At 47.2% G+C, this 144179-nt stretch overlaps 1 protein-coding gene and 2 long non-coding RNA genes across 10 annotated transcripts; 1 reads left to right on the forward strand and 2 right to left on the reverse strand.

Moving 5' to 3' along the window:
- Nucleotides 1–12502: 12502 nt before the first annotated feature.
- On the reverse strand, nt 12503–108661 carry LOC101801514 (uncharacterized). 8 transcript variants are annotated; one of them, XR_005263347.2, is made up of 8 exons: nt 108502–108661; nt 98776–98959; nt 92097–92241; nt 64859–65225; nt 39249–39328; nt 30249–30324; nt 29241–29436; nt 12503–22337 (listed from the first exon to the last, which is right to left on the reverse strand). It is a non-coding gene; the product is annotated as an uncharacterized lncRNA (long non-coding RNA). The 8 variants fall into 8 exon arrangements; XR_003495846.3 differs by lacking the exons at nt 29241–29436; nt 30249–30324 and adding an exon at nt 94028–94199; XR_005263344.2 differs by lacking the exons at nt 29241–29436; nt 30249–30324 and adding an exon at nt 94028–94170 and having other exon boundaries at nt 108502–108660.
- Nucleotides 108662–108694: 33 nt separating this feature from the next.
- On the forward strand, nt 108695–112355 carry LOC106016678 (uncharacterized). The gene is made up of 3 exons (XR_001189550.5): nt 108695–108806; nt 109535–109682; nt 110389–112355. It is a non-coding gene; the product is annotated as an uncharacterized lncRNA (long non-coding RNA).
- Nucleotides 112356–125072: 12717 nt separating this feature from the next.
- MYC (MYC proto-oncogene, bHLH transcription factor) lies at nt 125073–129287 on the reverse strand. The gene is made up of 3 exons (XM_038175084.2): nt 129013–129287; nt 127206–127914; nt 125073–126214 (listed from the first exon to the last, which is right to left on the reverse strand). Exons 2-3 carry the CDS (start codon nt 127897–127899, stop codon nt 125652–125654), a joined length of 1257 nt encoding a protein of 418 aa, XP_038031012.1. The 5' UTR covers nt 127900–127914; nt 129013–129287; the 3' UTR covers nt 125073–125651.
- Nucleotides 129288–144179: the final 14892 nt, after the last annotated feature.

Consider the following 144179-nt stretch of genomic DNA (forward strand, 5'->3'; position numbering starts at 1 on the left):
AACTTAATACCATCCCTTTCCCAAGGTTTGTGGTGGGGTTTATATGGAGAGTTCAGAATGTCTTTCTACATGCTGTAATCCAAGCCAAATCTCAGCTTGTCAAACTTCATCATTCGGACAGTGGATGAACCTATAAAGAAAACACAATTCTGATATCTGGGTTGGGACAGACTGACAAACTTTCAGATTTCATGCACAATTTTTGCTAGTGTTAAAAGAGCTGGAATGTTTACCACCATGAGAGAGTAATGTCTGGTTCACCCTTCAAGGGATACCATGACCTTAGAGGAGCCAACAGAAGGTACTAGTCAAACTGAGATGAACACGGGATGTCAAATGAAGCTGGGGGAATAAACAAAAACAACTATCATCCTTGGAGGGTTTCAATATCTTGATTTTTTTCCCACTCTTAATGAGTGAAAAAAAAAGATGAAAATGTTGACATTTTGAATGTTGCTAAAATTCAGAATCATTTTGATTGGAAGTGCTTTATTTTAGTAGCTAGAAATTTTGTGTTTAGTGTCATAAACTTCTACATTTTTCATTTAAACTTGCAAAGAGTCAGTTCAAACACAAAGTAAAATACACAGTCCAAAAATTTAGATGGACAAATCACTAACCAGACCTTTCTGAAAGAATACTATTCTTTTCCCCAAAAGGAGTGTTTATTGAAAACAACTCTCTTGAGGGTGCATTCAATTTGAACATGGTGGCACATTAGAGAAAAATTTCCACTCAGCTCAAATGCTGGCAAAGGAAATATCTAGCTACTTTAATCAAACTAAATGTGTTTGCATATACAATGCAATAGAATTAGTTTTGCATGGAAATTTTACGCTAAAACAATTTCTGTGCTAAACTACACATTCATATAGACTAGCAAAAAGACAACACTGCATGTTGGTTAATACTAAGGCGAAATTGTTCCACTGGGTATAATATAATTGTCCCATGAGAAGGCAGAAAAATCTCCCCAAATCAGATCTAGATTAAATTCTAAGTTTTATCAAGAACAGCAGTTGCTTGTCTGTGTACAGAGCACAGGCGAGACAGAAATAGAACTACAACATCTAGGTTCTTCAATGAGAATTTTAAGAAACTCCAGGAACTCATTCTGCTGACAGTAGCCAGACAAGTAAGAAACACAGTCCTGAGAAAGAAACAAGAAACCTTCATCTGCTTTAAGAGGACATTTGAAATGGATGGAGGATCAATGCAATGGAAAGGCTGCTTTGGATGACGAGAGGTACAGAAAAAGGAACAGGCAGCCCCATCTCACTAAGAATAGACAGCAAACTCCAACCCAACAAGGAAGACCACTGGGGTGAAAGACACAGAAGCCAGGTCTAGGAGGCAGTGGGGAATAACCCATAATTTATCCTCATAAAAGAACTCTTTCATGGAATCATTTAGATTGTAAAAGACCTTTGAGATGAAGTCCAACCATTAGCCTGACCTACTGAGTCCCATCACTAAACCATGTCCCTTAGTGCATCAATAGGAGCAAGCAAAGAGCAGCACCACACAGCTTGGTTCTGTGCATAGTAGACCTTGGAGGAGCACCATGGGTGACTTGAAACAACTCCCCCTGACACACTGCTGCAGCAGAGTTGTCACCATCAGAGCAGTCATCTCCAAGTCATCACCAAGCCCATCTTGCCCAGTACCAGTAGTTATGGCTGGGAATTCCTAAGAAGAGCAACATCTCTACATTCTTGGTTTTTATAACTTGAAAGAGAGGCTCCTGGAGTGGACATGCCTTTTGTCCACAGAGACCCAAGCTTTGAGTCATCTTGCTGTCTGTCCTCATATTTGTGGCAGAGAGACCCTTAGCAGCATCCTTCTCTTGGCAGCTGGTTTCTTTCCTTCTCTTGTGTGCTTAAGAGCCTTCCCCAAGGTGGATCTAGCTGTGAAACACTACCACCTTGATGAGTTCAAAGTGCTCTGACCCTCACCTAATTTTCCAGACTTGAGATGTGATGTTGAGGGAATGTCTCTGCTGACACATCGCTGGGGGAACACGCGTGCTGCCACTAACTCCTTCTCTTGTACAGCAACGTAGGCACATCCTCACTTAGTGCCTCCACGAAGCTAGTGAAGGAAACACCTTGCAACAAAAATGTCAAAAGCCAGTCACGGGAAGGGTATTTCTCTAGTATATCTAGCTGTAATTTTGATTTCTGCTTACAGAGAGACCCGCAGTGAGATAACAGGCTGGCAGGAGAAGCTAGAAGGCTGGTCTATTCTGGTAAAGAACTCTCTCCCTTGGGTGCAGAATGTGGTGAAGGACATACAAAGACACCAAGGCTTACACTCATTTTTGACCAGGGAAGTTCAGAGGCAGATGGCCTCACTGACAAACAAAACAAGGTCATGAGTGATGTGGTGGAAGCAAATGACTCTAGCACTCACTGGGAGCACAGGGAAGACAGCTAGGAAGACATGAGCTGGAAAAAGGGCCCAAGCCACAAGGGTGGCAATACAACCAACAGCTCTGGAGGGATGTGTCTCTCTGACCTTCTCTTCTCTTGCTGATGTCTGTGTTTATGTGTAAAGCATTTTCATGCCACACTGTCTCATCTGCTCCAAGATCTGTTGGGCTGTTTGGGGACCTGTCTCTCTAATGGCCCCTGTCGCCACCTGCCATGCCAAGGCAGGCTCCTCTTGGGTTGTACAAAGCTATTCATCGCGTCTGTCTCCATCCTGTGAATCATTGGGCCAGGCCTGCTCCTGCCATGCAACCAAACCCACCAGATGGCCCATCCTTGGCCAGGTCACCATGCTGTGTCACTCATTATAGGGAAAGGAACATGAATAGGGTGAGATCCACACCTTCAGGCCATCCATCTCACATGCATTTGCCACATGAACATCTCCTCCCCACTGAAGTGCTTCATTACACGCCAACCACAAGCTTCCACATTCTTCCACTATTTTAACCTGGACAACCTCCAATGTCACCTTGTCATCCCTGGAAGGACATGACACACTAGCTTTATTTGAGGTGACAGAGCTTCATTGTTTATTCAAACACTTGTGGCTGCTGAGCACCTTTCAAGATTGGGCGTCCACATCAGTGCTTTCCGATGAGCTCCACAAACTGGTCTGCTCTGGAGATGTGCTGTGACATTGAAAATTTGCTACCAGCAAAGTCATTGAGGAAGACAGAGAAAGGGCAGCTGTGGCTGGGTTTATGTCAGAAGAAACATGACCATACACCAAGGGTTTGCAATGTGCAGCCTATAAAGAGACCACGCGGCTCAGGGCATCTGGGATTAGGGAGCGTTGCTCTCTGTCTGCCAGAACTATTCCTGCTGGCAGGGCATGACGCTGACACAGTGACATGAAAAGCACAGCTTCCAGCAGTACCCCTGCATGAGCCCCTGCCAGGGGGCAGCCGAGCTGTCCCGAAGCCGACTCTCCCCGGGAGGAACATCGCATGCTGACGATCCTGGCAAGGGGCTGAGCGATGCAGTGTCGAAGTGCTAAACACAGATACGACCAGGGAGAGAAACAGTTTCCCATAGATAAAGGGACAGATGGGAATATCTGTGTAGGTGGAGTTTGGCCTGTTCTCAGCTGAAGTCAAATAAGAATAGGCAGTTGACACAGACAAATGCCTTCCCCACACTGCTGAACTGCATGGGCACAGGTACACAGCCACCTGCCACCAGCCAAACCCACCAGGCACAGAACTTACGACAAGAGACAATCACATGCAAGACCGCCTCTGAACACACAACCTGAATGGTGAAAGCAAGAATAATTTGGGTTACAATCTGTATTGCCCTCCTGTGCTTCCTCAGCAGCTGGCTGACCCCACTTCTGTCTAAATTGCCTCCTCCTCCTTTCCTGCATTACTAATAAATCAGTGTTACACACAGCAACATGCAGTAAAAGGCACTGGCAGGGCTGCTGAATGCAACGACTTCAACCAACTCAGCAGATGTGCTAAGGAAACATCTGGATATTATTACCAGAGGCTTTCTAGGCTCCCCATCAGCTCAACACTCTTGTTTCCTCTGAGTCACTATATGTAAGAAACAACATAAAAGTGAAAATAAAAGCACCCTAATTAGAAATATAGCCAGTCCTCTATGTCTAATGTCTAGAAATCATCTAGCACTGACCCTACACTCTTAGTGGGGGCAGTCAACTTGCAACTCCTAGATGAGGAGCTTGATGCGACAATGACAGCTTGTGCTGGCACAGGGCTTGCAGGTTAACCCTCTCTACAGTGAAACTTCATGGGAGAAAGTGGCCCGTCAAGAGCTGATGAAGTCAAAAAAATTGCTGGACTCTGGGGCCCAGTGAGACGTGGTCTGCACTGTCCCACCATGCATCTCCCGGTGATGTAACTCAGAGTTAATTCCTCCCATGAACCACCTTCCTTCCCTCAGTTCTGTAAAATACATACCTAGCAGCTCTCGGCCATGTACATTTTTTTTTTACATGTGGTTGGTACAGTGAGAATATGGCTGGACTAAAACTCCTTTCAGAATACTAATCAAGGAGAAAAAAAAAAAAAAAAACATCAAAAAGACTAATGAGATGCTTAATGTATTAAAGAAATGGCCATATGGAAACTTTTCAAACTTATGAGACCTACAGGACTGGCTGAGGCAAGAGGCATAATTAGCCCAATGTGAGCTTGCAAGGCAGGTCCATAATGCTTGGATGCACAAATGAGGGATGTCACGTACCAGCAGAGAAGCCCTGTTATCTTTGGGTCATGGGTTGGCACAGCTGATGGAGTGCAGAGTTTCATACTTGTACCCACACTTTGAGAGTAATGCTGGAAAAACTGGAGAGAGTTCAGAGAAAAGCTGTAAGAACAAAACCGGGCTTGTACCAAGGAGCTCAAGGAAGTCAATCAAAGGGAAAGTTAAAAGGTGCCTGGCAGCCTGTGAGTACCTGTCAGTAAGAGTGCTCTCCAGCCTACCAGACAAAGGCAGAACGAGAGCAAAGGTTGAAAGTTGAAGCCCGATGGAAAACAAACCAGAAACAACAATACAGATTTTCAATACTGCTGTGAATTAACAGGGGGAAAAGTCCTCTAATCAAGGCTCCAGAACTGGCAATTACTAAATTAAGATAGGTTTGCACCTTCACCTCTCTTCCTCCCCCAAAAATGCATTTCTGGGTCCATCCACACCCATTGAACCCAGAGAGGAAATTAATCCAGGCAAACGCTATCATCTCTGCTGTACAGGAGGTCAGACCAGACAAGCACAATGACCTTAAAACCTAGAAGAGGTACAGAGAACAAGAAGCCCAATTATCAACAGGTTAGACCCCGCCAGCCCCCAGGAATCCCCACCCCACTTGCAGGTCCTCTGCATCCCCTCTGGCACCAAGGCATGGATTTCACCAAGGCGCAGCAGAAGTGCCAGATCCTCAGCAAAAGTGACAAAGTGAGCTGCGGTTAAACCAAGAAAACCACAGCGATTTTTTCCAGCTCTAAATTTCCCAAAGAATTGGGAAAAACCACAACCAGACAAAATGCAGTCAAAGAAATTGCACTGACCAAGCAGAAACAAAGCACGGTGAAAAGCACACAAAACAAACACCCTATTTTTATTTTCTAAGCTGTGAAAGAAGGGCACTTGGAGGTTAATACAGGAAGAAAATTGTCTCTCACAGTCGGATTTCTTCTTGAGTGGTTTCCCAGAAGGCAAATTTTCTCCGCCTCCTGGGAGGTGAGGTGATGGGACAAATGTGGCTTTCTAGCGCTGGCTGTCCTTTGGAGGGCTGTCCCTGCAATTTGCTTTTTGGCACAGTTGACTCCAGATTTACCAGTAGATGAGGAAATGCAAAGAAAATCGAGCCAGGAATCGCCCTACCCAGCTGCTCACGTCACAACCCCCATCCCAGAGCCCAGCCCGGCCGTCTTGGGTGGCAGGGCAAGACAACTCTGCAGGTGTTACACCACAGTGGGGAAGAGGACAGACATTTAACAGAGCTTGTTGGGCTTTCTGAGCTTCTCAGAGCAGCATTTAAAACCAGTGGAGACCAGCTGTGTTTTGACACCAATCCTTAATTCCTCATTTTGAGATATCACCAGTAATTGTTGTATTGTTAGCCTGCAGAAGAGAAGGCCCTGGTGAGACCTTATAGCAGCCTCTTGATACTTTAAGGGGGTTAATGGGGAGAGACTTTTTATTATGGCCTGTGGTTATAAAGCAAGGGGTGATGGTTTTATATAAAAGAAGGTAGATTTAGATTAGATATTAGGAAGAAATTCTTTACTCTGAGGGTGGTGAGGCTGCCCAGAGAAGCTGTGTATGCCCCATCCCAGGAGGTGTTCAAGGCCAGGCTGGATGGGGCTTTGGGCAACCTGGTCTGGTGGATGGGACAGGGAGGTTGGAACCTGGTGATCTTTAAGATCCCTTCCAACCTGAACCATTCTATGATTGCTATTTTTTCAGGACAAGCTGCTTGAGCACTGCTGGGCTTCTCTGCTCAGGGCACAGCTGAATGTTTTCCCAGGCACAGCTGGGGTTCAGCCCCAAGCTGCGATGCCTGCAGACTGCCCATGTACCTCATGTACAGCAAACTGGACCAGGAGACCTCTTCTCACCTTCCTTGTGGTCCAGCTCATAGCAAAAGCAATTCAAGTAGCCCATGCCCCAGTGACCCATCTGCAAATGGCTTGCTCTCCAATGCAGCAGACACGACGATAAAAATCAAGTCATGCCTCCAGGCCAGAGATGACGTTTGGCAAGGTCATGCAGAAGACCACGTCCCACACTGTGCACAGAATAGCAGACTGCCCATCGCTCAAAAGTTGCTTAGCAGAACATCTGCTTGGGAAATCAGTGGGCTTTAACTCAGAGATGTCAACGGGAAGTTTGCATTTACATTGTTCCACCTGATGGACAACCTGATGGCTCCCAAGCAGCTACCTCTGATGCCTGCAGACTCTCCAGCCCTCTTCCGCTTTCAGCTGCAGGGATGTGGCCATGGGGTCCATGTGGTGAGTCAAGGGAGTGGTGCCAACCACAACCGAGAAACGAATCAGAGCTAGGTGCATTTTTTGCAGAAGCTGGCCAAGGAAACCTATTAATTCCTGCTGATCCGTGCTCCTCAAAGCTAGTTCTATGTTGCGTTAATACAGGTGTTTTGAAGTCATTGAGCTTCAATGATGTGAGGCCTACAGGAATACAGGCACTGTCTCTCTGGCATCTGGCATTAGAAAGGCTCCAAATATTTTAATAAGGATTATTTCTGACCACACTTGGTCTTAATGGCTTAGGAAGAGGGTAGGGAAGAAAAGGTGGAAGTGGGAGGGCTAATTAGCCAATACGAGGAATGGAGGCCTGCCAAAACTTGCTCCGGTAGCAGCAATAACGAAACACCACCAGCAAAAGGCAAATCATCACAACCCCTGTCAGTGTTACGATAAGGCTGGCGGGAGGCCAATTCGGGATCTGAATGGTGCAGACAATTGTGCTGACCTGATCCCCCGCCACAGTTTTCAAAGAGAAGTACCCACCCACCCCCTGAAGCAAGGACATGGCCATAAAAAAGCATTTGTAAGCACAAGGCACAGCACACCATCTCCATGGAGGAGAAGGGCAAAACCCAAGAGGGACTGCAGGCATCTGGAGGAAGTAACATCACCCAGCATCGCTGTGGTGTTAGGAGGAGCCAACTGCTGCCCAGCTCTGTGTCTGTGTTGTCTTGGCAAACAAACAAACAAACAAACCCTCTGTGTTTCTGTCTTTCCAAGTAACAGAGGTCTAGACCATGCAGCTTCGTCCAGTACACTCAGCCGCTCAAGATCAGACGTGCTTCTGAAAAGCTGCAGCTTCTAGAGCTGTGTGAAAACAAAAACATCAAAATCTTGCCTTTCTTTCTAAATAGGGAGAGCTTATCTAAATTTTATAGATTGGGAAGTGCATGTAGATCACAAAAAGCATTTGAAAGTCACAGATATATGAAAGGAGTCTTGAATATGTATGTGTGCATAAGCATATTATGCATGCACACTTTTTTTTAATGTTGTCTTTTTATACCTTACTGATGATTTTGTTTTGCTTGTGTTATTGTCACACCTTAATTCTTCTGCCAGCACAGACAGAGTATGAAAACAGATGTCCACATCCATGGACTACAGGCACTAAGAGTTCAGGGTATGAAGTCCTCAACCTTGATGCACCAAAACACCCCTGGTCATTAATTATAACTGGGCTTCCAGGTTCCCTCTGTGCCTCTGGACTCCAGGATTTTCACATCTCCCAGGTTTCTCGAAGCCTCCAAAGACTGTGTCCCAGGACAAGGTCCTTCCCTGGATCCTTGCTTAGACTGGGCTGAAAAGCCCTAAGGATGCAAATGCCCCACAGTGTCCTTCCTGCCAATGAAAAGCAAATGAGGTTTTCATCACCATTTGTATCAGGTGTTGCTTTGCAGCTACTGCAAACCTTGGCAGGGCACAGTGGTGGACACCCCGCTCAGCAGAAGAGGACAAAGTGGCATGGCTGTGGGCACCCAGCTGCTCTCAAGGAGGCAAGACAGCAAGAGACAAGAGCCGGGGAAGAGCAAAGACCCAGGTAAGCTTTGTGACTTCCTAAAGCAGCTGAAGGGACCATCGGGTCAGCAGGTCTGACTCTTGTGTAACAGAGGTCTCAAGCTTCACTCCTTCACCTTTGATTTGAGCCCCATGGTTAGTGTTTGCCCAAGCCCCACCTTCCAGAGAGGCATGCAGGCTCCATGCAGAGATTTCCCGATAGGGAGAAGGTAACACACCTTTTTGATGGCTGGCTCAAATACTTAAAAGCCTTTGGTATTTAAAAAAGGCACTTTAACGCTGATTTATCTCTATTTCATTTGCAGATAGGGGTTCCTGTGATACAGCTGCTGACTGTGGGAGGTGCTTTGCCTGGTGATTTCCTTGCTGGTCACAAAACACATCTCCAGGAGAAACCGTGGGGCCCCCCAGCTCTCCTCCCATGGAGACAGCCTGTCTTCTGCCCCCACCCTTTTATTTATTTCTAATTGCAGAAGGAGAAGAGGAGCTTTCAAAGGGTTTAACACAAGTGTCTGAGAGGGAAGGGCTGCTCCAAGATGACACTGCCATAAAAAAGAGCAGGGAGGGACTGAAAGGAAGGGCAGCTCAAACACTTTCATCCCTATTTTTTCCATCCCAAGGTGAATCCACCCATTTCTCCACTCCACCTTTCTTTTCCATTTCCAAACACATGCTCTGCACCAGCTCCTCCAAATGCATAAAGATGCCGTTCCCCAAACATCCTCCATAGGTGCCTCATGACTACAAGCTCTCATGACCCCGTGCTGTGCTGTTTGTCCTCCCTTGGCCTCTCGTTAACAATAATTACCCAAGTTACGAAACCTTCCCCTTGGTGCTCACATCTCAAAGGGCAATTTTAACCAGGCTAGCTAAGCCGCGCTCACCACAAAGTGGGAAAACCTGGGCTAAAGAAGATGCTCGTGGTCACACAACATATATCCAACAGAAACAGGGGTCTCACTCAAGCTCCTCAAGTACAGCGAGCTCCTCCTGCATGCAGCATCCTCATCCCACTTTCAAGGGCACACATTTTTAAGGCATCCTACCAACGTTTCAGCATTTCCACAGAAAATAATCCTAGGTATTCAAAAGAATTTATCTAAGAAATGTGTTTGTTTATCTCTAAGCACAGATTAATTTCCAATTTCTGTCAGCAAAATAAAAACAAAAACACAAAACAAACAAAGGAAAAAAAGCCCGCCTGATGGGGAAGCCTAAAAATAGACCTGCATATTGTAAATAGTGAACTGTCAGGTAAGGGCTCTGGATTGAAGGTTCAGATGAATAATGTGTTTGCTTTTCCTGCTTCAATACTTTCCTGCTATTATCACTGTACAAATAAGTCAGCGCAGGCTAATTAGTCCAATGGCAATTTCCTGGGAACTGGTACTTAAGCAGCAGTCCAGATTTATTCCCCAGGATCAGCGAGGAGGAGTCCCCAAGCACTCCCTAAAGACTGAAGAGCGCGGCTGCCAACCCACCCTGCTCCAAGCCACCCATCCGTTGGGCCTGGGACACACCAAGGTGGTCTGGAAGAGCCTACGCCTGTGATTATCTCCTTCTGTATGGAAAACCCCAATGTAAGCACCGAGGGGCTCATTGTGCGTGCAAATGACAGATTTCCAGCAGGACTGGTGCAGCAAGAGTGGATTTAATTTTGGGAGCCACAAGTGAAAGTGCTTGTTGTACGTGGCCCCATACGTGCACACACGAAGAGACAAAAGATGGGAAGGGAAAGTTCTGTGAAGTGTTTTTAAAGGGCACCCAAGAAAGCAGTCTCCAGCCCCTGTTCAGAATTCTAGCCCAAAACCATCCCACAAGGCTCACAGAGTTTTTATTTATGGGTGAACTACATCAAAGAACCACCTAAACAATGCCTGTGGTTTCGGTCGTTTTTTGTTTTTTTTTTTCCCACTTGGTATTTATACAGCCACGGATTTGCACTGTAATTGAGTCAAACACTAGAACAAAGATGAAGGAGGAGAGGAAAGAAGGAAGGAAAAAAAAAAAAAAAGTGCTGTTACCTGTGTTACGTCCAAAGAAGTACTGAATTTCTGCACAATCTTTGGTGCAACCCAAACTCAGCTGCAGGCTGGCCACTATCACATTGCTTTTGCCGTACAAAGTCAGCATCCTCCCTCTTTCAGCCTTTCAGGGTCTTTTTTCTAGGCGGTTGGCTTGCCCTGGATTTATTGTATTATCATTCCTTTCTGCTTTCAGTGCACAGCAAAGGGTTAAGCGACCTTTCAGATCCTCCCTGGATGCAACTCAGTGCCTAACAAGAAAGCTTCCAGCCTAGAAAAAACAACCTGAAAGAAGGGCAGTGACCCAGCCACAAGCTTAAGTTTCGGGTCACAAAATCCCTGCTCAGAACCATCCGTCCTTCTCTGGCCACAAGTTTGCAGCAAGTTGCCTCCCATTAGGGTGATTCATCCCCAGGGCTTACAGGGAAACACCTTTTGGGGACCTAACTGTTGTTACTGTCCTGTTTTGAACCTGAGATGAGAGCTGTGAACTAGCAAGGAACACAGCAGGTACATACTGACACAGGATGCCACTGCATCCGTTAGGAAGTGTTAAAAATATGTGCTATTACGGGGGGGAAAAAAAATAAAAAATCTGCAATAGCAAACTGTGAATTTACTCTCAACTTCTGCAATACCAGACCGGGGAAAGTTTGTGAGGAAATGGGAGCTCATAACCCCTGTCAGCTTGGACACATGCACACCACATTGCGTGGCAGAATCAAAGCCATTTGGCCAGCGCAGGAGCTCCTTGCTGTGCCGCTAAAAGCCGTGGATCAAAGAAAGAGAGGAGGTTTGGTGTTACCACACACTGAGCCTGGGGGCCGGCACATCGCAGAAATGCCACGCGCTGCGGGAGGCTGCAGAGGATGAGTGGCTCCATCTCCACACCACAGAGATGATGGCCCACGGCTGAGCATCAGCAGAAAGCTCGGTACCCAGCTCCTTCACAGCATCATCTGTGGGGCCACTCGGTAAGCACAGACGTGCCACGCAAGTCGTACAAAAATGTGGCTGTTGGGAACAAGACCTCAGTTAATCTGGGACAAGATGAGCCAAAGGTCAAGGTCTGGTCAAGCGTTGGAATGGGCTGCCCAGGGACATGGTGGTGACCCCATCCCTGGAGGTATTTAGGAGAGACACCTCTTAATGTGGCACTAAGGGCTGTGGGTTAGTGACAGGACTCAGTACGTCAGTTTGATGGCTGGACTTGGTGATCCTGAAGGTCTCTTCCAACCTGGGTTGTTCTGTGACTCAAGGACAAGAAAGGCCACTGTGGGCATCCTGCTGTGACGATGGCACTTGGCCCAGCTCTTCCTGACCTCACATCTCTGCGGTCTGGTCTTGCCCCGGACTGATGCTGGTAGAGGGCACCATTTGGGAAGCAAATAAGGCAAAACATGAGGATGTGAACCTATCATCAAAAATTCACCCAAGAAACAGGCTGTACAGGCAGGTACTTGGGTGCAGAGGCTTTCCCTTCACCCTCAACAACAAACCAGAGTGGAGAGGCAGAAAGCCTGAGGGAGGTTCATGGTTCAGCTGCAGCTCCCAAGCTTTCCACGAGGTCGTACCCATGACTCTCCCCCACAAAAGTTTTTTGGCACCAGGTCCAACCCGTGATATCGTTCCCACCCATCTTTCCCATTCAGTCATGCAAGCCAGTTTGTGATGTAAAACCATGCACTGCACTGGGGAACCAATTTTACAGAGCAATAACCCAGGGAAGAAAAAAAATAGAGTTGTGTGAGCTGTAGAGTTGCCTGGTTGCCTGGTGAGCTCCTCACCATGAGCTTGCAGCAGAGCCAGCTGCAGGAGAAGGCCAGGGGAGACCCTGTGCTCCCTGGGATGCCTCAGGGACATCCTTGGCTCTCAGGAACCATTTGCAGGTTGTGTGTTAACGCTGCTCAGCCACCCAAGGTGAAAGTTAGCGAATGTGGCCATGAGCTTTTTTTTTTTTTAGTAAGCAACCGCATTTATTTGGGCTATCCAAAAGCTGTGCAGAATTCAGCTCCACGGCCAAGTGATGGCGTTTTTCAGCTGACTGCCTTTCTATGTAATCTCACAGCACCCAAGAAACCAACCACAACCACAGGCTGCAAACCCATGAGCAGTTACTTCTGACCAGATGCCAAGGAGTGAAACACCTGGCTTTTAAGGTCAGTGTGCACTGAGGACAACTAGACTCCACTAGTGCCCTCCACTAGACTCTTCCCAGTATGCCTGTGTCTCTCTGGTACTGGAGGGACCAGAACTGGGCATTTTACTCCAACCATGACCTGAACAACAGGACACTGACCTCTTCAGGTGAAGCTACCTTGGATAGCCTTGCCTATACTCATGTGGAACAGATATCCCTATTTATGTTACTGTTTGCTGAAAGCATATATGCTATGTCCCAGAAAATGCAAAGATGTCCTCTGCTGCTCAGAAAGGAGCTTCCCATGGAAAGATGCAAAAAAAAAAAAAACACACTGTTTTTCTGAGACTGATGTGTGTCACTAGCAAAAACCATCCAAGCAGGCACAGGCTGGATCTGAATCAGATAGTGATGGCCTTTAGAAAGGGTCCTGGAGACATCCGTCTGGGGAGTAATCTGTTCATAACTGAGAGTAGGAGTAATTGAGTAAGTGCTCTGCCTCCCCTCCACACACACAAACACCCCTTGCTGCCCAGCAAGCTGCTCTCAATAGCTATATATTTATATATATACACACACATATATATCTCCTATTTTTGTCCTTTAGAGATTCACGAGGATAACAAAGGGAAGGATGCAGGCTCCCTGACCCACAGCCCCAGCCCTCTAAGCAGCGACAGCAGCCTGGAGCTCCTGGAGGTGGGACACTCCAAAAACCATCCTGGTTCAGCCCGCAGCTCTGACCCACGTTATTTCTCTCCAGCAGCTCCTGATGTTCCATGCTGAGGCCAGCAGACTGTGAAGGGTCCTAGAGGGAGGCAGCACCAGAAAGGGGAGTCTCAACTCCTGCCCTGTTGTTGTCATTCACCAAAGCAGAGCAGGATTAAATATTTATTGACAAGAATTCAAAAGAGGAAATCAGGGAATGCTCTGGGTGCGGTTAGGTGATCTCTGCATCCCAAGCATCCCGAGTTGCCTGCACCAAGCTGGGAGACAGTACTGATGGGAGGGCGTATAAATAAATAACCCCAGCCTCTGCTCTCAGCCAGGCACCTCTTAAAATGGGACTGTTAACGAGAAGCGCAGGGAGGAGGCTGAAATCTCAGCCCCGACCCACAGGAAGGTTCCAGCAAGGAACTCGCCCCAGCAGTTGGGCTGAGTCACCCCGCGCAGGGAGGAAAGGTTTCGCCATCCATCGTGCCCCGACACGCGGCAGCCGTAACGGGTTCCTCGCCGCTGGGCACAACCCGGGGCTGCCAGCCAGGACGAGACCCGGTGAGAACAAGCCCCAGGGAAGAAACGCAGCTCTGCCCTGGGTTTGCAGCCTGTCTGCTGCGTGGCAAACCTTGGGGAGAGTCGGAGCTCAGCCCCTGCTCCGTGCATGCCCTGCCAGATGAGAGGTGATGCACGGGGTGGGCGGGCACGCAGCAATTGCACCCATTCCCAGGCAGGCTCAATGCCACTGAGAGCCTGCACCAGACCCTGCGAGGGAAGAGGAGCAAATTGGAAATTTTTGCTCTGTTGCTCTGCAGCTCCGGCTGCTCTGGGCATGCAGCAAAGCCAGCCGTATGGAGGTGGAGGAGGAGGAAGAAGAATAGGAAGGAAAGGCTGCCAGTGCTCGCCTCCATGCCTCCGTGCAGGCACCTGCCTGTGCAGACACGCGGGGCTGAGCTCAGCGGCAGGTGAAGATGACGGGAGGGAGCGGCAGCACCTGCAGCGTCACTGCTGAGCAAGTGCCCAGCCATTTCGGCAGCCCCAGCTGAAGCCATGCCTTGCGTAACCCAGCTCCTCCGCTCCCCGCAGCCCCATCGTGCCTGGCACGGATGCTGCGCAGGGCCAGGGCTCCGAAACGGCAGCCAGCGAGGAGGGCTGGCACCAGCAGCCACCAACAGACTGCATCGCATGGCCGTGCATCACCCTAAAATATCCGTATGAGAGCCACATTCTGGCTCTGTTTGTTTTTTAACTCGGCAGAATCTGTACCTCAGCTGTCACATCGGCGAATTCAGGATCTGGAGAAAGAGGTTTTTCCAGGCACACGGTCTTGAGCTGTGTTTTATTTCCTGGCAAGCTCCTCCTCGCACCACGGTGCTGCACAGAGGCAAGTTGTTCTGAAGGGTTACTTGGGTGCAGGGCTTATTACAAAAGAAAACAAAAGACACATGCGCAGGAAACTAAAAACCATTATCGACAGCTAAATCCGGGCAGAGTGAAGTGCCAGGACACAGAGGGTGCCCTTCTCGTCCTGAAGAAGTTATGTTCCAGGAGACACTAATATTTTTTATCAGTATTGTCACTGCTGTTAGCACAGTAATGATGTCAGGCATCAGCCAGCAGCAACAGCAAGGTTCAGGGCCTTGCATTAACTGCAGTCTTGATCTAGCTCTAGGAAGCCGGCAGTAGCAACGGGATCAGAATACATATAAAGGTGATAGGATGAAAAAAGGTTTCCTGGTTACACTCCTGACACCTGCATCCTCTCCCTTCTTCTACCCCTTTCCTGTGTCTCTTTAAGTCTCCTCCAGAGACTTAAAAGCACTTTGAAAGCTGAATTCAGCCCTATCAGCTGTCACCTTGCTGGTGGAGAAGCTGCAATTTGGGGAGGTTGGGAACCCGCCCAACACTGCCCAGCTACCCACTGGGAGCAGAGGAGACAGGACTGGCTGCACAAGAGTCTGGCACATGGATCAACCACCTCCATCCACCAGACCACGCTGCCTTCCCGCAGGAGGTCCCAAAGGGTTGCACTGCACAGCACTGCCATCGCTGTCCCACGGGCTGAAATCTGTGACCACTGTCCCAGCTAAAATGATGGACTGAATAATATGACTTGTTTCTTTTTTTTTTTTTTTTTTTTTCCTTTTGTCTCCACTGTTCTGTTAGCATTGCCCAGCCCCTGGATTACCATCAAAGCCACTAAGGGTGACGTCCAAACTCACAGCAACCAAGGATGTCATCTCAAAAGGTCACATCTCCAGAGAAGTCCACCAACTTAACCAAGAAGAAACTGGACAAGAGCTCACTCCTAGTGACACCCATGACCAAAAACAAATGTATGGCTGATACAGAGCATGGAGGACCACCTCTGCCCCAACTCTCACTGTATGGACATGGAGCATGGGCACGAAGCAGCAAAGTCCAGACACTGCATACAGAAGCACTGAGCATCCCAAATCCAGGGCCGGTGCACAACCATCAGGCTGGAAAGGAGAGTTTAATTCAAATTTCCCAGTAGGAGTAAGAAGTGTAAATGCTATGTTGTGGCTGCCCCCCAGCTAGGGAAGCATCACTCATTTAACACCTTCCTTCAGGCATGACTGTCCCCTCAGCATTGTGCAGCACTGGAAACCTTGGTGTCCCCCACTAGCGGCTCAACTGACTTCAAAGACCCTTTAAAGCAGTGTCCTTTAAACACAGACCTTAAATAAAAACCTCTCCGTGTCTCTGGGGCTCAAATCCAGCTGCTGCTGTTACACCAACAGCATGACTGTCCCCAGGGCAGCTCACTTCTGGCAGCAAGATCCCCAGCCTGCGCACGCAGCTGACGCATAGCATCCACCTTCACAGCACGGACCCGGCATTACCGGTTTCCCAAACTTCCCAGGCCCTTTGGCTTCACCAGAAACTTCAGCAGCGGGGCTGGAAGTGGCGACGGCAGCAGCTGCCGCGAGCAGGCGGGTGGTGCAGAGCACCACATTCCTCCCCTGGGAACGGGCAGCGCGAATAAACCGAAAAGCCGATTTTATGGCATCTTTCAAATTCTTAACGAGCCAACAAAAATTACTGCTCTTTTTTTTTTTTCTTCTTCTTCTTCCTCTCATTTTTAAAGTAACGAGGCTTTGGGGATCGATATTGAATTTTTAAATGCCAGGATATCGTTAGATGCATCTGGGGGTGGTTAATCAAAAGCACTGAATAAATAAGCAACACAAGTTCCCCAGCAGGATATAGAGGAGCTAGGGGATGGCTGCCCACCTCCTCCCAGCCCTGACTCCACCCAGGCACTGGGGCAGTGCTGTAAAAGCAGGGTGGCCAAGGGCTTGCAGGATGGGCTCTTTGGCACGGAGGGCTCCATCACACTGTGCTCAGCAGGAGACATCCAAACCCGAGCTGAGGCCATTTATAGGGCTGCAGGGGAGGTGGATTTCCCCTCCCTGGGAAAACACAGAAAGCATTTTGGAGGCAGGAGGTGGCTCTCCAAGGAGAGGAGCTGGGGATAGGGGTGAGCAGGGTGAGAAGCAGGGTGAAGGAGAGCCCCACACCGACACAACCACCTCCTCTCCCTCCTCCTGGCCCCAGCGGTGCCACCCGCATCAGCAGGGGCAGGGCAGGCGGCAGCGAGACAGCTCAGCCAGCCAGGAGGTGCAATTATCATGAAAGCTCAGCAGGCTGGAGCAGGGGAGAGGAGATGCCTCCCCAGCCAAATGAATAGGTTTAACGCTACTCGCATTCCTGCATTCCTCTGCCGCTGTGCAGTGAATAAACCCTCACAACTGCTAAAAAACGAGGCGGTTTTGGTTAAGCTGCGTGAGTGTGTGTGTTTTGTAACCTTACACCTTTGCAGACAGAGCCCTGCTATGTTTGTAATCTAGGAGCTGAGGTTTTCCAGAGCCAGCTCGTGTAACCAGGCGGAGACGTCAGCACATGCCTATTTTATGGGAATAGGATCCCACTGCAAGTGTGCAGGGATGGGACAGAAAATGCGTGGCAGCACCTCGCTGGGCACGAGTGCAGCACGGGTCCCTGGCGCACACACAGCCGATGCTGATCGTTTTACACCCAAACCTTTTCACCTTTCACCTGTGCGGGTCTTTCTGCAGAGGATCCTGTCTGGGTCTGGAAGCAATAATAGCATTTGTTCGTTCATGGTTTCACTGAAAAACTCAGTGGCTCCTTAGCCAAAGGTGAGAATCCACATGTTGCTTTGCCCAACCTTGGCTCCTCAAACCTGCCTCTGACACCACTACCTCTCATCTCTTCAGAAACTCCAGCAACTCTCCCTCCCTGCCTTGCTCCCGTCCTACCTCTCCATCATCCCCCAGTCCCATGTCAGGCTTCCCTCCTGTGGGTTTCAGCCATGGTCCCATTTTTCTTCACCTCTCCTTCACCTCCATTAAAACATGCATCCAGCTCTCCTCACACACGACTCAAGACTTTTCTCTCTACTCCAGACTGGTCTCCTTATGTTCAAAATAGTCTTGGGACATCCTTTGGATGCTCACTCATCCAGCAGCCAAATCTCCCACTGCAATCAAAGCTCTTTTTTCTCACATTGCAGCCAACACAACTACCCTTCCTTGAGAAATGTAACTTCTTCTGACCAAGGAGTACATTGACCACAAAGGTCATTTCTCTACCCCACTTCACCTTATCAAGGCTCCCCTCTTTCCTTACCTCGATACTCGAGAGTTCCCTAACTTTCAAGGCATAATCCATGCCCTGCGTTACCCACAACCTGCTGCTCACTCTTACAAAACTGACTTCTACTTTGGTGCCTTACTGTGGCTGCATCTGGGTACCAAAAAGTCATATTTGTTCTCAATTAAATCGCAGCACACAGATTCCGACCTGTTCCTATACGCATCTCTTGACACATCGCTCTTGGTAATGCGGAAAGCATCCCATGATGATTTTCTGTACATGTAGAAGAATAAAATACTACCCTTGCTATCAAACCCTGGAAAGGCAGGAGCTCAGCCACAACCCAGCACAGAGGGAAACAAGCAAACAGAGCTACACATTCATCAAGGAGGAGAGAGCATGCTGCATGAGCATGCTGAGCTGCAGCTTCTGCAAACACATCAGGATTTTTATCCAAACACAGCATTTACTCCTCTCTGCATTCACATGGCAGAACAGCCAAAATGCCCCTGAATAGTCATGTCAGGAGTCCTGACCAGCAGTGACACTGCTTGGCAGGCATCTGCCAAACCTGCAGAGCGAGACGTGGCTGGAGAAGTCTGGCCAAGAGCAGGGAGAGGAGGAGATACCCAGCTGGCCAGGAACATATGCTGGGCAGCTCTCACATTGGCATTCACAGCAAACCAGCTTTGCAAGTCTCTGAGGACACTACTCAGCAGATATGTAGACATTTACAACAAAAAAAAAGTCCACGTGGACGTGACTTTCCCTTGGCTGTGGCTTTCCAGAAGAGGCTTGCATGGCCAGTTCATTCACAAGACCATTGGGGCAGATCCAGCCAGTGCTGCAGCCGCAAGTGCTGCACCTGGTGCCAGCCACCAGATCACTGCCTGGTGACAATCTGATAGCCACATGAGACCAGTGCCCTGTAGCACAAAAAGGAGATCCGCAATCAGCAGGGTTGTTTTTGTTTGTTTGTTTGTTTGTTTGTTTGTTTCTCCTTTTCCCGCTTCTCGCCCATCCTTCATTTGAACTTGGCCTGAACTGACACTGTAACAAGAGAAGCCAGGCACAAACCACAGACACGGTAGACCTTAGAAATGAAGTGAGAGCTCTCTTGCCACTTTTTGTGCTCATTGCTGGGACTCGGCCTCATCTCTGCATATTTGGGATCAACCTGAGCCATGCAGAGGTTGCTCTGCCTTCCCCCAAGCCCACAATGCAGCCAACAACAGCCCCCAGCAGGAAGCATTTCTCCTGGCTCATACCAGAAGGTTTACAAACATGCACATGGAAGTGTTTTTTTGGGCAAGAGCCTGTGCTTTTCACTTGTTCTTTAAGTCAGCTACCAGAGCCTTTGGTCAGGATTTCTCCAAAAGTGAAAACACTGGCTTCTGAGAAAAAGCAACATTCTGTTTGGTTTAACACAAACAATTCCCTTTGTTTTATTAACACAACAATTAGACATTACAGGCATCTTCAGGCTAACTTTGATTACAGCCATGCAGGTTCTGTATATCCAATGCTATACAGTCCACAGGTACTGAAAAGGCAAATGGGTCCCTCTGTGGCTCTGATGAGCAGATGAAGCAGGGATTTCACCAGATCCTAGTGGAACATGTCTACCTAGACATGTGCAAACAGACCTGGGCTTGCTCCACTCATACTAAGGTCAACCGGACACAGTCCAGCTTAAGACAAAAGCCACGGAGACACAGTGTTCTGCCCAAGCTCATATGCCCGAGTGGATGCCCAGCAGACCTTTGATTCTGTCCTCCACAACAGTTACATGAGAATGAAGGGTTACAAATTCACTATGATCCAGAAAATTCCTCATAGCCATAGCTAATAACTTCTAGAAAGAATAGATTTAAGTGAACAAGTGTACAACACTGTCTTGTTTGAATGGTGGCTTTCATGCCAATTGCTTTGGGAATAATTTGGGGACCTGTGTTACCATACTGTTTAGGTTCGTGGAAAAATTATTAAGAAACACAAGCTTATTGTCAGGAGACTTAAAGTTCCTCGAAAGGATCCCACACCTCCACAAAATAAACAAAAATATTTAGGAATCCACAAGGTAAGAACGGTGGAAAACCAGTTAGAAGGTGTATAATGAAGGGAAATCCACCCTTGGGTGGCAACAGCTGCTAAAAACCCAACCCAACCCAAACAAAACCCCCACAACAGCAATGACCTCACTGCTATGGTTTGCGAGGAACGGTTTATTCAACAGAATAGAACTTGTTCACAGGGAAGAAAGTGAGTTGAAATGCAGCCAACACAAAGATAAATATGAATGTACAAAGGCTTTAAGATCCTAGGTGATCATCAAAAGGCCAGTCCAACAGCCATGTGAAAACAGCCATTTGCCACATCACCAACATCCTTGTGTACAGATGGCACCTGGAAGTGCCTGACGAACCATCCCAGCAACCACCAGGCTCGATCACGTTGAGCTCGAATGCCTCTGTAAACACACAAGAATAAAGCATATTTCTAGGTGTAGGTGGGTGACAAGACAACCACGCGCTGAAATAGAAGGAGCTGATGGCGTACCGGACTTTTCCCTTCTGTTGAAATAAAATTTTGCCCTATGCTGTATTTATTTATGGAGGCCTGGAATTAGTTTCAATATAGTTTGAGGGAGAAAATAAGAAAATTAATGACCTTCTATACCTCAGAACTCCTGACACAGTTGGAGAGGGAAAAAAAAAACAAAGAAAAAAACACTTTTTCATCCTATAAATCACATGGATGCAATCCCAAAGGGTGAGGCAGAATGGGCTGAAACTCATAGTTCAGTTCCACAACACAACAACACGGCATGAGTCTAGCAACTCAACACTGCCAAAAATCCGGTAGCCTCTCCCCATCTCCCCTTTCTAACAGCACAGTGAGCTGTGGCTGGATGAGTGCTGCAGTCAGTGCAAGGACAGAGGTCACCAGTGGTGCTGTCCTTGTTGGTGGCAGAAGGGTGACAGCCCAGCACACAGGCAATGAGCAGCAGAAGGAGGAGAAGGAGGAGGAAGGGAAGGCATAATGTATGTATAAGAGGCTCATTTTGTTTTTCTGGGAAACTGCTTATAACCAAAACTCCAAATCAGATGCAAATTTCATAGCTGGAAAGAATGGTGTTTGTCTCTGTTTTGGTTTTGTTTGGAGCTTCTTGGCCTGTTCAGCAAGATGCTTGCAAGCATCTTGTCCTAATGGAACAATTATGATTTTCCTTAAGAATTTCAAGCTGCCTCAGACAACTACCAAAAGCTGTTCTCACTACCAAACACATTTATCTCTTTTCAGAAGGAAAAAACCATAATATTTCACTATTCCCTACTTCTGCATGAATGAACCAGCTAAGAAAAAAAGAGAAGACACCCACTTAGTCTAGGAATAGAGGAAAAAAATACACACAAAATGCTTTCAAAATTGCACAGACCACATAAGTGGGAAAGAAAAGCGAGTGAACAGACAAGAGAGCTGCTCTCACCCCCTTCATGTCACAGGTGCAGGGCAGCCAGGAGCACCCATTACTCCTAAAAAAGTGCAGCAGGAGACTCCTTCCAAGCTCCATATTCCCCTTCCTCTTCTGTTTGTTAAAACATTGAAATGCTCTTTGCCAGAAAGGGCTCTGACATTGTCCAAATTACAACCAAAATTACAGGTGTTGCTTTCCTAGCTCCAATCTCAGACTACACTTCACTGGGACCAGTGCCCAACTCATCTCACCATGCTGTACGTCCCACCCCAGATGAGCTGCCGTGGACGATGTGGTGGCTGCAGCTGTAGGGCACAAACACAGGGATGTAGGGCGCAAGACAGAATTGGTGGAAAGACTTCACCGGGAATCAGCAATGGCCCCAAACAGGCACCCAGAAAAGCAGAGCCCCCGGGCAGGGAGTGGGGCAGTTTCAGCAGGGACGAGTCAGGGCACGCTGCTACACGGGGGACTTGGTAGGTCAGGTTGATGGTTGGACTTGATGGGCACCCATCCCACGGAGAAGCCCACGTCTGATCTGGATCAAAGGCACGCTGCTGGGCCATCCTGTGGGCAGGAACTGGTTGTAATGGTCGTGAAAGCCAGATCTGTGAAGGAGATGGAAGGGGGAAGTGTTGCAGCTCTCGGCTGGCTCCCTAGAAGCAGGTTCACACGGAGGAAAGATGAGACAGTCGGCAGCTGCCGAGGTTGGTTTCCAATCCAGAGCGCTGGGAAATGGTGGGTGTAAAGAAATTACTGAGGCTCTAGTTTTGTGGCTTTCTGCTGTCTTCTGCATAAATCAAGCTTGAGTATTGAGAGAGAAAAGACCAAAAAACAAACAAACAAACAAAAAAAGTGATAAATGCCTTGTGTTTCACAGAAACAATTCTCCCAAAATAAACCACGTACAGTCCTGCTGCTAACTCTTGCAGCAAAATACATTTTTGCAGAGGTCTTGCAGAGAAATACATTCACCAGCCCCAAATGAAATAAATTATTCCCCACACCTCTTTTGCTCTTTACTTCTCAATGAGATGCTGACTTCAAAGCCCAGCTGGAGCCATTTGGATGCTAATAACATTAAGCATCTGCAATCTAAGAAATAAACCCTTTCCTGGAATCCACGCCCTCACCTAATCCACCCCCTCCTCTCGGCTCTTTCACCGAATGCCTGCAGATCCACCTTTCCCAAGGATAACTCTTGTAATTCCGCATCCCTCTCTGGAATTTAACCCACTCTAACTCCTCCTCTCCCCAGCCCCCTGCCCTATAAGCACTGCAACCCCCCAAGCTGGGGTTGCGGTAGCTGTAAAGACCTTAAAACACTCCAACCTTTGATTTTTTTTTTTTTATTATTATTTTTTTTAAACACCATTTTCTTTGGAAATTGTTTTGGTGGGGTTTCAGCTTCAACCATTTGAAAAAGTACACAAGTACCCTGCAAGGCTATGGAGGTACCCCACGGTGGTCTGCCACACTCAGCTCCTAATGTGTAGGAATATCTTCTCTCTTGAGTTTCAGCCTCTGCTCCATCACACAAGTCCTCTACGTTGCTGCCAAGCAGCTCTCACTCGCTCCCAGCCTTAATTTCCAGCTATTAGATGGGAGCAGCCAGCCTGGTGCCTGCCCGGCCGGCAGCGACGGGGCGAAGGCTGCGCCTGCAGGACGCACAGGCACTGATGCAATGGGAAGTACCTACGGTGCCCAGCAAAACCACGTCTCCTCTCCAACTGGGTGCTGCCTGTAACTTCCATTCAGTGAACTCCACAAGGAAAGCAAGTGAAGGAGGCATGAAAGAGGCATGAAGCAGGCATGCTCCTGCAGCACACTGTGGAAAAGCTTCAGACTTCACCTCCACCAGCCTTCATTTGCAAATTCATGTCCAAAAAAGGTTCCTGCTCCCCCACATGGAAGAGGTGATGCTGAAGCTTTGAAGCAGCCTGTTTGCCACCTCTGTGCATTGAGGGCAACACAGGCAGCAGGTTAGGGTTGGGCTGAGATCGGGCACTGCTGATTAAATCCCTGCGGAAGGTGGAGTGGCAGTCTGAGTCTGTGATGTGCTGATGTGCTGCACGGATGCTCCTACCCCGGCCACACCAGTTGCAGGGCTGGGAAATGGGAAGAAATCTGGGTGGAAGGGAGGAGAGCACTGAGGGTGAACAGGTGCAGCCTCCTGGGGGAGACCTAGGAGCGCTCAGGAGCACCTGAGGTGGGTGGGAAGTTCTCCATCCAGGCACCCACAGAGAGGGGTTGCGCAGCCTCAACTGGAAAGCTGCCCAAGTGTAACTGGAAAGTGAGCTGCCCGAGTGTAAGGAAAGAGAGAAGGGGGAAAATGCTGAGGCAGAAGCAACAGACTACACAAGCTGAAGACTACACAACAGCCAAAGATGTCATGGAGGTCCCAGCACCCTTCTCATCCCCACCTCATCCCCAGAAGGACCACATCAGATGCACTTCACCCCCAGGGTAACAGTAACTGAAGCAGAAGTGTGGATTTCAGTAAGTTCCTTTACCAAATGTTCTCAAAGAGCTTAAAGAAAACCCAGTGGTAAATTTGGATCAATTCTCCATTTACAAAGGAGGAGGCTCAGCCACATTAAGCACACATTTTCCCTGCAGAGCACACCCAAAAGTAGCGCACACCCAAATTCACACGCATGCAGCAGAAATAAATGAAATTAGGTTTCCTGCTCCTTTAATGAGCCTCCAACTCCAGCTGCTCAGTAAAACGGGACAGCTGCTCAACAGGAACCCTGTGTGAAAGAGTCAGAGGTGCAACTACAAGCATTTTTGTGGAAATCTTCCTTTTTTCAACAAATGTACCTTTGAAATCAAAAGCAGCCATCCAGAAGACACAGGGAAACTGAGATAACAGCAATCATTCAAACGACGTGCGATTCTCAACAAAGCAAAGGCAAAGCATTTAAACTCAGTCAAGTTAACACACACCTTGAAAGGTTTAGGTGAACAAAACGTTAAAGAAGCATGAAGCAGAAAAACTTAACATTATTAATAGAAACAGAAAAGGAAACGGAAAGAGAAGTGGAGAAGGAAATGGAAAAGGGGACGGTAGCTCGTCACCCAACACACCAGCTGTTTGTAACGGGCTATGGCAGCTTTCAACACCTTCCTTCAAAAGATGACAACATTTATTTTATTAACACAATACACGAGCTGGCACGGACTTGCAGTACCTAAGCCCTTTTACAAACCTGTGCTTTGCCACGCTAAATAAAAGCAGTTTGTGGGCAGGCTCCTTGCAGGAAGAGGCTGTAGGGATCAGTATCACTGTGACTTCACCCCACAAATGGCACTGTAGGGTGGGAAAGACACTAACCCATACAAGCAGGGGGTTGCAGGAAGCTGAGATCATTACATGAGGGTGAAGCTCACCTCGGCCCGGGGAGGCCCCACTCCATCCGCTGTGGTGTTTGCTGCAGCATCCCCCAATGCTTGTGCCCCCACATCCTTTAAGCACCAGCACCAGCAGCCTGCCCCACAACACCAGGCTGTTTATGCCCTTAAAAAAGTAATATGCTGAAAGCAGAGGGAGGGGAAAAACTTTGCTGAAAACTAGCAAAACCATGCTTACAGCGGAAAGCTCTCTGCACATCACCAATTTGAAAGTGTCAAAATATGAGGTCTGCAAGGTGAAGGGTGCTGAGAAGAGGTGGGAACATGCTGCTGCTCACTTCACCCCTTCCTAGAGACCTGACAAGACAAATTCCACCTCCTCCATTGTGTGAGCACTGCTGTGCAGATCCCAGCTGCTGCATTTTGCATTGGCTGTGCCATAAACCAGGGGAGATGTGTAGGGCAGCTGCCCCATCCACCCCGAGCAGTGCGACCCACACCCAGCCAAACCCACATGGTTTGGATTAGCAATGCCTCATCCTCTGCAAAAAGCCGGCGCATTTCATTGAACCACCGTGCATTGACCCTTGAGGCAGATTTAAATCACCTGAAACACAGGATACATTTCAACATCAATAAAGGGAGGAAAAGGTGCCCACAATCTTTTCTTTCTTTTTTTTCAAAACTGATCCTCCATCCCATCAAAGTATAAGGCCATCCATGGTACGCTGACTGACCAAGCATTGTCCCCAGCTCTGCAAACCACTCCTCAAGCCCCGGACTGACACACCATGGGTCTGCTACTCCCATGCACGCACACAAACATCCCATCCCATCCCATCCCATCCCATCCCATCCCATCCCATCCCATCCCATCCCATCCCATCCCATCCCATCCCATCCCACAGCATGGATCCGACCTCAGCACCTCGTCCCAAAACTCCTGCTACTCTTTTCAACTCCCTTACCCACCCATCGCAATAAAGCTACAAGTGGTTTACAGCAGAGATTCAGAGGCCTGTGAGATATTTCCAGATTTTTTATTTTTATTTTTATTTTTTACTGGCTACGTATTTCTGGCTAAAGTCAACAGCTACAGTCATTGCTATTACACATTGTCCTCAGTCTGAGGGCTATTTTTGCACACGGTAAAAGGAACTGCAGTTCTTTCTGATTAATTCCACAGAAATGTCCATTGCTCAGACAGGATTCTGTAAAGCCAACTTGAACTAATCACTGGATTAGCTTAAAACAATTAAATTATGTGGATGATCATCCTCTGGCATCCAAAACATCCTTCCGGGTTTTTTGTTCACTTTTAATGATTTTTTTTTTGTTCTGTTCTTATTGTCACCATTGGGTTAATCGCAGACAGAGCAGAAACCTCCCTACCAGTCAGCTCGTCATGGTGTTGCCCAAAATAACACAGTTAATTTCCGTAACCGGCTTTCCACAAAAGGACGTCTCCACTTCCAGTCATGGCTCAGCACATGCCTCGGGATTCAGTCTGGAGGGTCGTATGTCCACTACAGAGCTGCATGGTGCTGCAAACCCCAGCACTGTACCATGCAGAAGGCAATAAACACAGGTATGAGCCAACCTCAAGGCGTTTTGGCAGCACCAGAGCCCACCTTGCACGCCAGGCACAAAAAGACCCTAAATTGGACCCGCAGTGTACAGAAAAAAGCAATGCTGCAAAGCAAAGTTGGCAATGCTCCTTCACACACCTTTCCCCCAAGTTTTATGATGAAAGAAAACAAGGCTGCAGGTATTTCTACCATCAGCTGGGCTTTTAGAGGAACAAAATGCTTATTTTGATGCTTCAGAGTCGATCCGGGGTCAGCACAACCTCCAGCTGGGCAGCAGCCCCGCAGGACTCCCCACACAACACTTTCTCCTCTCCTTTCCCTTTGTTGAAGCACCATTTGAAGTAAAAGCCTTGCAATGCAGTAACCACAGAAAGGCAAGCAACCAAATTATGAAGAAAGCACACAAAGCACATGATGACATTTAAAAGTGAGGTTGCTCTTACTCATTTGAATTTCAAAGGCCAGGTTGACACAAGACATTTTTCCTGTTATAGCTTTGTCTGCCGAGGGAATAATACCCATTTTTGACAGCTGTTGCCGCACAGCATTAGCCAAAGCCTTCCTGTAGAGGCAGCTGCAATGACATTGAACTCTTGACTGGAGAGCATCAGGTCTAACCTGGGAAACCCCCACTCTGTCTGATACAGCCCACACTGATCTCTGAAGGCTTACTCATGTCCACACAAACACCGACCCTTCCAGAACGAGCTATGGTTTGAGTGACTATTAAGCTGAAACTTCTAAGTGTTTTCTTTCCTTCAGCAATTTCACACTGCTGAAACCTTTTTATCATCAGCAGAGCTCTCACTGAAGAAGGTGATAGTAAGTGACAAAACTCAGGCTCAGTGTTTTAACACCTTTGTGGCCTGTATCAAACTGTAAGGTCTCTCTCTTTTCTTTCTTTTTTTTTCTTTCTTTTGTTTTTTCTTTCTTTTTTTTTCTTTTTTTCTTTCTTTTTTTTTTTTTGTAGAAAAATGGTGTTTTAATCAAATCAAGAAAGAGTAACAGCCCCAGTACTGAGGATGGAGGTCCACCAATGTTATTAATGCAAATAACTAGTGGCAAGCTACAGTACTCCTCAAAGCAAGAGCTGCATCTTTATGCAGTCCAGAAATTTGACGTAAAATCTAGCTAAAATTGAAGCCCACCAAGACCCCTATGTTGGGCATAACATCTGCCTCAGATGACAACCTCAAAACTGACCGTGAAAGTACATGGTAAATTTACTGTAATAAATAATAACTTCATCTTCTTATCTTCTTCCCAAAACTGAACTGTCACAAAGAAACAAACCCTCCTCCTCACACTAGACCACAAACATCTTAAGTGTCTGTTTTCACGTTTTCAGTCTAGAAACTCCAGAGCTTCTTGTAAACCTCTATTTGCCTATTACAAAGACACCTGTCACAATTCAGCTTCACTGGGGTTTACATTATGCAAATATGTAAAACTGACACGGTCACGGCAGACGATGTCTCCATCTCCTTTGCAGACATGATGCTGACAGTGCAGAGACCATAAAGGTCATTAATGTTCATGCAATGAGAACATCCTCTTCCAAACAGGACCAAAAGATAGGTCAATTAAGTGGCCATCTTGCTCCATGGTTTCTTTCAGGTTGGAGATGAACATTAGGGTCCAGTTTTCTCCCACAACTTGACCCCAAGGTTACATCTGGTTCCTTTTCTGCCCCAAAAGCACATTGGTTTGTTGGGTTCCTCCTCCTTTGTTATTAAGTTTGTGCATGTGAACCTAGGACATACACCACCAAAACACATCCTCACCCCTTCCCTCAAGAGGAGATTCCTTCTCTACACAAATCCATTCAAAATTCCCCATCCTAAAAGACCTGGGGATGGAGGACAAGAGGGAAGAAGAGATAGTTGCACCCAATTTCAGACTGTGACAACTTAAGTCTTTTTATTGGGCTGCAGATCCCTGGTTTTACCCACAGCGTGAATAATGAAAATGTAGCAAAGTAAGGAATGTAAGAAGCAACAGGGGGATCCACTTACCACCATTAACCATCTCAATATCCAAATGAGGATTTTCCTTTCAAGTCTCACATCTGATGCAGAGTTCCTCCCTGATGATCTTCTCCTCCACCCACCACCACTGCCTTCAGCCTTCACCTACACCTGTGCTACAGCAGTCACTCCAGGCATGGTCCAGCACATTTCCCCTCATCTTTCAGGGCAGTTTTATCCCAGTTTTTAAAGCCATTTTCCCCATTTCTGCTTTGACTACAGGAAGGCATTTGTGGACCCAAGTCTGTACACACCTGTAACTTGGAGATTTGGGGGCTTCCACCTTGCAGCTACAAAGCCCACGCACCCCTCACATGCACATAGCTAAAGCAGCAGATGGTTCTTGTCTTCTCTTGCCTGGGAGGAGCGGTGGTTTCATTTGGGGATGAAGGGAAGCAAACTGGGACAGTTCACAGAGAGGTCTGGCAATGGCCCTGACATATCTGACCCAAGACTCCCACCACAAAAGTGAGAATGATTTCCCTGTGACAGCACAGGCAAGGCAGGCTGTATATAAATCACATATAGTGATGCATGCATGCACAGAGCTATGTATAAGATATATATAAAGTATACACCAAAATAACATCAAGGAGTACAGATGCCAAAGCAGGGATAAAATTAGCTTATTAGAGATGTGGTAAAATCTTATAAGATCATGGAAAAAAAGCCTATTTTGAACAGTAATAATCATGTTTCAAAAATAATGGATATTCTTGGCTTGAAGCCCCACATACCACAACAGACGATGATCAAGTTGGATCTCATGAGAGAAAAATCAGCCAGAAGGTCCATGGGAGATATCCCAGGAAAAACAAGGATTGCAATATTGGGGCTCTGCAGCAAATGATTTCCTTGGCATCACACAGTGCTCTAGCGTGTTGTTGAAGGCAGCCTTCTGCTGAAGTGTGATTTTCTTAAAAACACGCAGTTCTGACATGGCAAAAACAAGCAGAAGGTCAGAAATAACTTTTCAAAATCCACTCACTCTGTTAAGGCTAATTCTATATTAACTAGACAAAAAGCAATGTTGGCAGAGAAAGCTGGAATGTCATCCTTGAGACTTAACCCAGATAAAGCAAAAAAGTCAATAATGTCAAATGCGTATAAATTAGACTAAAATAATACTGTACTTAGTTCAATTATTTCATAAAAATCAAGTTAAAGTGCAAAATGAGGTTGCAAACAAAAGAAAATGGGTCAGAGGGCTGTCAGCACCTGTAATCTGCACTTGGATAACATGCCCAAGGACGTCAAAGGAGACACATGTGCATCCCAGGGCTAGGAAGCATTTAGCAACTTTACTAGAAAAGTGAGGCTAGTAAGTACAAGGTAGTAGTAGCTCTTATAAAAGATATCCTAATATTAAACACTAATTAATCAAATTTAATGACAAAAAATATATTGAGTAGTAATAAATGCAAACCATAATCAGAATCAGTGTGCCCAAAACACTAAGAGCAACAAGACCCAGATCAACATGACCCCGTGTGAAGAGACATGCTCTGCTCCACACCTCATGGGCACTGTGACTTTTCTGCAAAACTTTGGATAAAAATGTCTCTCCAGAACTTTCTGAAGAGAATGTTTCACTTGATACCCAAACACAACTCTGAGTGCAATTTTGTCAGCTCAGTTTACAGCAAAAAGTTTTCATAATTTTCCCATCTTTTTTGCTGCCATTTTACTGGATTATTTGGTCAGCAGCACAATGGATAAATTACACACACATGGTAACTCAATACCTCTTCCCCACGAGGAGCCCAACTGGCAGCTTGAAGTGAGGTGCTGACCTTGGTTATCTTACCCTCTTCATTTCTCCTGCAAGAAACCACAACAAAAACCTCAAGTGAAATTGTCCTAATCTCTCCTGGAGATTTCGATTTCAGTCCGACGTGGGTGCTATTTGAAGCTTCATGAAAGGAACATCTTAAATGAAAAGGTTTGTGGTGGCGTACAGCAGTAAAATTGCTTTAAAAGCCTGAACTCATCAGTTCATCACGACATACCAAAGTGTACACATTAACACTTGGCATGCTGGCATTTTTAAAATGCTGCCTGCGGCGATGACCATCACTGCCTGTGATCTCAAACACAGTCACCCACCCACTGCTGTAGCCAGGCAGCAGCTCCACATTTTGTATTTACCCTCAATTTCAAAAAAGCAAGGACCATCATTAAACTCATTTGTATCATTAAACTCATTTGACATACAAGCAACAGCAATTTACAGGAGGGACTGCTATCTCCCTAATCTCATCTATCAAGAAATTAGGCATCTCATCTAGGAACATAGAATTTTGAAGGTTGGAAGAGACCATCAAATCCAACCAGCAACTTAATTTTGTAAAGTCTACCACTAAACCATATGCCTAAATGTTATATTCATGTGTCTCTTAAATACGTCCAGAGATGGGGACTCCACCGGTTCCCTGGGCACCTTGTTCCCATCTTCAATCATCCTCTCCATGAATAAATTCTTCCTGATATCCAATCTAAACCTCCCCTGGTGCAACTTGAGACCATTTTCTTGAGTATACTAGGTATACTAAATAAGTTTGCAGGTGACAATAGATTGGGTGGAGTTATTGACTCCCTTGAGGGTAGAGAGGCCTTGCAGAAAGATCTGAGCAAATTAGGGAGATAGGCTATCACCAATAATATGAATTTTAACATGAGCTAGTGCCGGATTCTGCACCTTGGAAGGGGCAACCCTGGCTGTACATACAAACTGGGGGACAAGAGGCTGGAGATCAGCCCCTCAGAAAAAGATTTGGGGTTTTGGTCCATGGCACGTTGCAGCTGGGCCAGCAGTGAGCCCTGGCAGCCCTAAGGGCCAACCCTACCCTGGGTGCCTCAGGCCCAGCGCCGCCAGCCGGGTGAGGGCAGGGATTGTCCTGCTCTGCTCTGCTCTGCGCGGCCTCACCTCCAGCACTATGTGCAGGTTGGGGTGCCACAGTGTGAGGAGGACACAAAGCTGTTAGAGGGTGTCCAAAGGAGGGCAAAGATGATGAAAGGCCTAAGGGCAAGATGTATGAGGAGTGGCTGAAGTCATTTGAATTGTTCAGCCTCGAGGAGACTGAGGGGAGGCCTCATGGTGGCCTGCAGCTCCCTGATGAGGGCAGTTGAAGAGCAAGTGCTGAGCTCTGCTCTCTGGGGACAGCGACAGGACCCGAGGGAACGGCATGGAGCTGGGACAGGGGAGGGTCAGGCTGGGGGTTAGGGAAAGGTTCTGCACCCAGAGGTGGTCGGGCACTGGGACAGGCTCCCCAGGGCAGTGGTCACAGCACCAAGCCTGACAGTTCAAGAAGTGTTTCTACAACGCTCTCAGACACATGGTCTGATTTTTGGATGACCCTGTGTGGAGCCAGGGATTGGACTTGATGATCCTTGTGAGTCCCTTCCAACTCAGGATATTCTATGACTCTGTGAGTACTATCACCTGTGATCTGAGGAAAGAGACCGATGACTTCCTCAGTACAACCTCCTTGCAGGTAGTTGTACCGAGTGATGAAGTCTTCCCTCAGCCTCCTTTTCTCCAGTCTAAACCATTTTATTTCTCTCAGCTGTTCCTCATCTAAGCCAACTGTCTGGAAACTTCCCAGAGTCCATGGAGGACAAGGCTCCTACAGAGCATCACTTGTACCCTCTCTTGCCAATAAATTAGGTTAGAAATTGTTTCGGTTTTTTTGGTTGGTTGGTTGTTTTTTGGTTTGGTTTGTTTTGTTTTAGAGCATTAGCTCTAACTGGCACAGTCACACAGGTCAAACGTGTCCAAGTGGGCCAGAGTTCAGGCTGCCAAGTCACACTTGTGAACGTGTCCAGCTGTGTCACCTTCCCGAGGTCACACAGGAAGTTTGTGACAACAAAAGAATCTCAAGCTTGGGCTCCTGCCCACTTCAGGAAAATGAAATGCTTTAAAAGCCTTCAATTAGACAAAAGATTAAAACATGGACAATCACTAGTCTCTCAAGAAAACTAGGTCCTATATCTTCTTGTGCTCTCAAGGAACACACAAAAAATGAATCCCAACAAGCATCAAGATTTTTTTTTTGATTTTTTTTTTAGCACAACCACTAAAGACATATGAAAATTCAATTCAACAAGATAACCCATTCTTCCCCATCACCGAGACATCTCCTTCCAGGATAACCTGCAAGGTAAGTGATTTTCCAGTGATTGGATGCGATGAAAGCCCATTCCATCTGGTTCTGCTGAACCACACGGCAGCCCTGCCTGCACCAGGGGCACCCCCGCTGGCAAGCTCACAAGGAAGGGGTTGCAACTATACCTGTTTATCCAAAATACCAAACACACATTCAGGTTTTTAGGAGTAATATATAATAGCCCAAACCATCAGCTTTATGTTCTTTGGACCTACATTTGGATAGGAAATCTTTCCAGGAAAAGATCATCTGGAAAGCATTATCTTTATGGTATGGCCTAAGGAATTAATCCCCGTCACAATGTGTATCTGATGTCTTCCCACAGAAGGACACAACCCAATAAACAGGTATTTTTGGTATGTCATTATGCATGGCCCATCTGCAGGAACATCAGCTCTCCCTGTCGTGACCCCAGGGAATGACAAGTTACAAAATCCCCATTTATCTCATTCCAAGCCAACAGCTCTCATCAGGCTCACTGAGAGCAGAAAAACCCTGGTCACAAGGGTGACCCTCTCCTCCACAGATGAGCTCCACCTATTATTGTTGAAGGCCTCTCAGATCCTCTTGTTTTAAGAATCCAGTTGATAAATTCAGGCAAAATAAACAAAATCTGAAACCAAAACCAGCACATGCAGCTATTTGGCAGTGCTGCTAGTTCATATGTTTTGCCACCTGTTTGTTATTCCCCCCTTCAATGAAAGTGCACTGTGTTCAAGTGATTTTGGTATGACTTGCCTGTGAACCATGTCACATGGAGCCCTGTTGGTTCAAGTGAGCTGATACTGATCTGGCCACAGGCTCCAATAGAATTGCAGGTATGAATCAGTGTGAAGGTTATAAAACATCATCCCCAGAACACTCAGATATTAGCCCAATACACCACAGATTTAGTAATGAATCCTTCGTGACCTCCACCCCCTTACTCTAGCTCCACACTGGTTTTCAATGCACAGCTTCATAAATCATAAATGTATGTGGTTCTCTGGAAAAGGATCAATTTACTAGGGGACATTATTCCCACAAAGAGTTACTATCAGAGCCTCGTACAAGGTTGCATAGTCTTGAGGAGACATCTGCAGATGAATTCAGTGTCCACTGGTGCCATCACTTGATTCCCACAGGTGGCCCAGAGAATACGTCTCTCTGTCTCCATCCAAACTCTTGAACATCCCATCTTAGCTACGACAACAGACAACATAAAAAAATGCAACATTCACAAAGTGGCCTGGAAGGATTGTGTAGGACACCAGGGAAAGCTTTCTTGTGAGCAGGACAGTGTAGTGCTGGAAGGGGTCACTTGGAGAGATAACACCTCCATCCCTGAAGGTTCTCAAGACTTGGCTCTGGTTGCTCCCCTCTAGTACTGGCAGCACAAGAGACTTCCTGAGGTCCCTTCTGGGCAGTGTTTCAGGTGCCTTCTCTGGCTCCTGCTTGGCTGTAACAAACCCTAACAGTTCAGCTGATCCCTAACAACTTCCCCACCTCATCGCCAGCTCCATTTCCTTCCATGGACAAGGTCTGGATGATCTCATTCACCTCCCCAACAAGTCCTTCCTGGTCCTGTCCCCAGGCTTTCCAGGAAAAGGCAGTGAAGACCCTACGGAGATGCAAAGGTCCGGGGGGCAGCTCTGTGAATGGTGAGGAAGGCAAAGGCATGGGGGGATGAGCTCAGGGAGGAAAGACACACAGTCTGATACACACCACCTGTGAGAGCAGCTTTTTGCACACATACATGTATGATTTAAGCAGCCATAGACACTTAATTTTAATAAGACACTGTTAATTTTAATAAGACACTGTTAACTTTAATAGGAAGCAGCAATATTGCACAAACCACTGGTGCAAAACCTAAGAAAAAGACCAGAAAACATCTGGCTTCTCCATACTCAGCATCCTGACACTTCCATAAGCAGCTTCCACCTTACAATCAGATCCCACCCTCCACTATCCTTGTGTGTATACATGATCCGTGTATGTTTGCTTTCCCCTGGATGTTATCATCATAAATATACCAGGCTGTGGTCATGAGGTGGGTCAGGTTTACGATCGCAGTATTGTAATGTTTAACTGCTAGGTCTGGTTAGAAGACATGGTCAAAATGCTCAAATGGCCATGAAACACATAAACATGACATTTCTGTGATGCTACATAAGCAATATGCAGTTAGCCCTGACCATAAATGCACATAAAATACACATACATTTCAGTACTTCACCTTCTACCTTTGAAAAATAACATATACATAGCATCAGCTAAAAATAAAAATCACCCACCTACCAGAAAAACAATACCTACACCAGGCATTAGCAAAGCCCCCTGCCAGACCCCACACACAAGACCCAGATGGGTCACACACAATCCAGTTCACAAACAAGGCTGGACCAGTTTATTTTGAGGCCATGACCCCACATGGCTACTCTAGAGAAGTAAAAAGGTCTGAAATAGGAGACAGTCCAAATGATTTTTTTTTTATCATTATATCCTGCACATATGCAGTGAAATCACAAAGGGAGAGGACTAACCTACAAAGTAAATAAACATTTAAATGTTGCTGTGAAGAGGCAGTGTCTTGGCTTACGAGGAGGCTGAGGAAGTACTTGTTAACATGGGAAAAACAAGACTGCAGCACAATAAAACCATCACTGAGCTGAGCTGGGACACATCACACTGCTGGACAGCACACACGACTACAGAGTGCAATGCAATAAAAGTACAGCAGACAGAGAGAGCGAGGAGAATCCGTGGGCGAGGGATTAACCAAAAATGTTTTCCAGAAGAGACACATACCCAAATCATAGCAAAAACATCAACTTCATTAAATGCACGGGGACACGGTTTGGGTGTAAAATTTGGCAAGTGCAGAATAACAGCAGCATGGGAAGAGCTCAGCTCCACTCCCTACCTTGCTCAGCATCACTGTGCTATCCAAGAGGGCTCCCAGCTGTGCTGTGTGGTTTAGACCTTGGGGACGCTGGTGGGATGCCACCCCTTAATGAATTACCACTTTGCTGGGCCACAGTAATATACTAGATTTGTGTCCTGCTACTGCATGAGAGAATCACAAAATCGTCTAAGTTGGTATAGACCTTCAAGATCACCAAGTCCAACCATCAACCTGACCTACCAAGTCCCCTTAGTGCCATGTCCACATGGTTCTTAAAATACCTTCAACTGTGGGGACTTCCCTGTTTCCCCAGGCAGCCCGTTTTAATGAAGAAAACAGAACAGGGTCCACCCTCTCCATGAAGAAATTCTTCCTAATGTCCAATCTAAACCTTCCCTGGTGCATCTTGAGACTGTTTTCTCAAATTGTACCACTTGTCACCTGAGAATAGAGACCAACACCTTCTTTGGTACAACCTCCTTTCAGGTAGTTACAGAGAGCAATGAGGTCTCCCCTTAGCCTCCTCTTTTCCAGAGTAAAACCCCAATTCCTTCAGGACTGAGGAAAGTACAGCCTAAAATCTCATGCAGGTAGGATTAAACTATCTGGTGTTTTGTGTTCACAGCAGTGTGCTGCAAGGAGCTCGGGAACCCAGCACCAGGCCTTCAGTCCTCAGACTGCACTGACTAAAGAAGGTTTTAAGCTGGTATGAGCGTCAGGGATTGGCACTGATTTATCTGAACTATTGCAAAACTTGAGGGAGGCTTCATCCAGGGACCTCCAAGGGCCAGACAGTTATCATTAGCAGTTACTCAGCACTGAAAACGCCCAAAGCTGAGCACCCAGCCTCTTCAGGGACCCAGCTCCCAGCCAGGAATGCACAGACGCAGCCCACCCTGTTGTGCAAAACCTATCTTCTGGCCTATCTCTGCAAATGCCCTGGCCTCTGGGCTTAGCCTGTTTTTGTCTCTTGGAAAGATCTTCAGGTTCGAAAGAGTCTCCTCAGGCTGGACTCACCCACCTTTTCTCAGGGCTGCCAATGAACAACTTACACCATGCAAATCACTCAGGGTGGAGGCAAACTTCGTGGCAGAACAGGGCATTCGGATGGTTCCTTTTATGCTTCACAGATCATTTGCATCCTTCTTCTCTGCCTTCGGGGCAACTCCCAGTCAACTGAACACCTGTTTTTAGCTGCCGGAAAGCAGATAAAAAACCTCCTTCTCCACCCAGCCCAATTCAGGGCCCTTCCTGATGTTCAGCTGGTGTCACTTGCACCCACCCCACTACTGCAGGCAGGCCGCTCATTTTATCAAGGAGGAGCCACATTTTATCAAAGAGTACATTCTCCTGTTTAAGCGCCTAAAGAATCCCAAAGGCTCGTCAAACCCTGGCTCTCACCCACCTCAGCACACAAAATCCAAGGAGAGCACGAAGCCTTGCACAAGGCCATGGGCTTGGTGGCCCCACAGCAAGCAGATATCAAGAGACCAAAGAGGCCCCAGTCTTAAACTCTGAGCCCTGAGATGCTGATGTTGGAGGTGTCAACCCAGCACAAGCATGTTTCCAAAAAAGGAGGGAAAAAGGAGGGAAGGCAGCTGTTGTGTTGGATGAATTTTATCTGGGAAAACCCAGCCAGACTGAGAGCAGCCAAGTGAAAATGAGTTTTTTTTTTGACTGGGAACCACTGATACTGCAGAACACATCCAGCTCTGCTTAGACACGCAACCAGGACCTGCAGTTGCATCCCTTTTCCTTCACATAATCATGTGAAGGAAATCAGCTCCAAAGATTCAATTTATCCTTATCTCTGGATAGAGAATCAAGGCACAGCTTGAGATCAAAGAGACCAGCAAGCACCCAACCCAAGGGCACCATGAGCCCCTGCAATGTCATCTGGTCCCCAGGGCAGATGGATGGAAGATGTACATAGCCCCCATTTGGACATGGCCAGAGCTCAGCCAACAGGCAGTGACCATACGGTGTCATTGTGCCTGTGTTTCCCTCACTATATAAGGAAGCATTTTGCCTCTCCAGTGCTGCAGTGAAAATACTGGAATGACCAGTAACAGCAAATTGCAAAATTGCAAATTGCAAAATAAACTATATATGCATACATGCACACATCTCTTTGCCCACTTAATACTCAACAACTGTGATGTACTGCAGCAAATTGCATTTCCTCCTTCACCTAAGGTCAAAATCTCAGAATGCATCAATATCAGTTCCACTTTCTCAATGCAGGACAATGGGCTGCACCGCTGAGAGCACGCCTAAGGCATCAGTGGAGACAGAAGCATACAAAAGATCTTCCAGAGCTGCAGCTGTTCGGATAAAACAGCTTGTGCTGCTAAATTTTAACCTTTACTACAAAATATGTAGTCACATTGCAACACAGACTGGCCAGCACATGCTGAGCATTCTGCAAACACACGCAGAAAGCAAAGTTCCTGTCCCAAAAAAGCTTATGGTGAGGAGATGCAGGGGAGGAGGCAGCTCAGCAAAGGCAGATGGATATCTGGAGGGAATTTCCTGTGCACAGGACATGCAGCAAAGTGCACAAAAGCTCTCAAGGGAGATAACCAACCAAGAGAGCCCTGACATGTAGGGCTCATTTCTTCACATTTTCACACCTGCGGGCTGTTTCTGAGTTACTGGGATGCCGCGTATTTCAGAGCTACACTACTCATACTGGTGCCAGTATTCCATAGGCACAGTGTAAGCTTCAACCCAACCCTTCCTGCTGCTGCAAAGCCACAAGACACACTCTTCAAGAAGCTCAAGGACTGCAGAGAGCTGTTGCAGGGCTGGTTCCCATGAGGGAAGTGCCACAGGGCCATGCTCTCCGTGCCACCGCAGGAGGTGCCTTGCTGGTCCCTACTGGGACCGCTGCAGCCGGCGTGAGCTGACCCAGTTGGACTGCAGCTGCCTGGGTGATGCTTCAGGAAGGTGCTTACGCTGTCATTTGGGGTGTATAAACACAGAGAGCAGGCTCAGACAAGCTCACAGATTTAGGCTGTGTCCAAACTACTCTCAAAGGAGAAGAAAATTCAAGGGCGCTTGGTAGTTTAGCAGAGGCCCAAGCTCTCATCAGCCAGTGGGTTCGGATATCCAAAGCTACTGCAGACAGCCTGGTCTCAGGTCATCCTGTGCATGGTGCAGACACTGAACTTGCAATTCCTCCAGCCAAATGCAGACCTTTCATCCAGACAAGGCATCCCCGCTGTGCCTGCCTTACAGAGCAGCAGGCGTTGTAGGGAATGATTCATTCCACAGACACCTACAACAGGTCAGGGGCAGGCGCTTCCTAAAATTATCCATTTCCCTCCACTGACTGTTAAAGAAGGCTGGGGGAGACTTGTTCAGCTGCAGGTAATTGCAGCATCGATCTAGAGGAGCACAGCCCATGCCGTGAATCCCAAATGCAGTCAGGCCACAGCCAGACACAAGGTTTGTGTGAGCCACAGACCTCGGCATGCTCGGTTTAGTCTCCAGTCCTCTGTGACCCCGAGAACTTCAGGACTCTAAAGTCCTCCCTCAGCTATGTCCCTATAAAGGCACATAGACCCAGAAACCCGTAACAAAAAGAAGTCTGGAGGCTTGACAGAAGAGCTCTCACCCAAGGGCTGTGGGGGAGCCCTGGAGCGTTTGCACCTCTGAGCTCACCAGCGTTGAAAGCAGTCACCACTCACCTCATTTCCCAGGAAGCCCTGGCAGGACCTGAGCTCCCTGCTCACACTCCTCCTTTCTCCTTTTCGCAGTCAAGCGAGACCTACACAACATCACAACAAAAGAAATGTCAGCAAGCCAAACCCTGTTCCCTCCCTCCAACCAAAAAAGCTTCATTTCCTCTCTTCTCCAAAATAACGCTGCAAAGTAAAGCAATTATATATAAAAGTGTTCACTCCAGCCCCCAAGGTTGCAATCAAAGAGGCAGGGAGTGAAAATCCCCCAGCTATACAAGTGTAATTGCACGCAGGGTGTGACGTGCCCCCCACAAGCAGCCTGGGGATGAAACCCTGCAGTACTGTGCCCACCCCGTGGCGAACACCCAGAGAGATCCAGCAACAGGGCACCAAAGCGAGCCTGAAGGTCCTCCAGAGACAGTCAGGTCAGCTTTTGGGGAAGCAATCCCCCAAACACTCCTGAGGAAGCTCAGCCAGGACTCTGGATGGTGAAGTGATGGCGAGCTGCAAGGACAAGGGCTGGGGTAGAGGACCCCTGCTGTCCCAAAGCATTGACGAGAGGGCACAGGTTTTTCCTAGCAGCCATCTCCAGCCTCATGGATGCCCCCTGATACAACCTGATCACACAAAGGTTGCAAGGGACACCTGGAGGACACCAGGCTGTTGGTCTGGCAGCTAGGGCTGCTGGGCGGTGGTGCTGGGGGTCTGCTTTCTCCCACAAACCAGGGTTCCCTCCTCTTCTTCCTCCCAAGCCATGGAACCCCTTGTCAGGGCAGCCCTTTATCACGGCGTCTTTGATAGCCCAAGCCTGAACCAAGGCAGGGCAGTGGGATTCTGTTAAGATCAGAATAGCTTCGTCATTCAGCGTACTTAACCGAGTGACATTTGCACTGCTAAATTTGGGCGAGTATGAGAAGCATTCCCGCAGAATGGGATGTGGGGGAGGGACAGGCAGTCTCTGGCCTCCTTTAATTCCCTGCCAAGCGTTCAGAAACTCAGAGCCCCTGCTCCTCCAGCAAGGCAGAGGTGCCACCCTGAGCTACCCTAGTGGGGATGCCAGCAAACCTGGAGATGCTCTGCATTAACCCATTCGATTCAGCATCTGGGCTTGGCTGTTCCAAGAAAATGATCAAGTCAAACTTTCTAAAGCAGAGAAATACCTACAGCTCCCACTGAACTGAGAGGTTTCCAGGAGGTACACCTATCTCAACACAGGGAAGGAGTCGACAGCCCAGTCTGAAGGCACTGCCCTGAGGGGACGCACTGCTTAGCTCAGTAACAGCCAGCAAGAGTTCTTACGTTCAAGCTGCTCTGAGAAGTTGTGAATATAGGGTGCGCATAGGGTACACATACAGGAACCAGCTGGGAAAAACAGCATTAATACCTGCAGCAAGAATGGGCTACCAGCACAAGCAGCGTGTAGCAAAATCACCCGGACCTGCAATGCAGGTACCGAAAAACAAGTGATCACCAGGATTTGCTTCAGAGATTGCAGAAGGGAAATAAATCCCTATCTCGCTCTCATTGTTGATGGGTAAGGGAAGGTAACATGGGTTGCAGTAACCTTTCTAGGCCTGTTTTCTACAAACATGATCAACACCTGAATCTTCAGTTAGCTCTGTGGAAGTCCAGAGGAATCTGCCTCTGGAAAACCAAGACATAAGACATCTTTGGGGGGGTTGCTGCCCACATCCAACAAATACTTTAATTAATCCCAGAGCATGCCAAGTCTGCTGGCATACAAGGTGAGCCAGAAACCTTTCCCAGCACCCACACTGAGAGGTTTGAGCGAGCTTTTGAGGAATCCAGGAGGGAGCCCATGCAACCAGCTGCAGCACTTCAGCTACTGCTGCTCTCCTGGATCACTTGCCAAATGACTCGCACACACACACCAAATCCAGGCTTACTTTCTGTAAAAGTGGGCATCAAACACTCTGACATCAAGAACGATGATTAAAGACACTGAGTTACGAGGAAAGATTAAAAGAGCTAAATATGTCTAACTTGGCTAAGCAATGAGTAAGAGGAGACACGATAAAAGACTCCAGGCATCCGAATGAAGGGAGTGGCGCTGAATTAAAGAACTGAATAGTTCGAATGAATAAAATATCTTTCTGAGAAATGGATCCGTCAATGATCTCCCAAGAGATAAAGTACAAGCCTCATTTTTTAGGCATTTAAAACTAGTCACTAGAATCTGCGTTTTTGAGGAGAAATCCACATTGCCCCGGAGGGAGTATGCACGAAACCTTTTCATCTCCCATACAGGATGCTACGAACAAAGCGTGCAATGCCACAGGGAAGCACAATAAACTTGGGAAGAGGCAAGTATTTAACTCCACCTCACCCAAAAAAGCAGAGATATGTTTTTTACTGCATAGTAATAATAAAAATATTTTTTAAAAAACAAACAATCAAAGAGGTCTGTAACCAAGATCTTCAGTATCCTCTCTGGCACACTCAGGCTCTTTGCTGGGCGTTTCCAGTTCACAGAAGCAGGCAGGTATAAACAAAATGGTTTTTATTCCTTTGTCTTCAGCAGACCCTAATCCTTACTACCTTGGCTAACAAATAATAATGCTAATAAAAAGGGAAAACAACCACCAGCCCATTCCACACTAACAGGTCTGGGCGCCCTACAAGTACTTGACCGACTCCACCAGGTGAAGGTGCCAGCTGGGAACCCAGAGCTCATCAACTGGGGGAAAAGACAACAGGAACAGCATGTGATGGAGGCTGCACTTACAACCTCCACTCCCAGAAAGCCCCATGACATGGCAAGGTGACAAAATCCTGGAAACCAATTCACTACCTGGCTCTGCTGAGACCATACCCCTCAGAGGAAGCACCCTCTGAACCAGGGATCTGATGAGCTTGGTAAAATTAGAAGCAAGCCCTGAGAAAACTGCCTGGGATGAGAGCTAAACCTGTTGCACTGGGTTTGCCCCAAAACCCCACGTGTAATGCATGCAGCACACATACGTAGCTAAATACCAACTCTGAAGCCAAAGATTTTGCAGGTGTGTTCACACAACCTCTGATCTCTGGCCTTAGGAGGGTCTCCTGAACATCTCCTTCAGCATGGACCACACAATGTGCTCAGGGCAAGGAACTTGACCTGAGTGGTGTTTACTGAACACAGAGCATTGGGTCAGGACAGAAGGGCTGCCAGTTTCCAGCACCAGCAGCTTATTGATACCTTTCATACACCTGGGGGTTGCAATTCACCTCCAGGAGGTCTTGTAGGGGTGTCTGCTCCTGATATCCTTGATGCAACTTGGCCACTGAGAATCGCTGGGTATGATTTACACAGCTCCTTGGCAGGCTCCTTCACCTTCAGCAGGGAAAAAGCCAAAACCCCTCTGCTGGGGGTGCAATTTAAATCACAGTCAAGTTCACTCAGTGGCCACAAGTCATCAAGGAGGTGGCTCTGTCCCTAGTGCCCCGGGCCCCTGCCTCCCCCACAGCAGCAGGGCAGGTAAAGACAACCCAGGGCCATCGGGTCTAAGAAAAAAACAGCAAGGAAAAAAAAAAAAAGAAAAAAAAATGAAGAGTTTTCATCTAATTAATTCCCTAAACCAGTTCAGTGGGGTTCAGGCAAGTACTAGAAATCTTTCCCCTTTTGGCACAAGGCAGATCAGCTGAACTGCAACATGTGACCACAATCCAAGGCAACCTTTGTTTGCAAGACCAAGAGTGGATCTTTTTGATTTATTTTTTTTTTTCTTTCCCACAGCAAGGCTGCTGCAGACCTAAAAGCTTTCTCCATGGGAACAGGAGATCCACCGTTTACTGACCGGTGAGTTTTACAGCAAAGCTGAAACAGGACATCCACAGAACAGTGTTTTTTTTTATTATTTGTTTTGTTTTGTTTTTTGATTGTTTTGGTTTTTAATATGTGGAGCATTTTAACACATAGTGAATCTTCTTGCTTTGTTCCTCCATGTCTTTTTGGAAGGCTGAAGCGAAGAGACGCTTTGCTTCACCAGGCATCAAGATTTATTGTACATACTGAAGAAACATGACTACCCCAGCTGAGAGGAAGGGGTAAAAAAAAAAAATCATCTGTTTCCATCGCTGCAGCAACACCGATGCTCAAGATAACAGGCTCAGGCCATCACAGTCATAAAGAACTAAAGACTTGCAGGTTGTATTTAGACACCCACTTCCCGTCCTTTTGAAGTCCATTTTGGGTATCCCCGCTCAGGCTACTTCTGCAGTTTTACTCTGCTCTCATTCAAAGAGATAGACCTCGGGCCCCTGAGCTCCTGCAGCTCACGGGGCAGAAGCACAAAGCCCCCCTGCCCCACAGCTCACCCTCACCATGAAAATCTTGGGAAGCCGAGCAATGAAATGTACAATTTTGCCTCTGTAGGGAGTTAAGGGTTATTATTATTATTTATTTATTGCCATTCAGCTAGCTCACAAGAAACAATTGTCTCCCATGTGGCCAACACACAGACAAGTTTCTACTATTCAAAACATCAGACTGGGGGAATTCATGTGTGAAGAAACCTGGAGAGCAGCCCGAAACAGGAGCAGGTCCAGGTATAGGGGTACATTCCCTGCATCTCTCACCCAATGCACCGTGCTGCAACGAGGGGCAATGCGAGAGGTGAGCCCCGATACAGTCCATGCACCCCACCACGGGTGAGCGAGGGCAGGAGGGAAGCTGTAACCCAGAAAACCCAAAAGGTGACTCCTACAGCTCTGTCTGGAGCTGGTGCGGGTGCTCCTGTGCCCGGTGTGACCACAGCTTGTCCTGGCAGGGAAGGGCTCTCATGGCTCCAACCCAGTGACATAGCCAGGGCAGAGCTGGCTGGACCTATAATGACCTATACAGAAACCCACATCCTATTACTCTTCTTTGACTTGCAAAGATGCCAACAGCAGGACCTGATCCTCACTGCTCTACCTGCCCACACAGTGTGAACTCCCCACCATGGGCACCGTGCCTTCCCCACCACTACCAGCAGAAATGACCACAAGTCCCTGCCATAAGAGCGATTTCTGTGTCCTTCTCCTGCTAGAAGGATGCAGTAGGGTGCCTGTTGATGCTTATGAGAGGTGATGGCCAGCACAGTCCTGAGAGCATCTTGCTTTCCAACAAACTGAGCCCCAGGATATCTTCGGAGCTGCCTGGGAAAGACACGCAGACGTGTTCTGCATGTGGGCAGCAGGGATACAGGCACAACTCCCAGAAGAACAGGCATATGCTGGCAGTGAAGCATCTTCTGAGAGATGACAGAATCACATAATAATCACAGAAATAATAAAACACAGAAACTGACAAGACTGTTAGGCAGCAAGGCCCAGAAGCTAACCAGCCGCAGCACCGCCACCTCCCCTCCAGCCCCAGGCTGCATCCCCGGGTCCTTCAGGAAAGCTCTGGGAAGGTCACGCTTGCTAGGAAGAGACCCAGGAAGGATGAGAAGTGCACTTTCTCACACTGACACACAAATTTTGGTATCTATGTCAATCCCTCTTCCTGCTCAGCAGAGCCTTTGCTGGCAGCCGTTTGCAGCAGACATTTCCCAAATGCTTCCTGCAGCGCTCCCCGCTCTCTCACACTACGATAATTGTTATGCTATTTCTGCTCGAGATCTGAAAAGGCGCCAGGGAGAAAGAAGTGAGTCTTTTTCGGGTGGCTGCTGGCAGAGACTGGGCACGGAAAGGCCCGGCAGCATTGCCCGCTGCAAAGCGAGCCCTCGGCAGTGCCCCCGCACTCTCCAAGCACCCTGGGCTGGAGCAGAGCGGCAGCGAGCACCCCTGGGCACTGCTGCGAGGAGCCTGGAAAGAGTTACTGCCGGTTTCGGAGGGTTCCTCCTTCCCAACAAGGCAGTAGGGGTGAAGAATGCAAGTGACGCAGCAGCATCCTGGCGGGATAGAGAAAAAAAAAAAGCAGAAAAAAAAAAAACATCCCCCCCCAAAAAAAAAACAAAAAAAACCCTAAGGCTGTTTGGATGAGGTTCAGTATGACTACACTTTTACTGTAAGTGTTTAGTAACTTGCAGTCTCATAACCCTTCTCTGCCCACTTGGGGCCACAGCACAGAAATTACGAGGTACAAGAAACACTCCACACACACACACACACACACAAATTCCCTGTCCAAGGGAGGACAAAAAAAAAAAATCTAACAAGTTAAGCCGCGTTTCCCATTTAACAGAGACCGATCGCTATTTATTTAACAATTTTAAAGTGTTATTTTAGCCTTCCCGGTTTGTGTGTGTTCAGAGGTTGTTTCTGGGACTCCAGCCAAAGTCTGCCGGAGCCACTCAGCACCAGGAGCGGGAGGAAAAAGCCGAGGGGATGAGCGCAGGGAGGCAGTGGGCAACGCTTCCCATTCTGACAATCTCCCGAGCTGCGGACAGAGCCAGAGGAAAAATGAGGACGGAAAAAGGGAAAGCTGCTGGCAGATCTTCCTTGCTCTCCAGTGTGAGCACGCCAGGAGATAAGGGTAAATCCCCATGGGCACCCGCCTCGCCGGGCTCGTCAGCCAGCTGTCCCTGCCATGGATGGCAGCTTGGCACAGGTCCCCTGCAAGGTGACCTCCTCCTCCCTGGCTCCAGGGAAGCAGTAGCTCACCTGGATGCTCTCCCCAGCACCCAAATCAGATGCTCCGCTGAGACAGCTCCGAGCAGAAATGATGTCCCCAGGGAGGGAGGCACAGAGGTCCCGCCGCAGGGATGCCCCACGTGGGTACCACCCTGGCAAGGCTCTGGACCCGCCCAGGAGATGCTTTCCCAGCAGAAATGGCCAGATGATGGATTACCCACTTGGGCAGAAATGCTGCTTGGTATCCACCTGCTCAGTACGCCCTGCAGCTCCAGGACAAGCACACTGAGGGGAGAACGAAGACATCAAACATCTCCGGGCAGGTACTCTCAAAGTCCCACTCCAGGATCCTGCACCCAACTTCCCACATCCAGCTCCTCCCCACATCCCTGCGCAGGCAGCTCCTGGCCATCAAATCCAACATCCCTCCCTAGGGAGGGGGCTCTCTCCTGCTGCCCACACTGTGCTTCTAGACCAGCCTTTGGGATCGACCTGGAGCAGACAGGCAGAGGCATGATGCTGTGTTGCAAAGGCTGCTGCCCCAAATGACAGCTGTCAAACAGCAGGAACAAACCAAAATGCCATAAAGTTGAGTGCCTGGCTGCAGCAGCCAAGCAAACACTGCTACTTATCCCTGCACATCACTAAAGCGATGAACAACAGGAACCAACCTGGTGCCCAGTGATGGAGGCTGCGATACACACAGCTCAGACAACAGCCAGCCCTTTTCACACTCACAAAATACATGCTTGATCAGTTAAAAAAGATCCCCTCTTTTGCCCATATTGAAGCATCAAATGCTGCCTTCACCAGCAGCTTTCTCCACCGCCCGCTCTGCAGCACACAAGCTGTGGCGCAGCAGCTGGCCCATGGGGTTGGGAAACGTTTGCATGCAAGCACAAAGAGAAGCTCTCACCGATTGCTTAATAAAGGCCTGATTCAGAGCCTCCTGAAGCGGATGGGAGAGTCCAGCTTTCTCAGATATGGGCCAGTAGGATCATGGCTAAATCAAGGCTGCCAAGCCCTGCCTTCGAGGAGCCACGATGCTCCGAGGGCTCTCTGCCACAGCTCCCTGCTGCTGGTGCTCCCAGCACACGTTTTTCTCAATGCTCCCATGCCAAATTGCCATGCTTGCTGCCAGTCTGAGGCTGGCGGGCAGCAAGATGTTACAGGCTCTTCTCCATCTGCTGCAGATGTGCTGCATACCAGGAGACCTGCTGCAGTGACTCGCTCTGGGTGCCCGCAGAGCTGCAACTCCAGCCCTGCCCCGGCAGCCTACAAACGGAGATAAAGAGTGTGCACATCAGTGGAGCCCTGCTAAGGTATGCCAGCCTCGAAAGCGCCTTCTTAAAAATGATTTTGGGGTGAAAAGGTACAGAAGAAGGGAGTAAAACCACAGGGAGGAGACAGAAGTTACCAACTGGTTTGGGAGAGGCAGTGATAACTGGGACACTCGCAAGAGCCAAGCAAAAGAGCTGCATGTGGCCAAATATTTGGGTAGCCACAGCCACTTGGACTACCCCAATAAACTCGTATTAATACAAGCCCAAATGTACACCAAGGGTAGAATGTCCCCATCCACCAGAGATGTGTCCAAATGAGGTCCCTGCATAAGGATCTGCAGCAGGACTCGGAGCTGCAATGATACAAAGTAAGACAAGGGCATGGGGCAGCACTGGCACCTTACAGGTGCTTCTCCATGCTACCCGTCAATACTGGCACCAGCACGATGACCTTGGACCAGGCAGGTGGAAACTGCACCAAATACCCTGACCCTAGGAGCTGCAGTTTCCCCCTGGGACAAGAAGTTTGCTGTTGCAAAGCTTGGAGCTGGTGCTGCCCTGAGGGCTCAGTGGAGGTCTCCTCGCTGGCTCTTTGGAGGTCTCCATCGCTGCAGGAGGAGTTTCATCCCCCCTTGCTGGACAGGACAGGATGCTCAGGCAGACGCAGTGACCTGACCCAACCTGGAAGCCTCACAGCTCCTCCCAGTCCCATTTTTTTTAATGATGCACATGTTACTGTACAGAGAGACACCTCGGAAATGCAGGGCAAAGGGTGCCGCCAGCAAATAATCATGCCTGGGCATGAACAAGTGACCAAGGGGACACACACTCCCCGTAGCAGCCTCCAAGCCGGTCTCAGTGCCATCAGGGCAGCACATGCTCCCCATGTCCACTTTGCTGCTGTCGGGGCTGGGTGGCACAGAGATAACCCAACACCTCACTCACCCACCCTATGTATCTGTGAGACAGTCTGGGGTCTCACCCTGCCCCTACCAAGCATTTGAGAAATAAAAACCTTCAGCGCTGTCCAAACTACCCGCCATGGTTTGCAAAATTGCGGTGGGTTTGGGCAACTCTGGGTGCTTTCTGCATGCCGCAAGAAGCGTCCCCGTGATGCTGCTCCTCTTACACTGCTCTCAGCAGCCCTACCACAAGCTCATTTCCCAGCAAAATGCACTTGGTGGACATTTCCTCTGATACAACATCATGGGGAGGAACTGCCTGGGCAGCCTTCAGCTTTTCTGCTGGAAAAAAATCATTCCTCCTTAGATCAGGTTCATACCCAGCAAAGCTTGCACATGCTGTAACACAGTCCCCCGCCCCATGGGAGCTCTTTGCTCCATGCTTTGTGCTCAAAATCATCTTGTTTTTATTTATTTACACACAGTGTAAGTCTCTTACAGCCTGTCCAACTCAATTGCCAGTCGCTCACCTCTCCGCAGCGTGGGTTTATGACTGCATTTGACTTCTTTCCATTGTAAGCCCCAGCCTGTGAGCTGTGAGTACACAGCAACAAACAGCAATTTGGTTATTTTCTTCTTCACCTTCTCAGTAACCTTTTTAAGGCAAATTATCAGGATTTTTTAAACAACCTAGACCAACACAAGTCAGAATCAGCACCTCACATGTTGCCTGTGTCAAAATCAAGCTCTTTTTTTCTTTTTTCTTTTTTTTTTTTTTTTTTTTTTTAAGGGAAATTTCAGCAGTGACTGAGCTAGAACTGAAACCCAGGGCTGGGTAGCGAGGCTCAGATCTGTAACCCCCGAGACACCACGCTCAGCGCAGCACAGGGTCGCAGCACGGCAAGGGAGCCCTGCACACCGTGTGGAAACTGCTGCAACCTCTGAAAAAGAGCAGGCGTACCCAGTAGCTCTGCCTATCTATCATCTTCCTCGTCGAGGCACTTTTATGTCCAACTGTGATTTTAAAAGCCAGCGCACGCTGTTTTAGCTTTGATGCTACGCATTCTTAATACCGACCAACCAATACCAGAAAACTCTTTCTTCTCGCGGTAAAACCCCTCTTTTCCCTCGGGGGTACAGCTGGGAGGGCAGAAGAGACAAAGCATTTAGCATTTAATCATAAGCATAAGTATCAGCTTGAATCATCCGGGCTTGGGGGGAGGCTGGAGAGCATTCCCAGCAGCTGTGAACACCGGGTGAGACGGCAGTCGCAGGGGTATTTGGTTTAGCATTCACGGGGAGGAAATCATCAGCTTGCATCACGGCACAGGGTGACCAATTTGTGGTCAACGGAGCGGCTCCCAGGAGCCAAAAATGCAGTCATGTCGGAAATCTGGACTCGGACTGCCAGGAGACAACTCCTCAGTGCTGGGACACGCAGGCTCAGCAGGACCGAAGGACAGCAGCCAGAAGCATGCCAAAATGTGGACGCAAGGACTGCAGAAACACTGGGCCAGGAGGGATGTCCAACAGCCATCCAACCTGAAGCCCTCTTGGCTCGTTCGTCTCCGTGCTGCTCTCCAAGGCAACACCAGCTCCACTCTTGCCAAGAAGGAAGTCAGACTCAGCTGCAGCTCCCAGCCACCAGCAGCATTCGCCCCGCCATCCAGGAAGGGCTGCTGGGACGCTAACAAAGTGTTTTCTAATCCCTTTTGGCCCAGCTCCAGAACCATTCGTTCGTCCCTCACCGCCACCACCAGGAGCAGGAACCTGTACTTTGAGGAATACCAGCCGGTCCCATTGCCACCGGGCACATCCGAGCTGAGGCACTGCAAGGCAGCATCCAGGATAGCACTGCTTTATGGGCAGCCTTCCTCTGGTCCTGTCTTCAGCTGAGGAGAGATGCTGTGCTCCTCACACCACCTTCCTGGGCATCCCAAATCTGCGACCTTCCCTTCGAGTCTCTATTCAAAAGAGATGTTCAGCCTCTTCTCTTCTTGCCCTTCCTCCTGCAACCTATCCATTGGCCAGGCAAAACCATGCAGCCACATTGTGAAATAATTTTAGGGACATTTTGGGGCTTTATTTCTCTATACAAATGTAAGTTCTTTTGTCTAGCTCACAGTATCAACATATAGACAGACCATCGTGGCTACACCACTGCCCAGATGACGAGCTGCAGCTCAGGAACACCAGGAGAGCAGACACACCTGGCTCCAAAATCACTGCTAAAGACAGCATCTCATCAAACCATGCCTAACACCTGTGGTTGTGTTTGTTTTTGTTTTTTTTTTTCCTAGGTTTAGCATATGCAAACCTTCTCGCTATTCCTCATAAGTGAAGTTTCCCAAACAGCAGCTCCATCTTCCCAAGCCACCTGCTTTCCTATTAAAAATAGAGGGGCAGAGACTGGATGCTGTGTTTTCAAGAAAGGTTTCATGAGACAACCGAGACAGAATTGTTACCTTTGCTGTTTTCCTGTGTACTATTCAGGATTTGCCTTTCTTGTAACAGCATCCAACTCCTAATACACAACCAGGCTGTGATTCACTGCGGCTCCCAGACCCCCTTCTGCAGTTAACCTGTTATTGTTCATTCTGGGTACGTGCATACCATTTCCAACTGCACTAATTTGCATTTGTCTTTACTAAATTTATTTTTCTTGTCTTCAAAGCACCCCTGTAGCTTCAGACAACTGCAAGCGAGGATACTACCACCTGAAGCACCTTCAATGCCTCTGGTTGCATTTCATCTTCTGTATCCTTTGCAGCCTACCATATAACCTACTACAGAAACTAGACCTTAAGCAGACTCCTCAAAATGCCTTACTGATCCAACAGCAAACCATTTTATTTTATTTTATTTTTTAAGTATAGCTTCTTAAGTACCCAATTATAACTATTTCATCTTGGTTGTATTTCCCAAGTTTGTTTATCAAACTGTCACTGTTTCCTCGAGAGCTACTCAACAGCTTTCAGCACTTTTTTTGGTGCAGTCACTAAAATGCCACCACTGGCATGAGTTTCCCTCGTAGCTCTTGAAGCCCTCCATCCCTGCTGAGCTGGTAACTCAGACAATATGAGCGAAAATGGAAGAGCTCTGCAGTTATTTCAAGTTTTCTTAGAGGTCAGATAATGCAGATTATCCAGACTAGGTGAAGGATCACTGCTTTTCCTCACGTCTTACCTTCCGAGCTGGGTTTCACTGATCTCCTCGCTGTAATTTCCCATGGCCGAGCTCCAGGGCTGCAGGAGCCCGCGAAGAAAAGCTCATGTCCAAAGGGTTAACAACATTTTTTTCCCTATCTTGAACTCACAAAAATGATTCCCACTTGAAAAAGGAATACTTAATTTAAAAGGAACAGTGGTTGTTTAGGGTAATAAAGCACTCAGAAGGAAATTTAAAAAAATATATTAAAAAAAAAGGAAGCCAGGGGAGAAAGCAAAATAACACTTCCAGAAAGTTTTCCAAAGGAAAATGAGTAACCACTTGTTATTAAATGATAAATCACAGTCCTCAGGAAGTGGCATTGTCTGTGGTCTATTTTTAATGAGCAAACAGCCATGTCACTGGCATGAGGGCTGAGCATGCTGATGGGGTGAGTCTGTGGACAGCGGGAGCGCTCGCCGGTGACCGTCTCCTCATTCCTGCCAGTCTCACTGTTTATCAGGGACCGTGAGACCATAGAAAACAAGCAGCTTGGAGGAAAAAAAAAAAAAAAGCACCCAGGATAACAAACAAGGCTGCTACTTTCCAGGAAACAAACCTGTGACAATCTCGGTGACCTCAAGGGGATGCAGGACAGCATCTCCCACGCATGTGAGCATCCTCTAAACAACAAGATGAGGAATCTGGGCATGCAACAACCTCTCAACCTCTCTTCTCTGGTATCTGCCACTGAGACTGAGCTGTCTGGGGCAGCTGAGGAGTGTGATGGGACCAGCACCTCACACTGCAGCTCCATCGAGATTGACGCCACTTCAAAGGTCTAACAAGCTGCATTTGATGTCGATAATGAGTCTCAGATTCCTGTGGTGAATGACTCAGGCCCACGGGCTGGCTGGGAGTAGCACACTGTGTCCATGGGAGGGAAAGCAAAAGTCAGCGGAACTAGCTGGAGGCACAACCCCAGAACCAGATCACTTCCAGTTCAAGAACTGGGGAGCCTGCGGGCCACAGGGGGACTGGTGCACACAGATGGATCCTGATGGATCCAGCGGCACTGAACAAAGGTGGTGATGGAAGATTTGGGCTGGGGTGACATTCCTGGAATGGAGAGGGGCTGGGTGCTGCTGTCAGCCCCACACTGCACAGCACGTGCCCCCAGGGGCTTCCTGATCCCAAGGCAGATCCCAGGAGGGACAAGCAGAAGGCAACCAGCTACCTCTGCACGGGGCCATCTGCTGCTGCTTCTTGTGTGATTCAGAGTCCCCAGAGGACCACAAGCTGTCAGGCAGCCTGCCTTCACACGGCAAGCCATGCACAGCAGCAAGGAGAACGTTTCTGGCACCGTGCACCAAGCGTGACCGTCTTCAAAGCCTGAACCAAGCACCTTGTCCCATTGCTCCTGCTGCTGAGCTCGGCTGCATATCAGGCACCTCTTCCATGCAGTCACACCTACAAACATCCCAAGGAAAAGGACTGGGAATGAGCAGGAACCTATAAACGGCTCATGGACCTGAGACGAAATACAGTGCTCTTCACCTTATTTCAAAACATGTCACATTGCAATTCTGCACCTTAACTCAGCTCTCACTGACCTGGTGCAAAAAGACCGTAACTACTCAACTTCTCAACTGTTTCTGACATTTTTTCATAGATAAGGTTTAAGCCTTTTTTTTTCCCCCCTTTCCTTTTAACAGGAACAAAACCTCACAGTTTGCAAGAGATTATACAACACACACACACACATCACTGTTCCAAAACAGTGTCTGAAAGCATTTGTTTGATTTCCCCCCCACACCCCTGTAAAACACCACCCTGCTGGTCTCATTTATTGTGCGGCATTTTGCAACGAAGCGTAAAAAAGGTATTAATCATAGCTCCGAAAAACACAAACTTCTCTGAGGTTAGAAGTAACCATTTGGAAGGAAAACTTCCAGGAGCCAGAGGGACCGACAGGACTGGAGACTGAAGTCCCTCTTTCAAAGGCCAAGTGTATCCCAATATATCCCTTGGACAGCTGCCCCCTGCCAAAGTTATACTATGTTATTCTTTATGCTTGTCTGTGGGTCAGTACAAGTAGCAAGAAAGAGATTTGGTTCAAAATCAGGATAAATACCCAAAGTGAATGGAGAGGTTCAGTGGGCGAATGCGTCGTAAATCTAAGGGGAGGCTCTGCTCTAACTACAGCTTTTGCACAGATCGATGCCTGCAGCCTCAGCTCTGCTCCTTGTCTCCCTTGCCAGGATGATGTGGGCATGGGGCACGATCCCGTTGGGTGTCCCTGACCGAGCACCAACACCCCTGGCAGAAAGAGTGGTCTCAGCAACAGTCAGAAACACGGAAATCTGGAAAGACTATGCCAAAAAAAAAAAAAAAAAAAAATATATATATATATATATATATATATATATATAATTATATCTATCACTATCTATATATAACTATCATCTTTATGCTTTCTGGCCAAACATTATTTAAGAAAATTACCTTATAGAGAAATCAACCTCCACTTCTGCAGATCTTGCGTGAAGACAAGGAATGGCTTCTGTCGAGGATGAAGGTGGGAAAAAACTATGAGGCTATTTTCTAGGTGAGATGCTTTAGCAGAGCTTTGCAAAAGGCTTTGGAATCCCTTCACTTAGGAGGTAGAATATTAATAATTTTAAACCTTCCTTTTAAATTAGGAAGAGCATTAAAGGAAACTATTGAAGGAGAAAAACCATCAAGCCCACCACAGCATCCAACTCAAACACTGGCATTTTCTCTCAAGCCCCAGAAATGGTTTCAATGAGCTGGCACCCAAGGAATTTACCTTCTCCTCTCTCCTCCTTCCCTGCTGTTGGCTTCTCGGCTTCTCTCCCTTCATATCATGTTCCCAGCACCCCAACGGGAGGGTGCTGCATGCTGAGCACCCAGGCACCACTCACCCTCATGCTGAATCCTCCCCACACCTTCAGCTCTCCAGAAATCCGAGCAGAGCTGGGGGCAGAGGCGGTACAAGCAAGCACAGAACGTCTTGCAGGGCATGCAAAACATTTCACTGTACTCGCTCTCCTCCTCGAGCAAGTCATCAGGGGTTGTGTTTTCTGTTGGTTCTTTTTTTAACTTTGCAAAGTAAGATAAGGTCAATCAAATGCTTCAGGCTGAAGGATGGTGGCAAAGAGGTTCAATTAAGCAATTAAGAATCTGTCTCTGGTTTTCCACCTTATTGCCCAGCTGTCGATGTGTATCTATGAGATTCTGTGAAGATGAGTGACCCAGAAGGGCTGAGGCTGTCAGGGCCCTCTGGGGTCCATCTGGTCCCATCCTGCCCAAGCAAGGACACCCAGAGCAGGGTGTCCAGCACCACATCCAGGTGGTTTCTGAATATGTCCAAGAAGGAGACTCCACAATCTCTCTGGGCAACCTGTGCCACTGCTACCTCTAGTCCTCCAAAGGATCAGGTAGCAGCACGTGGAGCTGCTCCACGAGGAGAATCCTATGTCCCTCAGTGCTCTGAATGTTTTTGTCTTGTCCCAGGACATTTGGGAATTTTCATCATTGGGAAAAGCCATTTGGGGCACAGGGCAGCAGTGCCAGGAGCCTGACAGCACGCTGGGAGGCAGCGGCAATTGGTGGCAAAGACAGCTCCAGTACAAAGCAGCACTGCAGGCACTGAGCAGCAAGTTAATATTTTTAATTTTTATTTTTATAAAACTCTACTTCATATTAGAATGGCAAGAGAAGAAAGAAAGTAATCAATTATTGATCTTTTTCTTTCTTTTTAATCAACAACCCCAGACTTTCGTGTGTGGTGAAGTTCTCTCCTTACACAAAGCATGTGTGCCTCTGCCTGTCTCAGCTGCTGATATGGCTTCTTATCAGCACATTTCATTCTCTCCCTTTCTTGCAAGAGCCCTGCGAGGTAAAAGGAGGATATTATCTTCATATTTAAGAGGCAAACAAAGGATGACAGGGATAGGGCCACCTCGCTATCGAGGTTTTTGCAAGAGCAGGAACAATGTGGCAGCCCAAGATTTAGCACAGGCCCGGTGGTCAGCAGCCATGCTGGTCCCAAGGCAGCAGCCAAAAGCTCGGAGACGTCTCCAGGCACCACAGCTCCATCCTCGACTTCCACACAGATGCACATTTGCACAGAGAGCTGTATAGGGCCATCCTTTTCCTCCATCTCTCAGCAAGGAGCCCCAGTTCTTGGGCACTGAGTTAGAGCAGCTGAGCTGCAGATCTCCGCCTCGCGCTGAACCTCTGCTGCAGCACAACCATGCTCTGAAACCCCACAAACCTCAATGAACCTCAGAGGACACGGCCCCTGAGGTTGCTTCTGCCCATTGCAGTGAAAACAAAGACAAAATTAGTTTATCCACCAGACAAGTGGCAACTGTTCTGAGGCAAGCCCTGCTGTCAGTGACTTGCAGGGCAGGCTTAATTGCAGCAGGGGTCAAAGAACTCAGCCTTACCCTTGCTCTTCCCACTGGTGTATTTTTGGAAAAACAGTATGTGCAAACACTGGCAAAGTGCAATCTCATTTCTCTGCAAAGGATGCTTAAATATGCCCTTTCCTTCAGGAAAAATAGAGGAAGAGCTACTCAAAACCTACATGCCAGCCGGTCCAGCGACCAAGTGCCATCCTCCAATAGCTTTTTCAGACAGTCATGAACTTCAAATTTATTTTGTCTCCTGCTCCCAGCAGTTCCTAAACACTGCGAGCTAAATATTTATAGAAGAGTCACTGTTTGTTTAAGTTTCAATCTGTACTTGCTGAGCTCCACTATGCCCAGACCCCAAAATGACAGCTGATTACAGAAGAGCCTGAAAACAAGGCAGAGGAGACCCTGACGCTTACCAGACCTTTCATCTGGACACTTTCTCTTGTTGTTGTTTTGGGTTGCCTCTCACAGCTGGCAGCGCTCCTCCTGCTGGGATCCTGCTTCAGCACAGCTACACAAAAGTGCTCATTTAATAAGAAAGCCTGTAAAATCTGGCTTGAAGAATGCAACGGGTGCAGAGCCAGGATGCTTCAAAGGAAAGCCAAGCATCAAATGCATTGGCACATCCGTGCTTGGTGCAGCCCGGTTTTGGGGAGCCCCTGGTGCACCTCAGAGCCTGGTCCTCTGTGACTCTCAGTGAAACACCTGAATTGCTCCTGAAAACACAATTTAAGCACCTGAACTGCTTTACAGCATGCAGCAAGGCAAGGCACAAATACCTCAGAACACCTGAGACTGTGCAAGCAGCCCACCTCAAGTGGCTTGCATCCCACCATGGATTTAAGTGCAGGTCAGCAAGTCCCACCCTGAACTGTCCCCTGTGTCTTTACTGAATTAAGGTTCAGCTTTTCCAATTAACCACAGTGTCCATTCCAATGCTAAAAAGTTCTCCAATAGCTTGTAGAGTATCCACAGATGCCCAAAGCTTCGGGTAACTGACCATCTGCCACAGGTTGAAGACATCGCATCTACTGACACGTTTCTGATAAAAGCTCCGTAGTGCTGCACTGTTACAGATGAGCCCAAAGAAGTTAATTACTCTTTGGACAAGGTATTTTCATCTTATTCATCCCGTAAAGTTGTGTGTGGGTGCAGGAAAAGGCTTGGGATATAAGTGACTTACATGCTTGGGACTCACCTCTGCTGCGATACAGCCGGGAAGAAGGTGCAGACGAAGCGTGGGGCTATCGAGCAGCACCACACGGGTCTGCCACGAGCCTGTGTACCTGGACAGAGCATTTCATCCTGCAGATGCCCAGCTTCAGCTTTGCCAGCTCCCAGGCTGACAGCAGAGGCAGAAGAGGACTGTGAGCAACACCCAAGCATCTTCTCAGCATCTCCTGATGACTGCCCAAGGCTGGTATTTCCCTTCAGAAAGTTCCCACGTGAGGACCTGAGCAGAAGGTGGCATATGCACCTCAGACAGGTGGCAGACTGAGACATCTTTGCCCAAATCCGTCTATTCCTAGCCCATCTGCTGATTTGAGCAGCCCCTCAGAGGAGCGCATGCTGCTGAAGTACTCAAAACCACCACCAGCAGCTACTTAACTGCTCTCAAGATCAAGATAAAAATCTTTCTCAACACTGCAACAAGGGGGGACTCAGCACCATCTCCCCATTCTGAGCTTCCCTGGCTCAAGACACCTCTCCCCAACAAAACAAAAGCAAGATGCTTGTGATCAGGCACCACGGTGACATCAAAATCAGGTTTGCATGCTGCCGTCACCACTGGGATTCTCAAGACCCAGGGCGAAAGCCTGCGTACGGATGAATAACCCAACCACGCAAACAACCGTGCCACTGCGCTACACGCCCTTCTCCTTGCAGACAATTTCCATCCCTGCATGTGTATGCACACGCAGACAGGAAAGCACCTTAATGAGCTTTATGTGTGCGCTCGTATGTGCATTCCTGAATCACAGCTCCGCGCATGAATATGCATTGGTACGCAGGCACACTGCGAGCAAGGCTGATAGAAGAGATTAAAGAGAACACCGAAACATGTAGGAGGTTGGAAATAATGACAAGCACTTTCATCAGTAAAACCCAAATTACCCCGTCTGCACACAGCCTCTCATCTCCTACTGAGCAAGCAAAGCTGCTTATTACAGAGATGCCTTTACCGTAATCTGACTTGTACAGAAACGGGAGGAGCTGCCCTCGCTCTCAAACACTTTATTTTTCTGCTTCTCGGGGGAGAGATCGATTGTGGGAAATGTGGGGCTGGGATCATGGGGAAAATATCACCCCTGCATCCCGTGGCTGCTCATGCTGGGTGCTGGCCCCGTGGTCAGTGGGCAGAGCCACTCCTCCAGCACCAGCTGTGCCACTAACTCTGCCACTTCAGCTCCACCAGACACAGGAACTCCAAGTTTTACTGGGATGCTAAACGGAGACTTTGCTGTTTTATTTGAGCCAATCCTAAAAATAAAAAATAAAAATAAAAAAAAAAACGCAGCCCCCCCCCTTTTGCATTTACATAAATATTGGATCTGAGCGCTTTGTGCTCTTAAGAAGTTAAAAATAGGATACAATATCAAGTCTATGTGCTGCATCTTTTATCAAAGCCTTTTATGAACATCAAACCAGCTCCTCTGCTCTCTTTTATACTTCCCCGCCATCACTCACGATTCATAAAAGGAGACTAAGGAGATACAAAGGGTAAGGCACTTCCCAGCACTGCCATAGGAAGCTGGAGACAAAAACAGCTTTTGCTCAAAGCTCTGAAATCTAAGAGCAATTTTGTGATATATTGTCAGTTTTAGAACAAGGAGATGAATAATAGATATTCAAAGCATAATAATACTTTCACAAATAAACAACGCTTTGCGGTGTCAAACCTTTTCAGAAGCCCTGTCAGCCTTTTTGGGAGGATCAACAGGGAAATCACAGCAACACCACTGGGAAGCAAATGCTGCTAGAATAAACACGTGTTTAGCCAACAGGCAAGGCTCCTCTGAGGTGCTGCTATGTCCAAACACCAGCTGTGTCCTCCAGATATACACATCCAGATCCCCTCTATAAATCGAGAAGGTATGGAGATTAACAAGATGAACCAGAAACTCGTCAGACACAAACTTGATTTTGACCCTGTCATCTCTCAGAGACCTGTGATAAATCAGGAGCACCTATCTGTACAATGAGCAGACTTGCACTCACCTATACTCAAGATATGAGTATTAATTAATTTAAACAAGAAAAAAAGAAGACATTTCAAAGATGAGAGCTGCTAGAACATTTGAGACTCATTCCCAGACTGTTTATTTGTTACAAAAACATCTGGATAAGCAGCAAATTCTCCATGTGAAACAGAGAAAACCTGGGAAAAGCCTATTAGCTATCTGCATCCTTTCCATGGAACACAAATGCCATAACTTACAGTCACCATCATATTTTTCTGCCTCATGCTGTAACAGTTACGGATTTCAAGGGAGGAAGTGATAAACCTGTGATAAAAAAAATTCCAGCAAACTCTCAGCATTGCCCTAACCAAAAAAGAATTTCCTCCTTAGTCATCCAAAAGCAGAGTAAGCTGGCTCCCACGTGAATTACAGAAAGAGTAGGAAAAAAAATGCTTATCAGGGAGATTATTTCTTTTCCTAGTACTTTGTTATTTAATTTTTAAGCAGGGCAAAGGTCAAACAAAACCCACCTGATGCTGATGTGAACACAACGCTGCTCAACATGAGATAAAACAGCGTAAGGAGCACAGCTGAAGGAGTTTCTCTCTGCAAAAGGCTGAGTGGAAAACAAGGGACGACGGTGCCAGCAGTGAGCATCGATTCACCACCAGGATGTTGGCATCTCATGCCAGGGAGCTGAACCGAAAGGCCTCGGAAAGAAAAAGCTAGTGCAGGCTGGGATTTGACCTGATGGCCTTGAAATTGTTAATGTAAAAAGGAGGCAATATAATGATTGCTTCCTGCAAAGCAGAATGGGTGAAGCTTCAAGATCTTCAAAACAATACTGGGATAACCAGGAAGACGGGTGTGAGGTTTCTGTCCTGCTAGCGAAGGACCAGTCAAGTTCATTTACGTTTCATAAAAATAAAAAAATTACAAAACAGTACTTTGTTTCTGAACTGGATTTCATACTGCAGGACCAGGAGTCCTGGCAGCTCCTGCTGGGATGCCCCTCTTTTTTGGAGGTAACCCCAGCTCCAGGTGGGGGTCCCAGACCCCACAAGCAAGTATTTCCCTTCGGGTCCCTGGGGCAAGACACATGGCCTCCCCTTGTATCCCAAAGCTCAACCAGTTGACTTCTCCCAACCTTTAGGGAGCCTCAGCTCACATCCTCCCAGATAACCACGTAAAATGGCAGAGGTTGAAGGACTCTTCCTTGGAACTGGCCGCTGCCCAAGAGCAACACCAGCGCTGCCAATCCAGCCATCACCCCTGCCATTCAGCACCTCATGCCAGGGCACTCCAGTTAGGTTTTTGCAATAGACCATGGCTTCCACTTGGCCCCAAATGCCAACGCCACATGGGTGCTGCTGACTAGAGCAGAAGGCAGCTCATCCCTTCCACAAAACCCTTCCAGAAGCCCTCACCTGCCTCACTTCACCTCACAACATGACACCTCCGCAGCAATCTGACCTCATGGCAGGTGTTTTCTGGGTTGCAGGGCTTTTCTGCAGCCCAAAATCAGCAAGCAGGCTGCTTTGGAGATGATTTGAACTTAATTACAAACCCCTCCTGCTCACATACAGGGGGGGTTGGTGTGTTGCAAGTCCTGACACCTTTAGTGAAAGGCCCCCTCCCAGGGCCTCTCGCAGCCTCGGGATGCCAGCCAGCTTCGGAGGTTTTACATTTTAGTGGCATGAGGCAAATTTCACTACGAGTTCCTCAATATTAATCCACATCACACTGCTCAGCAGATGGGAGCCCACGAAAACAGCCTGTCGACACCTCCGCAGAGCCCTGCAATGTAGTATGAGGGATTCAGTAGCCAAGCTGACATCCTTGCCTTGCTGGTTGTAGCAATATTGCATCTGGTGGTATTTCACTGTTTCTTCCTAAGGACAATCTGGAGCAGCACAGTGAGCGTGTGCATAGGCAGCCAGTACTTACTGGGCATGCTAAATCAGCAACTGCAAATAGTCATTCACAGCAAAAGCAAAGGTCACAGTAAGGACGAGTTATACCCTGAAAGTAATCACTGCGATGCTTTAGTCAATGGAAAGCACCAAGAAACATCTTGAAGTAATAAACAGAGGAGCATTCAACACATGCTAGCACGATTATTCCAGACCTTAAAAAAAAAAAAAAAACAGAGTGAAGGGGCCACAAGCACCACTCGCCCCCCAGCTTGTTCTCCTCGAAATCCACCAGCAAGGACAGGGAAGGAAAGATTGAAGCGAAATTTCAGCATCAGCAGCACCTCCGCTTTCCCCAAGTGATGTCCTGGAGCAAGGAGTGAATTCAAGGATTTAAGTTGTATTTTTTATAATGACAAATGGACTTCTGGCACCCGAGATAAGAAACTTCTAACAGCATATTTACTCCCCCACACCCTTGAAAATCCAGTTTGCTGAAGTGGTAAGGTAGTCACCCACAAACTGAAAGCTGCAAATAGTTTCAGCCCCAATTCCACAGAACCGGGAGACATTTTTAGAAGCAGGAAACCATCAAGCAAGAGACAGAGTTTGTAGATTAAATCCTCTTCCTTTGCTGAGCTTCAATACACTCAGCTCACAGAGCCATAAAGAAAGACTCCACACTAAAAAATCTGCATTGTCAAATTTGTTTTATAGCTTTGAGGGTTTTTTTTTTCCCTTTAACCAACAAATACTTGCAATTCTTGTATTTGCTGCCAGCTGTGAAAGACTTCTGCAAACCTGCAATTTCAGTGTTCATCTGTGCTGGGCACTGACAAATTCCTCTCCAGTGAGAGTGCGGGGTTAGTCATGGCAGGAGCATCTCTGCAATGTGCCAGGGCTGCTTTTCACTCTCACGTAACCGCGGGTAAAGCCGACTTAGCACAGCCACAATTTTTATATTGCTGTTGCAATCCCCAAATCAACTATGTGCTTTTGAGACACACCAACTTGCACACCCATATACACTACCCTCATAATGAGATAAATTGAAGCTTTTTTAATTATTATTATTATTAATTAATAACATGCTTCTGTCCATAGACACGCATGGGATGGATGCAGAGCAACACAATGCAATGTAAGCAGCACGCCCAGTGAAATGCACCAAGTAGCAGCTGTATCCCAGCTCTGCCAGGCTCCCTTACCTGTGCCACCTGCACACGCAGCCAGGCTCGGGTGTGCATAGTCCCACAGCTCCCACAGGACAGGCAGGACTGTGTTTGCAACAGGCAATGCAGAATGGAAGATTTGGGGCACATCCACTGCAGCTTTGCTCCACGCCCAGTGCCAGCGAGGACTCATCCAGTGCAAAGTGACACTGGGGCTGCTCTAAATGACGCGTGGTGGCCAGCTTTTGGCCGGTCTCCAAACAGGCATCTGCAGAAGCACCAAGGTGACTGCAGCACAGGAGCAGAGCAACCAACACCCTGATTCATGGGGCACACTTGGGCACCACTGGTACTCCAGAATCAAAGCCTACGCCCTGTCTTGCACTGCAGATGCACAAAGAATCCAGTATAAGAGCAGTGATCACGCTTACTTTGCTCTTTCAACAAAGAGGAAACCCAGGGAACTCCCTCACATCAAATTATAGAGATGCTGTTCCTGAAAGGCTGAGCAACAGGGCTGGGAGGAGACCAATAAACACATTTTCCACATACACTCTAAGTCTTCTGCAGGTGTTCCAGGCTCTAATTAGGTCTTTTTTTGGCTCCGAGCTCCTCGTTATGTACAAAAGATAAAGCTCATGCTGCTGCAGAACACTGCTGACAAAGAATCTTTTCACATCCTACAGTAACAAGTGGAGAACTGGTTTGCAACTTCACTATCAAACAGCTCACCGCAAAAGTAAAAAAGGAAAGGACCTCAGATATCGACCGTGTTTGCTTAAATCGTAGTTAGAAAGCTCACACTTCCAGTGATCTCTCTATCTTGGGTGCCTTAGAAGTTTTTAGGAGCTAGTTAATGAAACACCAGGAATTTCTGTGATCGGGAAATAACCAACAGAAATGGGCCAAACAACTTTCCGGACTTTTACGCAGCGGGCACTGCCAACCCTTTAAAGTTAGTTCAGGCTAAGGAAGGGAAACTATCAGCCCTGAATGAATGGCTGAGATCCAAGTAATGGAGGAGCCCAGCCTTGGGTTTTCAGTTGTTTCTGAAGCTGGAGCAGAAGGTGAGGAGGCTCTGAGCAAAGCCCTTGCCTGGATGGAGGAGTAGCTCCTGAGCCCAGACACCAGAGCTGGGGCTGCTCGGCGGTGGCATCCATGGCATGCCAAGCTCCAGGTACAGGTCAGAGCCTCAGCGAGAGCAGAGTGAGGTTCTGCAAGGCCTTCTGAACCTCAGCAGAGTTTAATTGGGGTTGGTAATTTGCTTCTATGTGCTGAAGGACTTAAAACTAGGGGAGGAGAGGAAACCTAAATGCTCCCATACACAATGATATCACCCTGCACGTGTGGAATGGAACAAGAATATATTTCTTGGTGACTTTACCAGAGGCACAGATTTGGTGTCACTGGAGGAGTCAGCTGCAGAAAACAAACTTCCTAATTCCCTTTCTTCTCTCTCAGCTACCCGAGAAAGCTGCCTTCAGACATATGGAAGAAACACGTCACTATGAAAAAGAAATGCGATTATTTTCCAGCATATTTTCTAAGCCATTTGAGACAGATTGCAACATGCCAAGTGAGTGATGGGAATTCAGCAGGTCAAACCAAACACAGACCATCCTGGCACATGGGGATGCCTCTGCCCCAAACCCTGCAGGCCACCAGCTCAATGCAGAGCCCTCCACAGAGCACAAAACACAAGCAATGCATGTGACCTTCCCCAGCTCACTGTTATGATGCTGCTTTTACCTCCCTGCAGTTAAACTCTGGTCTCTATGAGAGGCACAGTAAGCACTCAACTTTCCTGCTAGGTAAGGCAAAGAACCTTTTTATTCTCAATCTCTGTCTGCCATCTCAGTCTGGCCTACAGGTCTCACCAAATTCAAGAGCTTGTCAACCAATTTTGTTTCCTCGCACACACTCTACCCCCAGCTCCATTTCCTTCCTTTAATCTGATATAAAATTGTGCTTACAAAGCATTAAGATTAAACTTCTAATGCCTCACACACACTGAGGGGAATGCAGAAAAAATGTACAGTACAGCATTTTCAGCACTTTCCCTTTAGCACCTCTTCTTTGTATAGGAGAAATAAATAAACCCAGAAGCTAGATTCAAAGAGCTAACTTTTTCCCTCTATTCTCTATCTATTTAAAAAAGCATTCTTTGCATCAGCACACATGAGCAGATTCTTCCCAAAACTGCCAATGCAATTGTCAAAATTAGGATTTTCACAGCAAGCTGACACCCCCAGAGGCCAACAGAATGATCCACTTCTGGTGTTTAAGGATTTAAAAAAAAGAAAAAAAAGAAAAAAAAAAGCTCATCACCTTCAGAAAAACATCTAAGTCACTGTGATTATAAAAATGTACATTTTGTAATTATCACTGCAATTACTGAGTTATCTATGTCTATATTGAATGGGAATCATTTTAATTTTGAAATTTAAGCCATCTCCTTTTTATAGGATAAATCATCCTCTAAATGATGCTATTCTTCAGCAGAAATACTGTTACATTAAGATGAGAAAAAATGGATTAAACACCCATATCATCTCCTTTGAAATTACGGGACGAAGCTTGATAAGCAGGTTCACACACAGCTGGTGTCTGCTCCAAGTTACAAATATGCCAAGTAACTGGCTGAGCGTCCGGGGGCGGTCCAGGAAGAGGAATAATGAGCCATAATGATGAGCCAATAAAGCCACCCCTTTCCTCAGCTGTCAAAACTTTCAAACATTTTCCCCAAATCCCTCGCAGTCACACCCGGTAGCTCCTGCGTGCCCTAAGTGTGCAGCACCAGGCTGGGTCCCACAAGAACCTCAAATATTCAAATATTTGAAAAAAACTTGCAAATACTGTCTGCGTCCTAACGAGGAAAAGGCGTCTCAGAGCACGGTGCCAAACAGTTGGAAAGGTCTTACCTTTTAGCGGAGGCTAGTAAGGAAACAAAATGATTCACTTCCTAAACATCAGGAAACCCAAATGGCTGGTAAATGAGAGAAACCTCTACGTACCTGCTGGACATGATGACTGCTGCACCAGAACAGCTCTGCGAAAGGGAAAAAATATCCTTCTGCCTTGCACAATAATCGCTCCGTCTTGAGAAACCGTATTCCAGTAAGGGCGGCGAGTAACTGCTCTGCTATAATCCTCAGGACAGACATGCTTCCTTCCCAAATTCGGTGACCAAGGAAAAAACAAAGGGCAAGAAGACAGTAGGAATTTCCCAATGCTTTCGTCTGCAGCTGATGTTCTTCAGAGGGTTTTGTGGGTCCATAAATCCCATGATCCTAAAAATCCTTGGAAGCTATGGAAAGGACTGTGCTGCTGTGCTCCTTCAGATGTTATTCCAGAATGGTGGAAAGCACGGGGCTGGGACCTCTGGAAAGAGGAAAGGGAACAGCCATTACACGACAGCAGCCACAGGGACACAGAAAGCAAAGGCTCTCCCTATGGTGGACCACCTGCCTTCCTAATTTCCAAGAGAAATGTCCACCCACAGCTGGTAGCATCACACCATTAAGAGTCTGGGCCAAGGTGGAGGGAATATCCCGATGTTAGGATCAGCCGGATCCTAACCCTGACATCTCAGATCTCAAATAAAATAACCTTATTTGCACTTCCTACCAGCTACAGCACACTGCCTGCCTCCACGTCCAAATAAAATACAAGCCTCTCAGCAAAGTGGCTTGAAATACCAAAGAATCAGTCATAAAGATTCTAGTCATTTGACTGTATAAAACCATCGGAATTCTTTTATTTTATTTTCCTTTTAAAATCTGATATTACTAACTGTGCTGGGAATAAAGTTGCTGGGATTCTTGTTTGTTATTGTAAGATAGGAAAACTGTCACACAAACACAGCCAAAATTGCCAGGCCCGGAAATAATGCCTAGCCAGCAGTGAAAGGAAACTCAAATAACTCTCTGCCCAACATTGCTTTCTAGTTCATTTGTAATAAAAACAGCAGAGAGCTGCTCAGAGCCAAAAGATTTTTATTTTTTTTTGCTTTGTTTTAGCTCTAGCAGCACAGGAAAGGTGATATCATTGTGGTAACGTAACCAAGCAAATGAGTAATGAAAGTGCAAGCAAATAGATTAAATAGCACAGGGTTAAATAAAAGGTGTGATAATAATTTGTTTTGCTAATTGTGTCAATAAAGTCCTATCTCTCCTCAAGCAGCTGAAACGTCACCAGATGTAAAAAATAAGAAATAATGAAGTGAATAATTAAATGAACAAAAGACATCATTTTTCCCCTCTTTAAAGTGTTGAACAAACTCATGCTTATTTTAAATAAAATTCCACTCACTTTGATCATATTTTCATCACCTTGAGTATGACACCTGCCTTTAATCAATACTTTGTCTTACCAGGGAATACAAAAAAATTTGCCTTCTCTGCAGGTAAGATGCAGTCTTAACAGAACCCAGGCTAACCTGAGTCACAACTGCCACCACTGGGACTGATAATGCCGTAACTCGCTGAAATCCGGTGTCTTCCCAACATATTTAGGTTGTGAACTACAAGACTTAACACACTTTGCCCACTTCTCCCAGGAGTTGAGCCTAACGGTTCTCACTGTCAAATGAACATAACCATTGTTTTCCCATTTTCTTCTACTCTCTCCTTCCTGCAAAGCCAGCTGGGTGGCAGAAGGACTCGAGGCTATGGGGGACCAACAGGCAGGCGGACGCGTGCTCTGTGCTTTTACAAAAATGTCCATCCCTTTCTAGTTAGGCTGTGAGGGTTGGGACAACTGATAAACCAACAACACTGATGATTAACGCTCATTTTAAGCATCTGCCTTCATGAGATGGCAGATAGGACTACAGGGAATGGCCTCAAGTTGTGCCAGGGGAGGTTCAGGCTAGAAATGAGGAGACATTTCTGCTCAGAAAGAGCAGTCAGGCACTGGGACGGGTTGCCCACCGAGGTGGTGGAGTCACCGTCCCTGGGGGTGTTCAAGGAAAGGTTGGACGTGGTACTTAGGGACGTGGTTTAGTGGGTGACACTGGTGGTAGGGGGATGGTTGGAGCAGGTATCTTGGAGGTCTCTTCCAACCTTAATATTTATGATTCTGTGATGTGCTCACCACCTTCCACTCCAGGCTGTGAGGACAATATATGAGGCTGTCCCAGCTTGGAATGTGGATGGAGGTCAAACACTCTTGTGCCCAGAGAAAAACCTGGGAAGACATTTTTCCAGTTCATTCCAAATTGCCCTTAAAATCCACCAGGTCATTATGGCTATCAGCACTCTGCCTGCTCTGAAGATCCTACCTCCACCTCCAGCTCTGTGCCTTCCAGGCTTTCAGCAGCCTTTTGCTGCTCTCCCAAGTCAGGGAGCCTTGCAGTTTGCTTCCAAGCATTGCCTAACACCAGCAGGTCTTGCCCTAAATAACTGACTGAAGGTCATGCAGCTGGCTGGTAGCAAAGCCCAGCAGTACGTCTACATATTGCAAGTCACGGTCCAGCACTTGAGAAACACATTCATCCTTCTCATCCCCTGATGAAGAATAACTCCACTTTTTGCAGACAAGGGCACAGTTCAATCACCCACACGGAGGAACATGACGCGCTGAACACATGTTCAGCTCCAAACAAGTAAGGTTTCGGCTCCAAAAACAGACAGTAGTGCTCGGAGCCCACAGCTCCTTCTCAAGGACAGCAAGGAGGAGTCACGAGTTGAAGGAAAACAGCAGCAAGCAAAAAACTACGGAGAGTGCCCAAGGAGAGCCCCAGATGATTAATAGCCCAATGAAAAACAAGTTAGAAAGACTCGTTGCTAATTAAGAAATGCAGGGGAAAAGAGAAAGGAATAAGGAGTTCCACCTGTTAAATATTTACCACTAGAGTCCCAAGTGCAATGGCTCGTTTTTAAAAACAAAGGGTGTTTTTTGTTTTAAGGAAAGGGCTGTTTTCCACTTCAGCATGCTCAGTACAAACCAACCACGTGAGTTAAGTGCAGTGAGGGACCTGTTAAGCCTCACTATCTGATGTAGTAGTAATTGCAGTGGTAACTTTATTATGGACATAAAAACAAGCAGGGGTGTTTGTCTCCACTGCTCCCATCCACCAGGCAGCTCAGCCAACACGCGCCGAGCTCACCCCTCCAAAACACAGCATCAACATCCTCAAATGGTTTCACCACATTCCTGTGCAGAAACACATGTCCACCTGCAGAGTCTTCTCCTCAAAGTCAACATTAACCAGCAGAAGAAAGGGGGGAAAAAAAGGGAAACAAAACTTCTGTATTTTTCTAGATATTCTCCATCCCATTTTAAGCAAATGGTTGCTGGTACAAATGCTGGAAGTCAGCAATGCTTGGGGTGTGACTGAGTTTAGCAAGAGCTGTCACCACTGGACACAGTTCTGTCCCTCTTCTCTCCTTCCTTTGCCCCTGCCCTTGCTGAGGTCAGCTCATGCACTTGTCAGATCCTTCAAGGAGCAGATACAATTCACCACCATTCATAGCCCAGACACCAAAGGGGAATGGTTTCCTCCCAGTTTGGTAAGTTGAAGAAGACTCGGCACCAGCACTGATAGAAAAAAGAGGGCAGGATTAAGTTCAGACTGTCCCTTGCAACAGCATGCAGCTGGTGAATCAGTTCAGGTCATCTCTGAAACATCTCCTCGGCTGTTACCACCCTGCTCTCAAGCTCAGAATCCAAAAAGAGCTGCAGACTGAACCTGGCAGAGGATTCAGTCGCAGTATCAGGGGTTTCCAGGTCAACAGGGCTTGTGTTTTTCATCAGTGAGGAGGCATGCAGTCTGAGCTTGTTTACTTCATGGAGTCATGGAAGGACAGCAGTAACAGTGTGCTTGTCTACCCATCATATTTATGATCTTATAATAGGGCAACCAACACAACCCTTAAACCAAAACACTTCAAATATTCTGTTGTGCTTCTCCCTACTACCACCAAAATCATAAAGGCTCCTTTTCCCACCTCGCTTAATAATGTCAAGTTCTTGGAGTAACCTGACTCATTTTGATGGCTTCACAAGCGTGGCCAAGAGCTACCTCCAGGTGGTCTCTAGAGAGAGGCTTTTGCTCCTCGATCACAAAATGTGGCCATGGCTGGGCTGTGATTCATAAGGGGAGGGCACTTTGCTGATGCTCCAGCAGCCTGCTCCCAGGTGAAGGCACACCCAGCTACCAGTGCCAGGCAGGAGGAGATGGCTTCACTTTGCTCATTAGCCCCAAAAGTCAGTAATCTTGCCTCTGTGCATCACACCAAAATACCCTCACATGGACAGCAAAAGCCACTGTTTGTATTATATAGAATCATATAATCATTAAGGTTGGAAAAGATCTTCAAGATCATCCGATCCAACCATCATCCTACTGCCAATGTCACCAACTACTGTCATAGGAAAACAAGGTAAAGGCCACAACTGTTTATCATGTCCCACCCTACATTTTTTCATTCAAAATTGACTTTTTAAGTCAATTCCTTTCTATGAACACCAACCAAAAGAGGCTGGAAGGTGAAAGACAAGCACATTGTGGATCCTCCAGCAAGACTGGAATCTCCATCCTACACTCTGCCCAATGACAAATCATTTGATATTAAAAAAAAAAAAAAACAAACAGCAAAACACTTCCAAGAACTACTGATTCTTTTAATAGTTCCACATAGAAGTGCACTTTTTAAAACATACACTTAAATGTTCAATTTTAGGTATTATTACACAAATCCTTCCCTTTCACATCCATCCAGGACTCTTCACCCCCACTCAGTAAGGATCTGCCAACCAACCTGAACCAACACCCCAGAAGAGACCGAGGGACACTGGTTTTAGAGCCCATGTTTTCCACACACACAATGCATGTCAGGATTATACAATTTTAAAAAGATTCCAAATGAGTACCACGAACAGGGACATTATTTAAAAAACACTGCTGAGCAGCACCATTCTTCTAAGCCTGAAGGGGTTTTAACATAAAAAGCACAATTTTATGCAAATGCCCCACAATCTAACATTCTAAGTATCTAATGTCATCTTGATCATTTTTAGGGTGAGATTTAATAAGCTTCTGCTCCATCTGCACCAGCTGACATAGCTGAATCAAGAGAAAAATGTTAGTGTTCCCTAATGGGGACTGGAAGGAGATATTCCCCTAATAAAAGGAACACCATTGCATAGAAAAGACCAAAGGAAGGAATTGTAAGGAAAATATTAATTAGCCTTTTTTTGCAATATTCAAGACAAGAATGTTTCCTCAACCTAGTAGATCACAGCAGCAAGAAAAATCATTTTATTCCATGTTATGAAAATCACCTCTAATAAGGAAAATAGCATTCCACACCTCCTCCTCTCTGCAAAAGGTGCCCTGCAATGCATTAGAGTGTCATTCTCAAGAGATACTGAGCTGCTTGACCCAGAAAAAAAGATAAAAGACTATTGAAAAATACAAAATCTATCAAAAATGACCATTTCAGGCTAAGTTCCATCTGAGATGCAATCAGGCTCCCTGGGTAGCAGGGACACCCAACTGCTCAGTGATGCACCAAAAGCATGGCCAATGAACAAACTCATTAAAAACCTTTTTTTTTTTCCCGCTTTGTTTCAGAACAGCTGTGCCAGAGCCCAGCACAAACCACCCCTCTCCTGCACTTACAGCTGTAGCTGGGTGTGGATGATGAGAGGGGAGCTGCAATACACTTGCCCTCCCTCCAGCTGCCCGCTCCCTTTACACAGAAGCAAGGACATTTCTGTTCCCAAATACTGCTGGCATAGGATATATGTAAGGGGAAAATCAGTCTTGTACACCTGATGCACAAGGATACAAAGCAAGGGACAGCAATTTGTGTCTCCTGCTCTCTCAGGACTGTGGATTCTGGCTTTAAAGCTCTTTTATAGAAATGCTGATCCCCAGGCTGAGCTTGCAGAGATAAGCTGTGCCTCTTCAAGTGGAAGAGGAAATGGATATTTTTTTGCTTGTTTGCTTTCTGCTTTAAATAGTCTCTGATCGAAATCAATAATCTCTACCTATCAACTACTAAAAAGATCCGTGCATCAACATGAACAGCAACTGGGAGGAAGAAGGGCCTTCCTCTGCCAGCTTGGTTGAGCAAAGCACAGCAGCTCCAGGGGAACATCTCCCAGCACTCCCCTACATACTACTGGCCACACTGTAAGAGCAATTGCAGACTTTTCAGCTTATTCTTCAGCAGATGAGGGGAGGAAACCAAGGTCCAGGTCCTGCAGGAGAAGTGGAGCACAGCCACACCAGTCCGACCTACATCTCATTTTCTGTGCTTTATGGGGGCCTCGAGTGCTAGAGGAGGGCACAGCACCTGTTGCAGGTTGTGCAGTGCTATGGAACGAAGGCAGTGGAAAAGGACATGTGAGGGTGTCGCACTGCTTGCTGTCAGTACTTCGCACAACTCAAGCCATCACACTGTTTTAGAAGCGAGCAAATGCTTTTCTTAACACCTTTCTGAAAACCTACCATGGGAAGCAATGCTTGCTGCAGCTGAGCAAGGACAAGGAGTGCAATACTTTGTAGGATGCCAGTCCTTTTCCTTCATTCTTCAGGTCTACTTTTTGTTCTGCTGTTCACACTCATTTTGGTGGCTGTGTCTGTATCTCAATCCAGCTCAAACTAGTGACTGACATAGCCAGACATCTCACAAACCTGCACCAGTCTGAAGTCCAATGAAGTGTCTGTAGGTTCATCCTACTGAGAACACCACAGAGAGACCCTTCACAGGGAGGCTGCTGCACACAGTTCAACAAGCAAAACATGCAACAGTGGCAAAAGCACTTCCATGTCAGCACCACTGGGGCTTATGCTTCTGCTTTCTTTGGCCCGCTCTTCCTTTTGGGACATTTTTCCAAACTTAGTGGGCCAAAAGCAGTGTTTTCCTCAATGCAAACCACACCTCCAGAAGCCAGTACAGATCTGTGAGCAACATCCTTTTGACAGGAAGACCCTGGGCTGACGGAGGTGCCAGAAGCCACAAATATTGTTGCTGATTTGGCTTATGGAGGGGGACTTCAGCTGTGTCTTACAGGAGGGGTCTCCCATGTCTTACACTGCAATAAAAAAGTTATGCAATGGGTGTAAAATGACTGAATTCGGTTTTGCCTTGGTAACCTCACAACTGAGCCAGGAGATGCTCGACAGCAGATACAGATCACTGCTACCTGGCCATCAACATACGGGGATCATACAGCAGTGCTTCTCCTCCCCACTAAAAGGAACTGGAAGGCTCATGTTTGTAAAATCTTTACAAACTCATGTTTGTAAAGATTTTACAGTGTTACCAGCACTTCTTTCTACCATTAAATGTATCCAGAAAGAGAAGAATGTCCACTTAGAACAGTTCAAGCTACCAAACCACATTATCTACCTACATATCTGAAGCAGCAACCCCATTGGGACAAGGCTGCCTGGGGCAATAGCCTGAGCTAAGTGTCACATCACCCCTTACAGAGAAGAAAGGGGCTTGGAATTCATTATTCTGAAAAGGCCTGGGTGACTCTCCAGCTCCGCGCATGTTACAAGCCAGTGGGAGGCAATCACTAGCCGTGACAAAGATCCAAATCACAGATCAGGCACGATAAAGAGTTCAGCCGCACAGAAAAGCCCTTTTACGTGAACACGGCTAGAGAACAGCCCTCCCGAACAGCTGACTTCTCCGCTTGCAAAAGAAACAAAAGGCACTTCTGTATCTCGCGCAGATGCAATTACTTTGGAGTTTCACTTATGCCCAGCGGAGTGTGCAACAGCTATAATAAAGGCGCAAGGACTGGGTGGTGATCACGGTCCCTGTCCGACGGAGAAAAGAAGCTACAGATAACCCTGAGCGGGAGCCTAATTAACACACAGGCTCAGCCTTTTTGGCTTTTTAATTCCGTAATTCTTTTAATTCCTTACGACAGAATAGACATTTGGTATTTACCCGTCCGCTGGCACTCACCCAGGTTTCCATCCCTGCCCCTCTGTTCACACCCAGGCGGGCACCACTTCGCCTCCCGCGCCGCCGGCGGGCTCCAACAAGAGCCTCTTTCTTTCCTCGGGTCCCTTACACAGAGGCACGTGGCAATAAGGAAACCATCAGCTCTCCTGCCAGCCCGTGTCTAGCCCCAAAGGCCTGAAAGAGCTCTCACAGGTACGAGAGGGAGTTGCTGCTCCATCTCCAGGGCCACCGGGCTGCATCTCGCGCAGCCTGGTGTGGGGGTTCTCCACTGGGCACTGCTGCAGGTACAAAAATAATCCTTCTGATCACTCTATTTTGGTTATTTATGTTAGACCTATTCTTTAAGCATTCAGGATTTGCTTTGTTACCATAAAGGCTCAAAGCATGCTTTATAGTTGAACAAATGCTGAAATTCTCATGTGACTGCATCTCTTCAGGAGTGAAGGAGTTGTGCTAAAATTATAAAAGTGGCTAACAGTGAGATTAATTAGATCCCATTAAAAAAAAAAAAAGCAGACATCAGCTCCTTAATTTAACCAAAGGTAAAACCAACCAACACAAGGCATTTCCTTCGCAGTTAACATTGTTTTTCATCAACCCCCCACAACTGCAACCTCCTGAAATGCCTCCACTGACTTGGGTATGCAATTCACACCATCAAATCCTCCACTGACGCTGCTTAAACAGCACACAAGTAACCCCAGAAGTTACAGATGTGCCCACTCCTGCAGCCGCAATGGCAGTGCTGAGGGCACTGGTACAGCCCACAGGCACACATGGGACCAAGACTGAGCAGAAAGCCCCAGTGTTGGCCAAGTCTGGTTGCTGCAGAAGCCACACCAGACCGTCACATCTTCAGGTCCAGCAAATTGATTTGTTGGTCCACAAAGGCAAGAAGGGGAGATTTCCTACCAAGCTGTTCCTTTTCACCACCCTCCAGGCACTACATCTGGCAATTCATGGCCCCTTCTCCAAACCAGTTCAGCTCACCAACCCACAGGGAAACCAAACACTGCTCTTTGCTGAGAGTGTTTTAGTGTGTCTGCGAGTAAAGCAAAGAGAAGCAACGGGTTGAGGGCCAAGAAGGAAAAAGACATTTTTAAATCACTGCAAATCACCCCTTCTACAGCTGATGGATTTCAAGTATAGTATTTGGCTCCTTTTAAAGCTTAAATCTCAGCAGCTGCCTCCTTCTCCAAGACCTGGATGGGAGCTGAGCGATAATTGCTTTCTCTGAGCGCTGTCACGCTTGGCTTGAGGTCTGCACTGCAGCCTGGGCACGCACCCGCACCCCCACGGAGCCCAGGAGAAACCCCACATGCTGCGGGCTGGCACACGGCGCAGCTAAGGCAGCCGAGGTGAAGACTTCAAAACATCTCTGGGAACGGCAGTCCAGAGACATTTTGGCAGATCAGGCTCCATTTTCCTGTTACTTTTTTTAAACTCCCATTTATTAAGGGCACATGTTCAATATTCCGTAAATAATAACAGAAAGTGTTTTCAGTCAAACCAAAGTCCATGGAATAATTTGACTCATTTCAGCAACTGCTGGCAAAGCTGAATAAATGCCTACCCGCTGTTATGGGCAGCTCTAATGTGCAGCATGGTGAAGTCAACGGGCACTAGCTCAGGACCCTCTTGAGGTGAAAGAAAATATTATTATTAGGAAAGATTTCATAACTGTAGGATTAAGCTTCATCCAAACATAGATGTGGCACTGGTTTAACTAAATCCATCATGGAAACGTTTTATTTATTGCATCAGTACAGTTGCATTATGAAGTTCCAGCCCAGAGCTCATTCTTCTGCCAACGAGAGTCCCTCTTCTGCTTGGAGGAAGAGATGCAAAGATTCCTGTCAAGCACTGGTCTCCGTCTCTAGCTGCCCCTTCCCATGCATTTGCGAAAAGAGATTTTGCTCATTGTCTCATATCCACAAAGCCCCCCTTCCCCTGCTAAAATCACTCCCTATCAAAGTTTTAATACTCCTGACCAAAGCCAAGTCCACTCAACCTGTTCCCACCACTCTGCTTTCCTCCTGCTTCACATCTGCCCTTGGTCAAGTTTATTGCAGCCACACCAAGGGGAGGAAAAAACAAACACACAAAATCCAAGATGCCTACAAGCGCGTCTGACTTCTGTGCCACGCTCTCTGAGTTTGCTGAATACAAAGCCTACCACTGGCAGGGAGCTCCAGGGAACCGTCTGATTGCTCCTTGCCCCCCAAGCTGCCTCCCCTTGCTCCTGCACCATGCTCCAGCTGTGCTAGAGGGATGCATGGCCTGCCCTGGGGTGAAGATGCCTGAATGCACTCACCAAACCAACCATATTTCTTGCAATTCAGAGATTTTTTATTTTTTTATTTTTTACATTTTAAGACTGGTTATGTACTGCACATCTTCTCACCCATTTATCCACCACTAGTATTTTTATATCATCGTGTCACACAGTCCGGACTTGCATGCTTAACGCTCAAGTTTTCTGAAGAGCTTGCATGCTGCTTCTGAAAGGAATTCCACCTGCTGTTGTTCAGACTAGAATGGCCAGAAAAATAAATAAAACCTGGTAGGCTTACTTTACTACTACATTAGCATCTAAAGGCATCAGAGGAATTCCCAGCCGCATACCTTTTGTTCCATGTGAATGCAGCTAGATCCTGTATTCGCCTAGAAGGACTGGCCCATGAATCTCAGCGTATTTTATGAGTCCAAAAGGTCCCTTTTCTTTTACAGATGGCAGTGCCCTGCCAGGTGCAAGGTTCGCTCTGAACATGCCTCACATGAAGCATTGCTGCCTACCAGCGCCTTGCATGGCCCGGTCACTGGAAGCACTGCCCCTGCAGCCTTGCCAAGAGAGTGATTCAGGTGAGTGCTCCTTGACTTGCTCCCGCCAAAAAGGAATCAGTAGGGTCATAAAAAGCTGTTTAATGGTAATGTGAGCTCACTGGACCAGGGGGAAAATGCCCGGAGCCTCTACAACTCGTGTGGCATTGACTATCCACAATTTCCACAGCTCCCCTGCCTCAGCCTCAGCCAAAATGTGCACATGGGCTTCTAGCCTCAGGGTGGAGAAAGGCACACCAGCTTGTCTGCCCAAACACCTACGTGTCAAATCCCAGCTGTGTCCCACCTACTGTGCAAGGACATTAACATCAAAAGCAGGTCCGTCTGTCACCCCTGCTGAACGACTAGCCAAGGGGTGGCTGTGAAAAGCTGCTGCCTGGGCCCCCGGCTGCTCTCCCTCCTCCCCAAGACCTGTGTAAGAAGGTAAATCTGATGCTTAAGAAAGGCTGAATTCCTGTTGCCTGCCCTTGCCAGGGGTGAGGGGTGAGAGTCCTGTTTTAGGTTTCTCTACTAATTTCAGTGGAATCAGCACTTCCCTCTCATGGTCACAACCTGCTTTAGGGGTATAGCAAGAGAACAGAAGATCTGTTTTCATGTAGATGGCCATCGTTTATCCCATGAATGGAGAGAGATTATTGCAGGTAGATATAATCTTAACTGAAGCTGCAGCAGCTCCAATCCCTAGGTGTGATCCAGCCTGGACTATTTGAAATTTCTTCCTTCTAAAACGCCACTCGCTCAAGAAACTTTTTTGCCAACCTCCTTCCTCCTCTGAACGCCCTCCTCTCAGGGACTACGCAGGAGCAAACGTTTGTGGTCTTTCTAGACAAGTTTCCCTGTTTACATAAGATAGCCAACGTAAAACTGATAAAGGGAGATATTTTTCCACACGGTACCTAATCAAACCATGAAATATATTTGTTGAGAGGAGGTCCCAAGGTTAAAGAACGAGAAAAGAAAGGAGGGGGCATTTTCATGTAGATCAGGAGTATCATAATTAAGTGGCATTGTAACAACGGAATTTCATCTTTCTGGGCTTATAAGCAGTGAAAAAGAAAAATAAAAGTGAATAGAGCAGAGTAAACTTATTCAGCCTCTTCTGAAGGAGATGGCACCTCCTGCCCTCCAGCCGATGGGGCTCATTCGGCAGTCAAGATATCAACTCACGTTTGCCACACAACAAACCTCACGCTCCCACACACTCAGACACCACCTTGTGCTTCTCCAGTCCCCCCAAATCTGTCCTGTGACCCCAGAGCAGCCCAAGCCCACCAGGAGAAGGGGAGCAGCCCGGGAGCTGCGGCGTGATGCCGCGAGGTTATAAAAAGCTGAGGACGCAGCCGGGAGCACGGCAAAGCTGTGCTCGTATCACCTTTCACCTACATCCACGGAGCTGCTTTCCCAATCAAACATTACCTCGGAAAAACAAGCCCATCACGGCTGCTTGCCCCAGCAAGTCCCAGGACCTGCCTCGCTATGTCCTCGTAGGACCCAGCAAGCTGAACGATGGCAGGGGGGAAAACCCTATAGCCAAAGCCATCCCCCAGACAGGGGGGACAAAACGGGCTGCCGGGGGGGCTCTGGAGAGAGGGAGGTCATGGGGAAACAGCACAGCAAGGGCAGCACCAGGGATGCGTGTTGGAAAGCCCCAGCTCTCAGGCAAAGCATGAGGGACTCAGGACCTGGGAGCTGGGAGACTGGACTTCATCAACCCGCAGAGGAAAAACATATCGGAAACACATCAACTGCAGGGGAAGCTGCCAGGAGCTACCATCAGGAGGATGTTTAGGTCCTCACCTGATGTTGAGTCTGTCAAAGTGCTCTCCCTGCCTCCCTTCTTGGACAAGGCTGTTCATGCAAACTACAGGATCACAGAAAGGTTTGGGCTGGAAGGAACGCTACAGATCATCCAAATCCACCTCCCCCCACCACGGGCAGGAACAGTTTTTTGGTGTGGTGATGTGTATGTAGTGGCTGTTAGTAGTGACCAACCACTTCTCCTCCACTTCTCCCCCAGGTCCCAAGCTCTAGGTCCCACTGCAGCACCCTGGGCATCGCCTGCACCACCAGCAATTCCTGCCACGCAGACACGTCCTTCTCTTTCTGGACAGGATGATGTGCTCACTTGAGCTCTGCCATCCAGCAGGATGGACCTCTGATGCATCAGAAATGGCAAAGGCAGCCTGAGAGATGGCAGAAAACCCAGTAAATTACCTTAGGTGTTATTTGCTAAGTTTTTGGTCTGCCTATCTGGGTTTAGACTGACAGTATGGGATTATTTTCTTTTTTTGCTACCTTTTAAAAGTGCTTCAATGTCCCTTTGAAGTCCTCCACACACTGTCACTACATACACATCACCACCCCCCCAAAAAAAAAAAAAAACATACAAAATGCACCACAGCTCTTTTTCTTTTCTTTTTTTTTTTCCCCGATGGGTAAATTGACGTATCAAAGGAGATATGTCAGACAGACAACGTACGCCTGCAATCACAAGACTGGCAGAACAGTCGCAACTCCTTGGGAACATACTTTCAAGAACACAGTGTAAAGATCCTCATAGATTATTAGCATTTTTTCCTACCTCAAAAGCAGCACAGATGAACAAAGCCAATGAAAATGACCTGGAAACCCACACTGAGAGTTAAAGTGCTGTGGCCTTGATTTTGATCTTGAAATAACCTGGCCCGAGCTCAAAAATCATTTTTAATGTTTATTTTTAGAATGCATTACCTTCAAACCTTCAAACTTGTCCTTTAAATAGCTTGACACATTTGATACCTTTTCCGTTTTTTTCCATGAGGCTGAAAACACGATCCGTGAAGTCACATTTATCAAGAGACGTGTCCATCATCAGTATCTCAGTGAGAACTTTTCCAAGGAAAGATTTGTTCGTTTTACAGCAGATGCAGGCTTTCCCAACACCTACCACCAGGAAATGCATCATGTCAATATCCCAATATGCCAAAGCCATCCTGCTCTTTCCACAGCTACACTAAAGTTTTGGCCTTGAGTTGACAAAGCCTAACTTAGCTTGTAACTCTTATTCTCAATGACGTGGAAAAAAAGTCAATTTCAAGCCAGAATTCGCTCTCTCAGAACTACTCTTTCACAGAGCTGCCAACCTGAGTCCATTTGGCTACTCAAGCTGGACACAAATAACTTGCTGCAAACAAGAAATAAGTATTTACAGCTACTCTGAGCCCATTTTTATTTTATCTGTGGAGGTCTCACTGCTCTCCAGCAGATCCGGGAACATGCACAGCCTCTACACGTTCCATATGTTACTCCTGTACCAGCACTCCCACCACTCAGCACCGAGCAAAAAGGGAAATTTCTGGTTTTCTTTTAAGCAAACCCATCACACTGATAGAGATCTGCATGAGTGCAGCAGAGCCGATGTGATGGCATCCTATCTTCCTTTCTTTTTAGTGTTCATGACGGTGTAAAGCCACTGAAGGGCAGCACGTGGGACTGGGAAAGGACGGCAGGAGTCCATTCTCCTCTGACCCTAATGAAGTGGAACGGATAGGCATAAATAGCCTCGCTTGTGGGGCACTGGGGGATTAGAGACCTTGTGATCCTCAACTGCCTTAACATAACCACTTCCTGCTGCCCTCTGCCTCATTATGCCCCCCACAGCAATGGACCTCCGGAAACCCATGAAATTGCCTTCTAAACCCAAGCCCTCAAGTATCCCCATGGACATGCACAACCTGGAAGCCTACAGTTCATTGTCCATCATTTTAAATGGCTCAGTTGCATCAATGGAGTCCTATTCATTAGGATGCCCCGAGGCACGCTAGGCACTAATACGTAAGCATCTCAGCTCTGCGTATCTAAAGGAACCAGGAATAACTCCACAGAATTTGAACCCTGCATGTGATGCATGTGACGAGCCCGGCAGTGAAATGGATGGTTTTTAAACATAGTAACACAGGAATCACCAGACAGGATCAAAACCAACCACCGCTCTTGCTCAGCATCCGGCCTCCAACCTCAGATGTTCTGGCGTGCAGACCTGCACCCAGCTCCCCCATCACCCACCAGGCGTACACGGAGGACCTGCAGCTTAAATCGGCAGTTTGAACTCATTCATCAGCTGCAACCCGTAGCAGTTCCCCTTCTGCCACCAATGGCAAGCCCGGTGGCCTCCAGGAAGCAGAACAGACAGCTGACAGAGATGACAACACGGCTGCATTGCCCTGAGACCACCTGCCACAGCCCTTACAGGTCCATGTAACCACACGGCCACTGATGAAACCAACTTTTTTATTTTTTTTGCAGATATATGCATATACTATCTCGCAGGTAGTTTTCCTATTGTGTTTCTGCCCCAACAGACCTACTCAGACTCTCACACCAGGGTACAATTTCACGTCTCACAGTAGAGTAGGGTGCTGGCTCCCTACCACAGGTGAATCCCAGTGATATAGCTTAGGTGTCTGCTACCCACCGCTCTCCCCTTCATTCCTCTTCCTAGAAAAGAGCAGAGTACTGCCTGTAACCCATTTCAAGTGACTTCAATACACCAAGTTTCAAGGCATGGCAAGGTCTGAGCTGCTTCACGTGATGTTCTCCCTTCCCACACATCCCAGAGCAAACTCCAGGAAAAGGGCAGCACGGGTGGCTGGGTCTGCAAGCACTTCAGCCACCCCAAGTGAACCTCCCGTGAGTCAAAACCTTGTGTATTATGTCACTGTGGTTACGTAGCATGCTGACCTCGACTGCACTGCAGGTTCCCTTATTCAGTAGCTCAGGTGTTGGCTCTGCAGAGATAAGTTCCCGTGACCATCCCGGACGGATAACCCCGCACAAAGGGAAAGCCACGCAGCACGGGGGGAAGCAGCGAGGCACGAGCAGGTTCTGCACTCTAGTAAACAGAGTACATCTGGCTGCAGTGAGTCACTGAGGCACAGCACCAAGTCTCGAGAATGGTCCTTCCCTCTGCCAGGACTGAGAAATAACAAAGTTGGATGAGGAAATGAGAAATAAAAAAGAAAAAAAAATAAATAATAAAAAAAAACATCCCACAACATCACATCGTGGTTCATTTATTGTTTCAAACAGCTGCAGCAGAAATTCTGCTTTTGTTTTTGCTGGCTTTTCTTTCTTTTTCCTCCCTTCCACACAAATGAAATGAAGCATGGAAAGCAAGGGCCCTGTCAGCATCCGTTCTGCACTGATTGTTCATTTCTAACTGCGATCCAGAAAGACAGACCTCAAATTACAGCCACCAAAAGTACAACTTGGACAGATAAACTTCTCCCAGAGATAAAGCCCTTATTTACAGCAGAGTACACCCCTATTTCAAACCGTGCTGCTGCAAAAGGCAACTTTAACCATCTACAGCAGGAGCTGGTCCCGACTTCACTGCATGGGTAGCTGGAGTTGCCGTAAACCCACAGTGCAGAGGGGGCCCCTTGAAAGCCAGGTGAACCGTAGCACTACCTAAAAGCTTCAGTGCTTCACTTCAGCTCCTGTCTTCCCCATTAAAAAGATGCAAATGCTTTAAACAAATAACCAAAGCACCTGCCAGTCTGCAGAAAATTGGAAGCAAAATTTTAATTTTAGCAGCAGAAAGTATATTATGAATGAAAAGATTACAAGGACTGGATCTTCTTAGTCATCGATACCACAATTAAAACCAAAAATAAATATGCCATCAAATTAAATGTACATTTTTATACCCTGTATTGCCAAACAATCCCAGTAAAGAAGACCCAAACATGCAAAAAAATAGTTTCAATAGCAGCTCCTTCTAGGAACTGCACATTGTTTCTTTCACACAGACACCAAGCCTGGGACTTGGCTCGAGAGCTGGGGGAAGGTCGGTTTTAGACCATTCCCACTAGAAATTTTGTCAAGCTTTGTGGGTGGACTGGGATCACCCCCGCCATTTCTCCAGGCATTAGGCTTTAGCAATTAGAAGACCCAACTCTGCATCCCTCTGGCCATTGCCAGAGGCCAGGGATGTCAGCATAGCCAGGCTTCAAGGGCAACACGACTGGCAAATGTCAGAGGGCAAAGTATTTCTGGCAGATTTAAAGAAGATACAAGGCTATACCTGTAAGAGCAGAATACCCTGCCTCTAAAATACCCCATTTGGGAGCTTTTGTTAAGAACGATGCATTTAAACAGAGCCCATCAGAGGAGTGAGCTGCCAGGAGCAGAAGGGGGGTGAGCAGTCACCCTTACTAGGGAGGGCAGGGAGCTGCCTGTATTTAACCTGCCTGGCTCTGAGGGCATAAGATTAGCTTAAATCACTGATAAAAAGAGCAAAGGACAATATTGCCACAAGAACAAATGAGGATAAGCTGTCTATGAACAACTTCAGGCTGGAGCAAAGAGGATGCGCTCCAGCCGCAGTGGGGCAGGGAACCCAATCAGCCTTAAGATGCATCTTGATAAATTTATTAATGAGATTATACCCCTTGGCTGCTCGTGAGGGTAAGAAAGAAGCCTTCATGGCCCCACCAGAATTGTGTGCTCATGTTGTTCTGCTCATTAGCCACATCTCTTCGTTGTTTTTTTCCTATCCTCTCTCACTTACATGCCACGACTGTTACAGCCATCCACTGTGCTGGGAACTCATTCTGGGCATGGGACAGGAAACTCCAGCAACCCAGAGGTTTAAAAGGCTGCTGAAGAGAAAAGAAGTATTATATACCTGATTTTACAGGTGCAGCAATGAGGACAGAAGCAATCTGTTTCCACAGCAAAGGGACTCACCTCTCAGCATTGTGCCATGTATGTAGGACTGACATGAATTACTCACCAAGCTCAAACTACCAGCAGGGACAAAACCACACAGTGACAGAGGCATCGCCACGTTACCCACTCCTCTAAGCACTGCCCCCACAACAAGAACAGAAACTTTCAGCTGAGCCTGACTTTAGTTACCCTTTGCCACCACGTAAATGACAAGCAAAGCTCCACCACTCCCACCCATCATCAAATGTTCTTCCTATATATGCTACAATAAACTCCGTACAACCTTGACCTATTTAAGACAGAGGTTGTCCCTACCACCACCCAGCATGTCTCCATCCCTCTGTCCAGCAGCCCCCTGCAGATGTTCAGGTTTCCTATCCCCCAAATACTTCCATCTCTTTTGGGGATGTTTTTGGAGATTACTGCTCAATGTTCTTTCGAGCCATTTGTTTTCAAAGGCATGCCGATAATTTGCCTGTACCTCTGACAGGTTTCCAGCTTTCAGCTCTGTATGTTTAGATAAAACCAACATCCAGAGTTTAGCCTTTCAGCTGCAGATTTTCAATGAACAGTTCTCGACTAAGGCAGTAAATGCGGCTGCTGCCTTGCCAATGTGTGACACCATTTCCTACTGGACAACCCCGTGGCTGCTGCACAAGCACCAGTATGTGCGAATTGATTCATTCCTTGTACTCCACTGCCTTCTAACGCAATGCCTGATTGTGGACTGCGAGGATTTTCATGGGATCAGTGGGTTTATACCAGTTAGGACACCCTCACCTCTCTGCCTGTTTGCTGAGCCCATCCGAGGTGCCTGGTGAAGCCGGGACTCTGGCTTTGCCTTCAGGCTCTCAGCCAAGCAAGGAGGAAGACCTGGCTGTATACAGGCACGGCTGCAGCACAGGCTTTACCCAGGCTGAAACAAATCCCACTGGCACTTTTACATGGGTAAAAGACTGAGTGCAGGCAGTGCCCCAGCAACCATAACCCACAGGGGCAACTATCTGGGGACAAATCATGAGCCATCCCACAACAAGCAAAAAAAAACCTGGGTAAATCCCCTAAAATGTTCCAGCCACAGCTGTTCAGGAATAACCAAGAGAGATCTTTTGATCTTTTAATCCAAATTAAAGCAGCACCTGAATTTACTCTCAAATATAACAAGCCCAAGCTTAGGCAGGTCTTGCTGTGCTTGGCAGGGTTGTCCCAGGCTCTGGCAGCCGGGTGCCCGTCTCTTGGAAGAGCAAAACCCCATCCAAAAGCCTCCCCATCCTCCCCGGCAGAAACTACAGCCACCGATAGCCCCAGGCTCCCGAGGATTACTTAATGTTTGGACAAACATTTGGAAGCGAGGAGCCCTGTGAAGGCATTGAGAATTATGCAAATGCGGAGCGAACAGGAAGCGTTGGCAACTTATACGAGTTTGCCCTCATTCTATCAAAGCCTCAGAGCAATAATGCGCTTCCCCCCAAGTAAAGCTGCTGGAATCATTTCACCTGCTTTAATGCACTCATATTTAGACATTTCTACATGCCAGGAATGCATGAATTAAATCAGCATCTCCATTTCATGTAGATTTAGTGTAATGGGAGGGGGAGAGATCTTTGCAAAGATCTCATTGCACTTTGCATTTCAGACCCTTGGCCGGGCCCAACTGGATGGATATTTATTATTTACTCCCTGTCCTTGCCTGCTCATATGCCAGGGGTTGCTATCATCGTATCATCATGGGTGAGATCACTTCAGAAGCAGGGTTGGCCTAAACAGGCTGTCTGAGATAGAGACTGAAGGCAGAAATCAGGCAGGTTATTATAGAGATCCTATGTCAAAGTGCTTTATTTGACTTGGAAAAGGGTTGTCTGCATTCCAGATCAGTAAAATGTCTGTATCACTACAGGTGGCTAAAAAAATTGAAGAATTAAATATCAAATTAGTGAAGATTTTCCCTACAAGGAAATGCTTTAGTATTTAAAAAAAAAATATTCCAATTTACTATCCAAAGACTTCCTTTCCCCCTTAAATCTCAAACACAAGGCGGGGGGATCCATACCCAGGACTTGCAAATTCCCCATCCTCACAGCCAAAGGCATACTAGCTCCTTTCCACAGGCAAGAAACCAAGACATCTCAAATTTGCCTTGGCTTGATCTATACTTAAGATTTGCTCGCAGCCTGTAAAATTATGAAAAGAAAATTAAAATGAATATATATAAATATCTCCAAAATACACCCACAGCCCCAGCTATGCTGACAAAATGCAACTGATTTAGAACAAACTCTGTAGAGGCTGGGGAGGGGAGAGATGAAGGAAAGAGAAAAAGATCTTTTTTTGCTGCAGAAGCTTCTTTCCTCCTGGGAACAGGTTTTGGCTGCTCCAGCAGAAGGGATATAGCAGCAAGTAAATGCCCCTGCCAGGTGCCTCAACCTGCAGAGCCACAGGTGATGTCTAGCATCCAAAGCAGCAGTGGACCAATTCCACTAGCCCACACTCACACTTCTCAGCTCCCCATATATGTTGCTTTAACAACAAATTACCCCCTAGAAAATCCTGCTTCCTCCTTTCCTAAAATTAGGCAGCAAACTTGGTAAGGAAACTGATCTGGCTGAAAAATAATGATAGAAAGAAAATCTAAACAACCCATAAGCTTCATACTGTGTGTTATAGCTCTATCAGAGCATTTTTTGGTGCACAAAGGGCAGTGAAACTTGGATCTGGTACCCGCCTACCATGACTGAACTGAGATGCTGCCAGTTTTTCTCTGGGGATAACATTTATCCTATCACCAATTCCTGTATAATGAAAAACTAATTAAGAACACTGTAAGACGAAAAGAACAGCCTCATCTTCCAATGAAACATGAAATTTAAATCATCCACACCTCTTTTCTCTGTCTCTGTGTGCAATGTGTGCGCCCAAGTTTTCAATTTGTGCACTAACCTTCAAGCAAAGGAAATTATTTAAAATACTTTTAAATGCATGCAGGGCCTAAAACAGCAGCTCTTATTGGTAATATAACATAATTAATGTCACTTACTTACATCATCCAGGAAATTAATCTAATCAGCTAAAATAATAAGAGAGCCAAAACTTGGCTCCAAAAGGAGAAACTGCCCATGGGGGCGGACCAGCTCCGCCACCCACCATGGCACAATTTAACCCCCTGTGACCACCACGCTCTCTTGGCCACATCCTTGGGGATGTCCACTGCATCTCATGCCATCAGCAGTGCTGGTCCCAGGGACTTGGCTCAATGCTCTATTCCTGACCCTATTCAAATGGAAGCAAAGGGTCAGGTATATATTTTTAAATTACTTTTAATTTTATGTATGTCTTTTGGGGAGGGAGGTCTAGTCAAAATTAGTTCAGCAGAATAGGACTCACTGCTCATCCTGAACCTGCACAATGAGAACACGTTTAGAGAATAACATTCCAAAAGTAAGCTATCCTATAAAAATATGATTATTTAAAGATTTTTTAGGTCTTAGACACAGGCAGCTGTAGGAATATCTCTGGGGAAACGATAGCAAGGTTACGTCAGTGCATTTATATCGCTGAGCTGTGGGTGCTGGGTGGCCATCACCACACCAAGCCTTTGTAAATCACTCTGAGAAGCTCCACGAACAGGTGCTGGTTGCAAAACCGGGGTATTTTAAGGCTCCCCTCCCATTGCCCAGCAGTGACGAAGCCACAAGGCTGCTGCCCCCGGTATGTGGGGGTGTGGGTTTGTGGCTGGGGGCAGCACTGCCCAGTGGGGTGGGTCACCCAGATGGAAAGCGTGGGTCCCGCTGCGCTCCGACCAGCCACGAGGACCAGGGCTGCATTTTTCACCGATGAAACAGCAGAGAAAGGGCTCTCACTGCGCCTCCGCACATCGGTTCAGCACGCAAGAACAAAATAACAAAGCAAATCCACTCTGTAGTATTAGGGATTATGACTCAGACTTTTATTCCTCCTCCCCATGATTCATTTGGCGCAGCCTCACAGCTCAGAGCCAGAGCACAGACTCAGAGCAGCCTCATCATTTCAGGCTCCCCCCCAAAACAGGGGGGGCTTTCTGCCATCTTGCTCATTAACTCCCCTTCGCAGTCAAGGGTTACGAATTCAGATTTTTCCTTTTCCCCTCTGCTCAGCCAAGTGCTGCACGCCCGAGCCACGTGCCCTTGGATGCTCAGCGCCTGGGAACCCGTCACAGCCCCGTGACCGCCGTAAACACGCGCGGCCCCACAGCCGGCCCCTCCAGCAAGCAGGGGGGGCGCACATTAAACGGGAGACAAACAGGAGGTTACTCGAGGCCAAAGGGAAGGCTGGCTGCAAAATGCTACACAGGAGGCACGGGGAAAAACACCGGGATGGGGACACAGCCTTAGAGAGGTGGTAGTCAGGCAGTGATGAGCAATGCCCCATGAAGTAGGGGGGACCTGCAGAGCTGGGGACAACCACAGGGTGCCTCTTGTGCCAAGGTATCCCTGCACTTGTCATCATACACCCCACCACTCCCATTTCTTTCAACAGCACATTTTTGAGGCAAAAAAAAATTGGTTTTTGTTTCCACCCCCCACAGTTCACTTGGAAGGTGAATTGTGTCCCACAGCACCCAGCATCTCCATGCAGCGCCGTAAGCTGAAGATCAGCATCTAAGCATCTACATTTCTTCACCTATCTGGAACTGACCCAGTGTGCCCCCAGGACACGTTCAAGTTCAGTGGAATGCAATTCAGTAGCAGGACGGTGGGGTCACACAGGATTTCTAGCTAGAGAGACCATGCTCTGCATCCCCACTTGTCGCTTTCAGCATTGCAGGTGACGAAGGATACTTTGCCTGGAGAATGAGACCTCTAGAAGCATCCTAACTCAGCCTGCCACCCAGCTTGCATTTTTTAAGCAAAAAGGAATTACAGCTGCAGGACAGACTGCTGGGGAATATGGGGAGAAACACTGTTTTGTGTATTCTATAGCCTGGGCAGCCCCATCCTGCACCCAGCCATGCCGGTGCTGCACAAACACCGAGCACAAAGTGATCCCTGCTGGACTGAAGAAAACAAAAAGCTTTGCAGCCTCTCTGCATTTGGGTAATAATAGCAGCAGATGAATTCCACATTTCAAACAAGGGTAAGACATTAAACAGAGCCTCTGTAGGAAGATTAGGTAGAATATAAAAAAAAAATCCTTATGTCCTTGGCAATGAGCTGATTGGCAGCAAAAGCCAATTGGCAGCAAACAGCCTCTTGGTGCCCTGTGAAACTGAGTGTATTAGAGTTCAACAGCTTGCCCAAAGGCTAGGGGCTGCAAAACATGGAGTACAAAAATATCTGTGATACCTTCATCAGGCCCCACTCAGAAACTCACTACATCACCAGGTTCATAGGCATCTGTGAGCTTGTTACCCCACTCTTCCCAGAAAGACGGCGTAAGGGCACTTCAGCAAGCCTGAGATGCCAACGTGAAGAGCACCTCACCTTCTTCAGCACAAGAGGCTGGAGGCTGGGCAAGCAGGGCAGGAATAAAACAAAGTGAAGCAGCAGTAAATTGTTTTCCCTGGTACAGCTGCACAGGGAGAAGCTACAAAAACATTAACCCTTTTTCAGGCTCCTACAGGTGTTTTTGAGGCTGAAAGTCAGAAACAAACATTAATCAAGGCAAGCAGAGATTGAAGAAAAATGAAAGGGGTGGGGAGGAATCTCTTACATCCATCCTTTTTTTTCTTTTATTTCTTTCTTTTTTTTTCCTCTTTTTTTTTTTTTTTTGACTTAACGGTTATTTCTGTTCTGCATACTATAGGGGAAGCACTGTACAGAGGGACCTGGGAGTCCTGGTGGCCAGCATGCTGTTCCATTGTGGCCAAGAAGGCCAACAGTGTCCTGGGGTGCATTTGGAAGAGTGTTACCAGCAGGACAAAGGAGGTGGCTCTGTCCCTCTACTCAGCCCTGGTGAGGCCACACCTGGAGCATTGTGTCCAGTTCTGGGCACACCAGTACCAGAGGGATACAGAGCTACTGGAGCAATTTCACAGGAAGGCCACTAAGATGATTAGGAGACTGGAGCACCTGTCATACAGGCACAGGCTGAGAGAACTGGGCCTGTTTACTTTGCAAAAGAGAAGACTGAGGGGAGACCTCCTCGATGTGTACAAGTATCTGAGGGGACAGTGTTGAGAGGATGGAGCCGGTCTCTTTTCAGCTGTGCCCAGTGACAGGACAAAAGGCACCAGGCACAAACTGAAACAAACAAGGTTCTGGCCGAGTATGAGAGGTGCTCTTCTTTACTGTGAGGTGACAGAGCACTGGGACAGGCTGCCCAGAGAGGTTGTGGAGTCTCCTTCTCCGGAGATATTCAAAACCCGCCTTGATGCCATCCTGCACAACATGCTCTGGGTGATCCTGCTCAGCAGGGGTGTTGGACTAGATGATCATCCAACCTGAGCCATTCTGTGATGCCACTGACTCAAAGTGCAGTTTTCACCCTTTCAAAACAGCCCTTTGACACCAATGTTCCTAGCACCCCACCACACCTGGAGGCACCTCCTCTTGTCCACCACACTGTCTTCCAGGGCCAGACTGCTGCTACATGAGGCAGGTATAAAATAGAGAGACCTTCCAGTAGAAGTTTCAGACAGAAATCTCAAATCCAAAACATTACAGATGTCAGTGAAGCAAGTCTGCATGTTAGCGGGAGACATCGTTCCTCTGTCTTGCTATCCAACTTCAGAAGAAAAAAAAATCCCATCCATTTTACAGTTTCAATCAAAATAATTCATGTCAACAATCAAGATTCCATTTAAATACCCTGTTTTCTTTAAGAAACAGCTTTTAGACTGATGATTTAAGAAAACTAACATCAAAGTCTTAATTTATTAAAATCTATTAGAATCTGTTTAAAGACATAAGAAGCATGAAACTTCAACAAGCTGTTAGGTTTGCAGCTGATATTAAATTAGGAGGAGCTGTTGACTCCCTTGAGGGTAGAAAGGCTTTGCAGAGATATCTTGACATATTAGAGGGCTGAGCAATCACCAACAATATGAGATTTAACAGGAGCAAGTGCCGGATTCTGTACTTGGGACGGGGCAACCATGTCTGTATGTACAAACTGGGGAATGAGACTGGAGATCAGCCCCACAGAATAGGATTTGGGGTTTTGGTCCATGGCAAGTTGCAGATGAGCCAGCAGTGTGCCCTGGCAGCCCTAAGGGCAAACCTTACCCTGGGTGCCTCAGGCCCAGCGCCGCCAGCCAGACAAGGGCAGGGTTTGTCCTGCTCTGCTCTGAGCTGTGTGGCCTCACCTCGGGCACTGTGTGCAGGTTGGGGTGCCATGGTGTGAGAAGGACACAAAGCTGTTAGAGGGTGTCCAAAGGAGGGCAAAGATGATGAAAGGCCTAAGGGCAAGATGTATGAGGAGTGGCTGAAGTCATTTGAATTGTTCAGCCTGGAGAAGAGGAGAGAGACTGAGGGGAGGCCTCATGGTGGCCTGCAGCTCCCTGATGAGGGCAGTGGAAGAGCAAGTGCTGAGCTCTGCTCTCTGGGGACAGCGACAGGACCTGAGGGAATGGCATGGAGCTGGGACAGGGGAGGGTCAGGCTGGGGGATAGGGAAAGGGTCTGCACCCAGAGGTGGTCGGGCACTGGGACAGGCTGCCCAGGGCAGTGGTCACGGCACCGAACCTGCAGGAGTTCAAGAAACATTTCTACAACGCTCTCAGACACATGGTCTGATTTTGGGGTGGTCCTGTGAGGAGCCAGGAGTTGGACTTGATGATCCTTGTGGGTCCCTTCCAACTTGGGATATTCTATTTTGCTCTCTTCAGTGAGTTAAAAGGTGCTGTTTTTCAGTATGCATGAAACATGGGGGCTCAGGAAGATAACCCAAGTTTTACCAACATATTTTGATGTCCTGACCAACAGGTAAGCTTACACACAGATCTCATCTTTAAAACACACCATTTCTGCTACGTGGGAAAAAAGAGGTGTTTAACAACATGTATCCAAATAACTAGTGCAGAGGGACTCTCCATTTCTACAAGAAAAAGCCAAAAAAAAAAAAAAGAGAAAGGCTGTTCATTTTTCTCTTCTCATGGATGAGCAGACACCTGTGTAAGGACAAGAATTACTCACTCTGAAGAGTCGAGAGAGATAAGGCGCAGATTTTCTGAGACATTAAGGACCCAAGGACGGCATTAGGAAGCTTTTCATGTGACATCAGACATATCCGATATCTAAATAACATTTTTCACTGACAGAATCACCACAACATACTGAACCTGACTCACATCTTCATGCACTCGGGGAAGCCTACTCTATCATAACCAAATTATCATTTACTATTGTCCTATTTTGCAATAAAATCCAGCTGCAATATCGCACCATATTGTGGGAAGACAAACACACATAACAGTTAGATTTTTCACACTTCCAGTATCAGTGGCAGCAAAATAAAGAACATTAATCTGAATAATATTTCCTAGAAAGAGCTCTCACATGTAATTAGTTTTTCTAAACATTATTTCCTTACTTGAATTGGCATGTCTCTTACATAAGTGTTATCTTATATAAGTTAGTGACCTGTCTAGAGAAACACCTCACCCTGTAACAGCCACAGGGTAATTACACCAACAGAGGAGGCAGTAGAAAGCATTTACAGAAGGATGAACACTTGCTCCAAAAGGACAAGCAGGAGCTGGGAGAAGACAGGAAGGAAATAATGAGAGGAGAGAAGGTACTTATGACTATGAATCACGCATATCCCTAGACAGACATCCTTCCATTAATGATGAATATCCTAATTCCCCTAAATAATGCAAGGAAAAAATGTTTAATCATTTAAAGGTATCATCAATAATAAATACGTCAGTTCCATATGCTACCATCACTGTTCTTCCCTGCTCAGGAACTGTTTTAAGGAAAAGACTAAAACCACCTTTCCATTTTGGAAAGATGCTTCAATATCACAGCCACGAGAACTAAGGAAGTACTTGAGACAGAGAAATGGGAGGCAGAGCATGCTCACACCCTGTGCAGAGGAAAACCTCTTTATACCATGACTGCCATTCCTATGTGATAGAGGAGCAATGGAAGCTTAGTTCTCGTCTGCTCAGGGAAAACATGCACAAGCCCAGATATGCACTGAGAGTTTGGCTCACCTCCAGCCAGCTCCCAGGGCTACCCCAGCAGCTTTTCCACAGTGGACCTCACTGAGAGCAAACCAAGTGGATGCTCTCAGTCTTTTGGCCACCCCACCATGAGCAAGGAAGCAAGTGGGATGTGGGAGGATCGAGGGCAGGACCAGGACACGAGGTGACAGGTGCTCAAGCACAGGGCATGGAAAACAGCAAGAAGAGATGTGCAGGGCAGCTGCACTCCAAGTTTCCAGGGTCAGCTCAGAGAGCTGCCACATGCCAGCTGCGCCAGCGAGGGACACAGCCAGGGGAAGGCACCCATGTGAGGACAAGCACAGATCCTGGGACAAAAGGAAGGGACCACAGGGGAGGCAGCGTATCCACTGCCTGCAGCACCACAGACCTAAGAGTGACTGCACAGGGCTCCAGAAGCAAGACCATACACGAGGGGTACAGAGATGCTACGTGTGCACTAAGACCTGGTCTGCACAGGGAGAAGTAGGAAACAATACCTTTTCAATACTACATTTCTGAGGAAGAGCAAAATGCGTTTTAAGAGCCCTAAGCCCCATTGCTGCAACACTGCCAGCAAAACACACCGTGCTCAGGGCAGAGCCCCTCCACATCCCCAGAAAATCCTGCAGGTTTCCCAGCTCACCTCAGCACGAACTCCTCTCAGCCAGCCACCATCTCGTCAGAGCTCCAGTCGCACCCTCCCCTTGGTATGGGCTGTCCTGACATTATGTTCTGTCGTGATGAAATCATTATCTCAAGGGCTGCTGCTGCCATGGCACTCCCAGTGACTGAAAGCAAATGAAACAGATAAACTGTGCAGAACCGCTGTGAAGAGTTACAGGTGTATGTTTTTTGGGCAGTCCTACTTGCCTTAGCAGTATGGGAGAAGGGTAAGGAAATAAGAGGTCAAAACCCTGAAAAGACACCATATTTCCAAACTGCGAGTACATTTTCCAGAAAATCCTTTCCCCTCCAAATACAGGATGGGTGTAGGAAGCAAGGGAATCAAGTTTCATAGAAAAAAAACAAAACAGTGCAAACTATGCCAAAGTACTTTACTGGAATCCCTAAAATAAAGGAGGGTAACCACCCTCAGGGAAGATCTAAATCCAATCCTTTAGAGCCATGTGAAGCATGCAGTGTCTCACAGCAAGAAAACCAGCCTGCTGTCTCTGCCAAATTTCTATCAGGGTTTGGGGTGGAACAAAAGGTCTGTGCCACCAAACCTTGATATGTATTGTTTCAACTTTTTCTCTTTTCCCTTGGAGTCACTCTTCCGATTCAATATCTGTACTATTTTAAGCAACTCTGCTAAAAAACATGATTGGGCTGACCATAAAAATCTTTTCCACTGGAACAAAGATTTAAACCTGTGACTCAAAAAGTCTTTACAATGGGGGGCTGATTATCAAGAGGACCAGAATATCCTCTTATTAGAAAAATGTTCACTGGTCTTTCCTGAACCTCATGCAGTGGTATTAACTCAATGGCTTGTACAGTTGCATACAGGCAAAAAAAGGCTGTTTTCGATTCAGGGAAAAATGTGTGTTGTAATAAAGCAAAAGGAGCACATATTTGTGTATGTGAATGTGTGCATGTGTATCCATATATGCACATACTTGCATAAACACACACATCCTTCTGATTACTGTCAGCAAAAGAGATATATAGAAAAATATGAAATCGGAGAAAACAAGGTCGGAAGGGATCAAAGGACATACTCCACCTACTTGCCTGAAGAAAAACAAGCCTCATTAAGACTTTTCTATAATTATTGTTTCTTTATTACAGTAGCAGGTGTCATGGGAAAAATAAGGGCCCTACTTAAGTTCTATGAAAATACTTAAGGCAATTTTAAAGAGATCTAGAGAGGAGTACTAGACTTCAGATAAAATTAATATAGGGTACTCCTAAAGGAATAAATCAGTTTATATTATATATATATTTTAAAGTCTTATTTATATTGGTACAGTATTCATATAAAAACCAACTATTAGCAAAGGGGCAGGGTGCACAGGTTGGGCAGCAGCCCAGGCAGAGGCAGAACCACAGCCCAGGGCTGGGGAAGCCCAATAGTGCCCATAAGGAAATGTTTCCCAAGCACTGAGCACACAGATGTGGTGTGAACTCCCCCAGATCCACCACCAAATCTCCCTTCAGCCTCACCAACACAGGTAGCTGTTTCTGCTCTTTCACACTACACCTCCGTGCCGTGACAATTTCACCAGTTTTTCTGCTGGTTTTTGGCTGGCTCAGTTTGCCACACTGCTTGAGCTGCATCTATCACTACCACAGGGCTTTGATACTGAAAACGGTCAGCACGAGGCCACTGAAGCCACAAAGATGACGGAAGCGAGGCAGGTCTTAGAAAGGGCCCCACAGCTCCAACACCAAAGGTTGAGATAGATAAACCAGGGCAGCAGCACACAGCCTGAGAAACCCTGCCCTCTTTATCAAGCCTTGCTGACAAAACATCAAAGGAAAGTATGCATAAAATCCACAGTTTGCTGTTACACAGAAGGGTAGATTAGATTTTAAGGCAGCAAGTAATCAGCAACAAGCCTAGGAACTCACTTTATAAATGTCAGAGCAGCATCGTGTAATAGAGACTTCTGTCACACTCACAGTGACCTGGATCTGAGCTAGCACCCGTAGAGGAAAAGTTCTGGAAGACTTCCTATCCCATTTCGTAAGTCCTAGAGCCAAAGTCTGGTCTCCTGGCAGGCAGAGAGAACATACGCAGCAACTGAATCCAAATTAAAAATAAATAAATAAATAAAAATTACCATGGGGATCAGAGCACAGTATGTAAAACTTTTATTTACAAGTTTTCTGGCTGCTCATTTATCAGCAGAATTCACTGGAAAACTCAAAGGCAATCAGGCAATCATCCTTTCACAAGCTTGCTTTGCTCAGTGTGGCTCCTGCACAAAACTGTATGCTGAAAACATCAACAGGGTGACATGAGCCGATTGCCTCTCGAAGCAGCTGCAACATACGTTCCTCTTGCTATGTCAAAAAACATCTCTCAATTTCTACAGTATGCAATAATTATTTTGCTAATCACAGGGTGCTCTGCGCTTCTCAAGCTGAATTATTATTATTACAGTTGGCTCAGCTGCAAACGCGTCTGCTTTCCAAACACACAGCACTCGGCTGAAAAAGAGGGGTGGGGGGGCTCTAATCCTTCACTGGCTGCAGCACAGCATAAACCAGTGAATGGCATTCCAGCATGTAATTTCTTTTAACAGGAAAAATAACGTCTTTCAGGAGGTTTTCCATTTTAAGTCAGAACAGAATTACCACAAAAACAAGGAAAAAAAATACTGGGCAAGGCAACATAACACTTACTATGTCCTTCTTTCAATTCACCAGCTCAGAGCCATACTTATCTCTCAACTTCAGCCTAGAAACATATTTCATTTAGAAAAACTTTGTAGCTGCTTAAAAGAGACACTGAAGCAGCAAAGGCCACACACTTAGATACTGGGGAGAAAAAAAAAAAAGAGAGAGAGAGGGGAAAAAAGATTTATCTGTCTAGATGCTGTAAGCTAGCTGAAATCTGCCACCTACAACTCATAAACAATCTCTCCAGTGAGCACGCATGACTTGGGCACATGCCAGCCTGAGCTTGAAATGTTGTGGTAGAAAACGATCTGGTCTGGCCAATTTCTAGCCATCTATTTCACTTTCACCCACTTTCTTCTAAAACATCTGGCTTTGGCCAGGGCCAGCAACAGGATGCTGTATGAAAAACAGGAGCATCTGCCCCACTACTGCAGGTCTGTTGCATTTGAGCCCAAAACGTAGGAGGAGCAGGAGTGCAAGCATTGCCATCAACACTAACCTGGAACAACCCCGGACGGTGACAGCTCTGCATTAAGTAGATCGGGCTTTTAAAAACAATTCCTCCTGCCAGGCTACCTCAGACATGACTCGCTCCTTATCCGTTTCAAGGCAAGGTCTCTCTGCACCTCCCATGTCAAACAGCCCCATACTGAAGGCTGCAGCTGGTAAAGAAGTTCACGTGCTATTGCATGGGGATGTGGGACTGACAGCACCACCAAACTCTTCGTTAGATAAACAGTCTGCTGCCACTCTGAACTAAACCAGAGCAAAAAAATCTCATTCAGGCATGCAAGGGAAACAGGATCAGGCCCCAGGGTCTTGAAAATAGAAATTCACCCTAACAATTGGCACTAGCTGGTCCTTGTGGGCAAGAGTCACCAGAAAGATCAAGTTATGGATGTGTCCTGAAATAGCCCCTTGCCCAATGGGGGCAGAGGTGGGTAAACAGGACACATCACAGCTTGGAGAGGAGTCTGCACTGCAGAGACATTCAGAAAAAAAAATGAAGAGTCATCCTGAGTGAAACATAACACTCAGTGTTTACATCTCGTTTAAGAAGTCTCACATATTATCAGCAACATGAACTGTTGGGTCTGGAGCTTGGCTTCTGGGCATTCACCCTGCTGATACCCCTTAAAATTTTTGTGATCGCGTTACATCTTCCCGAGAGGCGACTGCCACCCAAATGATGAAAGCCCCCTCCACAGACACACTTGCATAAACCACGCTTGTTAGAGAGATCACCCGACCTGACCTCCGAGGAGTGCGGGCTGAGCACGTTCAGGAATTGCCACCCGTTGGAGAAATGCTCGGGCACAATTGCCAACGCCGCAAACAGCAGCCTGGAAAGTGCTGGCTTCCCAGCACGGGAAATGCAGTGCTGAGTCCTGGGATTTTTTGGAAAAAAACAGCTGTGCAAGCAAAGCCATCCAACCGACTTGCTCACTGCCCTGGGCCCACGGGGCTAACGCAGCCAAGAATAAAACGCCTGCCACAAAGTGATATTGAGCATGTTCTTCAAATTGCCAACATCAAAGCATTTCCGAATCTCAGATCCCTCTGCTTCTATAATCAGAAGCAGTCAAAATACTCAACTTTATAGCCGACAAGTCAAACTAAAAGACGCTGAGCTTTACAGCTCTCACTGCTTTCATGGAAATTGCAAGTGTTGTACAGGACGGTGCCTCGGCTCTGTTTAAAATTCCCTCTGCTGCCCATGCTGCGGGGCCGGCACTGCCATGTGCTGTCCCCACACAGCATTTTCTTGCAGGGACATGGTCTGATCAGACAGATCGAACTGTTACCATCACACACAAGCCAGCCTGCTCAGCCGCTGGCACCCCCAGGAGCCCTCTGTTCCTGCATAGCACCGGACCAAGTGGCTGAGCCCAAACCGGGGCCAAATCCTTCAGGAGGGGGGGAAACGGATTCAAAACCAGGGTGGAAAGCCCCAGGCTTGCAGCAAGGCGGAATGCCATTAAAATTAGCAGCAGACAGATAAGGGAGCTAATTGCTGGAATGCAGGCCCAGAGCTCTGAGCACAGCCTGCAATCACCAGCAGTGTAGGGAAGTAGCACTATGGCCATTAACCCCACTTATACCCTTCAGTTCTTACCATCAGGTCTGAGGTGCATTATACTCACTTAGAAGCTGCAACCTGAAGTCAGTAAGAGAAGCAAAAATGGACAGGTTGACACTCATTTACAGAGAAGAGAAATGGGAGCAGCTATTCCTTTTTTTTAACTCCTCAGGCAGCAGCTGGCTCTCAGGGGCATGCAGAGATGCTACCAGGATGCTTGGCCGATCTGTCTCTGAGAACGTACCAGCCGCACAGAAGAGAAATTATAAAGAGGAATTATAAAACACCTTGGAGCAGAAGGAGGCAGAAACATGCAGGGTAAAAGGTAAGCAATGAATAGCCAGAATAGGAAAGAAAGAGGAAAGAAGGTAAGAAAAAAGGGAAATACTCATATGAAAAACACCACAGGCATAAAATTCTAACATGAAGTGGAACAGAAAAAGAGAAGTGGATGGAAACTAAGAGGAGGAAGCAACTAGAAAGTTAAAGCAACAATGATTTCACAAGTGTTTGCCTATATAAACATTCCTAAAACATACTTAGATATAGATACAGATATATACATACACACCCAAGCAGAATTGTGTTGTGCTTTACCTATGTTGCCCTGAATAGAAGTTAATGCTTTACCACAGGCCTCTGACAGACAGGTCAGCACAGACAGCTTCCACAGAGAGGTGTTTTTTTTACAGCAAAAGCAACACAGAAGCCATGTAAGAAAGCTCACAGCAGGGCAGCATGTTTACAGCTGCCACATCAGGCATGCACAGAGAGCCACGGAGGGCTATCAGTGCTAATATTGGCATTACATATAGCACCACCGAGAGCTTGAGATACCTGATGTGTCTTTCTGTGCTTGACATCATATAAAAATAGAATAGAAAGGCCAGTCTCTGTCCCACAGACCCAATGACCAAGGCAAAAAAATATATGGAAAGTAAAAGCAAATAAGGCAGACTAAGAGGAGTGGAATAAGAGATATGCAAAAGGAGATACCATCCCCTCAGCATACATGGCAATCCTGGATGGGCACATCCAAAAGTCTTGCTTTAAAAAGGCATCTGGGAAGGGGTGAACCACAACAGAGCACAAGCAAAGACCCACCCATTCCCTCTTCTCCAAATTCCCACTTAAACCACTAATGGAAATGGTACAAAGAACCCCCATTACTTAACCAGCAGTAAGTAGTAACCCATATCAAAATCACCACATCCATCAAACCACCCAGCAAACAACCCCAGCTAATGTGGCCACAATGTCCACCATGATCCCGACTTTACAATTCCTTTTCTGCATGCTGGTTTGTTTAAATATCACATTTTAGGACATTCAAAACAGATGGGGACCAAAAGTCATACACGAATTAACTTCTGTGAGTCCATCCACAGGGTGGTAAAGGAGGTGATGTAATTAAGTATAGTAATTTAACATTTAAAATGTCAGCTAGATAAAATGGTTTGTTTTGACCACATTAACATGATAGGGTGTTACAAATCAATCTTGTCTGTGCAGAAAATTCCTGGTAATTAACGCTAGTTTGGAGAGGGTGAAGAGCGGAAAGGCAGGACAGGGTTAAGGATGTCTGGGCACTTACCTCAATCTCATTACTTCCTCTTTTATATATATATATTCTGAAAAAGCACAAATCACTGCAAGTAATGGGAATTCCAGTCAAATATGTTTTCCTCAATGCTCAGATTAAAGACTGAAGTCATCACAACATTACCTTTCAGCTAATGTACTAAGTAATGAACTCACATCTGATACATGTTGTTTCTCCTCTTTCTTCCAACCCAGCAGGGCCTGGTTTTGCTTGTGTGTTCCCTAACTATCTTTAATCATTATGTGAAACGTTGCTGTATATTTAGAAAAAGGACTGTCAAGGACAACATACCTTGCACTTGGAGCAGAATATGATGAGTTTTGTGGTGGTCCTTATCACCCTGGGATGCCCAGTCCCTCCATGTGAACCTGGACCCTCAGAGAGCAGAGCTCCATTTCCTTGCAGAAAACTCCTCTAGTCTCTGGCACAAAGATTTAAGCAGTCCTTCCGCTACCTGAGGTGACAGAGGGAGCACCTTGAAAAGAGAACAGAAGACCTCTGCTTTATCTGTATTTCCAACAGAAGCCTGCATAGAAATGCATCGTAAGCTGCCCACGCTGCAGAGATGGGCTGCAGCTTTCTGGTCTGGATGGAGTTTCCCTTGCTTGCAGGCTCCCGGCTCAGGTCTTTCATTGCTGCTGTCAAGACAAGATGCATTGAATGTCAGCATAACCAAGAGCAGGACTCTGCCTGGGAAAATGGCATTTATCCTCTCAATGAGCCAGAGATGATGGAAAGATGGGCACTGTTACAGGAGAGTTTATCATCAGAAAGAGTTCAAGAGCACTCCTAACCTACCAACTCAAGTGACCAGCTATGGATGTGGTATGGAGCCACCAGGAAGGCAGCAGATTCTTCAACCCCTTCCTCATGCCTGTCAGCTTTTCTGCACTGCTGGAGCTCAGCTTCAGAGACTTGCTCTTCACCCCTGAGCCAACAGTGTCTAACAATTCGTCTCTCTGGCAGCAGCGAGATGCAAAAGGGTAAACAGAGCTAAGGCTTATCGTCACCGTTGAGTGCCCCAAGCATGGAAACTGGTGGGAGAAGGCAGTACCATTGTTTCTCCCTGGGTACCAGCCACCCCAAAAGGACTTGAACATGATTACAAGATCCTTCTTCTAGACCCACTGTGGCCTGCCATGGTGGAGGGAGTTTGGGAACCTCCCTGGGCAGACCTCCTCTGCCTGCCAAGCCTCCAATGAAACCACAGCTGCATGAGCTCAACCTTACTGTTTGCCAACTTCTAATAGGCATTGAAATGCTTTCATATATTCCAAAGGAATATTGATGTTATAAGCAGTATTTCATGGGTCTACAGGCTTTGCCATGCCTCAAGGAGACCTAAAATAGATTTAGTCTAGACTTCACGACTTTCAAGAGTGCATGGCATAACAGAGAGGGTCCAGGCCTGGGAGCCAGATCCCACACACCAACTCTGTCCCTGTTGGTATCTTAGGCTATTTCTGCTGCCACAGTAGAGACAACAACATTTTAAATGCTCAGCATCCCTATGTTCTAAGCAGGACAAGATACCGCTGTTGGTTACTGTGAATATTAGCACTCCTGTATTACATTACCAAGACCAACTATAAGCTCTCCCAGTCATGATGGATCAGCACAAGTGACGGCAGGTTTTTTAATCCTTCTGTCTTACTGTCCCCTTCTATAATGCTTGCTCTGTGAGGTGCTGTTAGCAGTTACTTAAGGAAGTAATTTCTGATAATGAAGGTGATAAGATGCTGGAACAGGTTGTCCACAGAAGCTGGGGATGGGGCTTTGAGCATCCTACCTAGTGAAAGATGTCCCTGCCCATCACAGGGGGGTTGTATGATCTTTAAAGGCCCCTCCCAACACAAACCATGCTATGATTCTAAGTACTAAATGCACTAAATGTACTAAATGCACTTAACTTTAAAATTATAAAATTATTGCAAACCTCCCTTCCCTTCCCCTTTTCCTCCTGCTCCTACCTCCGTAGGAAGAATGGGAGTAGACTGTGGTATGGGTGATGAAAAGCTGGTACTCACATTTTCCTTCTGCACTAAGCTAGGAGCTAAGGGAGATTTTATTTCCAGTCCTTCAACACTTGCATGACCTCACAGAGCTAATTGGTGAAAAGTTTTCAAGATTTTTCCTGCCCAGTAGTGTCAGTTGCAGTCACCAGACCTTCCCCTCAAAGACAGCCTATCAAAGTCACCACTGCCATCTCTGACCATGCCAAGCACAAGCACAGGACCTTGACTATTTCAGTGAAGCTCTGAGGGTCAAGGTGACATCAGGGCCCTGCCGTCCTCCACTGTGAACAAAAATACAAATGCAGTGACTGCCCCGATGCATTCAAAGGTGAAGAGCGGAAGAGGAAGGAGAAGAAATGGCTGCTGAGGGCAGAGCCCTCACACCCTGCCCACAGCCAAGCACGGGGAACCCCACCGTCTATCCAAGCTGCCAGTGACAACCAGCTCTGGTGGGTCTTAATGCCAACTAAGATATAGAAAACATTTCAAAACTAACTTCTCACTCCTTCAGCTTCCTGGATGGTAAATAGCAGCAGCATCTCCTCCTCTCACCGAGGTGCTTGGGGAGTTTCCTTCAGTCGCACTAAGCAGCAGTTTGGAAGACACCACACAAGTGCAAGTATGATTTACTTTAGCACCTTTACGTACACATCAAATTCCTGATCTGACTCACGTTGTTGTGATTGCACTGGTCCAAGGTATCAACCCTACCTTCACCCAAGCTGCACGTTTCATGTAGCAGCTTAGCCTTCACCCATCCTACCACATCTGGGGTGCTGGTGCCCATGCCCAGGTACTTGTGGGGGGCTGCAGGTGTAGGTATAGGACCTGGTACAGGCTCTTCACCCCATCATGGAGACAGAGTTCTCTCTCTAATGTTCTTCCTTCTAATCTTAACTGTTTTTATTTACTAATCATTTGTATTCCAGAAAGCTGGGCCTCCTTCCACCTCATTCCACAAACCAAGACCTGAAGCCTGTCTTTTCCATTTTTCCCTCAGTAAACACAGAAGCAGAGAAAAATTGGCAGGAAGAACCCCCCCGGGTCTCCAGTCCAACCTCCCATCTTGTAAACAAGACTGGTTATTTTCCTCTGTAAAATCAAGCATGTATTTTTTGTTAGTTTTATTATGTCAGTTAATGGCAGCCTTTTTAATGTTTAAGAAAAAATTAAAGCTTTACACACCACACACCTAAAAGCAAGCTAATACAAGAACCAGAGCCAGTTGTGAGATACCTGAAAGCAAACACATCACCATCTGAAAGCCTCAGAGTGGCATTTCAAGCCACCTGTGCCACAGCACCAAGCTCTTGGCCTTTGCTCCCCTCATGATCATTTCTGGGAAAGTGTATTTCACACCTTCCTACCCTTATGTAGGAGACAAAAAATAAACAAGCTGTTACTATTTAAATGAGGCTTGAAATGTTACTAAATATTTCCAAAAGGACGTATATTAGCTGTTTGCTCTGTGTGACATATTACAGATCACTTCATTGATACGTGTGACTACCTGTTTATAAAATCAACTGAAACAAAGGAGTTTTGGTCTATCACATCTAGGGTCTGCTATAGCAGGGCTACATTGATGTATCATAAATGTTAGGGTCTCTATCACGTCTAGGGAATGCAGCAGGGATACATTCATAAACATCATGTCTCTACCACAGTTAATATTAAAAATGTATTTACTTGTATCACTACCAAACTCTAACATTAGCAAAGAGGGACCCAAGCTAGAAATGTTTCCATGTGGAAAAGACAAAATACAAAGCTGAGGGCAGCCTGGGCTTTGGCTGCTGCTCCACTTCCCACATGCTCTGACACAGGCCAGGCACAAGCCCACAGCTGCAGTTTCCACCACGTCAACCAGCACAGAGCAGCACGTTTCTACAACAGCAGCTCAATGGTTGCCAGAGGACAGTGATAGAGGATCGAACACCAAGCTGCAAGGATACAGCACCTGGCAGAAAGCTGTCCAGGAAAAGCCACCTTCCCTAAGCAGCTTTCACAGTCCTGATACCTGTGTTTCATTCTTTACCTTGCAGCACTCATTCACATCCTTACTCTCTCATGTCCAAACACCCCAGTAAACCAGCAGCACACCCCAAGGGGTCTACGTGCTGATGACCTGCAGGCACACAAAGGGAGCAGTCCCTATGTAGGCAGTAAGGCTCCAAATTCTTGAGCCACACTCTCCTTGCACAGCTGGCAAGTCCTTTCCAGCTGCACACCCAGTCCTGTCCCACAGGGCTCACCCCTGCCTGGGCAGGGCACTGCACAAGGCAATACAATGCAAGTTATTTTGGCACAGATTTTGCTCAGCTTTCAAGAAGAGGTGCTTTACAGTATGATCAAACCTATGGCTCAAAATTCTAAGTGTTGAGTCGATCATAAGTTGTTAGTTGTTGCTTTTTCTTTTACGTGCTGTTAAGTTGGATTTTTCTTCTTCTTTCTAAGTTACTGACAACTGTCCCCCGACCCCAGCTGAGATTTATACAGGGCCACATAGGACGCTGACCTTCTGTAATCGGTGAAAAGATCAAAAATTTCAGTCCTTCTAACTGTAAGAAAAAAGCAAGGCAAGCAATCTTTGAAGTCCAGCTATCCTAATGCTGAAGAGCTTATAACAGTACAAATGTGATGGCTTCTATCACCACAGAGAACTGTGATGCTCCACCCACACTGAAGGTGTTACTGGCATGACATACCCTTCACCAGCTCAACTTCACCGGTAATGCTAAAATGTGTCCCTGGCATGGAACCAGCAGTTATCCAGGGAAGCCAAGCAGCAGGGAAAAGGTTTTCAGAAAAAAAAAAAAAAAAAACAGGGAGAAGTGGACTGGACTGCGCTGGTTCAATAAAGTAAAGATAATGGTGGTTGGTTAGGTGGGCTGGAAATGGGACTGGATCCCTGCAGTGGCCCTGCTTCAGAGCCTGGGGGTTCCCAGTACAATCCAGATCACATCAAGGACCCCCACAAACTGCTCCACACAGTGTGTAATGGGATGTTGTCTTGCCTCATCCACCCACCTCTGCTCTCCACCAAGCCCTAAGGAAGCAGCCTACAGCTCTGGGCACTGCTCTTGAGGTAGAGACCTCTGCTCCCAAAACAGAGGAGAGCTTTTGGGGGCTCCTCTGTACTCCTTCGCAGGACTGGGGCTCGGCCAGCACCTAGACAAGGCCCCAGATTTCAGGTGAGGGCCCTGGCGATGCCATTCCCTCGCTCCACGTCCTGCAGCTCCTGGCCACGTGCAGGTTCTGGAGCACCACGAGGCCACCAGGCCATGCCTGGCACAGCAAGAGCCCCACCACAGCTCTGACTGGGAATATAATAAAGGGTTTCTAGGCAGAAGGACAGTTGCACCAGGTTTTCCTGACCAAGGCATTCAAAGAGATGACTCTCAAAGAAAACACTGTCTTCCAAAACACCTCGTAGCAATGACGCTCCTATGTGCAAATGCACAGTCTTTCCACGGCTTTGGGCTCCTCTTTCTCACCAGGCTGCTCTGCAAACCCCATCTCAGATCAACCCATCCTCTGGCAGCACAGACCAGCTCCCACCACCCACACAACCCTGATGCAGGGGAAGCTGTGGCCAAACCTCCCTTCTTCTAGCACGGGAGCCAATTTGCAGGAACCCATTCAATAATTTCCATACAAAATTTCTTCTGCTGCCTTTTCCAACTCAGGTTTTAAGGCAGAAACGACCAAGAGAGAGAACCCATCCCTTCTCTTGGTCATTTCTTCCAGTGGCTAATCGCCTTGCAATTAAAGACCTGTGCCATAACTTCAGATTCCAGTTGCCTACTGTCTCATCTGGCTCCCCAGCCACTGGTTCCAGCTACACCTCCCACTGCTGCATTACGCAGCCCTTCCCTGCCTCATGTATTTCCACCAGCAGCAATTCACACACGGATCATTTTTCCTTCAAGGTGATGGGGGGTACAACTGCAGGATCTGCTGACAGATCTGAGACATCAATAGCTGTGGAGATGCGACAGCAGAGGCTTCAGCACAGGCAGGACAAACCTGCTGGGAAATGCTAAGCGATATGCAGCCAGACCCTGATTTCCAAGATCCTGCTCCACACTGATACTCACACCTGTATCTAAAGAATACGGCACCACATCAGGATGAGTTAAAAGGCATTTCATTCATACAGGTCTGGCTTGCAAACAACTGAGGATGCTCTGCACACCTGGCTGTCCCCGTGCTCATGTTACCCTGCATTCCTCGCAGGCGCTGCCTTCAGCTTGGCGGAGCTGAGGCACCGGGTAAGCACCTCGCTGCTTGTCATCCATCTCATGTGCAGCGACAGGCAGCCACAATCCTCTCCCAAATGTCCCCTGGCACTTCCCAGAGCCAGAATTCAGGAAACGCTCAGGAAGGCTGCTTTAGCACAATGCAGCTCTCTGAGAAATGCTGTCCTCCACCAAACCGGGAGCACGGCAAGCACAGGGCAGGCAGGCACTGCACCTGCATGTATATAGGTATAAATAAACCTCAGGGAGCTGCACATGGACTGCTGCATGCCTTGAAGGACCCCACGCACTTTGCTACATAAGGCAGGCTGACTCAGATTAGAGGCAGCTGTGGCAAGGGGAACCGTGGCCCATACACAGCAGTGATGGGTCCAAGAGGCAGGTTGTTTCTTTATTCCCTCTCTCACATTCTCCATAAATCTAGCCAGGAGGTAAGCAGGTGTTTGGTGTTAAAGCCATCAGCCAGCAAGGAGACAGAAAATAATGCATCCTCCCGTGCTTCAAAGCAAGATCTGTATCACCTTGCTGCAAACAGTCAAAAGCTTCCTGAGCAGGTACGCATCTTCCTCTGTGCTATTTCTGTTTGCAGCCCTGCACCCTTCTCGGCTTGCCAAGCAGGACCTTACACCACGTGGCCACCCTACACCAGGGCCAGCAGCAGAGGGTCGGGGCAGCAAGCCCCCCACCTCCAGCAGAAGCACGGAGACCAGCTCGGTGGCTCCCCCAAGGTTCAGAGAGACCCCCCCCCCTCATATTTTCTAACTGGTGCAAACACAAACCGCTTTGTCCTCCTCTGTCGCTCTGGGGACCGACCCGCTGGACGTGACATCCGCCCCGAAGCAGCAGCCACTTGCACCAGCGACAGCAGCCTCCGTGAACGCGTCCCCAAATCTCTGGCACCACTCCAAGCTGCAGTGCACCACACCACAGGTGCTGGCACGAGCCTGCTCTAAATCCACATGCCAGGAGCAAAGGATGAGCCCCAGAGCTCCTGCAAAGCCCAGAAACACCTTCCAGGTCACAAGCCCAGCATTTCCCCTTGCCATGGCCTGTCAGTGCCTGCGCAGACCAACGGGGGAGATATATCTGTTTGTGTGCATGCACACACCTACAGATAAATATATCTGACATTTTTTTATGGAGATATAACTCATGTAAGCCCTACCTTGCAATTCCTAGTATGGCTGCACCAGATAATTACAGAAAAAGCGATACTGTAGTAACCCACTGAACATCTTCATCTGAAAAGTAACAAAAAACACAAGATTCCAATAGATTAAAAATTCATAGAAATACGAATTTTCCCTACCCTTGCTCCACAACCTCAGCACTATGGGCAGCTTCCCCTACCAGCAATTCTTGGTGTAAAAGTCGGTGAAATACACACAGCTGGGAACTGTAAGCACTCTTTGCAAAGCATTCTGATTAAAAACAGGAAGATATGGTTCAGATCCTGCAAAGAATTAAGCACAAGCTCAAAGTTTAGCAGATAATTAAACCGAAATCTTTGCTTTGGTTCGGCAGGGTCACGGGGAGAGACGAACACAACCGCACAAATGGGCTGTGCCATCGGCAGACACAACTCCATCCGTTTCAGAAAGCAGTTGGCTCCCACAAAAGTTATATTCCACGCACGCAAGTTCACGCAGGGCACCGATCTTCCATTTTAAGAACCACTTCATATACATAATCCATTTTTGCAACAGATGGGCCGTTCACCAGAGGCAGGTCTGAGCCTTCCCTTATTTTCACTATTGCTGAGCTGCTCCCACGCTGCATGGCCATCAGCACCCAGACCAAGCAGGGGATGCAAAATCGTTTCAGCCCTGTGGAGGCAGGGAGCTTGCGCTGCTCTCGCTGTGCCCGTGCAGGGATGCTGGAGGTAAAGATGCACGGCCTATGTCACACCTAACAAGCACAGAGGCATTCCCAGTGGCTGGCAAATTGCACCTGCACAGCTAACTACCTTCATATAACTTAAAATACACAAAGGCACAGTCGTATCTATCAGAATTATTGCACTGCTAACCTAGGGGTAAGCTTATGACTTAATGCTGTTAGAAGGGAGAGAAAGGGAAAAAAGAAAAAAACAAACAACAGAAGTTAGAGGTTTGTTTCCAAAACAATGCAAAGTATGCATAAAAACACTCCAAAGTCCCTGGGGTGTGAACTGGCACTTATCAGAGACACACAGCACCTAGCACAAAAGAGCATCCGACTGGTCCACGTGCTAGGAAAATACACATGCTTATTATATAATTTTTAAAATCACAGTGGAAAGGAAATGGTGTTTGTAAGACGTTACCGAATATTGCACTGCAACATCATTTCTAACAGAGATGTCAACACTTCTGAGCTAGATTTTTTTAAAAAATACTCGTATTTTACAGCAATAGGTACTAGTGCTGTTATGACAATCCAAACCAGTGGCACAAACTGATATTGACAAGCCTATTTCTGCTTGATGAAGAAACAAACAATCTCATTCTGTACAGCCATAACACATCCACAACACACTGGCTAATACGGTCTAACATACCTCCAGACAAGCTCATCAGGCGCATGTTTCGTTCCAAATCAATGCCTCAAATAATGCCTATTTTGGAACAAACACATTAGCAAAAAGGAACTAGCACGGGGTTCGCACCGCCCTGCCTCTGACCAGATACGTGGACAGGCCAACATGCCTAAACTTGTCAACACAAATGTGATTAAAAGAGATTTCTGCGCAGGCCTCCAGCATCTTTCAGGCAGGATTATCAGTTCTGCTGGCATTTCTCCGCAGGGTATTTTAAGATGCACTAACCGACAGTTCGCTAGTTTAAGACTCGAGTCCTGAAGTGCCTCGTCGACGAAAACATTTTACCACCGCTTATCCATAACCAGGAGATGTGGCCTCTCCAAATTAACCCGGGCTTCCAAAACCAAATAAACAAACAAACCGAAAACAGGCTTTTTTTTTTTTTTTTTTTTTTTAAGGAAAAGGAGGCCTAAGCCCTTCTTGCATCCTCCTCCTAAGGCCTCGGTGGCACCCAGCTGGCATCAGGAGGGCTCGGGCCGGGACCCGCAGCCCCCCGCACCCCCCCGGCTGCGCGCATCGCACAGCACCAACGCCCCCCGCAGCCGGCACCCCCGGACCCCCCCTGCCCACCCCGAGCTGCCCCGCTCCGAAACGGCTTGGCAGGGCCTCGGGGAGCACCCCCCGGCTGTAGGGCCGGGATATGGGGGCCAGGGGGAAGGGGGGGAGACGCCGCCGGGGCATTCCCCAACCTCCCGCACCCCGACCGCCACCGACCTTTATGGCCGCGATGGGAGGCATCCCGACCCCTTCGCCTCCCCATCCGCAGGGATTTGGCTCCGCACGCTCTATTTTTAGCCCACCGTCGCCCCCAACGCTTTAAAAAGACTTCAAAAAAATAAGAAAATAAAAGGAAAAAACAAAAACAACAACCACGCACACACACGAACCCTCTCCCCACCTCCATCCGCGCCAACGCTGCAAAACTCCACCGCGACCTGCGAGCCCCACAGCGGGGGGGAGGGGGAGTGGGGGGGGGAGGGAGAAATGATTAAAGCAAGGGGAAAATAACAATAATAACAATGATAATAAAAGAAGTAAAGAGCACACATGCAAACAACCTCCCCTCACCCCACCGCCGTTAACTGCAAGCCCCGGTACTCACCGCGCCCTTTCCCCCCCACCCCCCCCCCAAAAAAAAAACAAAAACAAAAACAACAACCTCTCTCTGAGAAAGGGGTCCGGAGGGCCGGGAGCAAAATAAATAAATAAATAAATAAAAGAAATAAAAATAAGCCACAGAGCGCTGCAAAGGAAAATAAAAAAGGCAAAGCAGCGCGGAGCGCCCATGTGCTCGGCGGAGCACGCGCTCGCCTCAATGGAACGTTGTGCTGGCGAGAGGCTCGTGACGTCACCGCCCCCCCCCACACTCCCCCCTCTTTTTGGGTTCGCGAAGTGCCCGGGGATGGATGGAGGGGTGAAGGGTCGGAGGGTCCCGCACACCTTCCCCAGAATGAAAGGAGGGGGGTAGGCAGCCCCCGTTCGGGCTAAGGGTGGTGGTTGGCAGAGTGTGTGTTGGGTTGGGGGGGGGGGGGGATAATAATCGAAAATGCGGATGCTGGTGGAGCAGGAAAAGCAGAGCGAATCTCCACAATGCGGGCAAAACAAGCGCTATTTTCCCTTTTATTGATGTATTTGATTACTTTCAGCAAGTAAAAATGTAAGAAGTAAAAAAAAAATCTGGAACACATGTCCTGTGAGGAGCGGCTGAGGGAGCTGGGGGTGTTTAGTCTGGGGAAGAGGGGGCTCAGGGCAGACCTCATTGCTCTCTGCAACTGCCTGAAAGGAAGGTGTGGGGAGCTGGGGGTCGGCCTCTTCTCACAGGTAGCTAGTGATAGGACTACAGGGAATGGCCTCAAGTTGTACCAGGGGAGGCTCAGGCTGGAAATGAGGAGACATTTCTGCTCAGAAAGAGCAGTCAGGCACTGGGACGGGTTGCCCAGGGAGGTGGTGGAGTCCCTGTCCCTGGGGGTGTTCAAGGAGAGGTTGGATGTGGTGCTTGGGGACCTGGTTCAGTGGGTGACATTGGTGGTAGGGGGATGGTTGGAGCAGATGGTCTTGGAGGGCTTTTCCAACCCTGATGATTCTGCAGTTCTATGAAATGAAAGGCATCCTCCTCCGTTCAGGGCTGGAACTGGAACCTTCAATGCTAGGTGATTTTTATTTTTTTTCTACACAAATTTTGCTCCATCCAGGAGCAACTTTGGGAGAAGCAGGAGCTGCTGCATGTTCTCCCCACTGCACGCACACCCCAACGGTACCCATCAGATGCAGTGCCTGGGCTAGAAGCTATTTGTGCCACACCAAGCTCACCTGCACAGCACACATCCATACCCAGCTCAGGTGAGATGTTCAATGTAATTCTGAAAATGTGAATAGCGAAAGCCATTTCAATTAATCAGTGAGTATGGTCCTGACTCCCCGACAGCTCTTTGAATGGTGCAATAAAAAGCTCATCTGCAGGAACAGCCCAGTCATTGCAAATGCAAAAGGTACAAAATGAGGGTACAAAATGAGGCTTTGTCCAAAGTGACTCTGTGGTCTAGCAGTTTGAGCCAGGCACAGAAAGATGGATTGGAAAAAAACAACTTTGCATGCTCATGGTGAGAGCTGGGAGAGCTGTCCTGAGCGGGGGGACCCGACCTACCTCCAGGGAGCTGCTGTGCCCCAGTGGGACAGAGGAGGTGACATGAAGGTGGATTTGGGCCACTCTCTCCCACCTGGCTGCAGCCCGGGTCCCAAATAAGTGACCTCCCAAGGTCAGTGAACCTGGGATAAAGACCAAAATCTGGGGGTCCTGATGGAAATGAGAGATCCTTCCATCAGAAAGGGCTTGAGTGCTGGAGCAGCCTCGCACATTATTTCACCAAGAGTGTTCCCATTTTGGGGGCTGGCAGAAACAGTGGCACAGAGCTGGCCCTGTGCCTCCATGTGGATATTGCCCTTATCGGGGCCCTGATGGCTGCTTCACAGCTTCTGGATGCCAGAGAGGAAGAGAAATATGTATCAAACAGCCCCCAAAATTGAGTTTTCATTCCTTTCTCCCTAGGACTCCAGTCCTTCTTCTGCAAAACGCACGCAGAGCTGCTGTTCCACATTACCTCCAAACGAAGCTGCGATTCCCAGCTCCCCAGACTCGCCTGTGTGCTACATGGTGCCAACTCCATGTGCCATGAGGAGACAGAGGCATCTCCACCCAGTGGCTGCCCGACTACCCAGAGAAGCCACCCATGGTCGCACAGGTTGCTGTGGCCACCCCCGGTGAGGCAGCTCCGGTGATCAGAAGTCAGGGTGCAGGCCCTGTGAGCACCCACAAACCCTCCTTTGGGTCAGAGCCCCTTCAGGGCACAGTCAGGAGGCTGGTGGTGGGGTGTCAGCTGGCTGCCAAGCATTCCCCCCAGCCCTGGCATGGGAGATCGGCAAAGTCTTGAGTGTCTCTCATTGCAGGAGGAAACCCCACAATCCTCTTTCCACAAACACGTGTAATATCTGCTCAGTGCCTGCATTGTTTAGCTCCGCAGCCTGCGTGGTGGTCTCACTCTGCAAATTATCCAGCGTTACAGGCTGAATAAGCTCGGCCTGTGTCAATCAGTGTAATCACCTTTGCGACAGCCCTGCACACCCACGTGAGGTGGTGGCACTGCTCTGAGCTCAAACACAGCAAGGCCAAGGCCAAATGATGCGACGTGCTCTCACAAGGCCAAAGGAAGAGCAAGAGGCATGCTGAAAAATAAATAAATAAATAAATATATAAACATATGTGCCAGCTGAAGGCTTCTGCCCTCCGGCAGCCTGCTGTTGCTTCCCTGTCTATGCCCGTACCAGCCCTGCCGGCTGCAGGGATCACATGAGAGCTGCTTAATCCGTGTCAGGCGGAGCTGGCCAAGCGAGGTGAGGTGCCAGCAGGGTGAACAGGAGCTGTGCTGCCTGTGGTTAGCGTGGCATAGAGGTGGCAGTCTCCAGCTGGTGAGCATGGGCCTCTGGAACAGGGAGGTGCAACGAGGCTGGGGTGAAAATTATCATCCCCCAGCCCAGATGCAGGGCATGGGGAGACACATAAGGAAAAAACAGCTGAGAATGTGTCATCATTGTGGCAATACTTTATAGTTCCTATCATCCAGGGACTGATTCTGTTCCAGGTTGACTCTAGAGCTATCCCAAACCCTACATGAACTCAAATGCTGGGAAGAAAGGGCTGGGTCATTGCGTCTGTTGCTCTCCTACTAGAAACCATCATTTCACACATCCTGCCATAAGGCCTTCAAGGTGAGCATTGGTGTCCTGTCCTCACCTCACCTTCTGGGATATTACCTTGGAGCTTCACCTCTCCGAAGGTCAGAAAGCACCTAATTTCCATCCTGAATGTATTCAAAGCGTTTGCCCACCCGTCTGCTCTGCAGCAGGTGTTAGGATTTGACAGAACCAGCTCTTCTCACCCTTACACATACCTCCCTGTTGTGTTGGCCCATATCAAGTTCATTCCGTGATAAAATAAAGGTACCAGGCAATGGTGTTCTCATAATTTATTTATATTCCCCTGCCTTTTAATTTAAGTACTCATATTCATCTACTGAAAATGTGTTCCCGTCCCCAAGCAGTGATCTGTCCCCAGGGTGTGGTGACTCACCCAGGGCTTTGGGGGTGCAAAGCTCCAAGAACGAGGAGCAGGTGGCAATAACAGGGCAGAAGCAAAGACTGGAAACTCTCTGAAGCTGGTAGAAATCTCCCACTGCCTGCTGTGTGCTCTCAGTGTTGAATGTAAGAGGAAGAGGAGAGGAAGGTATCATGGTAGTACTATAGATACTCAAGAAATGTCTTTGCCCAGAGCTGTGGCAGCAGATTGCACCATCACCATAACCAGTCCCACTCCCCAGCTTACATGCAATTTTGTTCTGATGTAAACATGTCACTGGATTTCTGCCCATCCATTCCTTTCCATGAATTCTCCATAACCATAGGTTGGCACCTCTCTTGGGGTACATTGGGCACGGAGAAATATAATGCAGAAAGGAAGCAGAGAGATGATTGATTTTGTAATACAGCTCCCTTAGGCGCGATGTTGCTCAGGCCCCAGAAATGCATGCTGAATCCTTCTCTAAAAGACTGTAGGGAAGACGTTTGGCAAAGAATTGGGAACGTGTTCCAAGGAGAAGGAGATTCCTTCAGGCCCTAATTCAGAGCAGCTTAGCAGTGATGCCAGAGTGACAAAAGAGGGTTGATATGAAGCACTGAAATAACAGGCTTGCTTCGGATGGCCCAACTGCAGGAGCATGTGATTCAGATGCTCTGTATATTCTCCATGCCTGTGGAACTCAAAATAAATAAATAAATACATAAAAACAATAATAATAAAAAAGTGACGTTTTAAATTGATGTCTTTCTGAGTCTGCAGCATGAATGATATAATAGGACAGAGAGGTGCAAAAACTCTATTTGAAATTATGGAGGGAATTTCAGATAAATAACATGGATGTGATTTAATAAATAATAAAGCAAAAGAAAAAAAAATGTCTGCCTTACTAAATTTGTGCTGGACTGATAGGATTGAAAGTAGACCCAGAGATGAGCATGCCTGAGTTTTGAGGAGAGTTAATAAAAGCACAGGCTGGAGGTTTGACATCACAAGTGAAAAAACAAATGTGAGAGAAGGAAGAGAGAATTGAGGAGAGAGAGGCAGCACCATTTGGGTCCCAGCCAGATTTCCCAAGGAAGTGCCTGAAAAAGACTAAGTGAGTCGTTGGGGAGAAGGAACTGAGTTTGTTTTGTGTGAAGGGCAAAAGATCAGGCCAGAAGCTGCAGGCCTGGGAGAGGAAGTGAAAAGTGGTGCTGTCAGCAGGGACAGAAAGCCCAGGGCATGAAGAACATCATCAGATGGGTGGTAAGAATTGTGGGTCTGGTTATAGGAGATGGCACAAGCCCACTGAAGCCAATGCCATGGTGTTAGGTGGATGTTCCACAGTGACAGGACCTGAGGGAACGGCATGGAGCTGGGACAGGGGAGGGTCAGGCTGGGGGTTAGGGAAAGGTTCTGCACCCAGAGGTGGTCGGGCACTGGGACAGGCTCCCCAGGGCAGTGGTCACAGCACTGAGCCTGCTGGAGTTCGAGAAGTGTTTGGGCAATGCTCTAAGACACATGGGCTGATTTTTGGGTGGTCCTGTGTGGATGGTCCTTGTGGGTCCCTTCCTGCTCAAGATTTTCTACAATTCTGTGATTCTGTGACTCTATGACATGGCGTGCCAAGGGGATGTCCACCAGGAGATGCTCAGTTTGAGAAGCTTGAGATAGGGACTGCGTGTCTTGGCAGCAGCAGAGGACAGAAGCAGCATGTGAGGCACCACCAGGCTCTGGAGAAGAGCCTCGTGCCTGCTTTCCCGCGGGGGAAGCGCTCAGCTCCAGGGAAAGCAGCAGGGCCCTGCCCTCCTCACACCGGGCTCCTGTTGCTAAATCGGAGAGGAAACTGTTTAACTTGTCGGTTATTCTTTGGCACCTGCGATTGTGTTAGACACTAGAAACAGGTCAGACCAGCCAAGCTGGCGTAAACCACTGCGGTATCCCCAGGGTCCTTCCCTTTCTGTTTACTTTTTTAGCCTTTACGCTAATCTCTCCCTCTATAACAAACACACAACATTCATAGAAGCCATTTTCCAGCACGAATGACACCGGCAGCCCCTGGAGTGTCACAGCAGGCTTTTTGGCACAGCAAAGACATGACCTGATGTTGGGAGCGGTGCTCAATGCCCTTCCAGCAGCAGGATGGAAGCAGAGGGTAAAGAGACAAAATGCACACTGGATCCTCTCCTCTCAAGCCCAGTTGCTATCTGCACACACACTTTTAGAGCTGAACCTTCCCAAAGTGCTTGTTTTTGGATGTTCCCCAAACCCACCTGGGGTGCCTGGAGCAGGAGCTGGGGCTCGGCTGGGTCCTTTGGGGGCTTGGACTGGCTAGGTTGTGGTTGCAGCGCTGTGATCTTCCTCAAGAGCAATTTAGGGACTTTCGTACATTTTAGCATAGCTGGTGACAGTGGCACCACTGCCCGCTTCTTGTACAACACCCCAGCACCTCCCTAAGAAGCAGGAGACCTGGTTTGACACCCTTCTTTGCATCTGCTCCCAGGCTGCAAGGAGCCTTTGGCCTCTGCGGGGCCCTTTCTTCCCACGTCCCAAGGAAGAGGTCACGGTGTGGGCAGGATTCTCTCCTGAGAGCTGCAAGCCCATTCCACAGCCATGACGATGATGATGCTACTACACTACAAGGCATAGCGTTTCCCCCTGGGACAGAAATATGAATATGGGTGGATGGTTAACAACTACTAAGGAAAATCCACAAGCACTGGACTGCAGGAAGGAGGGAGAAGTACCAGGCTTGGGCAATTCTCATAAGCTGCTCACCAGTTTAGTCCCAAAGAGTGACCCATTTTGAGTCCTGAGCCTCAAGCCAGACACCCATGCAGCTGGTATTCCATGAAGAGATTTAAGCAATTGCATAGGACAGGCAAAAACAGAAAGCAGGACAGCCACAGCACTCACACAAGTAAATAAATACCAGGTTGTGCCCCTTCCACATGGCAAGCCATGGTCATTAATTTTGCACTGTGTCGGGGAAACAGAGGAAATGGAAGCAATTCAGAAGCAGTAATGATCAGTGAAGTCAGACAATGCCCCTGAGATGCATATATATATCGTACCCAAGCTCACAGATACATAAACTGAGGTGTAGATATGCAAAATGCGTTGCCTGTGGCCACACGGGACATGCACATTGCCTGCTGGCTGCTGTAACCAAGAGGGACCGACCCCGGGCTGCTGATCTCAGCACTGGGTGACAGACAGGGCTAGCTAAGTGAGTGGGATAACCACGGCTGGCATCTCTGCTGTGTCATGATTCACAGCCCTTAATCGCTGTTAAACAAATCCAAATGAAATTACACGTAAAGAGCCGGGAACTACAGAGTCTGAAAAAATGCAAACATGTTCTTCCCCATCAAATCTAATTAGATTTGCCAAAATCAGTGTGCATTGATCTGTGATTCAAACAGTATGCTGATAACAAATTTTCATGATAGACATGGTTATGAAGCTACTTGCCTAGACTATGAATTAGCCCCTTCAGCAGGAGCTCTCAGCACATTTTCTCAGCGTGCTCTTCCACAGGCAGCTTTTAATCCAAAAATCAACACACAATCCCATTGTTTAAGGTTTGCTGGGCTCTCTGCTGAGTGTCCAGCAGAGAAGTGAGGCAGGCAGCGTATTCATGTTGACGATCAATCTCTGTTAAAATCAACACACCATTTTTAGCCACCCAGCTAAGCACGCTGCAGTACGTGCTGGGAAAAGACCTTTCCACCACTGGGCAGAGAAGCTCATTCTGTTGTCATGCTGCGCAACTTCACCTCGGCGATGATGGGTAGAAAAAGCAGAGCTTTGTATAAAGAGAATCCCATAAATAATCATGGGCTATCACTCCAGAAGGCCAGCACAGCACAGATACAGCTTGCTGTTATTTGCCTGTGTCCAGTCTCTGCCCTCAGCCTTCAGGGATGTCTGATGTGTTTTTCTTCTCAGCCCATGATCGTGAAGTCACGCTGATCTTCTGCTCGCAATGGTTTGTCACAGTACCAAGTGGCCACAGCAGGTACCAGCGAATGGAGATGATAAAATCAGAGCAGAGCAGGTAAGTCTTAAAGAGGTCAAAGCAAATCCTGAAGTGTCAGGAGAGACCGAGGGACAGGATTTTCCATTTGTGCTCGGTTTCAGCTGAGCTTTGCATCCACTGACATCTGAGAGCTTCTGAAAATTTGACTCCCCCGTGAGCTGGAGTGCATCAGAGTGTAAAGTTACCCAGAAAGAATGGCAGAGGGCAGGCAGTGCACTTGTATCTGTCTGTACCCCAGATTTATCCCATCCCTGGTATCTTTTCATCCAGAAATCATTATTTCTTTGGGAGAGTAAAACCGCAGTAGTTTTTTGGCCTGATCTTTAAAAGTGATGAAGATCCCCAACTGCAGCCCAAGGCAATGGGACCTGCAAACTCTTGGCACCTCTGAAAATTGACTTACTGTGTGTTAAACCATGTGCAACAGCCCTGTGCAACCCTGTCCCTGGCCACAACCAAGGCATTGAGCATGGAGCGCTGGCACAGGTTGCCCAGAGAGGCTGTGGGGTCTCCTCCTTGGAGAAGTTCACAAGGTTCCTGGATATGGTCCTGGGGACCCTGCTCTGGGTGTTCCTGCTGGAGCAGGGTGGGACCTGGTGGACCCCAGATGACCAGATGCTCCCTCCCTACCTCAACCAGTCTGTGTTCCTGTGGCTGACAGGGAAGGGCATGGCGGACACCCAGCATGCCAGCTACTTCATGGTGGCCCTCTGTAAGCAGGAGGTTTATCTCCGCGTAGAGATAAACCACCAAGTGTTTACTACAGGGACCGACAGGCTGGATAGTGTCATTCCCAGCACAGTGGAAGTTATTGTGCAATTTCACAGCATTACTAGCCTCCGTGTTTTCATGAGCTCATTAGCCCAACTTTTCAAAAATCCAGAGAATTACAGCAATGCAGCGTGGCATAGTCATGCCAGTAGAAGTGAGAGGGAGAGGTTACACCAGCACACTGTCTAAGCCAGTGTGGCTGTTTGTCCTGCCCATCTGCACTCTGGCACCCTTGCCCATCTCTCCCCCTGAGGCTGTGCTGGGTTTCTGCTTCACCCCAGCAAGCCACAACCATGCCAAGGGCAAGGAGAAGAGGGCACAACTTGTCCACACATAGATAGACAACTAGGGTCAACTGCCCGTGTGGCAGCAGCCTGGTATCTTTGTGTAGCTAGACGAAATAAAAAAGAGGTATCAGTTTAGCCCATTTCATATAGCCAAGTAAATGGAGCAGCAGCACACCATGGATGATAGCTGCTTTCCAACCTAAGCTGCAGATAAGCTGTGGATTACGAAGCCTGCCCACCCACACAGGAATTGTCCACCAGAGGCCCTGCAGAAGGAAAATCCCCAGCAGAGACAAGGCGGGTATCGCTACACAGTCCTGAAATTCCTTAAAACCAGAATGGGCTGCCTTGAAAAACTTTGTGAAACCCTGTCTGCCTTCAGTTTTAAACTTGGTTTGGCTGAACCGGTTTGAAAACTAGCTGGAGAGCCAGAAGGGGCCAGCAGGATCACCCAGGAAAAGCAGGCATAGAAGTTGAGCTCCTGGTGCCTATGTTCATCAGACCAGTGTCCTCTCGGCCAGGCTGGGCGGAGTGCCTCGCCTGATAAAAGGCTGAGCTCAGCAGACATGAAAGGAAGGTCGTTAGCAAAGATCAAAAGGTATGGATGGGAGATAGAGCTGCAGCATTTGCAAACTTACCAAAGCCTTCCAGTGAGAATGAAGAGAAGGATGCTGTGATGCTAAATGAATGGGGCAATCTAGATAATGATATCAGAATTAAATTAATTAAGGGAAGATTAAAGAAAGATTGCAAAATGAAGGTTGTAATCCCAGCGCCGCTGGAGTCAATGGGTATTTTGTAGGTGACTGTGAAGAGGCTGAGGGTTTGCTCCAAATGCATACCAAGACAAAGGAAGTTACGAACTGTGGGCTAATTTACTCAAATCCAATTAAATTTGGGAATAAATTAGTAGTGATGGCCTCACAGTCACAAAATTGAATCCAGGCATGGCTGGAGCATCCAGCAGGGTAAATATGAGATGGGTGAACATCATCACTGACCTGCAGATACCGGGGTGTTCAGAACACACCAACAGCAGCAGGACAGCCCATACCTGGCTTGCTGTAATTTCTCTCAGGACAGAGCTTTCTATTCAAAGCATATTAAACAGATTTAAACCGGCAAAGTGAGTTTGCACCAGATCGACACTTTGCATCATGTGGACGCAACGTTTCTGCTCCAGGAGCTGGCACTCCTTGGGGGGATTTACTGTTCCTCTGAGTGAGCTCCCCAAGTGCCAGCAAGAGGCACATGTGCAGAGCAACCTCCAGGAAACATCAATGGAGCTTAAAATCTTCCAGCACATGGAGTTCCCACCCAGCAATTCATTGACATTAACCCTGAGGTTCATTAAGGAATTTACTTACTGATTTCAAGGCTTGAAAAATTACAGGAATGGCATGAAGCCCTGTACCAAGGCAGCATGGTGCAGCTGTGCAGACCTTGGTGGCAGTCACCAGGCTGTATAGATATTTTGCTCCAGCTGCTGAGTAGGTCATAAATATGTGGCGATTGTTCTGGACCCCCTTTAACCCCCTTTAATGTTAATGCTTTTGTTGCTCCTGTCCACTGCTCTGCGTCTCTTGCTCAGCTCTTGATTTTAGGGCGGTAAAATGAAATGAATGAGGAGGGGGTGGATTCACTTTTTTATTAAGCACACAAGTCCAAAAATTAAATTCTGAATGCAAGCATAGATGCTGATAAATACTTTTGCCCTTGTAAAACACGGGAAAATGCTGGTTTGTTCCATAAGGGCAGGAGATTCATTTTTCTCTCTTTCACAAATGTAGTAGGAGAAAAGTGCTTTTCAGTAAGAATCCAATTTTACAGGGAGGGAATAATATGTTACATAGTTGAATCACTTTGATGTCAATTTTATTTTGCAATCACTTCATAAGATATTCATATAGCTTTTTACATTCTCTCAAAATGTGGAAGTCTAGGCACAATGCAATATTATCTTACTCTTTACCACAATGATGAATGATAATGAGAAAGCATAATAAGATTTTACTTGCGCCCAAAGAAAAATCTGCTTTATCCCAGATGAGAGGAATTTTGCAGATCAAATTAATATTATAAAACAGTACAATTTATCAAAATAATATGGCTTTTCTTCTCTGAATTCACCGCAAATCACAATGTCTGCAGCCGTGGTGAACTCTTAGGGCCTGATGGATTTTTTAAAAAAATCTCTGTCTGTAAAAAACACTTGGTTGATAAAAGCAAAAAAATAATAATAGTAAAATATAGATATCTGATATTTGAAAGCCAGGTTGTAGCTGTCATACAGCAATTCTGCTTCCTGTCCAAAATCTGGTCTCATGCAAGGGAGAAGGGTCTTTGCTCAGATTCCTCAGGAACCAATGGACCACATTTGATTTCCTTCTGAAATTTGTATGTGTATGGAACGAGTGTAGCATAATTCTTGCAATGTATCTTTTTGCATCCTTTTAATTTAGATTCTGGTTACTCCTCTATTCCCAATTTTAACATAAAGCCTAAAGGCCAGTTAGTGAAGTGTGAAAAAGGAACAAAACCCTGATAGACACTGGGAGTTGAAACCTCTTGGCTCTCTGATCCAGCCTCCTCACCATGTCTCCTAGTGCATTTTCACTTGTTTTTACACAGGTTAACAGCAGCTTCCCAGAAGCACTCTTGCTGGAAAGCCTTGCTGTGCAGCAGCAGTTATTACTAAGTACAGTTATTATTTCTTGTGATGTATATGATAGGAATGACTTTAAATTATTTAAGGAGTGGTTATAGGGCAGCCAAATGAAAGCCTAAAGAGTTCCAGGGACCAGCACTGCCCGTGTCAGACTCAACAAACCTCAGGAGTGGAAGCTCAGCGATGTGAGGTCTTGATAGGAGCCCACCACATTTCAGCAGGGGAGGGAGAGCAGAGAGTTTTCATACACTGGCATAGTGCCCAAACATTTATTTCACGTGTTGCATCTGCACAGTTACAGAGAAGATCCCTCTGCCCCTAACTAACCCAAAGCACAGCCCGGTACATGTCACCAGCCCAAAAAGCTTTGTCAGACACTCAGCCGGGCTCTCAGTCATGGAAACCACCTGCACTGAGAGGTTTCACTTGGTTCTGCCATCATCTGGGAGCAGACTAACGGAAGAAAAAGAGAAGGAAGGAGCTCTCGCTCCACCAGCTATATCCCTGCAAACAGCCCTTTGCAGGGAAGGAAGATGTGTGCTGTGCACAGGAACACTGCTCTGGGGAGGGAAAGTGGCCGCGGGCGCAGGGCTCTGCGCTGTGTCGTGCTTCAGCCTGCAGGATTTTGTGGGTTTGCCTTCTCACAGCACTTGTACAGAAAGCACAGTTCCTAGATTATTTTTTTTTTCCCTTCTATTTCTGTCCTCTTTCATCATGGATAAATAAACACGCAAGAAGCTGATGGGGCTAATTAGTTCCAAGCAGGGAATTGCTCTGTGTTAATTTCTCTGTTTCGAACTCTGTTAACAGGTCAGATTGTTCCATTTTTGCAGCTTAATTTTCTTAATTTCTTATTTTATAGCACCTAATCCTTTATTTCTTCTTGGTTTTCTTTTTGATCCTGTAGGGAAAACATAATTCTGCACAACTGGGACCAGAAAGAATGCAATAGAAATTATAAGAGAGGCTTGCTTTGAATGGAAATGTATTCAACAAACAGTAGCCATGGCAAGACCTGTAGAGAGATATACATGAAAAGTGAATTTAGAAACAAAGCAAAATGAGCTGGACATAATGCCAGGAACTAGCTGACCCAGCTGCTTTCTCCCAGACTTGTTTAGAGCAGGGAACAGCTCCATAATTCATACATCAAGCTGGAAACTGGAAACAGTGCTTGTAGGAATAAGGTGCTCTGCCATCCAAGTCGGCTGGAGCCGTGCTCTCAGCAAGGGCCTTCTCCCTCCTGTCGCAACGCTTCAAGCAGTCGTGCCTTCATAGGTGGGGATTTGGAGCAAGATTTGCTCAGTAACTAAGGATACTAAACAGTTTGGGCAAGTGGCAGATGAAACTTTTTAATATGTACTATTACTCAGCACCAACGGCTGTACCTTTACCCTCTCAGAATTAACTTATCTCATTTCTTCGGAAGATGGAGTGTGGACATATTTGGAGACAGGGTGTTTGGCCTCTTCAGAGATGTGAAAAAATACCTTGTCGTTCAGTCAAGAACTGACTAATAGATGGGATTGTCACCTCCTGGCCAGCTTCTTGCCCAGCCCTTGTGTTCACCAGGGTGCATGGGACCTCCGGCCCTTCCACGAGTTCCCTGACTCATGCCACTGAGCCCAGAGCTGGCAGCAGGATGCTCAAGATCTCTGTAGAAGGCATATGGCAGAATTAAGAAAAGCAAGCAAATGAACAAACAGATTTTGACTTCTTCACTGTTATACTGAATCTTGGATGACGACCTCTCGGTTGCATGTTCCCAATGACTGTACGAGCATGTCCGAGATGAGTAAATGGCACTAACATAGGTAAAAGCTAGTGAATGTAAAACGTTGGCACTGGAAATGAAATCTGGCTTCTGGGGCTCGTTTGTCTCATTTCTTTATCTTTTTTTTGCTAGGCAGGTTTAGGCTCAGTCCACGTGGAAACCTCAAGGGGAAGCCAGGGTTAGTTTTCAGTCAGCAGAGTTCTTTTTCAGAAGCTCCCATAGATACTCTTTTAAAATGAGGAAATAGCAAAACTGTAAGCTGGGAAGTAAATCCTTGGTCTTTTCCCAAGCAGTTTGGCTGTGTTAGGATGCCCTAACCTTCAGATTTGTTCTTCTTTTAATTCATTGGCAGATGACTCTAACACAGATCAATCCAAAAATGAGTTTTTATTTAAAAAAAAAAAAAAAAGAAAAAAAAAAAAGTCCAGAGTATTGAAAGATTGTTCATCTCTGTAGGCAAAACAACCACGACTACTTTCCGTTTTGAATAAATTCAGATGTTAACTGAAGTGGCCTGGCTTATTTCCAGTTTACAGTAATTCTATTCTGCTTGCCTGAAATCCTCCTTTTAATACAACTCTGGTGAAGTGGTTGTCATCTCTCAACTGCCTGCAGTGGTTGCAAAGTGCTGCAGGAGCAATAGTGGTTATGACAGTGGCAAGGAAAGGGATTTCTTTAGAGGCAGTGATAAAATTTTCAAAAGTATCCTCCTTCTCTGGCACAAGTCTGTTTCCCTTGAAGAATCCGGGAATTCTCACAGACATTCCATCGATGGGAGCCAAAGGAAGCCAGCACACGTGGCTTTGAACATCCCGGTGCTACTCCAGCCCATTCTACATGGATATGCTGAAGCCATTTAGACTGCTAGCTGGCTGGAAAGACATAAGTTATGTGCAGGAAAAAAAAACAAAGCTGGAACTCTAAAAATCAATGCCATTGGGTATGAACAATGAGGATAGATGACAAAGGCAATTTTATTCCCACCATAATGGCTTGTTTCTAGTTTCCTTCAATGTCGTATTTTGCCTAATGTTTTTCTGGAAGAGAAGTGGCTTGAAATCTCCCGTGAAAGAGGAGGAGCAGAGAGATGGGGTTGAAAATGCTCCTTGTATTTCAAGTAGTGTTTTGGTACAGCTGTTTGGCAAGCAATATAAATGCTTATTGCATTTTATTTTGAGACTCAGAGGTTTCTTTTATAAGCTTATCCTCTTCGTTGCTCCAAAAATGCAGCAAAAAAAACAACATTTCCCCATCCATATATAATTTGTTACTAACTGAATCTAGTCCAGGAACTCCTGTGGGATGCCAGTGTCTTCTGAACATCCTAACCTTTCATGCAAAGTTGGGAAGTGGAAGTCCCCTTCCTCTTCATTGTAGCAGCAGCTTAATGACAAGGAGGGGGTTCCTACCCCTGCCCTCATGGGCGGTTTTCTCTCTTTTTTTTTTTTTTTAAATTCTTTCACTACATTATTTAGTTACCCCATCATTCTTCAACAAATTAAGACATGTCATTAAATGTAAAGCTTAATCCCATAAATTCATAATATGTTTTGGAGTGGTGATTTGGGATCATGTTCCTGATCTGGTGTACTCTTTCCACAAGACTATGGCAAGTGAAACGGATGCTCTAATAAAAGATGAGCATAAGAAATTAAATAACTGCAAGTATTGTATTCATAAAAAGACTGATGAGAAGCTTCCGCAGATAGAAGAAAGAAAAAAAAAAATAAAACAAACAAAAACAACAGAAAAACTGTTCTCCAAATGATTTAAGGGGCCGACAAATAAGGAGAGGTTTAATTGCTGTGGTCTAACCGCAGTTAACGGGAAGAAGTGAGGGAGTTTTGTTAACACGTGAAACTGGGACCCAAAGGTGACAGGGTTTTTTCAAAGTTTGTGGCTGGATCAACACCTCTCTGTTTCTGAGGATGAGGATACACTTGGAAACTCTTGGACAACAGCTTGCTTCTCTTCGTAACCAGTACATAGAATAGATACAGACAAAATTGATGCTAAAATAAGCTAACTTGTCTAATAAAAGTTGAAGCTTTTATTCTGGAAGATGCAGAGCTGGAAGATGTCCTGATTTACAGTTCAGATACAATTAATACTTTCATTTCACATCATTCTGTTTCCTCATAAATGAATATCTGAATCACACACTGAAAAAGGCAACTACACCGCCTCTATAACCCATTTACATGCAGGTGGTACAGAAAAATTGAAGAAAAAACTGCTTTATTGTGGGTTTCTGACAGGATGATCTTCTCCCAAGAAATCTTCAGCCCGACACCTAAAACACCTAAATGGGATGTAAGCCCTTATCTATTTTTGGAAGTCCCACATGCAAAATTATCGGGACTTTTGCCATGTCCTTTCCAGGGCAGAGACTTTTGGCATCCATCCCGTCCATAAACTGCCACCTCCTCCCCCTGTCCCATGCACACCCCTGCTCAACCCTTCCTCTCCCCACTTCGAGCTCAAAAGCAACAGAAAACCCGAATCTTCTGTTCCAATTCAGTTGCTGGCACTGGTGTTATCTGGCAGCACTGCTGCTCAGCTGGTTAGAAGCCAAGCAAATACGTATTTAGTGGGAATTATGAAAATTGACAAGTACAAAGTTCTATTTTTTTTAAAGCAGTTCCTTACCCCAAATCCAAGGGCTAATTGGTTTATTGCTCAAGTTCTAACTGAAGTTGAGCTAAACGTATGAAAGTTGGGGAGGAAAAGATCAAATCTGGTCTTTGGACCTATGTCAAGCAAGTGCTTTATGGTCCATCTGAAGCTGATCATGAGACAATTCCTGAATGCAAATGTCTTTAATAGGGACAGACAAATGCTAGGTAACTCTCAGAGCATATTCTCCAGCTAGGAAATAGTTCTTCTCTGCCTCTGCTATAATTGTGTGGTTCTGTGTGCTCCTTGACTTTGATCTTTGCATTCCCTGAAATCCCAAGTAACTATTCAAGTTAATAAAGTGTTAAGGTGTTTGCCTAGGAAGGTTGGCTCTGCTGATTTCAGCTCTTAAAAGGGGAAACGGCGCTGTTGTTTTAACCACGTCAGCACTTACTGCCTTGGTTTATTTTGTTATCCCATTTAACTTCTGTTCAAAATCAAACAGGAAGCAATTAAGGTGAGTCTACTACAAAGCACTCCTCAAAATACATAGCCGACAAAGGTCATGCCCCTAAAACATAATTAAACTTATTTGGAAAGAATGCAGAGCCGATACACTGGGGTTGCTGGTGTAGAAATACAATGGCTCCGCTTTACTTTCGGCAGGCAGAAATGATGGATTGCCAGGATGGACATTACTGCCAGCCCCCTCGTTGGGGCACTGGTGGCAACAGCAGCTGGACTGGCAAAACTCTAAGAGAACTGGTCTTGTCTACTTGGATTGATAGGAGGGGAGAGGGAGAGAAAAGGAACCAAACTCCCTGCTAAACCGCAACATTTTCCTCTTGCCTAAACCCACTTTGACTTTGGTCAGGTCACAGTTGTGATGACAGAGAGAAGGATGTCATGGAAATAAGCATCTAGTGACAACACTGGAATACAAAGCAAAGTCTTTACACAGGATTTAGCTAATTATATTTTGGGCAAATATTTATTTATCTAAAAACAAAATAAAAATCATTTCTTTAAAAGAAAAATGTATTTAAATAAAAAAACAAAACTGTGAAATGTTATGGCACAGAAGTTCAAGACAAGTATAAATCCAGTTGCCACAACTGTTGCGTATTAATGTTGCACATTTTTCTATAAAGACTTTATTAAAGGTATTTACATGGCAAGAAGATGTGTAAATATATACAGCAATCTGGGGACAACTTTTTTTTTGGAATTCTCTTAAGAAAAAAATGCCTTAAATACAAAATTTTAAAAGAAAAAAAGTTGAAGAGTTCATCCCCAAGCATGAAGAATGTCCCATCATCCCTTATGCCCAAAGTATCAATTATGAGGCAGTTTTGAGGTTCTGGCCAAACCATTTGGAGATTCAGCCAAGGTTGTGTAGTCTCAAGTTAATTCGCACAGCATGCACTTGCAATAGTTCCATACTCGATGGACTGGTGTAGTTCATGAATGATATTAGAAACATTAATATTTTATCGTTGTTTCAGTCTAGTTTGGGTTACTCTAAGCGATGCCCAAGAGTTCCTATGCACGAGAGTTCCTTAGCTGCTCAAGTTTGTGTTTCAACTGTTCTCTCCTCCGCCTCAACAGCTCTTTCTCTGCGATCAGTCTGTGTTCGTCTGACTGAATGGAGAGAACGTACTCTGTTGCTTTTTTCAGGATGACGACCTTGGGTGCCTTCTCATTGTTGGCCACCTCGGGTATCTGGTCACGCAAGGCAAAGAAACTCAGCTTCAGCTCGTTTCTCCTCTGGCGCTCCAAGACGTTGTGCGTTCGCCTCTTGTCGTTCTCCTCCGAGTCTGACGTGCGGGGACTTGAGCATTTTCGGTTATTACTGATCTGTTTCAGCACTCTGCCACTGTCCAACTTTAGCCTTTTTGCAGCTGGGTACTCCACCTTGGTGGAGGGAGGAGCGGCGTAGTTGTGCTGATGGATGTTGACATGACACCGTTTGAGAACCAGTGGGCTGTGATGGGGCTTACTGTGCTCTTCTGATGCTTCTGTGCTGGACTCTGTGCTGGATTCGGACTCGTTTGCTTCAGCTAATGTAACAACATCAATTTCCTCATCTTCCTCTTGTTCTTCTTCTGCACAGGAAAAGAAAAAAAGAAGAATTGTAAGCCAATCTGCGCAAAAACTCTCAGGACTGCTGTATTTATGACTGGGGGGTTACTTTGAGCCGCAGTGCAAGGAACCCATTGACAAACCCATATTAAACCCACTCAATGCTGCGAGACTCCACTTGCCCTCCTCAAGAGCCTTTCCTTTAAGGAGCAGTGTTTCAAGAGCAATAGGACGCACCAAGTGCACTCGGAACCCTGACTCGCTGGTTTCAAAATTTGCAAAGATCTTGCGTAATCCCGAGGCGCGTATGAAAGATAGCAGGAAAATTTAACCTCGGTTGTCAGCAGCAAAGCACAACGAAGCTCCTAGACTCAAGCTGTCCTTAATTAAGGATTTAGCAGGCTTTGGCCACGCCTCAAGAGAGCTTACTTAACACACGTGTGTATTCAGAGACATATTCAGAATCTCTCTTGATCTGTTAATTTGTGGAAAATCCAAGGAAAAAAAAGTGAAGGCTGTAGAGCTTTGAGTAGAAACTCGCTTTCAAACCAGATTTACGAGCGGACGGAACATGCTGTCAAATACCTAAGGAAGCATTTCTAAAACTTTCCCAGCCCCATTCACTCCTCGCAGTCACTTTCACTAGCACCTCCCTGCACATTCTCCCTGCGGCTCTCGGGCTGGGGTTAACTCCTTGCCGGCCCCCAGATGTCACTGGGAAGCAGCTCCACTTGGACGCTGCTCCGGCTCCGAAGTCCGACTCTGACCCCGTTATGAAAGTTTCTCCCTCCCTCTTTTTTTTTTTTTTTTTTTCCTTTTTTTTTTTTTTCCTCTCCCTCAACCCCTGGAGGGAAAACCGGGCTGTTTTTTCCAGGAACTAAACTCGCAGGGAGCCTCGCTAACGTGGCATTTAAAATACCCGTGCGCAGTGGGAGGGAGAGAGAACAGAAGAAGTGGGTCGGGGTGCGCGTCCGCCCTCTTGCCCCCCAAAAAACACGCGTGGACCCCACTCACCCGAGTCGCTGCTGGTGGTGGGTGGCGTGTCGACACCCAGCAGTGCCGGGGGGCTGGCACCGGGCTGCCCGGCCCTGGGGGCTCTCTCGCTGAGCGGGTAGGGGAAGACCACCGAGGGGTCGATGCAGTCGGCGGCGGCGGTGCCCAGGTCGTGCAGGTAGAGCCCGGACGATACCGCGGGGCCGGTGGGAGGCGGAGGCGGCGGTCCCCCCGTGGGGGGTCCCGTGGGGCCGGGCCGGGCTGTGGGACCCCCCTCCCGTCGGGCCGCCTGGTAGGACGCCAGCTTCTCGGAGACCACCTTCTCCAGCTTGGCGGCGGCGGAAAAACCGCTCCACATGCAGTCCTGGATGATGATGGATTTGACGAAGGTCTCGTCGTCCGGGTCGCAGATGAAGCTTTGGTTCACCATGTCCCCTCCGAGGAGCTCCGTCACCATCTCCAGCTGGTCGGCGGTGGAGGGGAAGCAGGAGGCGGCGGCCAGGCTGGAGCGGCGGCTGGGCGACAGGGGCGGCGTGGGCAGGAGCTCAAACTTCTTCCAGATGTCCTCGGACGGGGCTGGGGGCTGCAGCTCACTGCCCCTCTGCTGCGCCGCCAGGTAGAAGTTCTCCTCCTCCTCCTCGAAGTAGAAGTAGGGCTGCACCGAGTCGTAGTCGTAATCGTAGTTTTTGCTGGGGAAGCTGGCGCTGAGAGGCATCGCGGCGGCTGGTGCCTGCGGGAGGGGGAGGACAGGGGGACGCCGGGGTGAGCCTTGGGGGTCGGCTCTCCCCCCGCGACCCTAAAGGGGCGACCGCCCCCCAGCGCGCAGCGCTCCCTCCCGGCTCCCCGCGCCGTGCCGACGGGCAAAAAAACCCGCGGTCGGTTTCAAATTAATGTTAAAAAAAAATCATAATAAAATCCATGATAATCATAATAAAAAAGGTACGACCTCCCCTCACCCTCTCCCAAGTCGGAGGCGCGACTTGATCTACCGAGGGGGGCAGCTCCCGGTGCCGCCCCGACCACCCTCCCCGCGGCTCTCCCGGAGGGGCTCCGGCAGCTCTGTGCAGCCCTACTCGGTTCTGCACGGTTTGGCACGGCTCAGCTCGACGCGGCACGGCTCGGCTCGGCTCCCTCCCGCCGCCCCTCCGCAGCCGCCGCGTTCACACGGGGCACGGCTCCGGCACGAAGCCCTCTTCCTTCCCTCCCGGAGCAGCTCCGCCAGCCCGGGATCGGGAATCCGGGACCGAGCCGGGAAGGGAAGGGAGAGCTGCGGGGAGCTTCGAGCACCCAGGGGGGCTGCCCCCTTGCCACCCACCTGGGCGTGCGGGCAATGCGCGGGGACGGGCAGGGACCTCAGCAAAGTTTGCCAGGTCTTGTCATATACACGCATATAATATATATATAAATAAATATATATGTCTACGCAAAGATATATATATATATACACACGTATATATATACATGCATATATATCTATATATATATGTATCCATATATCCATATATATATATACCCATATATATGAATATAGGCAGAATGTGCAATAAGCATAACCTGCCCATGCATACGCGGGAGAAGCAAATGCTTCCCCTCCCCCGAGAAAAAATAAAAAAAAATAAAAAATAGATAGATATTTGAAGAGCCGAGAGCAAGCGAAAGGATGGGGAAGGCCGGTGCCCCGGCGCAGGAGAGCGTCCCCCGGGGGGGACCGCCGGTGTCCCCGTCCTCGGAGCGCAGCCCCGGCGGCCCCCGGTGTCAGCAGCCCTGTCAGTCCAAGCCACTACCGCGGCGGATCGAGTGATGGGAAAAGCGGAGCCCCGCGACTCACCGGCTTCTCCAAGGCGCCAGCTGCGAAACGGAGCGAGGCAATTATTGCGGGCGGTGCGGGGACCAACAAAATAAGGAAAAAAAATAATATATATATAAAATTATAAAAAGAACCGCCGGATAGGACGGGGAAAAAAAGGACAAAACGCCGGGAGAACGTAGATCTCTTCCTCCCACCAAGGTTTAGAAAAAAAAAAATAAAAAAAAAAAAAATCAAGGAGCAGCGGAGAGAAGGGGAATCAGATTGTACGGTCCAAGGCGGCGCGGCGCGCTCTGTCTGCTACAATAGAAGTTTAGTTGCTTTCTTGCTTTAAAGAGCCGGCGAGGGGCGGGCGTAAAAGTGCCGCGGGGGGCGGGGGCACCACCGCGGGGCCCCCGCTCGCTCCCGCCGTGCGCGCCGACGCCTCCCGCGCCCCCGTTCGGCAGCGGGCGCGCAGAGCTCCGCGCCTGGCGGCGGGGAGCGCGGCACCGCGAGGGGGCGGCCGAGGAGCTCCGCGTGTCCCCCCCACCACACACACACACAATCCCCCAGCCTTTAATTCCGCCGGGAGGTTTGGAAGGGCTGGGGGGGGGGGGAGGTGATGCAGCGCTCCGCGGTGGTTATTTTTTATTTTTTTTTTAATTTTTATTTTTTTAATTATTTATTTTTTTTCCACCCTTCTTACTACGAGCTGCGCAAGGAGAGGTCGGAAGTAAACATAGTAAAAAAAAAAAAATTTACTAGGAGGGATTAAAAGGCTGCTCCTCGCCTTTTCCCTCCTTGCTCAGCGCTCCCCGACAGGGCACAAGGGGGAGGGGGGTTCAACCCCTTTTTCCAACACTCCCCCTCCATGTAGGGGGGCTTCGGTGGGCACCCAGCCTCATCGGGGGGGCTCCGACTCGGGCACCCCCGCCCCGGGTCGCCGCTTTCTTATCCCGCCTTTGCGGGAGGATTAAACGGGAGAAAAGGAGGCTGCGGGGGGGGAGGGAGGGGGGATGTAGGGGTGTAAGAGAGGGGGGGCACAGGCCCGCGGGGGTCACCTTGCAGCCCGTTTTGTCACACCCCGGCTGCCCCCTGCCCCTTCCCTGTCCCTTCCCGGGGTCCCCCCCCGCCCCAGCTCCCGGTGCCCACCCCCGACGGGACGCCCCCATCTCGCTGCCCGGCCCCCCAGGACCGTTAGCTGACGCCCCCATCCCTCCCACCGCCGCACCTGCGGCTTCCCCGAGCCCCCCCCCTTCCCCGTGCTGAGCCCTCACCCCCTATTCCCTCCCCAAATCCCCTCAATTCCCCTAAACCTCCCTAGCAAAGCCCCTCTACTCTCCGCTCCACGGAACGTAGTGTCCGTTTCCCCCCCCCCCCCCAACTTATCCCATCCCTGCTGGGATTTTTTTATTCCCATTTATTTATATATCCCCCTCCCCACTTTTATTTTATTTATTTATTTATTTATTTATTTATTTATTTATTTATTTATTAAAGCACAACCCACAGGGCAGGATGCAAAGCTCGGGGCCGCCCCACGGGGCGAGAGGACCGAAGCTGGGGGGGGAAAGGACGGATGGAAGGGGGATGGAAGCGGGGGGGGGAGGGGGGGCTCCACCCCACCCCCTGTGAGGCTCCCGCCGGCGCTGGGGGGCGGCCCCGCTTTCCCACGGCCGCCGCCACTACCGTGGGGACATCGCGCCCCCTCCCGGCCGCTCCGAGCCCGCGGGAGGCAGCGCGAAACACCCCCCACCCCCTCTCCGGCACCTGCGACTCTCTCCTCCCCTCCCTCCCCCCGCAGCACCCCCCTCCCAGAAAGAAAATTAAAAAAAAAAAAAAAAGGAAAAAAAAGAAAAGAAAGAAAAGAAAAAAAAGAAAAAAGAAAAAAAATATTATTTTCACTATTTTACTATTTTTTTTATTTAATTATTTTATTTGAATTATTTAATTATTTTATTAACAATATATACTCTTATTGTTTTTAACGGGAAACGACCATTTCTGCTGAGCAGCCTTCCAGCAAAGCACATCTACAACCGTCCAACTCCTCACCAAGCAAATGTCCCCGAGTGCACTTTGGGGCGCTTTCTGCCGTCCCGCCTCTGCTGTCGGGTAGCAAAGGAGGGATGGATCCACGCAGAAAGAGTGAAGCGAGAGGCAAGAGCTGCTGCGTAGTCATAACGGGGATGCTTCACCTAGTGACATTTTAAGAACTGGGTTTACCCTTGCTCCGAGATGGCTTAAAATACATCGTGCTATTTTTAAAGGCATCACTCTCGTGTAGTAGAGCTCGCTGATGTGAATGGAAATAACGTGACTCAAGGCAGGCCTGAAGTCAGCCAGGAGGGTGCAAGATCCAAATTAATCTAGCTATTAGTGTAAAACTTGGTATGGGTGCTTTTATCTAAGAACAGCAGCCGAAGAGCCCGAAACGCAGTGATTACCCTCAGAATTGTAAAAGCTGTCGAAATTCAGCTGGAGCTGGTAACAGCAGAAATATTTTGAAATGACTCCAGTACTGATAGGGTTGAAAATCATAATCCTGTTCGTGAAGCAATATAATCACACGCGGAGCAATTAACTGCGGTATCACAGAGGATTATGACTTGAAGTGAGGAATAAGTAACGTGAGCAGATGGACTCTTAAAATACCCCGTGCTCATATGAATGGGAAAACAGGAAAGGAGGACTGGAAGAAAAGTGCTATTGAAACAATACAGCCTTCAGAGGAAACGGTCTTTAAAATATTCTATAGGTTTTCTTCAGGTCTCACGCAGACCCTAAATTCGCTTTTCCTTGGGGAGCCAATGCTGGGGCATCCCACAGCAGACCTTACATGGTGGTTTGCCCTGGTTTCTTAAGTCAAGCCCCGTCTGTGAAAGAACACAGGGCAAGGTATGAAAACAATAAGTATAAATCTCCAGTGAAAAGGCCATTTTTGACAAAATAGCTGTTATATGTGAGGAATAAATACGCCAGAATTACGTTAAGGAGACAGCAGAGTCAAAGGGAGCATTTTAACACGGGGGGGGGGGGGGTGGGGGGGGGTGGAGGTGGTCTGGTGATAAATAGGAGGGGGCAGGGGAAGCCTGGGTGGAATTTACGTGTGATGGCAGAGGGGGAACCTGTGAGAACCAGAAACGAAAGCAGAAACTGAGAGTGAAGTGGAGATGGTGGAAAACACTCTCGCACCTCTCTGTGGCTGGAAACCCCTGAGACGATTCGTAATGTCACACGTGCCCGCGTCACCTGCTGCGTGCTGTATTTCCAGGGGACACCTGCAATCTCCTTTTCGCTGGCCAAAAAGCCGTCTGAAAACTGGAGCTACCTCCAGAAGTATCTGCTGAAATCTTCACTTGACATCTCCATGGCTTTTCAGGTTGCTGGTCTTCCACCAGAGTCTAAATAATACCTAACTAGGTATTAGTTGGTCAGAAAATCCTAACTCCTTGGCGAGAGGTTTACCCAAACAAGTGGTGCTTGCACTCCGAGCCATTAAGACTGAGCACACCTATGCATCCCTGCAGGGATCCTGGCCCCACAGCTGCCCTGAAGGACCAGTGCAAGAAACCAGACCCACACTTCAGAGGCCAAAAGAAGTGGATTTGCCTTATTAATAGAAAAAGAAGCGTGTTACTTTTTCATCTCTTTCAGCGGCTGTAATTTCTTTAACAATAGGAGGTGAGATATGTGTAGGCAGAAGCTGACAGTGTTTCTGCAAGCTGTGCAGCATTGACTAAATTAATAACGTCTTCCTAGCCCCCCTCTTCCAGGCACAGAAGGACTCATGCTGGCCGCTGACAAGCACCTTCTCAGTGGATTTCCCCATCGTGAAGGAGAAATGAGGGCATCTGGGGGGGCACTGTCACTTGTCTGTGTACTGTACACCACCCCATCACTGCACCCTAGCTGTGGGCTGCAGGTCTTGAGCATGACAATACTGTCAGAGCTCTGTGTCCGAGAGGGCTGGCAGCAAACGTCGCAACTTCTTCCCCTGTGCCAGGCTTCTTGTGATGTGCCAGTCGGAGAGCCTTGCTATGGGATAGTGCTGCCCACTTATTCCCATGTGCAGAAGGGAAGAGCAGAAAAATAAATGGGGAGAGGGCTGTGGAAAAATGGCGTTACGCTGATATTAAGTTATTCCCTCAGAACAGCAATGAGGACTATAGCCCTCACAGAAACCCACTGAAACCCCAGAAAACAAGTTTTGTCACCAAGAGAAATAGGACAGAGCCTGAACTGCTCCTCTGGCTTGGTCTGAGAACAGCAGGCTTCAATTCAGACCAAAGGAGATTTGAAACTGCCCTACCCAGGATCTAGCATTAGGAGGTTCCTTTTCCTTTTCCTTTTCCTTTTCCTTTTCCTTTTCCTTTTCCTTTTCCTTTTCCTTTTCCTTTCTTTCTCTCTTTCTCTCTCTTTCCTTCTTTCTTTCCTTTCTTCCCTTCTTTCTTTTCTTCTTTCCTTCTTTTTCTTTCTTTTCTTTCTTTCAGCCAAACCCTTTAGATGCTTCATAGTTGTCTTTTTTTTTTTTTTTTTTTTTAATTGACGCTGTGTATGAAATCAAGTCATTAGTGAAATCAGAATATTAACTGGTTTTAAAGGAGGTCTGGCATATATGCATGTATTTGTATATATTTTTTTCTGCTTTATCTTTACTCTGTGTAATTGTAAAATTGAAAGTGGCATCAGGAGCGAAACATGGGAAAACATCTTCAACTAATTTTGAATACAGAGAACAAAATCATTTTCACCAGCTTTGGTCTTTCCATCATGTGTAGTATTTTACCTCTTTTTTGCTTCAGGATAAAATTACCACAGCTGTTAATTTAACTTTGTTTACAGACAGCTTCCCTTTGCAGTCCTTTCAAACCATCACAGTTAGTTGGATACCAAATATTAGGCTGTTTTCAAACAGGGCAGCCCTTAATTAGTTTATTCTTAACTACACAAAACTACTCAGATGTGTACACAACTATTCACAATTTCAATACCAGCTATGTAATGTTAAATATTTTTGGTGTTTAAATATTGTACCTGTAAATTAGTTTAAGTCCCATAGAAGCAACCCCCAAATTGTGAGTAGGGTTTGAATCAGCCCTTCCTACACAGATGAACATTTTTGACAGGAATGGCTGGGAGGGACCAAGTCGACACCAGCAGTTTTGGCATTCCTTGATAGGAGAGAGTTTTGCCCAGCTGTGGATTAAGGGCGAATTACAGGAAATCTGCACTGATTTAAGTGCATGATAAATGAGAAGATCTTCAAGGCTCTTGTGAAAGATAAACAGTTATTTTTGAAAGCCTGATTAATTTAAATTTCTCTTCTAACAGAAAAAGAAAAGCTATTTCAGAACAATTGGCCCTGAAAGCCCCTCTGTGGCCTCTGCATTCTCTGAATTTTCTGTTGCAATTATCAGATTGTCAAGACATCCCAGCTCTGCTTGATTAAGCCCTCTTTAAAGCATTAGGGCTATTTGCAACTCCTTAGTGATCCTTTCAGGTACCTACACTGTCAAGACTGTCTTCAATTTTTAAAGCCTTGATCTTTAGAGCTGGATGTGATCCCAGCCTCCTCCCTAGGGGAGCACCAGCCCTTCCACCTAACTGGCCATGAAAGTGGCCAAGGAAATTTTCAAGGAAAGTTTATTAAACGAAGACCCTGATCAGGGCTGAATGCCATCTGGGAGGCAGCAGGAGTGAATCTTTCTTCGTCCCCATGTTTGTAGATGCTGGGGCATCTGCAGAACCTACAGATCCACGCAGACCTGCAGCAGGAAGGAGCTCCAGAGCATGGCTGGAAGGCAGGAAAATTTTGAAAGCTGTTAGGCAGCTTTTGTACTAATGTCCAAGAAAAATAAACAGCCCCTCCTCTAGCAATTCCCTTGCAGATGTGGTATGAGAGCAGAGGAGCGCCAACCTCATTGCAGTTCTCATGGCACGTCCTGTGGAGGCACAGCTTCAGAAATATCTGACTGTATCAGATATTATCTGGAGGAAGGAATGTGTCAGCTGGCAGTGAGGCTGGAAACTATTGAAACTATTGTCAGCTGGACCATTATTATAATTATCTCTTGTCTCTTCGAGAATTAATATCCAACTAGCCTGTCCCTTCTACAAACAGGTGAGAGTATATAACCCTTCCAGGAATAATGTAGCTGGTTGCAAAATAGCTGCTTTAGAGATGAGGCATCTGATTGCCACCAAATTAACAGGTTCAGCCACAGAGAAACATTCTGGGAAAGAAAGTAGGCCTGTGGAGAGAGAATCATTAAAAAACAAACAAACAAACAAACAAACAAACAAACAAAAACAGATATGTATGTGCTTTGGAAGACACCGGGCACTGAAGATGTTACTGCTCTTGTTCCAGCTCTTAGCTGGCGGTGTTTGATTTTTGAGGGAGGTGGAAGGACCCACACAGTCTGCTCACCTGCATCGATGCAAAGTGCATAGCTCTGGTCCAAGCTGCTGGTGAATGTGGGCTGTGTTGGTGCTGAGGTTGGCTGGATCTGTGCTGAGCAAGCTTGAGAGCACTCATGAGTTTTACACATCTTGCTCAGCAGATGAAATGATGATGGTCTTGTCTTCAACTAATTCACTAATTGCGGAGCTCCTGTTTGCCCATGTCTTTATGGGAGGGAGGAAGGTGAGCTTGTTGCAGGAGTTGTAGGTATTTAGAAGAAACATTTCTGGCTTAATGCGGTGTCTGTGCTCCATGAATTTCTGCTGTTGTGCCATCTTTGGCCTGGTTTATAGAAGAGATCAGTCACATTCAAAAAAAGATGTGAGCTGGGACAGAGCACAGTTACCCTCTAAGTGCAGTCAAGCACAAATCTTTTCCAGTGCTATCCCATTGTAGTTAACTTTCCCACCACACTCCACCAAAATGATGCTGACTCCAACACATTAACAATTACGTGCATTCACCCTCTGCTAAGGTAGGGCGGTGCTGAAACCTTCCTCATGGGCACTTTCCTGCACAAAGCCTTTCAGACTGACTGCTCACACTGGTGGGGAACATCCCATCAAACTAATTCCTACAAAGGCAGCAGATGGCTTCTAATTCTTCAATCCTAAAAGCCTGTATGTGTGTTTAGCTGCTACAGTCTCCTGGTGATGTTGGGTGGCCAACAACCCTAACTTCTCTCTGACTTTACTTTGTTGCATAATCAATTGTGAGTCTGCTTGGGCCCATGGGCCAGGTATAGCAAAAGTACTGCCTTGTCTAGATAAGGGATTGCACTTTCCAAGGTTTCTTGGGACTCAACACTCCCGAGCAGGCACCCTGAATTAAGGGACAGCACTGCAAAGTGTGTCCCAAGAAATTAGGGGTAGTCGTGCCAGCAGGTCTGAGCAGTGCACTGGTACAGCCCTGTGGTCCTCCAAGCTCTTTGTATGGCTGTCTTGCTCAGACAGACCCAACACAGCATCACTTTTGTTTCTTTCCATGTAGCTTAGTTTACCAGCAATCAGAGCAAATTCAGAACTGTCTAACAGCACTTAGACTAGACGTCTTGGGGAGATGAAGCCTTCTTATCTGTGGCTGCGGCTGCGTTTTGAAATGAGCATAAGAGAGGGAAATACATCCATGAACATTTGCTGTCAGTATGGATTTAAAAGCAAAACACAGTCAGAAAGGCTACCAAAAACTACTTCACTTGGCTGATAACTCAATTTGTTGATAAGAAAGAGGGAATGTTTTGTCTCTCTGTATCAGATAAGGGACTTATCACTCCCTGCACTGTTGATGATGAACATGTTCATCTGGCAGATAGTGGCAATAACGCTGCATCTCCCCTTTGCGCTGCAAGACATATGCTGCATCAAATGAAATTAAGGGAAATGGATTTAAAGCACTTCTTGGTAAATGCTTTTTAAACCAATTTATAATTAACCTGTGGAACCTCCTGCTGCATTTTATTAGAAAGGGAAATACCACGTTTGAAAATGGATGTTTCCTGTGAGTAATAATATAAGGAGGTAAAATGCATAAAAAGAGGGGAGAAAGGAAATCATTGCTATGGGCTAGGGTTGCTTAATATAAGAGGTGGCCTGTAATCAAAAGTGTGAGGTTATATTTTCTTCCTACACTATTCAAATGTAGGATATTGTTAGATATAGAAGTATTTCTGGTCTGGTTGGCATTTTTTTTTTCTCATATTGTGCAACTAAACCCACACAATGTTGGGACCCACCATTGCCAGGAGAGCAAGGCATGATACCTTCTCCCCCAGCTGTTTTCTGAGATGTTTAAAGCACAGTTTGATCCTGGAGAGTAGAGAAAGCCTTAATGGGCGTGTGCTTATATCTTTGTTTTGTCACCCAGATTGGGGAGACCTCATCAAGAAGATGGCAGGGAGCATCACAGCACTACCCAGGCTAAACATCCCAGGTCTGGCTGCAGTGCTGCTGTCAACACACATGATTTCAGCATGAGTGCAGAGTCACACAAATATCTTTTGCAGTGGGTTGTACCCACAGGTCTGCATTGATCTGCCCCTCAGGGTTAAGCTTGAGCTTCAGCAAGCCTGTGTGCTAGTGCAGGCTTTGACCTTGTAGGAGCTGTGTTGCTTCACTGTGCCTGGTCCTCCTTGTCTTAATTAAGTTTGTGCATGGCAGAAACCAGTCTCCAGAAGTGGTTGTCTCCAGAAGTGGTTGTGCGTTGATGGGTGACTGCTAAGACCCAGTTTATCAAACCCAGTTAGCAGGGAATTAGGACAATAGCCCTCTACTTGGAAACTCCTCAATTGGTTGGACATATATTAGCCTTCCTACTAATTGGTCCCTCTGTAGGTTTTTTATTTTCATTTGTTTGTTTATTTTTGTTTTGTTCTTACTTCAGAAGACTATTGGTGTTACTCAAGTCCAGTCCCTCCTCCTCCTGACGTTCACACTATGTCCCTTTCCCAAACTGGGGAGGGTTACAGAGGGTTGCAATTATGTCTGCAGTGGCAAGAAAGGCTTTGATCAGAAATCAGCCTGACAAGCAGTGTGCTGAGGGATTAATGCAGAACTGACTTCATCAGCAGTTGAGAGCTCTGTGGAGGAGGAATTTAGGTGCTCCTTACACCCTCAACAATGCAAAGCAGCTGTCATCAACAAGGTGTTCCCCAGAGGATGCTAATCACTCTCCTCCCTCTTGATCAGCAGTTAAGAGTGTCTCTCTACTTATCACCTAGTCAGGGATGGCAGAGGTATTTCTTAGAAGATAAGAACTTTATTTACACTCAGCTTTAGAAAGGAAAGAAGAGGTCGTGAGTGAGCTGCAACCATTGTTGTCACTGTTATCATTTGTATTGCAAAGGCACTTAACCATGCCCAGACCCCAAGGTGCAGGGCCAAGTATGCTGTACTGAGAGTACTGCCCGTCTTTGCTCTAAAATGGCTTGTGATGTGTGCAACAGGGAGTGGGGAGGGAGGTTTAGGGGGACAAGGTAGATAGTCCCACACCGCATGCAGGAATAGAGTGCGGGAATTGGCGAAGCCCCAGTTTTTCTCTGCCCTATTGTGGCCTGTGTGACTGGGAACAGGAGACATCTCCGCTTCCTATTCACTCCCACTGGGACTTATCTGCAAATCCAAACCATACCTAAAGGATTGAGGGTAATCCTCTTGTACCAGTGCAGCTCTCATCTGGGTCTTCTTTATGTAGCTGTAGTCTCCTGTGAGTGTCATGAGAAGAAAAGGGAATGAGGTGGATCTCACAGTTGGTGAGATCAGAAACGAAAAACCAGAATATGCTACATCAAGAACCATCTATCTCTGCTCCCTATTAAGGACTGTGTGGTCTTTTTTCAAAACATATTTATTTTTTAGTATACTACCACAACAAGTATGTGAGTTAATGCTTCAGAAAATCAAGTTGTATCAACAGGTGATTAGAAGTTTAGGTAGGTAACTACACCAGTCCCCACAAATAATGTGCTAATACAGTTAATATCTCATTAGTGCTCTGAAGTTTAACCAGAAAGTATTTCTGCTTTCCCCTTATGTTTATCTCAACTTCCCTTATTATTTTTCCCCCTAAACTACCAGAGGATAATCCCTGATGATATTACATCCATGAAGCCAAAGGCTCTGTGTGTGTGCATACAATGGAATTTAGTCTTGATATTTCCAGTTGGGAGGTACAGGATCACTCTTACACCTGCATGCTTGGTCATTTCCTCCTGCACTGCTGTTGTACATTTTCCTCAGAGTTCCTGAAGCTGCTGTTTGCTAAACACTGAGTAGATGGTGTTCTTCAGGAACCCAGGAATGGGAAATCTTCTGGATTACATTATATTATAGAGATTCCCAATAGCCCCCAGCTTTTCTGTGCTCGGAAAATCAGAGAACGCATTTGTAGGTCACTCAATTAAAACATGAGAGACTAAAGTGTGTAGGTGTGTTACATGCCTGCAATATTATGGTTGAGACAGATACTGAGCAGGTCTAAACCATCAGACCTCAGTACCTGGAGCACTGTGGCAGCTCAGAGCTTTGCTAAAGTTCACTTGCCTTGCTTTGCTCACACAGGTTTTACAGCCTCTGCTGAGGCCAGCACTTGGTGAAATAGGGCCTGGTACCAAAGGCTGGCTAGCTCCTAGATGCCTCGGATACATTTCTCAGTGCCCCTTTCAACTGCCTCAGGACCCCTTTGCACTTTCAGTACTGTAGATACTAATGAACATGTCTGTCTCCCAAATAGCAGTGTGTAGGAGAGACTGCACCACTGAAGCTGACACACTGGAAATTCAGACCTCAGCTTGCCATGCTGGTGAGATGGGCCACCTGCAGAAGAGCAGGGGAGGTCATTTAGTCCCCTCTGCCACCTCTCTTTGACCTTGCAGCTATTTCAGGGCCTGCGGTAAACTATCTTGCTGCAAACTTGCACCTTGTCTATCTATCACACGTACACATAAAACCTTGTGATAACTGGCTCATATATTCATTCCTAAAGTGGCTACAGAGAGATTTAATGTTGTTTAACTCCTCCACTCTCACTGCTCCCTTTGTGTTACATCATTGCCTGTAGGCAAAGACTTTGGTTGAGCTAGAAATGCTGGTAGTTTCTGCACAGCTTCATCATCTCAGCCAAGCGACTGTTCAGTGGCTTAGAGTGGGGAAAAAAAAAAAAAAAAAAAAAAAAAACAAAACAAGGGAAAATATCACAGTGACTCCATGCATTTAGGCAGAAGGAGGGAATTCTGCAAGGGTGTCACTGCCACACACCAGTTTTGGGTGCTACGTAAAGAAGGGGTGACTGCACCAGGCGCTGCTGCTGGCTCAGCTCCTCCGAACATGACAAAAGCCCAGATGCAAACTCTGTGGCCTAGCCCCACATTAATACATTCCCAAACACTGATTAAGAATGGTGAATGAAGAGAGAAATGCAGGTTAGTGTAGCAAGCTGGCGTTTTCCAGACTGCTTGCCAGAGGAATGCTTTGGAGGTGGCGTGTAAATAGAGGCCAGCAGCCTGCACACAAGTGAGCTGGAAGGCTTGGGCTGGTAGAAACGCTGCTTCCTGCAGAGGGAATACAAAAACAGGCTGCAGGGTGAATGGCTCTGGGCTGGAGAAGTGTCCAAAGGGGAGTGGGAAGGGAAGTCTGGGAGCTGGGGATGGTTCAGTACTATTCCTGAGGGCTGACTTTGGTGCCCCTGGTTGCCTTAGGCGGAGTCTGCTGGGAAAAAGCTGGAAGTGTGGGTAGCTGGGAGCTCGGAGGCATGCCTCAGGGTGCTTGTCAGCTCTGCAGCGTCAGTGATGCTCCGTGGGTCCAACCAGCTGATCCCACTCTTGATGGGGAGCTAAAGAGGGGTTCTTACATTCCCAATCTCTGTGCTGGATTTCCACTCCCTAAGTAATCCCTTTTTTACAGCAAACCCCATGGGCAAGGCTGCATTCCATTTCCACCTACAGATCTCCTGATCTGAAGACCAAATAGGTAGTTGGGAAGAGCTTTCACTTGGTAATGGGCCATTTGTATGATTCCTGCAGCTGGAGTGACGCAGGATTGACTTCAGCAAGCAGGTGAGGGATTTATGCTCAGCAGTGAGTCAAGAGCTCTGTGAGCTAAAAGCCAGCATCATTTTCCTCTTCAGTCCAGCAGTTCTGCCCTGTCATTACTGAGAAATCATCAACTTCATGACACCAAAATGTATTGCTTGGCGTTTACACGCCATGGGGCCACCCATCTCCTCCGCTCCTGTTTCTGCTGGATGCAATCGTCCACGCTTCTTTTACTGGTTTGACATCTCAGAGTGGAAGGGTATAGGGGAGCAAAGCAGTGCAAAGGGCAGGGGTTTGGAAAAGGAGAGGGTACAATGCAACATTACTGTAAAAGAGGGAAGCAAACAGATCAAATCCAGCATAAAATATTTACAGTAAAGCTGTTGACTTGGAATTCTGTCACAAATTCCTGATTCAGACTAGGCTTCTTGAAGGATTTGCTGAAGCTCACAAGCCTTTGGGGTGGGTCTGTCATATTCAGTAAGTTTTTACGCATTTCTTTTCAGTGGCTCTGGTGCAATATTCAGATAGTTTCAACTCTTTCTGGTCCAAATGCAAAGGCCTCAGTGTCCCACCAAGTCTGCTTGCCGTCTCCCACAGCATCAATGTCTGAAATTGTTTGCACAGGTTGGGGAAGAGATTCTATACTTTGGAAAGGGACCAAACTGATTTCCTCATCTCTCACCATGAAGGGTATATATATATATATATATATATATTTGCCCATCCTACTTTCATGACTTGAATCATGGAATAGTTTAGGTCAGAAGGGATTTCCAGAAGCTAGCCCTCGTTGAGGTTCTGCATGTTGTCTTTCAGCACAGGTACTCCCTTCTTGCCATTGTGTGTGTGCACACATGCACACTTGAGTGGGTGTGAAAATTCCCAGTACTTTGCAGCACTTGTTTTCTTTTCTCTAATTTTGTTCTCCCTCCATAATTTCCTAGGTCTACCTCCAGGGGAACAGCATAAGATCAAGTTGGCAACCAGTTGATGGGACAGAGTTTTTCCTGTGTGAGAGCTAGTACCAAAGCCAGTTTCAGTTTGCTCTGAAGTCATAGTGCTCCCATATTATTTTTTCTTTTACATTCCCTACCATCTTTCCTTCTCTTCTCCCAGGGCACATGGGTCCTGGAGGCTCCTCTAGGCATTTATGGTTTCATAAAATATATGTAATCACTAAGCGAACACAGGCAATGTGCTGTTTCATGCATATAGAGTTGAAATCATTAATGTTTCCTTGCCTGACCAGAACTGGGACAAATGCAGTAGGAGGGCAATTTAAGTTCAGAAGGAGATGAAGCACCAGTGAATTTGGGAGTAGCTCAGCTTTATGGCAAGCCCCGAGCTGGGTCTCTGCTGGTAGACAAGGACAACTAAGATTTGCATAAGTCTCGGTTTGCATAAGTTTCCTAACTGAAGCAAGAATGAAAGCCATAGTAGAGTTTTTTTTTGGACTGATTCCAGACAAGAAAATAGGCAAGGTCAGCAAGTGCTTGCTTGTAGTTGTGAGGGTAGCTATGAGTGGGGAGGGGAGCCCATCTGTCCCTCTGCCTTGGGCTCTGCAGGCAGCCATCTGCCTTAATAGCCGAGCTGTGAAAAGCACAGTCTCTGCAGGACAAAAGCAGGAGCAGAGGAGGAGCTGGGACTGCCTCTCCAACCCACAGCGATTTATACAGGTGCCTGTCAAAGACAAACTGGCAATGGGTGGCATCTGGGTGCCACCACAGCACACAGTAATGGTACACACATCAGAGCCACCAGGGAGGATTTGATTCAGGTGGTATTTGGACCTGGCCTCCACTGCAAACTATCACTGAGAAAAGAAGGGTCTTGCTAGGATCATTTCTGGGTCACTTCAGGGGTAGGGAAAGTGTTTTTTTTTTTTTTTTTTTTTTCTCATCAGGGGACCTCCTCATGACTACGTTATCATTAGGCTGTGCCACAAGCAGCAGCAGCGTGGTTTGGGTGTCCCCAGGAGATGTGACCAAAGCACTTTATAAACACAGAAGGTATCTCATGGGGTATGGACCACACGGAGCTGGTAAACTGTGGTGTGTCCCCACACAGGGCTTATGTCCAAAGCGTGCTTTCTGTAGGCTAGTGCAAATTGGAATAATTCTTAGAATATGGCTCTGTATCATGACCAAACCCTGTTCATTAGGTGGCTAGTCTTGAGGAAAGCTTGTTAAAGGAAAACCTGTGTGCTCTGATCATTTTAATGTAACATTCTCATTACTTAGCTCAGATCTGGGATGTAATGAGCTGGTTTACAGTTCAGTTGTGTTTATATTAGAGCAGTATTTGCAGCTTGCACATTAAAGTAGATGAGGATCTCTTTTAATACAGAGTAAATCTTTAGGAAGTCCAGTGCTATTAATAGCTTACTCCAATTTTGCATGAAATCAAGATGTAAGCTGTTATAGAAGATACAGGAATTAGATTCTTTTTTATATGGTGCATTATACCATTACCATTAATACCAATGCATTAGACTGTGTAGTATAACCGTAATCTATCTCACACCTTTTTTTTTTTTTTTTTTTTTTTTTTTTCAGCAGAAATTGGACTGTCTTGGCTGAACTTAAATCTCTTCCCAAATGACACAGATGAAACCAAGAAGAATAGAGAGTTATGCCTATATAATTTTATCCATTTGTGTTCTTGCCTTAAGTTAAAGGGAAAAAACTTTCCCATGTAGGTTGCTTAATTTTAGAAGAATTGGTAACAGCTATATCACTATTTATTTCTGGGTATTCACAGGGGCTCTGCAACACATCAAATAATAATAATAAAAAAGAAATATGTTTTAGTTAAAAATGGAATGCTAAAAAATGAAAACATATAAATCCTTGTCTCTCACACCCCAGTTGGGTGATTTAAAACAGTCCTTCACTGTACATAAAAACAAAATTATTGCATATATATATATGTATATCTCCTTGCTGCCTAACCTGTGCTGCACCAGACTTGTCACTGGAGAAAACATGTTGTGTGAACCCAAGCTGCTGGAGCTCAGCGTTGCGATCCACAGCACAGATGATAGGAGCTGGTGGTGAGCAGGAGTGGCATCATCAGCACAGGCACGGAGGATGCTATCTCAGCACATTCCTTCTAGTCTGCTGGGAACTTTCTGCAGGTGCAACTGCATCTGCTGGGGCCTGAAGCGGTGGGCACTCTCCATGCCACAGTTTTTTCTGGCAGAAATCCTTCGCA

Source organism: Anas platyrhynchos, chromosome 2 (genome assembly GCF_047663525.1).
Source record: "Anas platyrhynchos isolate ZD024472 breed Pekin duck chromosome 2, IASCAAS_PekinDuck_T2T, whole genome shotgun sequence".
NCBI lineage: Eukaryota > Metazoa > Chordata > Aves > Anseriformes > Anatidae > Anas > Anas platyrhynchos.

Coding starts and splice junctions, on each gene's coding strand:
- MYC (XM_038175084.2), bottom strand. CDS start 127,899: ATGCCTCTCAGCGCCAGCTTCCCCAGCAAAAACTACGATTACGACTAC. Junction 126,215..127,205: donor CACCACCAGCAGCGACTCGG/GTGAGTGGGGTC, acceptor TTTCCTGTGCAG/AAGAAGAACAAGAGGAAGAT.